Raw genomic sequence first — 144,179 nt, forward strand, 5'->3', positions numbered from 1 at the left:
CGTGGGACTTGCTTTCAATTCCCCAAGTTCACAGGAAGAGAAAAGAAAATAAAACGTAACATAAAAGATAAGGGTTGGGGATCGATCCCCTCAACGCCAGCACGTGCACTTCTGTGACTATCCAGCATCTTCCAGCGATGCATGCTGTTTGTTTTGAGCTTTCGCATCAGGTCCAGACTCAAGGTTTTCGGGGAGAGACCCGGGCTGTCCTGCGCAGCCTGTGGGTTGAGCTGCATCTCGGCAGGAGACAGAAGGAACCCGAGGAGGCAGCTAGACTGGAAGCAGGTTAGGGATCCTCTTGCGGCGTCTCTGAGAAAAACCTCAGGATTTCTCTCATGGCCTCGCTTCACCTCCTACAGGCTCGAAGGAGCAGAGCGAGTCACCGTGCTCAACGTAACTGGACCACTGCATCCGTTCGGCATCTTATTCTTTATTGCTTCCGAATTTTCTGTTTGAATAAAATGTCTCCTGCTCTCACAATTACACTTCCGAATTGTATTATGATGTTTCATAGTTGTTTAAAAAAAAAAACTTTCCTTCGTCACTTAAAAATATCAAGAGAACACATACAACAAGATGTTGTCATCCTAAAATTACGGCTCAGTGAAGTTTTACACATGTCTACGCCATATATATAAGAATAGCATGTGTATATCATCCAGATAAAGATTTAGACCATTTTCCAGGTGCTCCCTCCCAGTCGCTGGGTCATCTTCCCAGTCAATACTGACTCCAGGTAAACACAATTCTGGCTTCTGTCACAATAGACCCTTTTTGCCTGCTCTTGAAGCTCACATAGAATCATGTACTATGTTCTATTTAACATGTGATTTATTTCACCCAATATAGTGTCTGCAAGATGTATTCATTCCTTATGCTTTACTGCTGCACATGGTATTTCATTGTGGTATTCAATATACCACATATTTAGCTGATATGAACATACTGGTACATTTTTTATGTGGAAATATGTGCTCATTTCTCTTAGTTATCTGACTAAAAATGGAATTTTAAATCATAGAGAAGGTATATGTTTACTTATAATAAATATTACTAAGGAGATTTTCAAAGTAGTTGTATCAATTTACCACCCATTAGCTATGAATGAGTTCCATACATGGCTTCAGTGAAATGTGGCTTTATCGTTCTTTTTTAATTACAGTCATTCTGATATTTTATTCTAATTTTAATTTCACTGAGCTTCTTTCAAATTCTTACTAGCCATTGGAGTGTCTTTTATAAAGTGTCATTCAAGTCTATTGCCCATTTAAAAATTAGCCTGGTCCTCTTCTTTTTGTTTATAGAAGCTCATTATGTATTTTTGATATGAGCCCTTTAATGTATGTGTGATGAATATCTTCTCTCAGTCAATAGTTTGCCTTTACATTCTCTGAATAGCGTTTTATGAACATCATTGCTTTGTGTTCTAAGTAATAAATCATTGCATACTCAGCCATTGTAAATATAGTCTACCATGTTTTCTTTTGAAAGCTTTAGAAGAAAACTCCTCTTTTAGGTCTAGATTTCATTTCTAATTAGTCTTAGTATATGATTTTATTTATGAGTCATTGTTTATTTATTTTTATGCCGACAACTGACTTAGCATGATTTATTTAAAAAACCATCTTTTTACCACTTAATTTGCATAAATCAGGCGACCATATATGAATACATCTTTTTTGCTAAGCTCTAGTCTCTTGATTCCTTTGTCTATATTTACACCAATACCACACTTTTTAAAATTACAAAGCTTCAAAATTATTCTTAATAGTATTATTTTTAGTATTCTGAATTCATTTCTTTGGCTGTTCTAAGCCGTTTGCATTTCCATAGAAGTAAGCTTCCCCAATCAGAGGGGAAGAGGAACCATGAGAGACTATGGACTCTGGGAAACAAACTGAGAGTTTTAGAGGGGAGGGGGGTGGTGGGATGAGTCAGTCCAGTGATGGGTATAATGGAGGGCACATATTGCATGGAGCACTGGGTGTTGTACCCAAACAATGAATCAGGGAACACTACATCAAAAACTAATGAAGTACTGTATGGTGACTAATATAACAATAAAAAAATAAAAATTAAAAAAAAATAAAATTAAAATTAAAAAAAATTAAAAAATTTTTAAACTATTTACTCCAAATTTTTCACAAGCTTAAAAAGAGACTGATAAAAATATTACAAAAATTTCATATAATATAATCTACAGTCCATAGTCAAATTTTAGTAATTGTTCCAATCACATCTTCAAAAGCATTTCCTCTCATCTACTCCAAGATCCCATTCAGGGCCACACAGTTTATAAGTTATTGTGTCCCTGTAGTCTATTTTTAATCTAGAACATTTCTTGTCCTTTCTTGATCTTTCATAACATCGATGGTTTCAGTAGGGAAAGTGATTTTGTGAATGCATCTCAGTTTGGGTCTACCTGCTGTTTCCTCTTGCTAAGATTCAAGTTATGCGTTTTTGGCAGAAATCCAGCACAAATAATGTTGCTCTTCTCAGTGCATCACATAAAGGGCACATAACGTTGGTTAGTCCTATTGTGGATCTTGCTGATCACTTGGTTAAACTGGTATCTATTTCTCCACTGAAGTAAAATTTTTTTTCTTCTTCTTGAATTGTTAACTATTCTTTAGGACAAATTCTCTGAAAACATTTAACTATTTTAGTTTTAGCTTGCATTGGTGGTCCTACTAGTTGTAAAGATTTATTTATTTATTTATTTATTTATTTAAGAAAGAGAGAGAAGTGCGAGTGGGGGCAGGGACAGAGGGAGAGAATTTTTCAAGCAGACTCCCCACTCAGTGGGGAACCAGAGGCAGGGTTGGATCCCAGGACCCATGAGATCATGACCTGAGCCTAAACCAGCAGTCTAGAGTTCAACTGACTGGGCTACCCAGGCACCCCACCTGCTAGCTGTAAAAGGTGATGTTATTGTTCCTTCTACATTTATGAGTTATTATGACTACACTATAAGGAAACATTTTCCCTCTTATTATTTTCAGCATGGATTCATGGTTGCTTGTTTTATTCAATGCATTTTAATCCATTACTGTAATTATTTATTGTTATTCTCATGTTATCCAAGATTCAGACAGTAGGAGCCTCTTCAAGCTGACTCCTAACTCCTTTTAGTATATCCCTAGTATACTTTTGAGCACATTCTTACTTTGTGGTGCAAGAAGATTCTCAAGGCCCACTCGTAATTTCCTTTTCCAGCCCTCGAAGCCACAATTTCTTCCTGGTTCCTTTTAATCGGTAATGATATTTAGAAAACAAGATCTAATTCTTCTGAAGTGTCATTGATTTGAGGCTTTCTAGAAGGGTGAGCTAGAATATATATATTCTATATAATATATTATATTGAACTACACTATACTACTATAGAATATTATTCATATATCATACATCTTATAAAATATTATAGAATTAATTATATATAATTATATATAATATATTGCTTATATTATATTATAGAATTAACGAGTACTAATGGTACTCCCCAAGCATTCTTCCTTACCTTTGCAGTTCTATTTGTAACTCTCTTCTTTCACATTGAGACTCCCAATTCTCAACCAAAGTAATATATTTATTAATTTGCTCAATCCTACAAGGCAGGCAAGGTAGTTTCAGAATTACTGTAATCATACTACAATGAAAAGCAGATTTCTAGATTGAGTTCAAGATTTCAGATCTTTTTGTCCTCTTTAAGAATTCAAGAGAATAGGGGCACCTGGGTGGCGCAGTCATTAAGCGTCTGCCTTCAGCTCAGGGCGTGATCCCAGCGTTCCTCCTCCGCTGGAAGCCTGCTTCTTCCTCTCCCACTGCCCCCGCTTGTGTTCCCTCTCTCGCTGGCTGTTTCTCTCTGTCAAATTAATAAATAAACTCTTAAAAAAAAAGAATTCAAGAGAATAATCAAAAGACTGTGTTCAAAAGTTATTTGGTTTATTTTTTGTTGTTGTTGTTCTTTTTCCCCAATGAGGGTATGCTATTAATTTAAACTGGAGCAGACTTCATTTGTTTCCATTTGTATTCAACATTAGGGTTTTTTCCCCTTCATGGTAAATTAAAATTTATTTTTTTAATATGTAAAATATTAATATGATTCCAAAAGTCAAAACTATACAAAAAGGAGTAAGGAATACCCAGAGTGTCATTCCACCCCATCCCTTCCATTTGTCCCTAACCACACATACCCTTCTTGTATATAACCTATTCCATGAATTTTGCTTTATGATTTTCTTTTTTACAAAAATAAATAGGTGAACAACTATTTTCTCATTCCCTTTGTTTTTTTATATTGTATACTAGGTAAATTTTTTGCTTTTTTTTTAACTTCTTCAATAATGTGTCTTGGAAACCACTCTATACCAGTTAATGCAGCTCTTATTCATTTTATGTAGCTACTCTGTGAGTAAATACTACCATTTTTAAATCATTCTACTTTGCCGGGGAATTTTAGTAGTTTTCAATCTTTTGCGATTGCAAATAATGCTGGATTATATATCCTTGTTCATGTTTATTTTCATTCTGTTGAAGGTGTGTCTATTTCCTTCATTTTTCATATATTTATATATGTTTATATTTATTTTTATATATAAAATATAAATATTTTATATTTTAACAAATTGTCTTCCCATGCCCTTTGAACATTTTTCTGTAAGATTTCTTCACAGCTTGTCGTTACACTTTAAGAATTCATATTATTATATATTATAGCTATTTTTCTATAGTATGTGTTACAAATCCTTCCCACTTGTCATTTTTCATTTGACTTGCTTAAATGTTTCTCATCATGTAAATTTTAAGAATATTTCTGTAGTCAAATATATCAATATTTTATTGTATCTTGATTTGGATAGAGTTGGAACATTTCCCTACACCCAAGTTATAAAATAATTCACCCATTATTTACTCTGGTACCTACGTGCTTGCATTTTTTGCATTGATATCTCTGGTCTATTTGGAGTATATTCTTGTGTACTGGTGAGGTGTGAAGGTAATTTTGATATTTTCCAAATGGCTATCCAGATCTCCCCACACTACTTATTCAAAAGTTCAAGTTTGCCCCACTGATTTGAAATATCACTACTATTACATGTTAAATTTCTGTATGTACCTGGATCTCTCTTTGAATATTCATTCAGTTCCAATGGCTGTTTTACAACTAAGGTTCTAATACCACCATTTTAATTATAGAGACTTTGTACTATGTTTTAACATCTGTTTGGGTTAGCAATAGCTCTTAGTCTTCTTGTACAGTATTTTCATGTATTTTCACATATTTTTTTAAATTAACTTTACTTGTAGAGCTGCAGGAAAAAACTTTCTTCATCTTCTATTGGAGTTCTATTAAATGGATAAATTAACTTAGGGGGAACACATCTTTATGATATTGAGTTGTCCTAGACAATAACAAGGCATATTTATTTATTTTTAATTTAAATTCAATTAATTAACATATAGTATTGTCTTAGTTTCAGACATAGAGTTCAGTGATTCATGAGTCTTATAGGATACCCAGTGCTCATTACATCGCATGACCTACTTAATGTCCAGCACCCAGTTGCCCTATCCCCCACCCCTCCCCTCCAGCAACCCTGTTTGTTTCCTATGATTAAGAGTCTCTTATGGTTTGTCTCCCTCTCTGATTTCACCTTATTTAATTTTTCCATCCCTTCCCCTGTGATCTTCTGTTTTGTTTCTTAAATTCCACATATGAGTGAAATCATATAATTATCTTTCTCTGATTGACTTATTTCACTTAGCATAATACCCACATTGTTTCAAATGGCAAGATTTCATTTTTTGATGGCTGAGTAGTATTCCATTGTATATATATTCATCACATCTTTTTGCTTATCAGTGGACATCTGGTCTCTTTCCATAGTTTGGTTATTGTGGACATTGCTGCTATAAACATTGAGGTGCAGGTGCCCCTTCAGATCGCTATGTTTGTATCCTTAGGGTAAATCCCTAGTAGTACAATTGCAAGGTTGTAGGGTAGCTCTATTTTCAACTTTCTGAGGTACCGCCACACTGTTTTCTAGAGCGGCTGTACCAGCTTGCATTCCCACCAACAGTGTAAGAGGGTTCCCCTTTCTCCACATCTTTGCCAACATCTGTCATTTCCTGACTTGTTAATTTTAATCCTTATGACCAGTGTGAGGTGGTATCTCACTGTGGCTTTCATTTGTATTTCCTTGATGCCAAGGGATATGGAGAATTTTTTCATTTGTCTGTTGACCATTTGGATGTCTTCTTTGGAGAAATACCTGTTCATGTCTTCTGCCCATTTCTTGATTGGATTATTTGTTCTTTGGGTGTTGATTTTGGTAAGTTCTTTATACATTTTGGATACTAGGCCTTTATCTGAAAAGACATTTGCAAATATCTTCTCCCATTCTGTTTATTGTCTTTTGGTTTTGTCTACTGATTCATTTGATGTGCAAAAGCTTTCATCTTGATGAAGTCTCAATGGTTCATTTTTGCCTGTTTCCCTTGCCTTTGGAGACGTGTCTAGCAAGAAGTTGCTGTGGCTGAGGTCACAGAGGTTGCTGCTTGTGTTCTCCTCTAGGATTTTGATGGATTCCTGCCTCATATTTAGGTATTCCATCTATTTTGACTCTATTTTTGTGTTTGGTGTAAGAAAATGGTCCAGTTTCGTTGATCTGCTCTACTGTATTTCTGGTTTCTAATTCGTTGATCTCTGCTCTAATCTTTATTATTTCTCTTCTCCTGCTTTGTTTAGGCTTTATTTGCTATTCTTTCTCCAGTTCCTTTAGGTGTAAGGTTAACTCGTGTATTCAGAATTTTTCTACTTTTTTGAGTGAGACTTGGATGGCTATGTATTTCCCCCTTAGGACTGCCTTTGCAGTATCCCATAGGTTTTGTACTGATGTGTTCTCATTCTCATTGGTTTCCGTGAATTGTTTCAGTTCTTCTTTAATTTCTTGGTTGACCCAAACATTCTGTAGCAGGATGGTCTTTAGCTTCCAAGTGTTTGAATTCCTTCCAAATTTTTTCTTGTGATTGAGTTCCAGTTTCAAACCATTGTGGTCTGAAAATACGCAGGGAATACTCTCAATCTTTTGGTATCAGTTAAGACCTGATTTGTGACCTAGTATGTGGTCTAGTCTGGAGAAATTTCATATGCGTTCAAGAAGAATGAGTATTCTGTTTTTTAGGGTGGAATGTTTTATATATATCTATGAAGTCCATCTGGTGCAGTGTATCAATCCTAGATGAGAACATAGGCAGTAACCTCTCTGACATTGGCCACAGCAACTTCTTTCAAGACACATCTCCAGGGGCGCCTGGGTAGGGCAGTCGTTAAAGTGTCTGCCTTCGGCTCAGGGCGTGATCCCGGCATTCCGGGATTGAGTCCCACATCGGGCTCCTCTGCTGGGAGCCTGCTTCTTCCTCTCTCACTCGCCTGCTGTGTTCCCTCTCTCGCTGGCTGTCTGTCACATAAATAAATAAAATCTTTAAAAAAAAAAAAAGACATCTCCAAAGGCAAGGGAAACAAAAGCAAAAATGAACTTTTGGAACCTCATCAAGATAAAAAGCTTCTGCACAGCCAAGGAAACAGTCAACAAAACTAAGAGGCAACCCATGGAATGGGAGAAGATATTTGCAAATGACATTACAGATAAAGAGCTGGTATCCAAGATCTATAAAGAACTTCTCAAGCTCAACACCCAAAAAACAAATCATGAAGTCAAAAACTGGGCAGAAGACATGAACAGACACTTCTCCAAAGAAGACATATGAATGGCTAACAAACACATGAAAAAACATTCAACATCATTAGCCACCAGGGAAATTCAAATCAAGCCACATTGAGATACCACCTTACACTAGCTAGAATGGTAAAAATTAACAAGGCAGGAAACAACAAATGTTGGAGAGGATGTGGAGAAAGGGGAACCCTCTTACACTGTTGGTGGGAATGCAAGTTGGTACAGCCACTCTGGAAAACAGTATTGAGGTTCCTCAAGAAGTTAAAAATAGAAGTACCTTATGACCCAGCAATTGCGTTACTGGGTATTTACCCCAAAGATACAGATATAGTGAAAAGAAGGGCCATTTGCACCCCAGTGTTCATAGCAGCAATGTCCACAACAGCCAAACTGTGGAGGGAGCTGAGATGCCCTTCAATAGACGAATGGATAAAGAAGATGTAGTTCATATATACAATGAAATATACTCAGCCATCAGAAAGGATGAATACCACCATTTGCATCTACATGGATGGAACTGATGGGAATAATGCTAAGTGAAATAAATCAAGCAGAGAAAGACAATTATCATATGGTTTCACTTACATGTGGAACATAAGGAATAGCATGGAGGACATTAGGAGAAGGAAGAAAAAAATCAAGTGGGGGAAATCAGAGGGGGAGATGAACCATGAGAGACTATGGACTCCGGGAAACAAACTGAGGGTTTCAGAGGGGAGGGGGATGGGGGGATGGGTTAGCCCAGTGATGGGAATTAAGGAGGGCACGTATTACAGTGAGCACTGGGTGTTATACCCAAATAACGAATCATGGAACACTGCATCAAAAACTAATAATGTACTGTATGGTGACTAACATAGCTGAATAAAAAAAATTAAAATTAAAAATAAATAAAAAAGAAAGAAAATGGTCCAGTTTCAGTCTTCTGCTTGTGGCTGTCCAATTTTCCCAACAGTATTTGTTGAGGAAACTGTCTTTTTTCCATTGGATATTCCTTCTTCCTTTATCAAAGATTAGTTGACCATAGAGTTGAGGGTCCATTTCTAGGTTCTCTAGTCTATTCCATTGTCCTATGTGTCTGTTTTTGTGTCAGTACCATACTGTCTTGATAATTACAGCTTTGTAACATAGCTCAAAGTCCAGAATTGTGATGCCATCAGCTTTGGCTTTCTTTTTCAACATTATCTTGGCTATGCAGGGTCTTTCCTGGTTCCATACAAATTTTAGGATTATTTTTTCCAGCTCTGTGAAAAATGTCAATGGTATTTTAGTAGTGATTGCATTGAATGTACGGATTGCTCTAGGTAACATAAGCTTTTTAACAATATTTGTTCTTCCAATCCATGAGCATGAAACATTTTTCCATTTCTTTGTGTCTTCCTCAATTTCTTTCATGAGTGTTCTATAGTTTTCAGAGTACAGATCCTTTGCCCCTTTGGTTAGGTTTATTCCCAGGTATTTTAGGATTTTAGTGCAATTATAAATGGGATCGATTCCTTAATTTCTCTTTCTTCAGTCACATTGTTAGTGTATAGAAATGAAACTTATTTCTGTGCATTGATTTTATATCCTGCCACTTTGCTGAATTCCTGAATGAGGGTAGCAATTTTGGGGTGGAGTTTTTGGGGTTTTGCACAGAGAGTATCATGTCATCTGCAATGAGTGAGAGTTTGTCTTCTTTGCTTATTCGGATGCCTTTTGTTTCTTTTTGTTGTCTGAATCTTGAGGCTAGGACTTCTAGTACTATGTTGAACAACAGTGGTAAGAGTGGATATCCCTGTCCTGTTCCTGGCTTTAAAAACTGAGAGCTTTTCCCCATTGAGAATGATATTTGCTGTGGACTTTTCATAGATGGCTTTTATGATATTGAGATATGTTCCCTCTATCCCTAGACTATAGAAAGTTTTAATCAGGAAAGGATGCTGTATTTTTTTCAAATGCTTTTCTGCATCAGTTGAGAGGATCATATGGTTCTTGTCTCTTTTGTTAATGTGATCTATCAAATTGATTGATTTGTGGATAGTGTACCACCCTTGCACCCCAGGAATAAATCCCACTTAGTCATGGTGAATAATCCTTTTAATGTACTGTTGGATCCTATTAGCTAGTATCTTGATGAGAATTCTGGCATCTATGTTTATCTAGGATATTGGTCTGTAATTCTCCTTTTCGGTGGGGGTCTTTATCTGGTTTTGGGATCAAGGTAATGCTGGCCTCATAGAATGAGTTTGGAAGTTTTCTTTTCATTTCTATTTTTTGAAACATCTTCAAGAGAATAGGTATTATTTCTTCTTTAAATGTTTGGTAGAAGTCCCCTGGGAAGCCATCGGCCTTGGACTCTTGTTTGTTGGCGGATTTTTTATTACTGCTTCAATTTCCTTGCTGGTTATGGGTCTGTTCAGGTTTTCTATTTCTTCCTGTTTCAGTTTATAGTTTATAAGTTTCTAGGTATGCATCCATTTCTTCCAGATTGCCTAACTTTCTGGCATATAGTTTCTCATAATATGTTTTATAATTGTTTGTATTTCTTCAGTGTTGGTTGTGATCTCTCCTCTTTCATTCCGATTTTACTTATTTGGGTCCTTTCTCTTTTCTTTTTTAGAAGTCTGGGAAGAGGGTTATCAATCTTATTAATTCTTTCAAAGAACCATCTTCTGGTTTCATTGATCTCTTCTACTATTGTTTTGCTTTCTATTTCACTGATTTCTGCTCTAATCTTTATTATTTCTCTTTTCCTGCTGGGTTTAGGTTTTATTTACTGTTCTTTCTCCAGCTCCAACCTTAGGTGTAAGGTTACATTTGTATTTGAGACCTTTCTTGTTTCTTGAGAAAGGCTTGTATTGCTATATACTTCCTACTTAGGACTGCCTTTCTGCATCCCAAAGATTTTGAAAATTGTGTTTTCATTTTCATTTGTTTCCATGAATTTTTTAAATTCTTCTTTAATTTCCTGGTTGACCCATTCATTCTTTGGTAGGATGCTCTTTAACCTCCATGTATTTGAGTTCCTTCCAAATTTCCTCCTGTGATTGAGTTCAAGTTTCAAACCATTGTGGTCTGAAAATATACAGGAAATAATCCCAATCTTTTGGTACAGTTGAGACCTGATTTGTGACCCAGTATGTGATTTAGTCTGGAGAATGTTCCGTGTGCATTTGAGAAAAGTATGTAGTCTGTCGATTTCGGATGGAATACTCTGAATATTTCTGTGAAGTCCATCTGGTCCAGTGTGTCATTCAAAGCCCTTGTTTCCTTGTTGACATTCTGCTTAGAGGATCTGTCCCTGGCTGTGAGTGGGGTGTTAAGGTCCCCTAGTATTATCGTATTATTATCAATGAGTTCCTTTAATTTGGTTATTAATTGGTTTATATAATTGGTTGCTCCCAGGTTAGGGGCATAAATATTTACAATGTTAGATCTTTTTCTTGGATAGACACTTTAATTTTAATATAGTATCCTTCCTCATTTCTATTACAGTGTTTGGTTTAAAATCTAATTTGTCTGATATGAGGATTGCTACCCCAGCTTTCGTTTGATGTCCATTAGCATGATAAATGGTTTTTTACCCCCTCACTTTCAATCTGGAAGTATCTTTGGGTCTAAAATGAGTCTCTTGTAGACAGCATATGGATGGGTCTTGCTTTTTATCCAATTTGATACCTTGCGTCTTTTGATTTGGGCATTTAGTCCATTTAATATAATAGTAACTATTGAAAGATATTAATTTAGTGCCATTGTATTGCCTATAAAGTCACGGTTTCTGTACATGGTCTCTGGTCCTTTCTGACCTATGTTACTTTTGTGCTCTCTTTGCTTAAAGGATCCCCTTTAATATTTCTTGCAGAACTGGTTTAGTAATCACAAATTCTTTTAATTTCTGTTTGTCCTAGAAGTCTTTATCTCTTCTTCTTTTCTGAAAGACTGCCTTGCTGGGTAAAGTATTCTTGGCTGTGTATTTTTCTCATTTAGCACGCTGAATATATCATGCCATTCTTTTTTGGCCTCCCAGGTCTCTGTGGATAGGTCTGCTGCCAGTCTTATGTTTCTACCCTTGAAGGTTATGAACCTCTTGTTCCACGCTGCTTTCAGGATTTTCTCTTTGTCTCTGGGATTTGCAAGCTTCACTATTATATATTGAGCTGTTGACCTATTTTTATTGATTTTGATGGGTGATTTCTGTGCCTCCTGAACTTGAATTCCTGTTTCCCTCCCCAGATCAGGGAAGGTCTCAGCTGTAATTTGTGCAAATATACCTTCTGCCCGCACTCTTTCCTCTTCTTCTGGGACCCCAAGTATTCTAATATTGTTTCACTTTATGGTATAACTTATCTCTCAAATTCTTCCCTCATGATCCACTAGTTGTTTATCTCTCTTTTTCTCAGTTTCTTTATTCTCCATCATTTTGTCTTCTATATCACTAATTCCCTCTTCTGCCTCATTTGTCTTAGCAGTTACAGCCTCCATTTTTTTATTGCATCTCATTAATAGCCTTTTTGATTTTGAACTGATTATATTTTAGTTCTTTTATTTCTCCAGAAAGGAATTCTCTACTGTCTTCTATGCCTTTTTCAAGCCCAGCTAGTATCTTTATAATCATTATTCTCAACTCTAGTTCTGACATGTTACTTATATCCATACTGCCAGGTCCCTGGCAGTCAGTACTGCCTCTTGTTCTCTTTTTTGAGGTGAGTTTTTCCAACTTGTCATCCTGTCCAAAGAAGAATAGATGAATGAGAGGACAAAATACTAAAATGGCAACAATGGCACCAGAGAATAATACTCTAAACAAATCAGAAGAGAGCAGAAATTGAAAAGAAAAAAAATAGTGAATATAATCAGACAGGTGAACAGAACAGAGCAATACACTAGATCCTGGGTGTATTTTGGTCTGTTTGTTACAAGAAACTAGATCCCAAATTGTAAAGAAAGAAAAATGTATACATACAAATCTAAGATTAAATACAATGAAAGGAATAGGATGTCTAAAAGTGAAAAATTTAAAAACCTAAAAAAAAGAGTTGATAAAATAAATTCGTTGAAAGGAAAAAGAGAAAAATTAAAATGGAAAGACTAAAGAATCATGAGGGAAAAAATATGAATTCTATGCCCTATTTTCCCCTAGCACTGGAGTTTTGCAGTTCTGTGTGATTGGTAAACTTGGTAGTAACTGGATGTTCTTTCTGATCTTCTGGGGGGAGGGGCCTGTTGTGCTAATTCTTGGGTGCCCTTGCCCAGGTGGAATTGCACTTCCCTTGCCAGGGGGCCATGCTCAGTGTCGGACCTCTGGATTGCACTATGTGGCTTTTGTTCCCTGAAGGCTTTTCACACTGCTTTAGAGGACGAGAATGAAAATGGTGGCCTCCTATTCCTCCCGATCCTCCACTTTGGCTGTTTTGAATGCTCTTCTCTTTAGCCAGTTTCCTCTACAGCAGTCAAGAAAGTAGTTCTATCCTCCCCTTTCTCTCTCCTCCCTCCTCTCATTTCTCAGTTTTAGTCTTTCCGCTTTGTCACAGTATTTAACATTTGTACACCATTCTGTACCCTCATTCCTACCCTTTTCATTTTAGATCCAAAATTAAACATATTAAATACTCACTATCAGTTCCTTTAACAAAAGTTCCTGAGGCTTGCCAGGGTTAAAAGTAATAAAATTTTTACTTCATCAAAAATAATATGAGTACATTGAATATCCTAACTCCAATCAGGTGCACTCTTTCTGCTACATCACATGCTATAATTGTCCAGGATTTTATTTTTATCTTTAATTTTCTTCCCACACATTAGGTAATGTTTACATTGTTTTGTGTGTTCAGTGTGGGTTTAGATTTATCAACACATTCACAACATTTTTGCTAACATTTCTTTCTTCCTATCAGAGCTCCCTTCTAGGATCTTTTTCCATCTTCCAATTTCTTTTAGTAAGGATCATTTGGCATTAAATCTCAGATTTTATTAACCTAAATATGTCTCCACTGTATTTTCTTTCTTAAAAATATAGTTGTCATGGGTATAGAATTCAATTTGAAAGTTATTTTATCTTAACTCTAATTATCTTCTGGTTTCTCATATGCAGTGGAGAAAAGAGGTATCAATTTAACATTCATTTGGTCTTTTTTTCTCTGCGTTTTTATTAATTTGGAAAAGCATGGCAATTTTAACTAATTAAGCATTTTTATTTTTACATAATTGTAGATTCATATGAGCTTGTAAAAAATAATACAGAGAAATCTCATGTATCCTTTAATAAATTTCTTTCATAGGTAACAACTTAATAAATGGCACTTTATTATAGCTAAGGTATTGACATTAATACAATCAAGATATAGAATACTTCCCTTATCACTGGGATCTCTCATGTTGCCTTTTTATAGCTATACCCACTCATTCTCACTTCCACCTCTGGTATACCAACTCTTTAGTCTTATGTCATATTTACTCCACAGAAATTTTGATCACCTTTCCCATCCAAAAAAGGGAAAAGACTCAAATGCTCATGACCATTTTACATGGAAGGAAAGATGTCCAGACATTTGAGTCTGTTCTATTTCATGAGCTGTGGCTGTAGTGTGACTGGATAACCAGAGACTTGGAGGGAATATAGTTGGAATATTGGCAACAAGGTGGTCTGGGAAGATGTATGTGGAAAGAACCTTTCATATGTGAACAGAAGGAAGACATAAATGTCCCATGAGAATGCTCACCAACAGATTACCTCAGCAGAGATAACTTTTAATACATAAGTAGACAGTATGACCCATGCTTGGGATACTAGACAGCCTCTGTTTTTTCCAGCCACTTATGCCATTGACTAATAGGCTAATGAAAAAGGAGGCCATGATGGCAAGGATAGAGGTTGTGCATAGACCCAGCAACATGGACTTTCACTCAAGTAGGCCAACATGGCTACAGCCACTGCTGAGAGCCCAATCTTCTAGCAGCAGAGAGCTACACTGAGTCCTCAATATGACACCAGTCCCCATGGTGATCAGCCAGCTACCAGGTGGTGGATTGATTACTTTGGACTGCTTGCATTATAAGAGGGGCAGCATTTTGTTGTTACTGGAAAAGATACTTACTCTGGATATAAAGTTGCCCTCCTGCCCATGATGCTTCTGCCAAAACCACTTCCCATGGACTTAACAGAATTCCTTATCCACAACCATGGTATTCCAGACAGCATTGCTTCTGATCAAGAAATTCATTCACAACAAATAAAGTATGACAATGGGCCCACACTTATGGAATTCATTGGTCTTACTATATTCCTCATTATCCTACAATAACTTTCTTAATAGAATGGTGGAATAGTATTATAGACTAAATATTTGTATTCACCTAAAATTCCTATGTTGAAATATTAACCCCACTGTGATGACATTAGGAGGGCCTTTGGGAAGTTATTAAGTCATGAAAGTGGAGACTTCATTATGGAATTAGTGTCCTTAGAAGGCTTTCTTTCTCTCTGCTCCCTCTACAATGAGGATACAATGAGAAGACAGCCATTTGAAAACCAGTGAAGTGGGCCCTCAGCAGACGCTGCCGATACTTTGATCTTGGACTTCCTGTCATCCAGAACTATGGGAAATAAGTGTTTGTTGTTTCAGCTGCCCAGTCTCCCATCATTTGTTATAGCAGCCAGAGCCAACTAAGACAAATATCCTTTGAAGACTCAGCTATAACACCGTTTAATTGGCAATACCTAGCGAAATTTTGATTCCCATCCCCTTGACCTCAGACTCAACTGGTCTAGAGGTCTCAGTTCCAAAGGGGGGAATGCTTCCACCAAGGGCCATAACTATGATTCCATTGAAAACTAAAAGATGAGACTGGCAACCAGCCATTTTGGGTTCCTCATGCTTCTGAATCAATAGGCCAAAAAAGAGTCACTGCTGGCTGGATTGACTAATCCTGATTACCAAGGAGAAATTGGACTACTGTCCCACAATGGAGATAAGAAAGAGTGTATCTGGAATACAGGAGATCTCTTAGGGCATCATTTAGTACTCTCATGTCTTGTGATTAAAGCCAACGGAAAACTTCAACAACCCAGTTCAGGCAGGACTGCTAACAGCAGACACCTTTCAGGAATGGACCTGGTTCACCCCATCAGGTGAAATGCTTGCTGAGAGTAAAACAAATATGAGATGATTTGCAGAAGGAGATATTTGTGGGGTTTTTTGTTTGTTTTTGTTTTTTTCATAATAATATTTTTATTATATTATGTTATTCACCATACAGTACCTCCCTGGTTTTTGATGTAAAGTTCCATGATTCATTAGTTGTGTATAACACCCAGTGCACCATGCAATACGTGCCCTCCTTACTACCCATCACCGGCCTATCCCATTCCCCCACCCCTCTCCCCTCTGAAGCCCTCAGTTTGTTTTTCAGAGTCCATAGTCTCTCATGCTTCATTCCCCATTCTTATTACCCCCCTTTCTTTATCCCTTTCTTCTCCTACCAATCTTCCTAGTTCTTATGTTCCATAGATGACAGAAACCATATGATAATTGTCTTTCTCTGCTTGACTTATTTCACTTAGCATTATCTCCTCCAGTGCTGTCCATGTTGCAGCAAATGTTGAGAAATCGTTCTTTTTGATAGCCGAATAATATTTCATTGTATATATGGACCACATCTTCTTAATCCAGTCATCTGTTGAAGGGCATCTTGGCTCGGAAGGAGATATTTGTAAATACCAGCTCCAACCATGGGCCAATTTCAGAAATGAGGACTAATAGTTATGAGTATTTCTTCTTTATTTTGGTGTGAATATATTTGTATGTGTATACAAATATTTTGGTTTTCTTTTTTCTCTTTATTACCCCCTCATCTGATATAAAATGTGTTGATAGTGGTTAATTTTATATCTCATTATTTAAGATAAAAGTTATCAGGATGAATGAATAGCACCCAAAGACTTTGTGTACTCATGTGGGGAAAACGTTGGTGTGTTTATGGCTATGAGTAGATTAGTTGTATCATATCATGTACAGATATAACTTTGTTATTATCTTTATTGGGAGATTGAATGAATACAGTTTAAGGAGATATTAAATACAGGTTGAGGGTGCTAAGTTGACAAGGGGTAGACTGTGGTGGCATTTTGATGTGTGAACTTGGTTAGGCTACTGTCTCCAATTATTAAATCAAGCACTAATCTAGGTGTTGTTATAAAGGGAATTTGCAGATGTAATTAAAGTCCCCAATCACCCATCCTGGCGGTCTGCCCTATAGACTTTAAATTTGCTTAGTCAGCCCCTATGTGGTGTAAGCATTTATATATCTATATTATTTATATCTATATATATCCTGCTGATTTGCTTTTCTGGTTTACTGCTGACAAATTCAAAATCATTAAAAATCATTTGGGGGAATACTATTAGTTCTAGTAGCATATTAAAAGAATCACAAATATATTCAAACTGTTTTCTCTCACAGACAATGACCAGGAATTCAGAAGAAGAGTGGTTTTCACCAAACATTTACATTTTGTCTGCCCGTTTTATGTGCAAACATTTAGTTTAGAATGCTTCTGCTAAGAAAATCCCCTCCATACAATCAGGCTCCATTAGCTCACACCTGTAAGCAAAATAATAGGTGAGAAAAGTGGAAAATATCTCTTTTCCCCTCTCTTATTTACCGTATCAAGGTTTTAGGATGTTTGAGGTTAGGAAAGGTATACATTTCTAGTAAAGCATGGAATTTTCAGGTAGATACAATAAGTAGAAATTAACCATATCAAAATGCTAAGCATTCCCAAGGCCAAGACCTAGTCTGAAGCCAAATACAACAGAGGGACAAAGCCACTTTTCTTTAAAATTTCCCATAGCCCACTTTTGTCATGTGGATTTAATTTAAAAATAAAAAATTCTAACTCAATTTGTGTTTAAAAATTAGGCTGGTGGTGGGTATTAAGGAGGGCACATATTGCATGGTGCACTGGGTATTATATGCAAATAATGAATCATGGAACATTGCATCAAAAACTGGGTATGTACTGTATGGTGACTAATATAACAAAATAAAAATTATAAAAAAAATAAATAAAAATAAAAATAAATTGTTTTAAATAGGGAGAGGGCATACTGAACTTAAGATTAATTCATTTGAAAATAAAGTGCATGTCCCTTGAAATACCCCCAATTCAAATTGGTCTAGAAGATGTGTTACAAACTCAAAAGTCTACAGGGTGAGGTGGGGTTTCACACTGGAGATGACTGAAGCAGAGGGAGAGGGAACAATGGGGAACTGTATAGTGGATTCACTGCTAAAGGTAGGATGAACACGCCTTGATTTGCTCAAGTTAGTTTTCACTTATGCCTGTTGTCCTGGTTTAATTATCAGTATTGAGCCCCTCTTAAAAATGTACTGTTTTGAACAAAAATATTTCATTTAATTCTACTGTGTTTTGAAAACATACTTTTATTATTTCAATCTCTTTAAAATTGTTAAAACTTGTTCCATGGTACAGAAAATGTGCTATCCTGGAGAGTGGTGCATGTGCATTTAAAAAAATTATGTGTATCTTCTGCTGTTGTTGGGTGAAGCGTTCTATAGGTGTTGTCAAGTCAAGTTGGTTGATAGTGCTATTTTTGTCTTCTGCATCCTTGTTGATGTTCTGACTAGTTGTTCTATCAATTATCAAGAGTGGATTATTGACATTTTCAACTATTATTGTAGAACTGTATATTTCTCCTTTCAAGTCTGTCATTTTTTGCTTCATATATTTTGGGGCTCTGTTGTTAAGTACATATCTGTTTTCAATTTTTACATATGCCTGATGAATTGACTCTTTTTTCATTATAAATGTCCCAACTTGACTGCAGTAATATTTTTTGTATTAAAGTTATTTTTTCTGATATTGGTATAGTCTTTCCAGTGGACTTTTGGTTACTATATGCATGCATGGCAAATATTTTTCATCTTTTAATTTCAACCTAATTGTGTTTTTTAATCTAAAACCAATGTCTTGAAGTGCAAGAATTAAGATGGTGGAGGAATAGGGGTCCCCTTTTTCAGCTGGTCCCCTGAGTCGAGCTGGATAGGTACCAGACCATCCTGAATTCCCACGGAATCAGCCTGAGATGCAGGAAGATACATCAGGATTTCTACAAATGAACATCTCCAGCACTGAGTATTGAGGTGCAAAGCGGGGAGCCATGAATCCACACAGATATCAGAAGATAAATGGAAGGGAGAGGGAGCCACCGCGTTCGGGAACCAGGAAGCGGTAGCCACCTGCACTGGGGAGCGGGCTGACTTGTGGACCGCCACCCGCGAGAGAGCTGACTGATACCATAAGCCAGGGAATGTGCGCAACCAGTCCGAAAACCAAAGCTCCAGAGTGCGCGCGAACCACACTGAAACGGAGCTCCGGAACACGCGGGGGCTGCTGGTGGCTGGCAGCATTAGAAACACAAAGGACAGAGACGTGCCCACCCTGGAATGGAGGGCTGGGACACCGGCTGTGGGGCGCACATCCCAGGACACTGTAGGGTTTAACGCACCAACAGAAACAGAGTTAAAGTGGCCAGAAGAGCCCAGTGGAGAGCGGACTGTGATCTCTCTGTTGTGAGACAGAGGCTGAGATTCGGCCACTGCTGCTCTGACTCTCAGAACAGGCACAGCAAACTGCCAGGGAAAGCTGCAGGAGAACAAAAGCCTGGATATACTGGCTCACAGGGTGCCCATCCCCATGCCCCCACCCAGGGGACACGGAGACTCTACCCAAACAGGATTGCGTGAGTATCGGCGAGGCAGGCCCCTCCTCGAGAAGGCAGGCTGAAAAATCAAGAAGCCCACATCCCTAAGGTCCCTATAAAACAAGTGCACACTGCATGGGTCCTGGTCAATAATTTGAGCTCTGGACAACCCCGCAACCTCTCCTCGCCAGAATGATGAGAAGGAGAAATCCCACACAGCAAAGAAAAGACAATGAGCCTGTGGCCTCTGCCACAGAACTAATGGATATGGATACAACCAAATTATCAGAAATGGAATTCGGAGCAAAAATGGTCAAGATGATGTGTACACTTGAAAAAAGTATTAACAAAAATATTAATGAGAATATAGAATCTCTAAGGGCGGAAATGAGAGCGAATCTGGCAGAAATTAAAAATTCTATGAGCCAAATGCAGTCAAAAGGAGAGGCACTGACAGCCAGGGTGAATGAGGCAGAAAATATCAGTGAACTGGAGAATGGGTTAGTAGAAGAAAAAGCTAAAATAGAATCTGGACTCAAAAAAATCCACGCTCAGGAATGTAGGTTACGGGAGATTACTGACTCAATGAAACGTTCCAATGTCAGAATCATCAGCATCCCCGAGGGGGTGGAGAAAAACAGAGGTCTAGAAGAGATATTTGAACAAATTGTAGATGAAAACTTCCCTAATCTAGCAAAGGAAACAAGCATCCGTGTCCAAGACGCAGAGAGGACCCCTCCCAAGCTCAACCAAGACAAACCTACACCACGTCACGTCATAGTGCATTTCGCAAATATTAGATCCAAGGATACAGTATTGAAAGCGTCCAGGGCAAAGAAATTTCTCACGTACCAAGGCAAAGGTATCAGAATTACATCAGACCTGTCTACACAGACCTGGAAAGAGAGAAAGCATTGGGGGGGGGGCATTTTTAAAGCTCTTTCAGAGAAAAACATGCAGCCAAGAATCCTTTATCCAACAAGGCTGTCATTCAGAAGTGATGGAGAGATAAAGACCTTCCAGAATCGCCAGTCATTGAGTATTTTCATAACCACCAAACCAGCCCTACATGAGATATTAAGGGGGGTTCAAAAAAGTAAAAAGGCCCCAAGAGTGATACAAAACAGAAAGTTACAATCTATAGAAACAAAGACTTTACAGGCAACATGGCATCATTAAAATCATATCTCTCAATAATCAGTCTCAATGTAAATGGCCTAAATGCGCCCATAAAACACCACAGGGTTGCAGATTGGATAAAAAGACATGACCCATCCATTTGCTGTCTACAAGAGACTCATTTTGAACCTAAAGATACATCCAGACTGAAAGTAAAGGGATGGAATACCATCTTTCACGCCAATGAACCTCAAAAGAAAGCTGGGGTAGCAATTCTCATAGCAGACAGCTTGGATTTTAAACTAAAGACTATAGTTACAGATACATAAGGGCACCATATTATTCTTAAAGGATGTTTCCAACAAGTGGATATGACAATTATAAATATCTATGCCCCCAACAGGGGAGCAGCAAGATACACAAGCCAACTCTTAACCAGAATAAATAGACATATAGATAAAAATACATTAATAGTAGGGGACCTCAACCCTCCACTCTCAGCAAGAGACAGATCACCTAAGCAGAAAAATCAACAAAGAAACAAGAGCTTTGAATGCCATACTAGACGAGTTGGACCTCATAGATATATATAGAACATTACACCCCAGAACCAAAGAATACTCATTCTATTCTAATGCCCATGGAACATTCTCAAGAATAGACCATGTTCTGGGTCACAAAACAGGTCTCAACCAATACCAAAAGACTGAAATTATTCCCTGTTATTCTCAGACCACACTGCTTTGAAATTGGAACTCAACCACAAGGAAAAATTTGGAAGAAACTCAGACACTTGGAGACAAAGAACCATCCTGCTCAAGAATGATTCAATAAACCAGGAAATCAAAAATCAATTTAAACAATTTAAGGAGACCAACGAGAATGAAAACACAATGGTCCAAAACCTACGGGACACTGCAAAGGCTGTCCTAAGGGGAAAATACATAGCCATCCAAACCTCACTCAAAAGAATAGAAAATTCTAAAATGCAGTTTTTATATTCTCACCTCAAGAATCTGGAACACAAACAGAAGAACAGGCCTAATCCACTCACAAGAAAGCAGTTGATCAAGATTAGAGCAGAGATCAATGAATTAGAAACCAAGAGCACAGTAGAGCAGATCAACAGAACTAGAAGCTGATTCTTTGAAAGAATAAATAAAATAGAAAAACCACTGGCAAGACTTATCGAAAAGAATAGAGAAAGGACCCAAATTAATAAAATTGTCAATGAAAAGGGAGAGGTCACAACCAACACCAATGAAATAGGAAGGATCATTAGAAACTATTATCAACAGCTTTATGTCAATAAATTAAGCAATCTGGAAGAGATGGAGGCCTTCCTGGAAACCTAGAAACTACCAAGACTGAAACAGGAAGAAATTGATTTTTTAAACAGATCAATTAATTATGAAGAGTTTGAAACAGTGATTAAAACCTCCCAAAAAACAAAACGCCAGGGCCTGATGGATTCCCCAGGGAATTCTACCAAACATTCAAAGAAGAAATAATACCTATTCTCCTAAAGCTATTTCAAAAAATAGAAACAGAAGAAAAACTACCAAACTCATTCTATGAGGCTAGTATTACCTTGATCCCCAAATCAGGCAAAGACCCCATCAAAAAGGAGAATTACAGACCGATATCCCTGATGAATATGGATGCCAAAATCCTCAACAAGATCCTGGCTAATAGAATCCAACAGTACATTAAAAGGATTATCCATCATAACCAAGTGGGATTCATCCCTGGGATGCAAGGGTGGTTCAACATTCACAAATCTATCAGTGTGATAGATTATATCAACAAGAAAAAAAGCCAAAAATCATATGATCCTCTCAATAGATGCAGAAAAAGCATTTGACAAAATACAGCATCCTTTCCTGATTAAAGAGTATAGGGATAGAGGGTACATTCCTCAATCTCATAAAAACCATCTATTAAAAGCCTACAGCAAATATCATTCTCAATCTCAATGGGTAAAAGCTGGAAGCCTTTCTCTTAAGATTAGGAACATGACGAGGATGCCCACTCTCGCCATTATTATTCAACATGGTACTAGAAGTCCTTGCAACAGCAATCAGACAACAAAAAGGGATAAAATGTATCCAAATCAGCAAAGAAGAAGTCAAACTGTCTCTCTTCGCAGATGACATAATTCTCTATATGGAAAACCAAAAAGAATCCGCCCCCAAACTATTAGAAGTTATAGAGCAATTCAGTAATGTGGCGGGATACAAAATCAATTCTCAGAAATCAGTTGCATTTCTATACATGAATAATGAGACTGAAGAAAGAGAAATTAGGAAATGCATTCCATTTACAACAACACCAAAAATCATATGTTATCTTGGAATTAACTTAACCAGAGACGTAAAGGGTCTATATTGTAGAAACTACAAATCACTCTTGAAAGAAATTGAAGAAGACACAAAAAGATGGAAAGATATTCCATGCTCATAGATCAGAAGAATTAACATAGTTAAAATGTCCATGCTACCCAGAGTAATCTACACTTTTAATGCTATCCCAATCAAAATACCAATGACATTTTTCAAAGAACTGGAACAAACAGCCCTTAAGTTTGTGTGGAACCAGAAAAGGCCCCGAATCGCCAAGGAAGTGTTGAAAAGGAAAAACAAAGCTGGGGGCATCACAATGCCAGATTTCAAGTTGTACTACAAAGCTGTGATCACAAAGACAGCATGGTACTGGCACAAGAACAGACACATAGACCAGTGGAACAGTATAGAGAACCTAGAAATGGACCCTCGGCTCTTTGGGCAGCTAACCTTTGATAAAGCAGGAAAAAAACATCCGGTGGAAAAAAGACAGTCTCTTCAATAAATGGTGCTGGGAAAATTGGACAGCTACATGCAAAAGAATGAAACTTGACCACTCTCTCACACCATACACAAAGATAAACTCCAAGTGGATGAAAGACCTCGATGTGAGACAGGAATCCATCAAAATCCTAGAGAAGAACATAGGCAGCAACCTCTACAACATTGGCCATGTCAAACTTTTTCATGACACATCTCTAAAGGCAAGTGAAACCAAAGAAAACATGAACTTGTGGGCCTTCATCAAGATAAAAAGCTTCTGCACAGCCAAGGAAACAGTCAAAAAAACTAAGAGGCAGCCCACAGAATGGGAGAAGATATTTGCAAATGACACTACAGATAAAAGACTGGTATCCAAGATCTACAAAGAACTTCTCAAACTCAATACACAAGAAACAAATAAACAAATCATAAAATAGGCAGAAGAAATGAACAGACACTTTTCCAATGAAGACATACAACTGGCTAACAGACACATGAAAAAACGTTCAAAATCATTAGCCATCAGGGAAATTCAAATCAAAACCACACTAAGATACCACCTTACTCCAGTTAGAATGGCAAAAATTGACAAGGCAAGAAACAACAATTGTTGGAGAGGATGTGGAGAAAGGGGATCCCTCCTACATTGTTGGTGGGAATGCAAGTTGGTACAGCCACTCTGGAAAACAGTGTGGAGGTCCCTTAAAAAGTTAAAAATTAAGCTACCCTATGATCCAGCCATTGCACTACTGGGTATTTACCCCAAAGATACAGACGTAGTGAAGAGAAGGGCTATATGCAGTCCAATGTTCATAGCAGCATTGTCCACAATAGCTAAATTGTGGAAGGAGCTGAGATGCCCTTCAACAAATGACTGGATTAAGAAGATATGGTCCATATATACAATGGAATATTACGCAGCTATCAGAAAGAACGATTTCTCAACATTTGCTGCAACATGGACGGCACTGGAGGATCTAATGCTAAGTGAAATAAGTCAAGCAGAGAAAGACAATTATGACATGGTTTCTCTCATCTATGGAACGCAATAACTAGGAAGATCGGTAGGAGAAGAAAGGGATAAAGAAAGGCGGGGTAATCTGAAGGGGGAATGAAGCATGAGAGACTATGGACTCTGAGAAACAAACTGAAGGCTTCAGAGGGGAGGGTTTGGGGGAATGGGATAGGCCGGTGATGGGTAGTAAGGAGGGCACATATTTCATGGTGCACTGGGTGTTATATGCAACTAATGAATCATCGAACTTTACATCAAAAACCAGGGATGTACTGTATGGTGACTAACAATATAATAAAAAATATGATTATAATAAAAAAAGAAAGAAAAATAAAACCTATGTCTTATTGACTGCATATAGTTGATCTTTAAAAAATCCAACTGACAATCTCTGCCTTTGTTTTTTATAATAAAATTTTTTATTGTATTTATTAGTCACCATACAGTACATCCTGGTTTTTGATGTAAAGTTCCATGATTCATCAGTTACGTATAACACCCAGTGCACCACACAATATGTGCCCTCCTTACTACCCATCACCATCCTATCCCATTCCCCTACCCCCCTCCCCTCTGAAGCCCTCAGTTTGTTTCTCAGAGTCTATAGTCTCTCATGCTTCATTCCCCCTTCTGATTACCCCCCCTTTCTCTACAATCTCTGCCTTTTGATTGGAATACTAAATACATTTCATTTAATGTTATTATTGATATGGTTAGATTTACATCTCCTGTTTTGCTATTTGTTTTCCTATATCCTTTGTCCCTGGGTTACTGATTTTTGCCTTCTTTTGTATTAGATTTTTTCTAGTGCACCATTTAAACTCCTTTTAACACTGCCTTATGGCCTCCATTGTTTCTGATGAGTAGTTACCTGTTAATTTCATGGAGGATCCCTTGTACATGAGAAGTCTCTTCTCTTGTTGCTTTTGAGATTCTTTCTATGTCTTTGGCTTTCAACAGCTTGATTATAATGTGTCCAGGTTTTGATAAGTTTACTATATTTAGAGTTGGTTGAGCCTCTTTGATGTGTAGATTAATGTTTTTAATCAATTTTAGGAAATTTTGACCATTATTTCTTCAAATATCCTTTTCTTTATCTTTTTCCTCTTCTGGAATTCCCATTATGCACATGTTGGTCCATTTGATGGTGTTCCATAGGTATCTTAGGCTCTGTTTATTTTCTTCATTCTTTTTCTTTCTGTTCCTCAGATAATCTCTATTAAGCTGTCTTCACATTTCCTAGTTCTTTCTTCTGCCTGCTCAAATCTGATATTGAGACCCTCTAGTGAATTTTTTATTTCAATTATTGTTTTCTTTTTAACTACAGAATTTCTATTTGATTCTTTTTCAAAATGATTTCTCTCTGTATTGCTATTACCTATTTGGTGAAATATTATTGTCCCACTTTTCTTTATAGTTTCCTTTTCTTTGAACATATTTATAAACGCTCATTTAAAGTCCACCTATTAAGTGAAACATCTAGGCACCCCCAGGGTCGGTTTCTTTGGATTTATTTGTTTCCTGTATACAGGATGTACTTCTCTGTTTCTTTGCATATCTCCCAATAGTTATGGAAAACTGAACATACTAGATGTACATTTTAGTAACTTTGAAATCTGATCATCTTTCCACCTCCCCACAGTTTGTTGTTATTGAACTTTTTTGTTATTGGGAGTTAGATTTTGTGTGTGTGTGTGTTTAGTGACTTCCCAGGACCAGTTCAGTAGTGTTTGTATCCCATGTAGTGTGAAGTCTCTGTTCGTTTGTGTTAATTCTTGGTTAATTTTTAGTCCTGGCTTTTTAGGTGTCATTCTAGCATCAGCATAGCTCTCTCTGCCATTTCTTTACTGTTCATAAAACCCTGAACATGTAAACAGCATTCCAGATCCCCCAGGAGTATGTCACAGGTGTTCCTAGCCCACTGTGGACATGTAACTACCTAGATAGATCTTCCTTTTAAATTTTTGTTTGGGCTCCTTCTTGCCCAGTTGATATCACAGCCTCATGAAGCCGTGCTATGTACCTTCCCTGACTACTACTGGTTTCTACTGTTATTGACTACACCCTGGGAATAAAGTTTTTCCATGAAGCTCCAAGTCAGGACAAATAGTGGCAAAGCCCTAGGGACAGGGTTTTTATGTGGAGTTCCAAATCACATTAGCTCCCTCTGGTGGCAGCAAGGCTTCTGGTCTTCATGTTATCATTCTAAAGAGTTGGTGGAGAGATGGGAGTACCCCTAAGTTAAAATGTCATAGACTTCTCTGTTCCAATTTAGGTTCAGCAGTTTTTACTCAATAAGTACTTTTAATTTGTTGTATGTCTTTGGTTAAATTTCCAGATTTCTGGAATGATTGCTTTTGATAATCTTGCCAGTGTTGTCATTTTTGATGCAGATAATTTACGGAGGTACTCACTCTACCGTCTGGAAGTTTCACCCTTGGATAATAAGTTTTATAGTCACTCTACCTAAAAGGTAAGCCTATTATTCAGATCAAGCCAGTTGTTTCCATGTGGGGATGTGTTCCCAGCAGTGTTGTTATGTGAAATATGGATAAGTTCGTAAAAATCCTGAAATTTTTATTTTATACGTTCTTAAGAAAATATTTTCCTTGAGTGGGATACAACTACATCTACCCATAGAGGTTTCATGACATCCAGTCCATCCACTTTCTAGTATTCATTCCCTCTATCAGGTCACATTCACTGACTACCTGTCACTGCCCAGGAATAGTGTTGGCTGCTAGAGAGGCCGTGGTAGCAAAATGAAAAATGTAGAATAAACTGGACTTAAATTAGTATTGTGTCAATTGCAGCTCATTTCAAAATTTGCTTTCTAAGATTATACATTATAAAATATAGTATCTAATCTTTGGTTTTGTTTGTCTTTCAATTTGAATTCAGAAAAGCTAAGGAAATTCATTTCTTCAGACTTTTATATTAGGGAAATTCTAAGCATAAATATTTTTGAATCATAGGTTTCCATAAAGAACCCATGCTCATTTCAAGATGAGATACAGGGCATCTGATTTTGGGATTGAGACAGTCTATTGAAAATGACAGTGACAAACAGATAATCATGCAAATCTTTGATGAAATGAACATTTTGCACACTTCAAATGCATTACCTTATATCACTGCAAACCTGGCAAGTAATTGCAATGATCAGGGTTATTCATATTCAAATTCTCACCATGTTTTCTCATGGCATTGATTGTCCCTGATGTGTCAGTATTGTAAAAAAGACATTAAGACTAATTTTTAAATATTTAAAACACTGTTTTCACTGAGAGAACTATGGCATTTCCAATTTTCAAAAGTAGTTCTTTTTGATTTGAAGCTAGTTCTTACAATGGAAGCTAATGTTGATTGAAGACTTGGTGTCATTGTAGTTATGCTTTCTCCTTGAGGTAGACTCTGGCCAATGCAGTAACTGTAATCATTTACATCAGTACTCTGGAAGGAGCAATCATGTCAAGATACTTGGCTCCGGTCAATCAGGGCTTCTCTTTCCTCTCCCTTCTTCCTTCCACCCATTCTTGCTCCTTGCCTCTTCCTTTCTTACCACTTCTGCTTACCAACTCCCCCACTTGCTGTTTCTCTGTCTTTTAGATGGAGGAAATGGGATAAAGAGTGCTACACTGACAGGTCCATTCTATCAAAAGGAGTTTCTAAGATCACAGAAGCACCGAATTTTTATATAAAAAGGAACAGACTTAAAGGTCATGATTTCAACTACTGGGTATTTACTTATTTACTTCAAAGATACAAATGTAGTGATCTGAAGGGGCACCTGCACCCCAATGTTTATAGCAGTAATGTCCACAATAGCCAAACTATGGAAAGAGCCCAGATGTACATCGACAGATGAGTGGATAAAGAAGATGTGGTATATATATGCAATGGACTACTACTCAGCCATCAAAAATGAAATCTTGCCATTTGCAATGACGTGGATGGAACTAGAGGGTATTATGCTAAGCGAAATAAGTCAATCAGAGAAAGATGCTTATCATATGATCTCACTGTATGTGGAATTTAAGAAACAAAATAGAGGATCATAGGGTAAGAGAGGAAAAAATAAAACAAGATGAAATCAGAGAGGGAGACAAAGCATAAGAGCCTCTTAATCATAGGAAACAAACTGAGGGTTGTTGGAGGGAGGGGTGGGGGGGGGATGGCATGGCTGGGTGCTGGACATTGAGCAGGGCACATGCTGTAATGAGCACTAGCTGTTATATGCAACTAATGAATCACTGACCTCTACTTCTAAAAATTATAAACTAATTGAATTAAAAAAAATGAAAGAGAGAGAGAGAGCAAGTGAGCATGAGCAGGGGGAAGGGGCAGAGGGAGAGAGAGAGAGAGAATCCCAAGAAGACACCTCACTGAGCATGGAGCCTGACAGGGGCTCTATCCTATGACCCTGAAATCAGACCCTAGCTGAAATCAAGAGTCTGATGCTTAACTGACTGAACCACCAAGGTGGCCCTCAACATTTTAAAAATAAAATGTTACAGATGCAGTTAAAACCTTCTGTAAATTCTATCCCATTCCATTCCTCACCTTCTGCCTCCCACATATGCACTATTACACATCAACTGTTTTTCCTCTTGTATCTTTTTATAATTTTATTATGTATGAATGTGTAATAAATAAAATACAGTACTGATATGCAAAAAAAAAGGTCATGCTTTCAGTGACAAAAACAAAAACAAAAACAAACCAAATGTACCTTCTATGGTGTTCTTAATAGATAATCATTCAACCAGAGCTCAAAGCAAGGTTTTTCATATTAGGTTACATTTTCATTCTAAATCAACTTCCATCTGAAAGCAATCACATGGTGTTGTGAACTCAGAGTTAGGAACTATGAGAACTAAAATCTAGGCCTGCATTTTCTTCTAACATGTGATATGATTTGAGCCAATGGATTAGCCTCTTTGGGTTTCAATATCTTTATTTGTAAAACAGATTTATCACTTACTATACCTATTTCCCATAACATGTTCCATAGGGGACATAGAACACTATTTCTAAGGCATTCCCATACAAATAGGTTAGAAGATTTACAACCTCTTTGACAACCTGCAATGAGGTGGGATAGTGTTTGCTATACCATTTTAACTTTGATGGTTGCTCTAGAAGCATTTGAACCCAATTATTTATACAAGCATATAGGCCAACTTTAGCCAAAGCCTGCCCTAGATAGATCCATAGATTCCTGAGAAATACAGAAGTAATACTGATTGCTGGTTTATTAGAATATTCTACTTATGATAATGTCAAAAGAGATACATTTAAATACATACCCTAATTCTAGAAGTAGGGCACTGTAATTTATAATTATTTCCAAAAATCTTTATTTCTTGCCTTGTTATCAGTCTTCCCAAGGTGATTCTTTATTATGTCCTCATTAAAAATAACAAACACTGAAATATCTACAACACAAAATCAGAGAGCAGAAAACGAATGTGATCTTTTTCACTAAATATTAATCATTTTTAAGACTGAGCAGTATGTAAATGCAATAGGCATATCTTCAAACAATTCACCCAGCAGAGCTCCTAGGATTCTCTGTAACAAAGGCTAGAACTTGTCAAGAAAATTATTGCAACTTGATATAGAAGACATCGTTTTTCCATTAGATGTTTAAGGTGTCTGTATGTATAGCCATCTAGACCTAGATTATAGCATATTTTTCTCCAAACTATAATGCAGTGTTTTACTGTGAAGACTATATAGGCAGACTATAACTAAACAATCAATAAAATGGAAGCTTCATACTGAGCTAGGTTTGTCTTTTGTTATGGCAGATTTTATGCTGTGGTGTAAGGAAAAGCACACATATTAATTCTACAAATATAGCACCATTTGTAATCAAGAAATGCTTCTTGTTTAAAGATTTAAGAGCACCTTTTTGTTGACCTTTACCTTTCTATGTGTGATATACTGAAACCAGGCAGAGATAGTGAAAAATGGGCACCCATCTTTTTAAAGAACAAAATGATCTCTCATACTACTCTGATTAAATATGAGAAGTGAATCACATGAAAAGCCTTTTCAGGATAAATACTTGGAGTTCTCAGTGAATGGATGTTAGGGGCATTTACATGGTTTTTCAAGATGAAAGGTATTGCTGAATATCTGCCTATGTGTGTGTCCATGGCCATGGCCATGGCCACGGCTGTATCTACCAAACACAGTGAAGTGAATTGCTATTAAAGAACAATGTACTATTATGTAGTCAATTTAGGCAGGCCTAATTTCGATACTGTTTGCTAACCATCACAACTCCCCTTTTATAATTCCAACTGAGTCACAGAGGAGGCAGGGAGTGTTTATTTTATCCATTCCTGGATACTTCCTTCAATAGTAGGTAGATGGTCCAAAAGCAGCACTTTGCATCACTGTTCATAAACAACAAAAGGAAGGAGCAAGGATTGAGTAGTTACCTTGTCCAAAGCAAGCACCCATTGTGGGAACACCCTTATGTAGGATTCTATCAGGTAGAGACCCATGTGATATGTGATGGCAATGAATTTCTGGTTTTACTTCTTTACCCTGTGGTTGGAATTGCTTTCTCTTTACTTCCCTACTCTAGAGAATTAGATTGAAACAGACATGAATCACCAAGAGTTTTTTTGCAAGCAATTTCATGATTGGTTTTCTTTATGTCATTTTTAGGAAATGAGCCCACCAAAATATGGATTTTTTTTTCAAAAAATGACATTTATCCACAAGATCGGTTCATTTTTTATTTTTTAATGAACATTTAAGTTTCATATACAAAAGCTAACAGAGCAATAAGTCAATCATGAAATAAGTACAAGGAAATAAAATGGAAAATAACTCAATTACAATTTCTCACCACTGAAGCACTACACGCTGGCTGCAGCGAGAGGTGGTCAATGTTTCAGCCAGTGAATTCATGGGCCAAATGTCAAGACTGTCATCACATCACTTTTTGTTTTAACACTTCCTTTTCTTTCTCTGATCAGTATTCAGTTGGGTGGGGAGGTGGGTGGGAGGGAAAGAAATGTTTCTTTTAAAAAAAAAAAAGATTTTTAAAGCAGTTAAATTTTTCCTTGGGGAAATAATTTATCTGTTAATCTAACATACCTTATATTTGTCATTAAATTTATCTGCATAAATATTTGCCTAATCTATTTCTTAATGTAAGATCATGCAGTACTTTCTAATTTCGGAACAGTAAGAATTATCAAAGGCAATTAGTTTTGTACATAAATGCCCACAGTTTCCTTTTTAATGAAAAATGTGCTCTTTGTGATCTTTGTTTCTTGCAAGAGAGTTGGTCAAGTAATAATCATGGAGCATTTCCTAAAATATTTATTTGCTGGGAAAATTTGTATGAAATGACATTTGAAGTATAAAAAACATTGTTAGGTAACACTTGGAACAGTTAAAAATATACTTGTCTTGTTTGTAAACTATCAGTGTAAGATACTGAGTATCTGAGTGTCAGAGCCATTGTCTCCTGTTTTTCTAGAAAGTTGTTTGCTTTATTTATCAATGTGACATCTTTGAAACATCTGACGTTATATATAGAAACATCAAGGCAATATTATTTGTACATATTATTAAACATGCAAAAATTTCCTGAAAGATAGTGCCCGAATATGGAAAATCCCTCTGAGCTCAACCTCTCCTTGGTACCATTCTGCTGGAAGTATGGCTCTCATGGAGTTTGGGAGTGCGGTGGGTTATTTTGGAGAGGCAGCCCCTTTAATCACTGGTTCCCTATTCAAATACGTTGCCCAGTAAACTAAGTTGAAAGTGCCAAACAAGACTGGGAATACAATTCGGGACATTTTGTCAATCTTGCTGATGCTGTTGTAAGTCTTTTTGTTTTCCGAAGTCTTCTCTTCAGAAGGCTTTACTGAGGCTGAAGATGCATTTGAGGTCCCTGCCGGGGTCTGTTCCTTTGGAATGTTGGGGGGGTGGGTCATCTTCCCAGTAGTATAAGCATTTGTTGACTTATTTAGTATGAGTTCCCGCTCCTTTTTCTGCAAAATATAATAAGATTGTAAGGGCATGACATTTGCAGGCAGTTGTCAACTCATTTTTGAAGATTGTAAAGGTTTATCTCTCAAAAGAGAGATAGAGAAACATCAGCTTAGCTCTGGGGAGGGCAGTTCTCCGCAGACTTCTAAGCCTACAACTCCACATGGCCAGTCTTGAATAAGAAATTATAGAACAGGGGGCGCCTGGGTGGCACAGCGGTTAAGCGTCTGTCTTCGGCTCAGGGCGTGATCCCGGCGTTGTGGGATCGAGCCCCACGTCAGGCTCCTCTGCTATGAGCCTGCTTCTTCCTCTCCCACTCCCCCTGCCTGTGTTCCTTCTCTCTGGCTGGCTGTCTCTATCTCTGTCAAATAAATAAATAAAATCTTTAAAAATAGAAAAAAAGAAATTATAGAACAGGCAAAATAATTCATGGCCAAAAAAAAAAAAAAATCAGAATAGTAGTTTTCTTTGTTGAGGTGCAGACTGGAAAGGGCTCTGTCGATTGGGAAGTGGCATGGTGAACTTTGGGGAGTGCTCATGATGTTCTCTATCTTGATAGGGATTTGCATTACACAGGTGAACATGTTCATCAAAACGCAGCAAATGTATCCTTAATATCTGTGCATGTTACACTATGCAAATTTTTCTTTGAAAGAATCAAACTGTAAACAAATATTGAACTCTAGTTAATGACACACATAAATTTACATGTATATAAATATATTTACTGGGAAATGTACTGTCCTTTAAAATTTACTTTGTTTTTTTTAATTTTTTTATTATGTTATGTCAGTCACCATACAGTACATCATTAGTTTTTGATGTATGTTCCATGATTCATTGTTTGCATATAACACCCAGTGCTCCGTGCAATACATGCCCTCCTTAATACCCAGTGATGGGTGTTAAAATTTACTTTGAAATGGATAAGAATATAAGATGGATTGAGGATGAGTGAATGCATGGATAGATAGATGATGGACAAACAGATAGTAGTGACACATGCATAGAAAAATGTTCATAATAGAGAGATTTTTCATTGTGAGATTCTTTAAACATTGCTCTCAGTTTGCAAATGTACATAATAAAACCTTGCAAAATTCTGTTCCATTAATATAGTGCCATTAAGTAAAATTTAATTGAGAAAACACAGGAAAGTAAATTAAAAGAAATACATCAACCATTAAAACTATGGAAAAGATGAGTAGAAAGGAAACACATGGAGCAAGAAGCAAGAGGAAGCAAGTGAAAAGAGAGGTAGAGTAAACGTGGAACCAGATACAAAGAGCATGGTGACCACCTGGAGACATGGTGAGATAGGCTACAACAGTCCTGGGCCAGAGTAGGAACCCTCTCAGCCACTCTTCAGAAATACTGCAGCTCTTCCATATACCAGTGATCATGTGTGCACCCACACTGGTCTGACAGAAGAAACTGACTATGAATTTACTACCATGAATGGCTCCCATTTCTTGGTGTGGCCAAGAAAAGAACAGACACTTGAGAAGATAGTAATCTGTCCTGGCCATGCATGTTTTATTTGGGGTGATGAGCAGCTGCACAGGGTTCAGCACAGTCACAATGGTTGTAGTGTTCCTGGAGATGTGCCCTGGTCCCCTTTCCAGGATGACTTGCTGCCCAGCTGCAAGGAGAGTGGCTGGGAGACATCCTCCAACTCCTACTCCTTCAGGGCTGACTTCAACTTCTTCCTCTACTGAATGTTGCTCTTTACAGCATCTGTTCTTTCACTGTTGTTCATCCTTAAAAATACCTTGCACCCCAAACTCTTACCTGAAGTTTGCCTCTAGAGATCCCAACATGTGACAATGGTGAACATAGTCTATTTTTCAAGCTCTCTACTTCTAAGTAAAAGTCGGTTTATGTGAGTAGGCTAATACTATATTTACTAATCCATGTGTACTATCCATGTCTAACAGTGTGACTTGCATGCCTGAATGACTTTAGATACCCTGATGCTTCAACTGCACAGCTCCTTTCAGGCCTACGGGGTGGGATCCCCAGCACCACAGCTGGGGAACAACACGTAGTCTTGAAGTTGCACAAGACACTGACGTGTGCTGCTTATTCTAAAAGATCAGTGCTAATCTAGGACTAGGCAATCCATGTTAGCTCCATCTCTCCTTCTTCCTTCAGATCTGGATCTATGGTAAGTAGCAACGACAGTGAAGCCAAGTGCGAAAGTGGTGGCTGGCAAGGATGCTGAGCCTACCCAACATTTTGGCGTTCTTCATTCTTCCCTTCCTCCTAGACATAGATATGAACCTGAGGCCTGAATTCCTATAATAGGCTCCCATCTGCTTTCCTACTCGGACTTGGCTATCTCCAGTCCACCATCACATGGCCACCAAGACCCAGGCCCTTAGCAATCATTTAACTTCTGGCAACACAGTGCTTTCTCCCAATTCCATTCATGTTCTTCCCCCCACAAACCTCCTCCATGGCTCCTTTGGTCTTCATCATCAAGTCCAGATGCTTTGGTCAAGAATCCCCAGTATGCCTCTACAAATGTTTTCCCAGGTCGCCATCAATCATCCACTGTGGTCAGCTCACTCTTATTCCCTCACTCTGTCTCAAACCCCCAAAACACCCACTCCTGAGGTTGCTACTTATCAAGGCCCTCCTGCCCTCCTGTCCCTTCTGCCTTGAGAGGGCCCCACATGGATCCCACTAGGCGTTCCTCCCACCAGAGAAGCTGGACTCGGAAATGGGTTTTCCATGACTGAAACTCTGTCATGGGAGGGAACTCCTGGTACTTGGAAGTAGGAAGAATCAGATGGGTCCCGTTAAGTCAGAGCCTCTGACTTTACACAGGAAAGGAAATAGCTGTGTTACATGCAAAAAGCAAGCATGAGGCCATCAATGAGACACGGCTGAGTGTCCTCAACAAAAAGAGTGTCCTGGGTTGCCATTCCTGGCTTGTGGCCCTGGTTGGGAGGTCAGGCCATACAAATCCAGTCTTCTGTAACACCTTCCAGGACTCCCTTCATGCTGAGTTCTCATGGACAGATTTTTTGATTTTCAAGGACAGATTTTGACTTCAAGTCTACCCTGATAACTTTGGCCTGCTCTTCTCTCAGAGCAAAGGCTTTGCCTATTTGTTTAACACCTGCTATAATTAGCAGTTTATCATGTGCTGTTTTATTTTCTGTTCCATATATGTTATTCTCATCTCCCCCAGGACATGGTTCAGCTTGGAATTCTGTGTAACCTCTCTTCTTCAACTATTCCTTAGATTTAGACACAAATCACCCTCTAAACACCCGGCACCTAATTGCTCTGAACAGAGTAATACTTTCCACGATCACTGTGCATCATTTAAGTGAACCAAATCATCTCCTCAGTAGAACTGGGTATGTTTTGCTCCTTCCAGTAGGTCACACGCTCTCCTCACATCTTTAAAGCCACCCTGCAGAAGATCTACTGTTTGGTGAAGTGACAAAAGAGTGAATAAAAGAATGTATAATTCAAAACTGGACAAGTAATCACTGAACAGACAGGAGGTACTTAAGCAAAAGTAACAGGCCTAAGTCTACACAAGCCCAAGCCATTCACATGACATCAGACCTTTTCCTTGATCAAAGAGGATGATTCAAAACAAAATTGAAACAGGACCTGTTGCAATAAGACTTGACAGGAACCTCTAACATAAAGACAGGGGTCATTTTTTCATTGGGGGGTAGGAGATAGGGAGGAGAAACACCTGTCTTATGTTCGATATTTTATATCAGGCACATTTTCTCTGGAGGATGGGGGGAAATGAAGGGGGTAAATTTACCTTGACCTTGGCTGCTTCTGAGGCTTTTTTGCCATCCCAGGCCCAGCCTCTCTTTGTGAAATAGTTGACGGTAGCAAACTCGATCAGCGCGGAGAACACAAAAGCGTAGCACACAGCTATGAACCAGTCCATGGCTGTCGCATAAGCCACTTTGGGCAGAGAGTTCCGAGCACTGATGCTGAGGGTCGTCATGGTCAGCACTGTGGTCACCCCTGTGGTTGTCAGTGATGGGGGGTCAGTCAGGGAAAATGGAAACAGGAATCAGTACTGGCACCCAGATCCCAGTATAACACCCTTGACCATGACAGATGAAGACAGGAAAGGAACTGGTTACTTTTATCCCCAGACAGAACCTTCCCTCTCCTATTTTCCTACCACTTGACACACTTCTAACATTTATAATATTGCTTATTTAATTTATCTTAATTGGCTCCTTCCTCTAGAATATAAACTGAGGAAGGCAGGGACTGGGTCTGATATATACACATGATTTGTATCCCCATTGTCCTGAACCAAGCCCAGCAGAAAGCTCGTGTCCAACAAGGATGTGTTGAATAGGTGGTATTCCTCTGTGGCAATGGGGCAATACCCAAGTGAGAACAGGTAATGACATTAACATGGTATCTAGTGAGGTGTTTCAATAAAATTTGCTATGCATCCAGTGAGTACTGGGCTCAAGGCAAACTGAAGAGACAGACTTGCTTTTACAAGGATTAACCCAACTTGCAGACTTCCAGGAACTGCAGAGCCAAGTGCAATAGTACCGTGTCTCAATCTGGATCTCAGCACTTCACTCTATCCAAGAGGGATCAATGTCCCCTCAAAGCCCTTGTGTGAGGTGCCTGTAGCTGTCTGCCTTGGCTTCTGTGGCAACCCTGCAATGACCATGCAGCAAGGCCAGAGTGCTGGAGGAAGACGTTCAGAACTGGCAGATTATGAGCCATCTATCTAGTATCCACTAAGTGCCAGACTGATCTAAGCCACATTCTGGATGGGTGTCATTATCCCAATTCACAGGCAACAAGCTTAAAGATTTAAAAATACTTAGCAATGCAGCCCATTTCACTAGCTGGCAAATGAGAACCCATATTCGGACCCAGGTCTGCAGGACCCTTCACAGCCTACACAGCTTCCACATGTTCTGTGCCTTCCTCTTTATCACACTTTTGTCTGCACGAGGGTGCACCTATGTGCTTGGGGTGTGGGTGCTATGCACTTGTTACGGGTTGAATTGTATCCCCCCAAATTCATATGTTGAAGTCCTAAAGCCCAGAATTTCAGAATGTAACCTTGCAAATACAGCCTTTATGGAAGTAATGACGTTAAAATGAGATTGTTGGGGCAGGCCCTGATCCAATATGACTGGTGCCACAGACACGCACACAGCGTGTGAAGACTGGAATTACTGGCCACAAGCCAAGGAACTACCAGCTAGGCGAGAGGCCTGAAACAGACCCTTCCCTCACGGCCCTCAGAAGGAACCAGCTTTGCTGACTTCTTGGTTATGGGCTTGTAGCCTCCAGAAGTGAGACAATTTCCATTGTTTAAGCCACTCAGGGCATGGTACTTTGTTATGGAGCCCTAGGAAATCAGTAGAGCACCAAGTACGTCATGTCATTGGTGGTCACAGCAGCTGAGTTTTCATCCAACGTCATCATCCTTCAAAGGTATTTATGTGTGCTCACTGAGCATGGTACCATGCATGGAATTAATGCTTAGTGAAAAATCAGTAGGCATCTATGATTTTTCTTAGAAATCCACTTAATCATTGTGCTGGGGGAAAGTGTTCTGTGCATGACCTTGAACAGGCTTCTTGCAACTTCTTGGGTCCTTTAACATCCCAATGTGCATTGGGAATCTCCCAGAAGAAACAGAAACTAATATGCAGCTTTCTCCAAACTAATTTTTTTTTCCACTGGCCACCTACTAATATTCCCCTAAAGAACTAGGGAAGCACTGCCTGACCATGAACCAACCTCCCTACTCCTCTGAAACATTCCTCCAGCTAGATGAAGCAACGCAAGTGAAACTGGCCATGCAGGTAGAGAGACGGTCTGACAGAAATACTCCTGGGCCATCACTTAGAGACTCCCTGGGCTCTCAGGCTCCCTAGACACGGGAGTGGTAACATAAAATGCAGGTCATGGTTTCCTTCTTTGCAATAGTAACAGCTGAGGCATGAAGTGTACCTTATAGTTTAGAAATGTGTCAGCATCCATTACCATAACTGATGTGCAAAACTACCTTTAGTATCGCTACTCAAATATGAGGAAGCAGAGCTTCAAGGTGAGAGTTAGATGCTCAACTATGCTCTGCTGAGGTACCTCTGGAACTAGATATTGCTAAACCTAATGTATGTCTTAGGGGTATCAAATGATGGTGTTCTAGATTCTTATCATATATGTGTGTGTGTGTGTGTGCACATCTACGTATAATATATATGCATTATGTATATATGCAAATATCCATTTATTCATATCATATACCTGATAAATATGATGGTATGTATGATATATAGATATGTAATTTATTATTACCATATAATATATGATGGATTGAATGTCCCTTGGGAGTTCATTTTAAAGTGGCACTCACATTTCAAAGAAGTGTCTGGTAACATACAAAGTAGTACTTTAGGAGAAGTGTGAAAATACTGTAGCAAAATCTCACATAAGACAGATTGCTGGCAGTTTCAAACCTCAAAAAAAGGCTACCAGCAAAGGCTTTTCAAAATGGAAACAGTGATCAAATAGACCATGCATCATTCCCTAAACCCTTGTTAGAGAGCCATCCTGAATCCTAATCCTTAACACTGAATTCTTAACTAATTGGTCTGTTTTCCAGGTCACAGAAGAGACAGTAGTCACTAGGAGTTTAGAGGCTGCTGTTGTTTGGGGGTAGGTAGAAGCAGTCCCAAAACAGCAGTGCAGGTCTGGCTTGGGGACACTCACCAAATACTGTCCTGGCAGGGACTGATTCTCTGTTCAGCCAAAAGGACACCTGTGACAAGATCACGGTCATTATGCAGGGAAGGTAGGTCTGGATGACAAAGTAACCGATCTTCCTCTTCAGATGGAAATGAGCCGTCATGATTGTGTATTCGCCTGCAAATAAGCAAATTAATGCAGGACAACCACCTGTCCTAGAGTCCTGCCTGTCATTCCTGCTCCTGGACCAGAGGTGGTCCTTCTCCCCACCTTCCCCTTGGAAAACTATTAGTTTGCATGGTTGGAGTGAAGGAGAGAATGAAGGATGCAGGGATTTCTTAACTGTCATTTTATAAGTCTTCTGAGCCACAGCCTCTGAAGAGCCTTTGGTGGTGGATGTTTTCCTGGGGAAAATCAGATTTGTGTGTTTTCCTAATCCCTGATCACAATCTGTGCCACTCTCTGACCACCCCCTCGCTGCTGCTGCCATCAGGATTTCAGGATTTAGCCTCTCCAGATATAACTCAGGACATCACAGAGCCCTGTTGCAGGTGGAGAATTTCCCCCCCCTATTTCCCAGCCAGAGAAGGCTGGAAGAAGCTAGAGGTGACCACCCCCCTGCTCCGTGCTCCCTGCCAGACCCAGCTGGAGGGTGAGAAACAGCAGCTGGAGGAGGCCACAGGTCCTGGCAGCCCCTTCCGCCCGCCGCCTACCAGGGAGATAGACTGGGGCATTTCCTTGGCGATGCCCCAGTGCCTCCTCTGGATCTGCCTGGCAGTGTGGGAGGCCAGCGGGGACCTTCCGTTCATTGCTGAGAATGACGCTGCCTTGACGGTGAACTGGTAAGGAGCTGAGAAGGGCTGTGGTCGGAGGGTGTGTGAATGGCTGTCAGCTGGAGAGTCTCCAGTGCTAGAATTTTTTTTTTAATTCAAGTATAGTTAACATACGGTGTTATATAAGTTTCAGGTGTACAACATATTGATTTGACAATTCTGTACATTACTCAGTGCTCACCATGATAAGTGTAGCCACCATCGATCACCACATAACATTATTACAATATGATTGACTATTCCCTGTGCTGTACCGGTCATCTCCATGACTGTTATCTGGGGAGATAGGAAGGCTGCTTTGAGAAGCAGAGGCAGAGTTAAGCTGATCAGAGGACAAGAGGTCTTTCACTGAATTGCGAGAAGTAGACAATGCGGCCGGTGGAACTGCAAAGTGGGGAGAAAGGGCTTGAGGCCTCCCCTAAAGCAGACCCGGTGGGAGCCATCTATTTAGCGGGTGGTCTGCTGGAGACCAATGTGGAGCGCTGGGATGTCTGGGCCAGATAACACAGCTCTGACGCTTGCTTTTGGAATCAGAGCCCACAGCTCAGCATGGCCAGCTGTGGATGTGTCCCTACGTGCCTTTTCTCACAGCATGCCAGATGTCAGAGGCAGAGGGAACCTTTAAGATCACATGCAGCAAAATCTGCCCCCTTACAGAAAAGGAGCCCAAAATTCTTAGCAGTGCCTGCGACACGCCAGCAGGGGCAGGCCACTTTCCCCATAGTTCCAAGGCAGGTCAGAGCAGAGGAGAGCGGCTGAGCAGGCTATATCAGAGCAGAAAGAAACAGCGACAAAGAGAAGGAGGATGAGATATGTTTAATAGCCAGGACCAGATCTTTGTAATGATCCAATTTTGCCTCTCCTTAACATCTGAGAAGAGGGGAAATGCCATTCTATTTCTCTGCAGTAGGATTTAATATTACTCTCCTACTTAAAATGCTTTCATTGTTCTTTTCATTCTGTTGGGCTCTTTTCTTTCTTTCTTTCTTTCTTTCTTTCTTTCTTTCTTTCTTTCTTTCTTTCTTCTTTCTTTCTTTCTTTTTTTTTTTGAGTGTAGTTGACACACAATGTGACGCTAGTTTTGGGTGTACAACACAGTGATTCAACAAGTTTATGCATTACGCTGTATTTGCCACTAAGTGTAGGTTCCATCTATTCCAATACATCTCTATTACAATATCATTGACTATACTCCTTATGCTGTGTCTTTTATTCCTGTGACTTATTCATTCCATAATAGGAAGCCCATATCTTCCACTCTTCTTCACCCATTTTGCCCATCCCTTCACCCCACTCTCATTTGTTTTATTTTTGAGTTGAAGGTAGCAATATCAGATAGTGTTTTTTTAAAAAGACCACCTTTTCAGAATACAAATAGAGGTAGAAACCCCATTTATACGTTTTTAAAGAACTATATGAAACAATTCCGAACTGTAGCATCCTCCATTAGCATGGCAGTGCTCTACCCCGCACATCTGCCATGCCACCTTTTCACTTGTTCCCATAAAACTAGGCTACCACCCTCCCAGTCCTGTCAGGCTCTCCCCCCTCTCCCCACAATGCCCAGCACAAGCCCAGTGGGTAGGCTCTGGGAGCCTGTATGTAGAGGAGGCATGAGCTCAACGTCCATGAGCTTCCTGCCAGCCCTGAGGTTTGGCAGTGTTGACAAAGAGTGATGCTGACCAGGGTACCTTTTGGGGCTCCCAACTCATCCCCCATGACACGGCCCACTCCATCCCTGTTACACTTTTCTTCTCTGCTGTGGAGACTCTCTGTGACCCTGGAGTCTTCTCTTCTGCTAAGAGCCAAGCCTCCTGACTGCTAAGGCTGGGCCTCCTGTGTCCAAGAGGTGACTGAGGACACACCTTGCAGGTGCAGAGAATAGAAGACACTCTGTTCTTTTGGACACCTCACCCATTCTGCATCAGGTGAAGCCAGGTTGTATTGGGCCTGTGGTACTCAGCCCAGCCCTATGCATGTGAGAGTGAGACTCCCTTCCTTCTTGGTGAGGCCTCAGCTATTTCTATGCTGTTTGGTTGTGCTTTCCAAAATTCAACCCCTGGGAAATCTTAGAAATGTTCAAAACAGGAGGTAGGGGAGCAGGTAAATAGAAGTACCTGCAGGAAGCCATCTACCTTTCCTGCAGAGACTACTGCCTCTGTGTCTCAGTGCCTGAGCAGGGGCTGTGTTACATAAGCAGGTTCACACGGCCTCCAGGCACAGCATGCAATCACAGGGGTGTGCTCGCACGAAGGCAAACACACCTGAGATTAATACCTCCCATGGCCTTTAATACTGCCAGCCACTGCAGCTGGGGCCTCCGTGTGCCGCTGCAGGGACTAGGACCTGAATTGGAGGGCTCCTTGTGGCCAGCACTGCACAACGACAGTAGAACTGAGGTGAGCCTGGGGGGCATCCTCCCCACCGACATGCCACAGGAGCACCGAGCTCTCCCAGGGTGTGGCATTCTGCATGCACTTGGTCTCACCTGTGCTGGTGCTGATGTTCTCGGTGCCGACCGTCTGACCCATCAAGTGGTACTGGTTCAGCCTGGAGCCATCTTCTGCCACCACCACTGACTTAGTGGTGCCATTAGTCCAGACATAGACAACTTCGGAATTAGGATATGCATCTGTATGGGGGGGGGCAGAAGATGGTATAAACATGGAATTATTTTCAGCCTGGCACAACCAAAGATGTTTATAAAAGTAGCAAGAGAGATGATTGGAAGGTCAAAGTTAAAGGACCTGAAGAATGCACAGGGTGGTCAGACTAGGGCAGACGTCACCACTGTTCAGGTCCTTTTCATTTCTAAAGATCTGAGCGGTCAGGAATCAGTGCCCGGTGCTTCCTACCATGCATTTTCTCTGTAGGGTATACTATTGCATGGACTGTGACCACAGTGCTCGGGGCTCTCCCGGCTCTGTGGTCTTGGGCAAGTCACTTATGCTCTGTGCCTCAGCTCTTCCCTCTGTAAAATGGGCCGGGAACAGCAGCTACTTCTTAGGGCTCCTGCTATCACAGTACAAGCTCCATAATGACCTAATGCATAGAGCACATGAGCGGCACCTGAGTGTACCAGCTATGGTAAAGGTTCCGCTCCGCAACTGGTACTTACTGTCCTGTCGTCCGATGCTGTCCTGGTGGGAGGGTAGCATGGTAGGTAAGACTTCCCCCCCTGGTATCATGCCTATGACTGTTACCTTATATGGCAAATGGTACTGTACGGATGGAGTTAAGGCTATGGGCCTTTAAATCAGAAGATTATCTTGGATTATCCCAGTACACCCAATATAATCACTTGAGCCCTTAAAAACAGAGAACTTTCTCCAGCTGGAGCCAGTCAGAGAGATTTGAACCATGAAGTACTTGACCATCATTGTTGGCTTTGACGATGGAGGAAGGGGCCACGGAATGTGAGCAGCTTCTAGAGGGTGAGAATGATCTCCCCAGGTGACAGCTAGCAGGAAACAGGGACGTCAAACCTACAGCCACGCAGAACTGAATCCTGCCAACAACCCGAATGAAGCTAGAGGTAGATTCACCCCCAGAAAGAAATGCAGCCCCATCAACACTATAACTCTGGCCAGTGGGACCCAGCACAGAGACATCAGGCAAACACACTGCATTCTGACCTATAGAATGCCAAGGCAATAAAGGTATTGTTTTCTTTTTTCTTTTTTCCAGCTTTATTGAGATATAATTGACATGTAACATGTAAGCTTAAGGTGTACAATGTAATGATTTGATATATGTATAAATTGTGAAATGATTACCATAATAAGGCTAGTTACATGTGATGTATTGCTTTAAACTGCTCAGTTCGTGATAACTTGTGATGGTGCAATAGAGAACTAGAACAGGTAGATGGAGAGCAAAGACAGACTGTCTCCCAGAGGAGGGAGACGAATACACATAAAACATGTAACGGGGTTTGTTAATGCTAGAGAGAACTACAAGCTATGAAGAGGGAAGAGGCACAATTTTAAATGGCACTGTCTGGGAAGGCCTAACTTAGGAGACCATAAGAAATGTGCAGGAGCTAGCTGGCCATGTGGCTGTCAGGAGGAAGAGCATCTGAGGAATGGGTACTACAAAGGTCCTGAGGCAGGAGCGTGCCTGCAATGCCGGAGGAGAAGCAAGCAGGCACTGTGGCTGGACAGGGAAGAGGGCAGAGGGGAGAGGAAAAGACCAGATAAAACAGTGCCTTGGGACGCCTGTGTGGCTCAGTGGGTTAAGCGTTTGTTTTCAGCTCAGGTCATGATCCCAGGGTCCTGGGGTCGAGTCCCACATTGGGCTCCTTGCTCAGCAGGGCCCCTGCTTTTCCCTCTGCCTGCTGCTCCCCCTGCTTGTGCTTTCTCTCTCTCTTTAAAAAAGAAAGAAACAGGGCCTCAAGCCCATTTTAAGGCCTTTGACTTTTGCTCTGAGTTAGTCAGAAGACACAGAAGTGGGGGTGAAGGGTTAAGCAAGAAAGTGACATATTCTAACTTATGCTTTAAAAGGATCCATCTGGCTGAGATGGGGGAATAGAATGGGGGTGGGAACCAGACAGAAACGGGAGACTGCCTAGGGCAATATTAAAATAATCCAGGTGGAAGACGATAGTGGTGGGTAGGGGCAAAAAGAGAAGAAATTAGGGATACATGTTAAATGAAGGGGTCATCCAGTCACTAATCAATCATGTGAGCTATGAGAGGAAGAAGGTGGCCAGGCTGGGCATCTGGACAAGTCATTTGCACGTAGGAGGATGGCAAAGATTCTGGAAGGACCTGGCTTCCGGTGAAAGAGCAGCAGTGCAGGTGCCAACGTGTGAGAATTGAGACCTTCAAGGGCTTCAGTTGGGGATGCTGAGCAGATAGTGGACTATACAAGTTAGTCATGGGAATGGTCCTGGGTGAGGATGTGACTTCTCCCGCGTCACCAGATTATGGATGTCCACTGAAGCGCAGGCTGGTGAGATCACCTGAGGAGTGCTGGTGGAAAAAGGAGAGAGTGGAACATGGCTTCCTAGGTGCTGCAGGGTCTTGAGCTTGAGAAGGTGAGGGGAGAACAGCGAAGCCACTGGAACAGCAGGCACTGCTGTGAGAGGGCACAGGGGAAGCGCTGTTCGGGAGGCCCGTGTCAGAGGCTTCAGGTGATGGCTCAAGAGTGGCCCCAGGACCTAACGGGATGCAGCCACCTCAGCAAGAGCAGCTGGCTTTGAAGAACTGACAGGCTAATTTGTTCCAGCTGTCTCTTGAGGCCCCTGGAGGTAAACCGGCACATCTGCCCCATAATCAAGCTCCCGAGTCTGAACAGATGCCACATCCAACCGCTCTGACACCTTTTGAACAAAGCTGGATGCTTTGCTCCCAGCTACTTGAACAGAGCAAGACCGCCAGGTTGAAAGGAACGATGCACCCTCCCAGGTGAGGAACCTACAGGTGTCTCAGGAGATGAGGGATGAGAGGCAGAGGTCTGCTGCCCCTGCTGGCAGGGGAGGCCTCCCTAAGGGACCGCATGCTCTGTGACTCTCCACCAAGAGGGGCTAGCCCTCTGCACCGTGAAAGACCCCTGCAGCAGTTAGGCTGAACCAGCAGAACTATCTTCTCAGATAACAGACCTTAACAGATAGAAGCCAGGGGAATGGTCTCAGGAATGATCAAGAGTTCTACTAAAAAGTGTGGAAGTTTCTTTGCTAATGTACATCACTGCCTTTATTCTTTATTTATGAGCAAAAGAGTACCCATAACAGCTGAAAAATAATGCAATCAGCATGTATGTCGAAACACCGAGCTTAATACAGAGGAAAACAGCAGAAGCTTCAAGACCCACTGTGCATGACTGAAAGCTCACCTCCTCCCTACAAGGTGGTATTCTGAATTTTATAACTACTGCATTGTTTGCTTTGTAGTTTTACTTTCTGGGCAGAAGTCACTAAACAAAGCTTTTTTTTTTTTTTTTTTTTTTTTTTTTGGCTTTGCTTATGTTCTTTGTGAAATTGGTTCATGTTTTTACCCATTTGATTCATGTTTCCTTTATATATTCTGATACATTTTGTCCTACGTGTTACACATCTCTTCAAATTTGTGGCTATTTCACTGTGTTGATGGCTTTTTTTCTTTTTTGATAAACATTAATTTTAGTCAAATGTATCCATCTTTTCATCTCTCTGCATCTTATTTCAGAGGCCCTCCCTGTTCTGAGGTCACACTTTACTACACGTGCATAATCAAAGTTTTAATGCATCGTCCTTCACCCTTAGGGCCTTAATCACCAGGAGTTGATTGTATTTACCTATATTTTCCAAACAAAAGGTATCAATGGCATTTTCTCCATGTGGTTTTCTGTTTTGCCACCGACCTCATCAAGCCGTCTCTCCCACCCACTCACTTGCAGGGTCTGCTCTGCCAAGTAAGGTTTCCGTCATGCACAGGTCTTCTGTTTGCTGGATCTTCTGCTGTGCTCCCTTTTTCTGTCCTGTTTAGAAGACACCAATAGCTAGAAGGGTCAGGTCCCCTTCTTTTCTCCTTGGTCCTCTGTTCACCCAGATCCATGTTGGAATCGGCTTCCTTAAACATACTCTGATGAGATTTATACTGGAACTGAACTGGATCTCTATATTATAGATTATCTGTAGGAAGACATGACATCTTCTGGTATCGCATCTTTTTCATCATCAACATGATGTATCTCTCCACATATTTAGGTCTTCGTAGTGAAAGTGCCTGACAGTAAGCTTTTTGATTAGAATATAAGCACCTGATGCTGAGCTTTTGATTTCGGAGGCACTCCCTTCAAAGACATCCCTCTTGATCACACTGGCAGCTACACAACTAAATAAAGAGCCAGGCCTCCCCACCCCCGAGGTTCCCCTTTTAGAAAGCCTGGGGTGACCTAGATAGCTGACCACTGGAGTCACCCACTTTTCCCTTCCTGTGCCCTAATTCTTGCTCTTATGTTTTGAATTTGACAATAATAAACAGTGAAACTGCCAAACCCTAGTCACCCCAACCTAGACCCCAAGAAAGGAAGAACCCTATGTCTGCACTCTCCCTCTCCCTCTCTAACTTGTGACCTCATCAAGTGGCCCCAGCCATGCAGTGTACCTTCCGGGGCTTGTGAACAATACACGTTTTGTCAAAGTTCCCTGATGGTTGTTGCTGAGATGCATCTTACAGTCATAATGAGAACCACAGGGCTGATCCCACCCCAGCACTGCCTCTGCTCAGAGAAATGTCACTACGAGTAATATGGCCAGGCAAGTGCCCAGGCATTCCTAGCTGACAGCGTCACTGTTGATAGGTCACCCAAGAGTTTTCCATATTGAAATATTTTCCAATACGGTTGTACCATTCTCTATCTTTTGCTACATGTGTGATACTTAATACTCTTCTCTAATAACCAGTGCACCCTGTCCCTGAGCAAAGGCCAAATGGTAGGCCAACTTATCAGAAAGTTGCTAAGCAAGGGTGGGGTCAGATCCATGAGAATTACTGATATAATTCTGAGATTTACATATTAATGATATGAAATGGAAGTAAATAGACTGTTAGAGCACTTGATGAAATATCATGGATGCTAGACTTAATCCACATTGCAGGTAATATTGAGTGGTATTCTTGCTTTGTTTTTTTTTTTAAATTAACATGACCTTCCATTTTCAAGTTTTAAGTAATATAGAAGTGTATTTTTCACATGGGCAGCATTGGAGCTCCCCTGACAAAAGTGCTTTCTGTTGTAATTTCCCTTCTCGATGGAGAAAATGGGTGGCTCTGGGTGCTGAGGATATACATGGGGGCTGATGATGCCCTCTGCCTTGGCAAGCTGCTTTCCAAATGTCTGGTCATAGGCACCACTGGGCATATGCTAACACTCTGAAGGGGCCCCGAGTTCCACATAAGTAACAGTGAGGTTTCTATCTCCTTCCTACTGTGTAAATGCTATAGGACCCTGAATATTAGAGAGCCATGGCACTCAGACATGGACTTGAGCAAAGGACCCCGCTGGATTCTGGCCAAGGCTGTGAGTGTGGAGCAGACAGTAGATGGTGATGAGATAGGATCCCCTGGCTTCTTACTGTCCCCAGACTGACTCAGGCAGCTTCCGTTTCTATTGTTCTGTTACCTGCCCTGTATCTTATTCCCAGCTCACCTGCCTCATACTGGAGAGAATTGCTGCCCTGTGAAGCTGTCCCCCCATCCTCCTTATGGCTACATTTCCAGTGAGGAGGGCCGCAGATGTCCCATTAATACCTCCTCATTCCATTTCCCAATCCACAGGGGAGTTTTGAGTCTGAACTCTGGTCAAGAGAAGGGCCTCCCACCCAACCCTTGAGAAATATGACTAGGTTGGAAAATGTGAATGCTGAAGCTCATAAGGGAACTCAAATCTCAAGGCAACAGGTCAGAGTGACCAGAGTCCATTCTGAGAATTAGAACTAGGAACACAGATGTGTGTACAAAGAGTACAGAACACAGGAAACAATGCTTCCCTCGTGGAGCTGTCTCCTTGGTGCCGGATCTGCTCAAGAAAGAAGGGAAAGAAAGCAAAGAGCATATAAGAATCAGGAGAGAAAGGACATCAGGAAACATGGAGCATTCTGGAGAGTGGTAGAGGTCTAGCGGGGCAAGTGTCCCCTGTGGTGGCCTGGAGGGAGGCTGAACAGATGAGAGTCCTGGGGTGGTGTAGGCACTGAGGTAGGTGTGGAGACTGGGACAGGCCTATGGAAGGCACATACCCCACCCCATCGGCTCTCCTAACTGCAGTGCTGGACATCACTTTCTATGGGGAGACTGGAGATGGCTCACAGTCACAGATGGCTCTCCTAGGGCTCTGAGGCTACATGGCATGTTGACCAGGGAAGCATGTCTGTGCTGCAGGGATCACTGGCTGGGGACAAGGCTGGCTCTGCAGACTTGCTGGACATGCAAGCCTCACACACATTGGTGTGTGTGTGTGTGTGTGTGTGTGTGTGTGTAATAACAGTCATCCTATAATAAGGACCCAATAATAATTGTAACCAGATAATAGTGATGTATGAGTGTCACAAAGTGATATATGAGTGTCACAATGCATACTAATAATTCATATCACCTTACTTTTCAAATAATAGCCTATTGATATTGATAATGTTAATTGCACTAATAACAACAATAAGAGGCAGTGTGGTCTCTGGCATGTCAGTTCAGCATTGCTGAGTTCTGCTCTCTTCATCAAATTAAGGGCGCAATAAATGATCACTCATGTGCATTTCATCTTGGGTATTTAATAGCACTAAATTCTTCTCTTTGTGTCAGCTGTGTGGCATTCAATTTCTTAGCCAGACACAATAGTAAATGAGGCAATCGGGTTTGTTCTGCTATCATTCGTCATGATGTAGAGCTCCAGAAACGTAATGCTCGCCTCCTGTCAACCATCTATCAGCAGAGCAAGGCAGGAAGGTTTGAAATGTTTTCACTCCTAACTGACTTGGGAATTCATCACAGTTTTCTGAGTGGCTCCTTCTCCTGGGTTGACACTTTCTGTTTTTCGAGGTTGAGCTTTGCAAATCCTGATTAGGACGTGGCGATGTCACTATTAATCCTTATGTACAAGGCCCTTCAAAAGCAATGACTGTTTGCCAAATTATGAGAGAAATATGGTGACATAACTCTGAACTTCAACAACCAATATACAATTGAAGCCTCTACTTCCCCATCTGTAGATTAGGGGCAATAACCCCCAACTCTTGAGGACAAAGTATATTCATCAATGTCAAGTATTTAGCATATGCCTGACACACAGTAGGTCCTTAATAAATATTAGGAATGTACCCATTTAGTGGGAAGGATTCTTGGTGTGTGTCAGATCCAGTCCTATGAAAAGATCTTTCTACCTGAATTCACTTTCTGTCAATCAAAAGCAAACGCAATGTGTGAAGACCACTGGTTAGCCTTATCTGCCAGACTACATGGGCACCTGAGAACCCAGGAACTGCCAATAACCAGGTAGGAAATCTGTTTTACTCAGTGCATTCATTGCCTATGATGTTAGAAGAAACACAGATTAGGATGTACCCCAAAAGCAGAATTTCGGTAATCTGAAAACATACAGAATTCAAGTTCTCTGACAGCCATGTCCTCAGCCTTCCTCTCTTCTCTGAAACGGAAGGTGGGGATGAGCAGAATAACTGCCTCAGAAAACCTCACTACCCATCACCTGTGTGACCTTCTGCAGGCTCCTCAATCTCCCTAAACCTCAGTATTATGAGCTGAACTCCAAGTCAACCCCTGACCTATGAATTGCATAATCTAGATTACAGACTTCATAAGGTACAAATGTATATAGATACATTATCTCTAACAGCCTACCAAATACCCAATATCCCTGCTTTCAATTCATCAGGTAGAAGTTAGATCAGAGGGGTTTTGCCATGCTTTCTTCTTTGCCTCGAATCAAGTGAGACATAAGGGCAGCTATCTACCGATGGAGTTGAGGAATTACAGTGGAAGGTTGAGATTTGCTAGTCAAATGGCCCATAACCACCCCACAGTCCAGTCTGTAAAATTACACTGAGTCACTGCCCTGACTGGTCTGACAGAGAGAGAATCAAAAAGACTGCATTCTCCATGTCCCTAGATTTAAACGGGAACAGATTAGGAAAGAAGGACTCAGGACCATCACCCACCCAGCATAAAAGACCCTCCCCTTGTGGAAAGGAGTGAGAAGCAGAGCAAAAGGCTAGAGGTAACATTAGGAGAAAATCCCTTCATGTAATTTCCCTCCATCTCATAAACCAATCAGCTTTTTTAAACCTTGAAACCAGTAGTTCCTTCTAATTACTTTCAATTTCCTCATGGAAAATAGATTTCCTAAGTTACATAGTCCTAAAATCATAATGCCATTGTTGCTTCAGTTCCCCCTTTGATCCTGTATATCCACTTGTCACATCTGGCCACCACCCTACTCCCAACTCTCAGCATTTCTGCTTCAGGGCAATTCCTAGCTCTTGGTGTCACCTCTCTAATAGTGAATCCAGCACATTCTCCCCTTGCTCCACAACCATCTCCCAGTCTGCCTACTACTTTCACGCTTTCACATTTGAGTCATAATGCCATCCAGTCATTTCCCCAAAGGAGGTGTTCATCCTCTCCACTAGCTGAGCCCTGGTCCTTTGTGCTCTGCCCTTATTTCGGTTATGCCTTCTACTCAAATCCTTCCTGCAGGTTCAGTTTAAAATATCATCCCCATGATGAGTTCCCCTGTCTGAATTCCAAATGGCTTTCAGCTGTACAATGGTATTTAACCTTATTATGTAACGTGTCCATCAATTTGTTGGGAGTAGAGCACCACTCATGCTTCTATGATTCTCACTGCACCTAGCAGAAAGGAGAACGCACCTAGTGTGTCTGTTAAACAGTAACCAAGGTGAGCTAGTGCATCTAAACTCAGACACAACACAGACAGAACTTCCATATGTTTCTAAGGCCTCGCAGACTAACATAAGCACATGAGATACTCTGAAATCTGTGTTCTCAATCACCCACACTCATGCTGAGTTCCTGCATGCTGGGCATGATGAATGCAGTTAATACTGTCATAATTCCACATGTTTGAATGAACTAATAGCTCACTACGGTAAGATTTACCCTGATTTTGTGAAATTCTCTCCACTAGATGTTTACTAAACAGGCATCTGTATCTGATTTAGCATATATTTTCATGAATCCAGATGTTGTCTCATGACTTAATCTACTATTTAATGCATCATTCCACAAATAAAATGAACAAAAAAATTAAGTTTTTTTTTTTTTTCTTTTATAAAAGTCTTGATTTAAGCACTTGCTTCCAAATATAAGCCATGCCATTATCTTCTCGGAATTTCCTTTTGGACGAGGTAACATCCCTCTGTAAACTACGGCTAATTTCAACATTTGTTTGAATTCTTGAGTAGAGATAGCAATAACAGAAATGTCTGTTAATTCAGTTCTGCAGAGAAGCCAGAGCATGTGGCTCATTAGAATAATGACACCTATTTGCATTCCTTTGTCTCCTAATAGCAGAGAACTGTTGGATTGGGTAATTTGAAACTCATTACACTATCACATTTAGCCTCTGCACCATGCTTAGATGCCCATGGTATAAGTGAACTACTTGGCCAAGCAGCTATTTTTAGTAAATCAAAAAGATGAAAGACAAGTAAGAAAAACACTTAATTATGGGGCGCCTGGGTGGCACAGTCCTTAAGCGTCTGCCTTCGGTTCAGGGCGTGATCCCAGCATTCTGGGATTGAGCCCCACATCAGGCTCCTCCGCTAAGAGCCTGCTTCTTCCCACTCCCCCTGCTTGTGTTCCCTCTCTTGCTGGCTGTCTCTCTCTGTCAAATAAATAAAATCTTTAAAAAAAAGAAAAAAAGAAAAACAATTAAATAACATTTCTTCTCTTAAAATTATTGCGCCCTGTGCTGAGACCATATAAACTGAGGGAAGGTGAAGTTTCTGCAGTTTTCTAGCCCTTGGACAACTGTATATAAACATGGTATATTAAGAAAATCCTTCCAGGGCTGCCTTGGTAGCTCAGTCAGTTACGTGTCTGCCTTTGGCTCAGGTCACGGTCCTGGGGTCCTGGGATCAAGACCTGCATTGTGTTCCCTGCTCAGCGGGGATCCTGTTCTCCTTCTCCCCACCCCCACCTTGTACTCTCTCTCTCAAATAAATAAAATCTTTAAAAAGAAAAAAAGAAAATCCTCCAAATTGCTTTGTATATTATAGTAATGATGTTAGCAGCAGATATAAAGAAACAATCAACATCTAAAACCAATCTTCAAAATATCAGGCAGATAAAAAAGAAATTTAGCATGAGAGTTCAAAATCTCTACTGAGTTTAAGAAATGTTTATATTGGTTTTGGGCTCTCTGCTGAGTTCAAATATATGTATACACACACACACACATACACATATAACATGCACTAATTGATCTCATTTGATGTGACTGATTGCAGTAGTGATGAGATCCTATCAGGTGTGTACTTTATCTTTGAATGTAATAAATGACTTAACTGCAGTTGGTTGGCTGTTGAATATGAGAATATTTAGTGAAGAAGGATTTAGAGGGTCACATATTTTCTTTCACCAAAACTTGCTTTTGTGCTGTCTGTACTGCACACCATTGTCATTATATCTGGACATCACATTAACTTGAACATATCTAACTAGTGATGAAAAAAATGACAATTTCACTTTCAGTGTTTTGCCTTTGATCAAATCAAGAGCATAATTTTCATATGCAAAGAGGGGTATAATTTTAAGTCATACAACTCATTTTCCTCTTGGGGACACGAACAATTCATTTCCCTTTAGGGACATGATCCCCAAATAAGATGCCATAGAGATCTTTTGAAGGTTTTGTCAAGTACTGATGTGCACAGCCACCCCGTGGCAACAAATGGCTTAAATAAATCCTGGTGAAAGTCCCCTTCCATTATACTGCTTCCACCAAGTAAACATGTGTTCAATTTTCCCGTGGCATTTAAAGTTCATAGTTTGAAAAATATATATATTATTTCCATCCAACCTAAACTTTTGGCTCATCACACACAGTCACCTCTCCTAATCCCAAAAATCTCTCTGAAATGATAGAAGTAATACAAAAGGAAACCCCCTCAGTCAAACGAAATTTCCCTGCCAGTGGTTGTAATCAGGTAACACCTATTAACTCTGGGTACCATAGAAAAGAGAACTCCCTGAAGGCCCTGGAGAGTGAGCGAACAGAGGAAGAAACTGGAGGGAGTTGCCACTTGGAAGAAGGGAATGCCGTTTTACTTAAAAAGCTTTGAGTCAGAGCTGTGAGGTGACTAAAGCTTAGATACATCCCTTAGTCTTACTGGCTTGAAGAATCAAAAGAAAAAGTCTAGAGCTATCAAAATAGCACATCTGAAAAATGAGGTGTGAAATCCTAGAAAGGAAAGAGCCACAGAGAAGCCCCAACTGTGATGTAATGGATGTATGTAAACTCTACACTCTCTATACCTACCCCTGAATGACACATACACAAAGCATAATCCTACCAGCCATCTAAGGCAGAGGACCACCTGACCATTTCAGCTGTTGCCCACTGCAGGACAGACAGACTTTGGAGATTTCCTTTGGTCAAGTTAATTAGCTAAAAACAAAAAACAAACAAACAAACAAAAACACCTGACACTCTAAATTGAACAGAATCCGGTCTGCAATATAACACTGAAATATCCAGTAAAGAATTCAAAATATTAAATGTAAAAGAAACAGGAAAAAATGACCCATACTTAAGAGAAAATATGATCAGTGTGGAATGATCCCAAGAGGACTCCAATCCTGCATTTAACACACAAGGATTTTAAGGCAGCTTAAACAGTTATGCTTGAGTGTAAAGGAAAGAACGTAATGTTCTGTAATGAAAAACCAAGAGTAAGTCTAGCAGAGACATTGAAACTATTTAAAAGAACCATATACAAATTCTAAAATTGACAAAGATACTAAATAAAAAATTTACTGTATGAATTTAGCAGCAGAATGAAAATGACATAAAAGTCAGTGAACTTGGGGGCACCTGGGTGGCTCAGTCGGTTAAACATCTGCCTTCAGCTCAGGTCATGATCTCTGGGTCCTGGAATTGAGCTGGGAGTCAGGCTTCCTGCTGAGCCTGCCCCTCCCCCCTCGTTCTCTCTCTTGCTCTCTCGTGTCCTCTCTCCCTTTCATAAACAAATAAAAAATCTTTTAAAAAAAGTCAGTGAACTTGAAGATAGAGTGATAGAAATTATCCAATATAAAGAATAAAGAAAACAATTCTTTAAAAAATGAATATAATTAGAAATCCAGATGGAAAAAGGAGGATGGAACAGAAAAACATTAGAAGAAACAATGGCCAGTATTCCTCAAATTTGATGAAGGACAAATTTAGAAATTCAAGAGGTTCAGCAAACCCTAGGAAGTACCAATAAAAATAAAAACACCTATAAGGGGACTTCTGCTTCCAGGAAAATGGAGATGTGTTTTCCCCTATTCCCCCCACTAAATATAAATAGAAAACCTGGACATGATATAAAATATATGAAGAATCTGAAAGCTAGAAAGAATAAGGCAGACAGATCTTGGGGTCTTGGGACCCAGGAGATGACCCAGTAGTGAGTTCTGTGGTTTTATTCTTGCCATATACATCCCAGACTGGGAGCCCAAGAAGTTTAGCACCCAGAAGCACAATGAGCATAGACAAAACAAAGTAACGCCATCACCAGAAGCCTGTGCTCTCTCTAGCCCTAGGACAGGAAAGGGTCAGCCTATCAAGACAGAAAACTTTTAGACAATAACTGGAGAAGTCCAGTCAAACAGACCACAGAAAAACTGCAGTCCTGCCGGACCACAGACCAAAAAGAAAGTGGAGAGCCCAGACTTCCACTCTCACCAGATGCCCAACCCACCAATGAAGTGGCATAAGAGAAAACCAGCACCTTCATTCCTGCTAGGCAGGAATGACACCCATTCCTTATTGTGCTGGCAGCCATGTGAGGAGCCTGGAGGTCCACATTAATCCAGCTGTAGCAGATCCTTCCTGCTCCTTGCTGGAACTGTGTCAGCAGAGAATTAGTAAAAACTGAGACTTCCGCCACTGCTCAGTGCTTGTGAGGTCACCCTACCCCATTTGGTGTCAGTGGAGGCCCAGTATGCAGCTGGAAATCTGCACCACCCAGCAGGAACAAAGAGCCCCACGCACCCTTTGCCATGGGTGTTGAGTGGGGAGCCTGAACTTCTACCCCCTCCTGGCACTAATGAGGCTATGCTGTACTTTTCCCTGCCAGATCAGTGTTAAAAAAAAAAAAAAAAAAAAGCCAACTAAAACAGAAGACTTGAATAAGAGTCTCATAACACAATACACAAAATGTCCAGGTTCCAACAGAAAATTATTTATCATACCAACAACTAGGAAGATCAAACTGAATAAAAAAAATCAATACATACCAAGACAAATATGACCGAGGTATTAGGATTACTGACAAAGCATTTCTGAAGCAGCCATCATAAAATGCTGCAATGACCAATTACAAATATACTTGAAACAAACGAGAAATTATAAGGTCTCTGCAAAGAAATAGAGATAAGGAAAGACCAAGCAGTTTTACGGTTGTGTTGGTCTGCTTGGGCTACCGTGACAAAACACCATAGTTTGGGTGGTTAAATTACCAAGATTTATTTTCTCACAGATCTAGAGGCTGGGAAGTCCAGGACCAAGGTGCCAGCAAATTTGTTTCTGGTGAGAGCTCTCTCCCTAGCTTGCAAATGGCTGCTTTACTGCTGTGTGTTCACATGGCTTTTCCTCATTGCATGTGTTTGCAGAAAAAGAGAGATTTCTCCCTCTTCCTCTTCTTCTAAGGGCACCAATCCTATCGAATTATGATTTCACTTAAACTTAATCTCTGTCTGTGTTAAGTGTTTGTCACTTAATTGTGCTCTGTCTCCAAACCCAGAAACGTCAGGAATTAGGGTTTCAACACAGGAATGGGGGGGGGGGGGACACAATTCAGAACATAGCATTCTGCCACTGCCCCTGCCAAATTCATGTCCTTCCTGCATGCAAAATACTTCCATTCCACTTCAAGAGCATCAAAATTTTAACTAATTCCAGCATCAACTCCAACTTCTAAAGTCCAAAGTCTCATTAGATATCATCTAAATCAGATATGGGTGGGACTCAATTCACCCTGAGGTAAAATTCCTCAGCTGTAAGTTTGTGAACCCAAACAAATTATGTGCTTCCAAAATACAATGGTGGGACAGGCAGAGGATAGATATTTCCATTCCAAAAAAGAAATCAAAAGGAAAGGGGTGATGGAGTCCCAAGCAAGTCCCAAATCTAGCAAGGCACATTCTTAAAGCCTGGGAATCTTCCTCTTTGCTTCAATGCTCGGCTCTCCAGGCCCGGTGGAGTGGCAGCATCACCCCAGTTACTCTGTGGGGTGCTGCTGTCGAGGCTCTCTGCAAGGACTCTGCCCTTTGAAACTGAGGCCTGTGATGGTACTGGCAGCACCTAGGATCTCTGAATTGCCTTTGGAGTCATTTTTCCTGGTTTCTGTTGAGAGGGCGGATCAACGTCAAGGGTGTCAATTTTATGAAGCAATTGTCCAGCCACACCCTTGGTGTTCTCTCTGTAACAAGCTTCCTCATTTTTCACGATATGGGCAGGCTAAAGATTTTCTGAATCTTTAAGTTCTAGTTCCTTTTTGCTTAATAATTCCTTCTCAAATTCATCACTTGCTGTGAGCAGTGATGAGGAACTCAACACTTTGCTTAGAAATCTCAACTAAATATCCAATTTCATTGTTCACAAGTTCTACCTTTCAGGAAACACCCGAACACAATTCAGCCAACTTCTTTGAACACAATTTAGTCAATTTGTAGCAAGGATTGCCTTTTCTCCAGTTTCCTATAACCTGTCCCTCGTTTCTGCCTGAGACCTCATCAGAAGACCTTTCATACCATACGTCTATCAGCATGCTGTTCATGATTATTTGTGGATTCTCTAAGAAGACGAAGGCTTTCTCTCCAGTTCTCCTTTATTCCTTCTGAGCTCTCACCAGAATCCCAAGTCCCTTCAAGCAGTGTTGGCTTTTTCTATCATGCACCACAGTACTGTCCAGCCTCTCTACCCATTATCCAGTTCTAATGACCCTTACACATTTTCTTTTATCTTTTTGGGCGGGACATCCACATTTTTAAGTGTTTGTTACAGCAGCACCCACTTCTCAGAACCAATATATGTATTAGTCTCCAGAGAAAATCTCTCTCCAGAGAACCAATAGGACATAGCTAGATATTCCTTTTTAAAAAATTTATTAAGAGGAATTGGCTCATGTGAAAATGGATGCTGAGAAGTCCCGCAGTCAGCAAGCCAGAAACCCAGGAAAGCTGATGGTGAAGTTCCAGTCTGAGAACTGGATGGCCAGAGACCCAAGAGCTGTTTTACTTTGAATCCAAAGGCAGGAAAAGACCAATGGTCCTGATCAAGGCAGTCAGGCAGGAGGATTTTCCCCTTATCATAGGAAGGTCAATGTTTTTGTTCTGTTCAGGACTTCAACTAATTGAATGAGACCCACCCACATTAGGAAAGGCAATCTGCTTCACACAGTATATTAATTTAAATGTTAACCTTATCCAAAAGCATCCTAACAGACATCACCCAGAATAATGTTTGACCAAATATCTGGGCATTTCATGACCCAGTCAAGTTGACAGACAAATTAAACTTCACAGAACTGAAAAATATAATAGCCATAATACAAAGCTCAATACATGAATTCATAAGCAGGATGGAGGAAAAAAGGAAAGAATTAGTAAACTCAAAGATAAAACAACAGAAATTAAATAATATGAAAAATGGAAAAAACAGGAGAAAATGTAAAGAGCTTCAGAACTTATGGGGTTATAAAAAAAAAGATCTAATATTCATGACATTGGATTCAGGAAAAGAGAAAGAGGATGGGGCAGAAAAAGTATTCAAAGAAATAATTGCTCAAACCTCTAAATTTGGCAAAAATCTATACTTAGCAAGTCTTATGTAGCAAGACTCTTAGCAAGGCCCAAGCAGGATAAACGCAAAGAAATCTACACCAATACACATCATAGTTAAACTTCTGAAAACTAAAGACAAAGAAAAAAATTTTGAAAGCAACCAGAGAAAAATGACATCTTACCTATAAGGGAAAACCGATTTGAATGGCATCAGATTTCCCATCAATAAGCAAGGAAGCAAGAATAAAATAACACATTTTTCAAGTGTCAAAGAACTAACAGAACAGAATATATCTATCTGGTGAAAATATCCATCAGGTATGAAGGGAAAAATCAGAACATTTTCAGATGAAGAAAAACAAAGAGATTTATTGCCAGTAGTCTATCCTAAAGAAATGGCTAAAGGGAGCTTGCTAAGCAGTTATAAAATAAGTTTTATTATAAAATATTTTATTATGTTATTATTATTTTATTATAAAATAACTTAGTTTTATTTTTTTAATGTTTTTTTATTATATTATGTTAGTCACCATACAGTACATTCCTGGTTTCCGATGTAAAGCTCGATGCTTCATTAGTTGTGTATAATACCCAGTGCACCATGCAACACGTACCCTCCTCACTACCCATCACCAGTCCATCCCATTCCCCCACCCCCCTCCCATCTGAAGCCTTCAGTTTGTTTCTCAGAGTCCATAGTCTCTCATGCTTCATTCCCCCTTCCGATTACCCCCCTTTCTTTATTCCTTTCTTCCCCTACCAATCTTCCTAGTTCTTATGTTTCATAGGTGAGAGATATCATATAATTGTCTTTCTCTGCTTGACTTATTTCACTTAGCATTATCTCCTCCAGTGCCGTCCATGTTGCAGCAAATGTTGAGAACTCGTTCTTTCTGATAGCTGAGTAATATTCCATTGTGTATATGGACCACAACTTCTTAATCCATTCATCTGTTGAAGGGCATCTCGGTTCTTTCCACGATTTGGCTATTGTGGACAATGCTGCTATGAACATTGGGATGCATATGGCCCTTCTCTTCACTACGTCTGTATCTTTGGGGTAAATACCCAGTAGTGCAATGGCTGGGTCATAGGGTAGCTCAATTTTTAACTTTTTAAGGGAGCTCCACACTGTTTTCCAGAGTGGCTGTACCAACTAGCATTCCCACCAACAATGTAGGAGGGATCCCCTTTCTCCACATCCTCTCCAACAATTGTTGTTTCTTGCCTTGTCAATTTTTGCATTCTAACTGGCGTAACGTGGTATCTTAGTGTGGTTTTGATTTGAAATTCCCTAATGGCTAATGATTTTGAACATTATTTCATGTGTCTGTCAGCCATTTGTATATCTTCATTGGAAAAGTGTCTGTTCATATCTTCTGCCCATTTTATGATTTGTTTATTTGTTTCTCACGTATTGAGTTTGAGAAGTTCTTTGTAGATCTTGGATACCAGTCTTTTATATGTAGCAACATTTGCAAATATATTCTCCCATTCCGTGGGCTGCCTCTTAGTTTTTTTGACTGTTTCCTTGGCTGTGCAGAAGCTTTTTATCTTGATGAAGGCCCACAAGTTCATTTATTCTTTTGTTTCTCATGCCTTTGGGGATGTGTCATGAAAAAGGTTGCCATGGCCAATGTCGTAGAGGTCACTGCCTATGTTCTCCTCTAGGATTCTTATGGATTCCTGTCTCACATTGAGGTCTTTCATCCATTTGGAGTTTACCTTTGTGTATGGTGTGAGAGAGGGGTCAAGTTTCATTCTTTTGCATGTAGCTGTCCAATTTCCCCAGCACCATTTATTGAAGAGACTGTCTTTTTTCCACTGGATGTTTTTTCCTGCTTTATCAAAGATTAGTTGCCCGAAGAGCCTAGGGTCCATTTCTGGGTTCTCTCTTCTGTTCCATTGGTCTATGTGTCTGTTTTTGTGCCAGTACCATGCTGTCTTTGTGATCACAGCTTTGTAGTAAGTACAACTTGAAATCCGGCATTGTGATGCCCCCAGCATTGTTTTTCCTTTTCAACAGTTCCTTGGCGATTTGGGGCCTTTTCCAGTTCCATACAAATTTAAAGACTATTTGTTCCAGTTCTTTGAAAAATGTCATTGTTATTTTGAACGGGATAGCATTGAAAGTGTAGATTGCTCTGGGTAGCATGGACATTTTAACTATGTTAATTTTCTGATCCATGAGCATGGAATATTTTTCCATCTTTTTGTGTCTTCTTCCGTGTCTTTCAAGAGTGATTTATAGTTTCTAGAATATAGGTCCTTTACGTCTCTGGTTAAGTTACCTCCAAGTAACGTATGGTTTTTGGTGCTATTGTAAATGGGATGGATTCCCTAATTTCTCTTTCCTTGGTCTCATTATTCGTGTATAGAAGTGCAACTGATTTCTGAGCATTGATTTTGTATCCCGCCACATTACTGAATTGCTCTATAACTTCTAGTAGTTTGGGAGTGGATTCTTCTGGGTTTTCCATATAGAGTATCATGTCATCTGCGAAGAGAGACAGTTTGACTTCTTCTTTGCTGATCTGGATACCTTTTATCCCTTTTTGTTGTCTGATTGCTGTTGCAAGGACTTCTAGTACTATAATGAATAATAGTGGTGAGAGTGGGCATCCTTGTCGTGTTCCTGATCTTAAGAGAAAGGCTTCCAGCTTTTCCCCATTGAGAATATTTGCTGTAAGCTTTTCATAGATGGTTTTTATGAGATTGAGGAATGTACCCTCTATCCCTACACTCTGAAGGGTTTTAATCAGGAAAGGATGCTGTATTTTGTCAAATGCTTTTTCTGCATCAATTGAGAGGATCATATGGTTCCTGAGGCTTTTCTTGTTGATATGATATATCATGCTGATCGATTTGCGAATGTTGAACCACGCTTGCATCCCAGGGATGACTCCCACTTTGTCATGATGGATAATCCTTTTAATGTACTGTTGGATTCTATTAGCCAGGATCTTGCTGAGGATTTTGGCGTTCATATTCATTAGGGAAATCGGTCTGTAATTCTCCTTTTTGATGGGGTCTTTGCCTGGTTTGGGGATCAAGGTAATATTGGCCTCACAGAATGAGTTTCGTAGCTTTCCTTATGTTTCTATTTTTTGAAATAGCTTTAGGAGAATTGGTATTATTTCTTCTTTGAATGTTTGGTAGAATTTCCCAGGAAAACCATCCGGGCCTGGAGTTTTGCTTTTTGGAAGGTTATCACTGACTCAATCTCTTCATAATTAATTGGCCTGTTTAAGAAATCAATTTCTTCCTGTTTCAGTCTTGGTAGTTTATAGGTTTCCAGGAAGGCCTCCATCTCTTCCAGATTGCTTAATTTATTGGCATATAGCTGTTGATAAATGTTTCTAATAATCCTTCCAATTTCATTGGTGTTGGTTGTGACCTCTCCCTTTTCATTCATAATTTTATTAATTTGGGTCCTTTCTCTATTCTTTTGGATAAGTCTCGCCAGTGGTCTGTCAATTTTATTGCTTCTGTCAAAGAACCAGCTTCTAGTTCTGTTGATCTGCTCTACTGTACTCCTGGTTTCTAATTCATTGATTTCTGCTCTAATCTTGGTCAGCTGCATCCTCATGCGTGGATTAAGCCTGTCCCTCTGTTGCTGCTCCAGCTTCTTGAGGTGAGAATATAAAAACTGCATTTTAGATTTTTCTATTCTTTTGAGTGAGTCTTGGATGGCTATGTATTTCCCCCTTAGGACTGCCTTTGCAGTATCCCATAGGTTTTGGACCATTGTGTTTTCATTCTCGTTGGTCTCCATAAATTGTTTAAATTGATTCTTGATTTCCTGGTTTACTGAGTCATTCCTGAGCAGGATGGTTCTTAGTCTCCAAGTGTTTGAGTTTCTTCCAAATTTTTCCTTGTGGTTGAATTCCAATTTCAAAGTGTTGTGGTTTGAGAATATGCAGGGAATAATTTCAGTCTTTTGGTATCGGTTGAGACCTGTTTTGTGTCCCAGAACATGGTCTATTCTTGAGAATGTTCCATGGGCATTAGAATAGAATGAGTATTCTTTGGTTCTGGGGTGTAGTGTTCTATATATATCTATGAGGTCCAACTCATCGAGTATGGCATTCAAAGCTCTTTTTCTTTGCTGATTTCTTGCTTAGGTGATCTGTCTATTGCTGATAGTGGAGTGTTGAGGTCTCCTACTATTAGTGTATTTTTATCTATATGTCTCTTTATTGTGGTTAAGAGTTGGCTTGTGTATGTTGCTGCTCCCCTGTTGGGGGCATAGATATTTATAATTGTCATATCCACTTGTTGGATACATCCTTTAAGAATAATGTAGTGCCCTTCTGTGTCACTAAGTATAGTCTTTAGGTTAAAATCCAATCTGTCTGATATGAGAATTGCTACCCCAGCTTTCTTTTGAGGTCCATTGGTGTGAAAGATGGTATTCCATCCCTTTACTTTCAGTCTGAATGTATCTCTAGGTTCAAAATGAGTCTCTTGTACACAGCAAATAGATGGGTCATGTCTTTTTATCCAATCTGCAACCCTGTGGCGCTTTATGGGAGCATTTAGGCCATTTACATTGAGACTGAATATTGAGAGATATGATTTTAATGATGCCATGTTGCCTGTAAAGTCTTTGTTTCTATAGATTGTGACTTTCTGTTCTGTATCACTCTTGGGGCCTTTTTACTTTTATAGAACCCCCCCCCCCTTAATATCTCCTGTAGGGCTGGTTTCGTGGTTATGAAATTGGTCAATGATTGGTGATTCTGGAAGGTCTTTATTTCTCCATCAATTCTGAATGACAGCCTTGCTGGATAAAGGATTCTTGGCTGCATGTTTTTCTCCTAAAGAGCTTTAAAAATGCCGTCCCCCCCCCCACCAGCCCTTTCTCTCATTCCAGGTCTGTGTAGACAGGTCTGACATAATTCTGATACCTTTGCCTTGGTACATGAGAAATTTCTTTGCCCTGGCCGCTTTCAATACTGTATCCTTGGATCTAATTTTGTGAATTACACTATGACATGACGTGGCGTAGGTTCGTCGTGGTTGAGCTTGGGAGGGGTCCTCTCTGCCTCTTGGACATGAATGCTTGTTTCCTTTGCTAGATTAGGGAAGTTTTCATCTACAATTTGTTCAAATATCTCTTCTAGACCTCTGTTTTTCTCCACCCCCTCGGGGATGCCGATGATTCTGACATTGGAACGTTTCATTGAGTCAGTAATCTCCCGTAACCTACATTCCTGAGTGTGGATTTTTTTGAGTCCAGATTCTATTTTAGCTTTTTCTTCTACTAACCCATCCTCCAATTTGCTGATACGTTCTTCTGCCTCATTCACCCTGGCCGTCAGAGCCTCTCCTTTTGACTGCATTTGGCTCATAGAATTTTTAATTTCTGCCAGATTCGCTCTCATTTCCGCTCTTAGAGATTCTATATTCTCAATATTTTTGTTAATACTTTTTTCAAGTCTACACGTCATCTTTACCGTTGTTACTCTGAATTCCATTTCTGATAATTTGGTTATATACATATCCATTAGTTCTGTGGCAGAGGCAACAGACTCATTGTCTTTTTTTTGTTGGGGGGGTTTCTCTTTCCCATCATTCTGATCAGGAGAGGTTGTGGGGTTGTCCAGAGCCCGAATTATTGACCGGGACCCAGGCCGTGCACCCTTGTTTTATAGGGATCTTAGGGATGTGGGCTACTTTTTTTTTTTTTTAAAGATTTTATTTATTTATGTGACAGAAAGACAGCCAGCGAGAAAGGGAACACAAGCGGGGGAGTGGGAGAGGAAGAACCAGGCTCCCAGTGGAGGAGCCCGATGCGGCACTTGATTCTGGAATGCCGGGATCACGCCCTGAGCCCAAGGCAGATGCTTAAGGACTGCGCCACCCAGGTGCCCCAGGATGTGGGCTGCTTGATTTTTCAGCCTGCCTTCTGGGGGAGGGACCTGCCACGACGATACTCAGGGAACCCTGTTTGGGTAGAGTCTCCATGTCCCCTGCGAGGGGGGATGGGGATAGGCACACTGTGAGCTGGTATTTCCAGGCTTTTGTTCTCTGGTGGCTTTCCCTGGCGGTCTGCTGTGCCTCTTCTGAGAGTCAGAGCAGCAGTGGCCGAATCTCAGCCTCTTTCTCAGAACAGAGGGATTGCGGCCCGTTCTCCACTGATATTCTGGCCACTTTAACTCTGTTACTGTTGGTGCTGCTCAACCCTGCAGCGTCCCGGGATGTGCGCCCCACACCCGGCGTCCCAGCCCTCACTTCCGGGGCCGGCGCGTCTCTGTCCTTTGTGTTTCTAACGCCGCCAGCCGCCAGCCGCCCCCACGCGCTCCCAGAGCTCCCGGTCTCAGTCTGGATCCAGTGAGTGTACGGGAGCTCCGTTTCAGTCTGGTGGTGCGTCTTCCCCAGCTCACGGTCTCAGTCTGTTCACTCGCGGGTGCCGTCCGTGAGTCAGCCCACTCCCCCGTGCAGGTGGCTACCGCTTCCCGGCGCCTGAATGCGGTGGCTCCCTCCCCTTCCGTTTATCTTCCGATATCTGTGCGCGGTTTCATGGCTCCCTGCTTCGTACCTCAATACTCAGCGCTGGAGATGTTCATTTGTAGAGATCCAGATGCATCTTCCTGCGTCTCAGGCTGGTTCCGTGGTTGTTCAGGCTGGTCTGGTACCTATCCAGCTCATCTCGGGGGACCGGCTGAAAAAGGGGTCCCCTACTCCTCCGCCATCTTAACTCCTCCCAAAATAACTTAGTTTTAAAGAAGAAACCTTGGAACACTTAATATAAAAGAACACAGTAGGTAAAAATATAGGTAAATATAGTAGAATATCCTTCTTGAGTTTCTAAAACTAAGTTTGATGGTTCAAATAAAAACTACAACACTTTCTAATATGGTTCTAGGTGTACAAAAAGAACACCTTTAGGCAACGGTATTGTAATTATGGGAAAATAAGCAAATATAAAGGGAGGTAAGGATTTTATTTTTCAGTTGATCTGGTAAAATGAAGACACCAGTAAACTGTGATAAGTTATGTATACAGTTGACCCTTAAACAACATCGGTATGAACATGTAGGTCCACTAATACATGGATTTTTTTAAATAAGTATAGTACAATACTTAAATGTATTTTCTCTTCCTTATGATTTTCTTAATAAAACATTCCCCCCCCCCCCGCTTACTTAATTTTAAGAATACAGTATATAATACCTCTAACATACAAAATATGTGTAAATTGACTGTTTGGGTTATTGGTAAGGCTTCCAGTGAACAGCAGGTTATTAGTAATTAAGTCTTGGGGAGTCAAAAGTTATACATGGATTTTCAACTGTGTGGGAAGTTGGTGCCTCTGTGATACTGTTCAAGGGTCAACTGTATGTAAACAATGGTAGCAACAACCAAAAAAACTATCCACAAATATACACAGTTCCCAACTTAAGATGGTTTGACTTATGACTTTTCATCCTGGTGGTACAAAAACAATATGCACTTTGTAGCAACTGCACTTCAAATTTTGAATTGTGATCTTTTCCCAGCCTAGCAATATGTGGTTCTGGGCTGTGGCACTGAGCCATGACCCCCAATCAACCACATGATCACAAGGATTAACAACTGACACATTTATAACCATTCTGTGCCTATGCGACCATTCTGTTTTTCATTTTTGCATTATATTCAATAAATTACATAAGATATACAACATTTTATAATAAAATAGGCTTTGTGTTAGATGATTTAGTCCAACTGTCAGCTAATATAAGTGTTCTGAGGACATTTAAGGTAAGCTAGATTAAGGTATGGTGTTCTATAGATTAGGTATAATAAATGCATTTTCAAATTACAATATTTTTAACTTACAATGAGTTTATCAAGATGTAATCCCATCATAAGTTGAGAAAAAACTGTATAGAAAAAATACTATAAGTAAATAAAAATTTAATAATAATACAATAATTAATCATAATAATTGTCCAGCTAACAGGGAGGCAGAAAAAAGAGAATAGAGAAATGAGAAAAATAGAGAACAAAACTAAAAATAAATAAACAAAATGGCAGACTTAAGCACTAATGTATCAATAGATACATTGTACGTAAATGATGAAAATATACCAAGTAAAAGACACAGACTGACAAAGTTAATTAAAAAATCTGACCTAGCTATACGCCATCGATAAGAAACTTATTTTCCCATAATGACATGTAAGTGTTCAGAGAAAAATAAGAAAAAAATAAGTAACATTCAAACATTATTCAAAAAAAAAGCAAGAGTGGCTATGTGGATATCAGGCTGACTTCAAAACAAAGAAAATTACCACAGACAGAGAGGGATATTATACAAATACACGAAGAAGACCTAACAATCCCAAATGTGTATTCACCAAATAAAAGCTGAAAAATATGTGAAGCAAAAACTGATTGAACTGAAAGTGGAAATATACAAATGCACAATTATACTTGGAGATTTCAATACCTCTTTCTCAAGAACTGATGTGAAACAACTAGACAGGAAGTGGGAAGTCCTAACTAATGCAATAAGACAAGAAAGGGAAATAAAAGTGTACAGATCAGAAAAAAAAGAAAGTTTTTTTTTTCTTGTTAATCTTTGTATCTTTTATTTCCTTGTCCTGTTTTATTGCACAGGTTAGAATTTCCAGCATTATGTTGAGTAAAAGTGGTGAAAGCAGACATCAATTCCTTATTCTCAGTCTTAGGAAACTATTCAGTCCTTTTTTTACATTAAGTGTAATATTAATATAGTTTTTCATTGTGGTTGTTTGTAGAAGTACTTTCTCAAATTCGGGAATTTCCCATCTATTACTAGTTTTCTGAGAATGCTTTTCCTGCATCAATTGATATTACTACGTTAGTTTTCTTTTTTTCCTTTTTTAAAATATTTTATTTTTTTAGAGAGACAGTGTATGTGAGCACAGTAGGGGCAGAGAGAGAGGAGAGAGAGAGAACCCCAAGCAGGCTCCACACCCAGTCAGAGCCTGACACGAGGCTTAATCTCACAACCCTGAGATCATGACCTGAGCTGAAACAAAAAGTAAGATGCTTAATCGACTGAGCCACCGAGGTGCCCCTATTATGTTAATTTTCTTGTTTAGAATGTTAAAATAGTGGATTATAACTCAGTCTTGCATCTCTGGAATAAACTGCTTGGTCTTGGTCATTGTGTATTATTCATTTTATTGTTGAATCCAATGTACTCATACCTTGTCAAGGATTTTTTTGTCTCTATACATGAGGGATGCTGATCCAAAGTTTTGTCATTTTTGCAATATCTTTAGTTTTGGTGCCAAGGTAATCTGGCTTATATAGAGAAAAGTACAAAATACTAATGAAAGAAATCAAAGAAGATCTAAACAAATGGAGTTATTTCACGTTCATGAACAGGAGGCCTAAATTATGTCAAGATATCAGTTTTTCCCTACTTGATCTATAGATCCAATGCAGTAACAATTAAAATCCCAGCAAGTTATTTTGTGGATATTGACATATTGACTCTAAAGTTTATGTGGATGGGCAAAAGAATAGTCAGCACAATACTGAAGAAGAGCGAAGTCAGAGAACTGACACTACCCAACTTCAAGACTTAGTATAAAGTTATAATACTCAAGACATTGTAGTATTGGAAAAAGAATAGGCAAATAGATCAATGGAACAGATTAGAAAGATCAAAAATAGACCCACACAAACCAAGTCAACTGCTCTTTGACAAAGGCAATACAATGGACTAAAGATAGTCTTTTCAACAAATGGTGCTGAAACAACTAGACATCCACATGCAAATTAAAAAAAAAGAGGATCTAGACATAGACCTTAGATCGTCACAAAAATTAACTCAAAATAGATCACAGACTTATGCATAAAATGCAAAACTATAAAGCTCCTAGGTGATAACACAGAAGGAAATCAAGATAACCTTAGTTTTTAGATACATCAGAGACATGATCCATTAAAGAAAGAATTAATAAGCTAGACTTCATTATAATTATAAATGTCTGCTATTGAATGACACTGTCAAGAAAATGAGATGATAAGCTGGAGACTTGGAGAAAATATTTGCAGAACACATATCTGATAGAGAGCTGATACACAAAATATACCAAGAACTCTTGAAACTAAACAATAAGAAAATGAACAACCAGATTAAAATGGGCAAAAGCCCTGAACAGACACCTCACCAAAACACCATAAACAGATGGCAAATAAACATATGAAAAGCTATTCAGTATCATATGTCATAAGGATATTATAAATTAAAATAAGTTACCATTACACACCTATTGGAATAGATAAAATCCCATATACTGATAACACCAAATGCTGGTGAAGATGTGGAGCAACTCTTATTCTTTGCTAGTGGGAATGACAATTTGTCAACTTCTTACACAGCTAAACATATTCACACTATATGATCCAGCATTGGTGCTTCCTGATATTTAACCAAAGGAGTTGAAAATGTATGTCCACACAAAAACCTACACACAGATGGTTTTAGCAGCTTTCTTTATAATTGCCCACACTTGGAAGCAACCAAGTTGTCATTCAACAGGTGAATGGATAAATTATGGTACAACCAGACAATGGAATATTACTCAGCACTAAAAGGAAATAAGGCATGGAGAAACCATAAATACATATTACCAAGTAAAAGCAGCAATCTGACAAGGCTGCATACTATATGATTTCAACTGTATGACATTCTGGAAAAGGAACAACTATGGATACAGTCAAAAGATCAGTTTTTAGGGACTGAGGGAAGGGAGGGTGAATCAGTGGAGTAAAAGGATTCTAAGGAAACCGCTTTGTATGATAATATAATGGTGTATGTATGTCATTATACACTTATCAAAACCTACAGAATATACAACACAAGAGTGAACCCTAACATAATGTAACAATATTGGTTCATCAATTATAAAAAATATAGTACCTTAATACAAATCTGATGCTCAATCTCAAAGAGCACATTTTTCTGCTTTTAAAAATGAAAACTTCACATAGCATGAGCACAAATGGATAGCATAAAGAAAGAATGGAATAGTTTGGTTCTAACCCTGCCTTCCAGCATCTCAGAAGTGAGGATGAGGTTGCAGGCATATGTCGGGACCAGTATCATCACTCCACTGTCTGGAATGGCTGGAATTCAAGACTTTCTACTAGATTCAGAGAGATATTCACCTAATGAATAATTATTTGTTCAAGCAACAAGTTTCCCAATATGTGTACAAGGTGAGTAGTAAGGGTGAATACGACAAGGTCATTGCTCTCATGAACACTCTAGAAGTGAGTTAAGAGAGCAACGACTACAATGCAACAGAAAAGATACTAGCTGGGTACTGGAAAGTGGGTCTTGAAGTTTTGTCCCTTGGAGGAGGCAACCTGCAATCTGAGAAGTGAAAATAAGAAAGAACTGCCAGGTGAAGGTCTGGAAACACTTCTCCGGGATCATATTCTAGATGGCTTGTGCCTCCACTCACATTCTCTCATAGATAAGGAAACTAGTCTGTGAGGACAAAGGTATAAGCAATCCACAGCATTCCAGTCTCCACAAGCAGACTGCTATCCATATCATGCTTATTCACATATGGAACCTAAATTCTGAATGAATGTGGAAATAACTCTGAAAGTATATCCATGGTTCTTACTTGTGAAAATAACTTACAGCTGCCAAATTTCAGAGGGCAAGCATGGGCATCCATCGGGAAATCCTCAAGTTGCATTGGGCATTCTGCGGAGATGGTCAAGCTGAAAAGTAAGAGATGAAGACCTTTAAATGACTCTCCAATTCTGGCTATTTACTCAGCAGCCACCATGTTCCATAAAGCCATGTTAAGCACTTCACTCATTATTTTAATTACCATATTTCATGAAATTGTCTAAACTGTTTCACCAAATTATATAGATTTCCACTGATTTGGAAATAAGGCTTAAGTCACATCTACTCAGTTCTGTGGCTTGGTGTGTGTGTCTGTACATACATTACCACTTGTAAAGCAATTTTCAGATGCCTTTAAAAATGATTTATTCTTTGTTTCCCATCCCTTACTCAGAGTAATCTAAAAACTTCCTTTGACAAGGCTGAAAATGTATGTATTTTCTGAAATAGTTTATAAGCTCAAAAAATATAAATGTGTAATAAATGCTCAGTCCAAATTTTGACCGGAAGCTGGCTATAATTATTGTGTACTGGACTGATGACATGACACTGCAGAGTAGGTGAAATTGTGTTATGACTGCAATCTTCTGGTACAACCTAATTGTTTTTAATCCAAGTCTGGTCTTCCAGATAATAACACCACCATCTACTACCACTGTCACCAATGACTCAAACAGTAATGGACATAATATCCACCAGGTCTATGCCAGGCACTATGTCAAATGCTTAGCTGCATTAACACATCTAATCAGAACAGCACGATGAGATTTGCCACTATTAATACCCCAGCCAAGGCAGGAAAGTGATGCACAGATATTAAAGGATCAGGACAAGGATGCAGAGCTAGTAAGTCGTGGAGTCATGATTTGAACCCAGGCCCCTGACTGCTGTGGCTCCCTAATGGCACATCCTCCACATACCAAGTAGTAATGGGTTCTGCACGCCTCCAAAGTTGCCACACTGTCATGCTTTTATTTCTCTACAGCCTTTACTAATTAGGTAGCAAATCTAAATTTCATTAATGAGTTAATCTTCTGTTTCTTAAGTTTCTTATTCTACTATTTAAAATGAAATGAAATTATACAGAATGAAATCATAATATAAAACATTCACCTTTAAACAGATGTTATAATTACATTTTTAGACAAATAATAATTCGACATGATATTAGCACTATTGGTCCTTCCCTCTTATATTGAGTCTGGATCTTGGCTATGTGCCCAGGGTGAGAATAAAAATGTAAAAACATTCATTTTTGCCTTCACTACTTCCTTCTGTTAAAACAGAGTAAACTTTTGCTATTAAATTGGGCGCAGAGTAGTCAATGTATGTATTCTCTGAATGAATGACACAAAAATATGATTCAGTGCAAGAAAGGTCTGTGTCCGTCAAAGAGAAGAAATCCTCTGCTGCCTCTGGTTTGAGGGGCCATTCCCCCAAGGATGGAGTAATGCTTCAAAGGTGTGAGCGCACATAGACTAGAATATAGCACCTAAGTATCATACTCATTTAAAATGATATACTGTATATGTTCATCGAAGGATATGGGAACATACAGGAGACTTGTAAAGGAGAAAACTACAAATAGATATCATTTCACTTATCATTTCACCCGTAAATTTTGTCCAGAGTTTTTTGATATGTACATGTGTTTTCTTTTTGTTCTTGGTATACAAAATTCAGTCTTTCATATACCTGACCTTAAGAACAGGGTACTTTCCATGTGAAAATCTCTACATAATCATGACTTTGAAAGACAAACTATTTAATTCTAGGATACAGATGTGTGGGCTCTATGTATGTGCATATACATATAATATATATATATAATATATACATATGTAATATAATGTGTACAATATTAAATCAATTATGTATAAAGATAAATAATAACGGATATATTATTATAAATATTTATATAAGATTAATTGTTCCATTTTCTATTATTAATAATGGATATATTATTTAAGATATTAAAGCAATTATTGTTAGAATTTTAGATTGTTTTACATGATAAATAATCTGCAGTGGACCTCTTGAAACATAAATTCTGTAAAAGGACTATTATTAGAGATTATGAAGTGGATAAGGTACTTACTTATTAGAATTAAGAAACTTATGACAAAAAATCACAGTCTGTGAAGAGAACATTTAGCCAACACAAAAGAAAATAATGTTAACTTTAGTTGTTTGTTAGCAAATTTAAGAAAATTTTAAAGTAAAGCAAATAGTGGGACAAAAAACTTAAAAGAATAAAAAATGTTTTAGAGAATAAATTCACAATGAGCTCAGAAAACCTGAAATTTTCTTCAGAAGCAAATTTTTAGTAGGAAGATAGGAAGTATATATAAAGCTGCAATGCCAGGTACAAAGCAACAAACGTGAGAATAAGCACACAAAATAACAGTGGTGTAGGAGCTTAAAGGAGAATAGTTTTGATTAGGAGATTCTGTGCTGGTCTACAGCCTCTGTTCAAACAGTTTATGGATGCAGGTGTAAGGAAGACCCTGGGCTCAGTCAGTGGGAGCAGTGTGAGGTAGGGCGTAAGCGGGGATGCTTCAGGTGATCCTGACTGTCTTAGTCCAGCGACAGGTACTACACACTTGAACCAGCAGACCCAGCACTGCAGTTTTCAAGCTGCCCTCCCAAAGTGCTGACAACTTTATGGGCCCCACTCCCATCATGAGGGTGACGTGGAGATGGTCTCTCCATGGAGGAATCTTCTCTCTAGACACAGCCATGTCTGCCAGCTCATATAACTGAGCTTCTGACCCCAGAAAACACTCTACTGCTCACTGGGTCCGGAGGCTGACTTGAAGCCAGATGTGCTGGTTAAGTCCTTGGCAGTGTTGTGAATCATGGTTAATTCCTCTTCTCTCTGTGCTCCATGTGGTACTTTGCTTCCATCTCCGTGGCCACTGGAGGAGGCACCACCACCTGACATTTCTATTGTTTGCCCCTACTTGTCAGAGAACATCCCCTCAAGGAGACTGGACCTCCCATCTTGGGCACACTGCTCACTCCTGGCTTTTCCCCCTTTTTCTCATGCCCTCCTTCTTTCTTGGCCAACACCATGTATTTATAAGAGGGATGAGAAGTCTTCCTTTCTGTCATGGTGGTCTTTCTTACCTGCTCAGTTCATCTCATGTCCTGCTTTATTATGGCTGTTTGGCCCTGAAAACTGGTTACCTTTTGAAAGCTACTGCACTGACATTTAAAGATGGTAAGGATTATACACTAAGGAGTCTGCTTTCAGCATATAGCTGCAGGAACAGAGGGTTTAGTGATGGTGGGAAGAGACTGGTGGACAGAATTTAGCTGGATCTAAAAAGAAGAATATGTTTAAAGAAGAAATAATCCCAGTAAAAACATAAAAAAATAGTAATTCTGCAATTACCATCTCAATAAGTGCTATCATTAAAGCCTCATGGATTGTTCCCCCATTTTAACAGACCTCCTTAGAAGTAGAATTCCAAACCCAAACACTGGAAAAATATACATCTATGATGGCAACTTTCTTCTAAAGGATGGATGTATTATTCAGCTAACTCCCCTAAAAGCAAATGGTTTCAGTCTCAGTAGGGGAACAACATTTAAATTTTTGATCTCTTTGAACATTTCAAAAATGGCAATGCTTTTATAATACTCAAAAAATATCTCTAGATAAGAGGAAACCTTCCACTGATGGGTTCCCTGAAATGTAGAATGCCTTGATATATAACCAACCTCCTTCATACAGAAATGAGATCAAAGCACTCTAAGGAATAATAGATCGTCATAGCTCAAAGGAGCCAGCCAGGCCACCTACTAGAAACTTCCACTTTTCAGATGAAGGAAATGAAATCTAAAAGGTTAAGAAATGTCCCTTATGGAAAAACTTCTCTGAATTACTGGTAGATCCAAGAATCCAGCATTTTCCTCCCCCAGAGGTCAATTTTCTATTTTTCTTCCCATTTCTGTTAAGACATTCAAGCATTACTTACTGAAACACATGTCCCAATTTTCAACAACATTTTATTTTTGGGGTCAGGAAAGGGCATTTTGTGAGATAAACTACTTCCTTCAACTTGGATTTATATCATACTAATCAAGGGTTTAGGGTACTAAACTCATTACAGAGGTCTCCGCTTGACCAGGGGGTAGCTCACAGTGGAGATCACTTTAAGATGGTTAAAACAGCCAAATTCTAGGGTCGCTTTGCTATTAACTAACTATAAACTAACTAACTAACTAACTAACTAACTAACTAACTGTTTGTAAAACTGCCTAACTTCTCTGCTCCAGTTTCCCCTCTGAAGAAGAAAGATAATAACAGTTGCTTTTATTTTCTGGGGGGAAAAAAGTTGATAAGTGTGCAAAGGGGGTTAGTCTCCAGATGTCTACCTAATAATCTCTTCCGATTTGAGCCTTCTTCACTTACATGAAAATACTGCATCGGTGCAGCAGAAGGTATGGTGGTGGCACATAGAAAAATGGTCCTACAGAGATGCCCATGTCCTAACTCCCCACACTCCCAACCTATAGATATGTTACTTTAAGTGGCAAAGGAAGTTTACAGATGTGATTAAATTAGGGCCTTTGGGATAGGGGCGATTATCCTGGTTTATACAGATGGGCCCAGTGTAGTCGTAATCACAAGGGTTCTTATGAGAGAGAGGCAGGAGTATCAGGGTCAGAAAAGGAGATGTGATGACAGAAGCAGAGATCAGGGCAGTGTGGCCATGAACTCAAGAATGTGGGTAGCTTCTAGAAGGTGGAAGAGGCAGGGAACAGATTCTTTCCTAGAGAATCCAGAAAGAATTCTGGGTGTTATATGCAACTAATACGATGATGAAATCGGATACTTAGATGAGGTTTCCAAGCAGAGTGTTGAGGTTGTGGCCTGTTTTCTTCCTACTGCTTATAGTAAAATGTGAGAAGAAAAAGATAGGATGAGGGACCAGGACTTCATCTGGGAAATTCTGTCTTTTCAGGTTGCAGAAGATGCTGTAATTAGGAGATTAACTGTCAGGAAAGAATGCTCTTAAAATAAAGACAAGGGTGTGGTTGGACAAACTTTTGCTAACTCCTCAAAAGTATCAAAGGGTCAAAGTATTCAGTTACACATTAGACTCTCTGAGATTAGGTATGTGACTCATGGCACCCCTCAACCGTGTAAGCAAAAGCCAGGAATAAAGATTAGATTATCCATGAAAGATTTAAGTAGGAGCTTCTTGTCTAGTGGTGTGAATTGTTGAGACACACACAGGAGACCTACAAAATTTTTGAGAATTTTATACCAGCAGAAACAATGCCAATTTGGACTGAAAAGGACAGAGAGAGGGAATAGTGCTTCATTTTCTCCTGAAATTTTCTCACCTTTCAAATGGAAATATCTGTAACTGTTATCATATGCCTGTCCAACCATTTGATTTGGGGAGAAGACACTTGTTTCTTGAGTTCCACAAATTCACAGATGGGAAGGAATTGTGCCTCAGGGTAGATCATACCCCGATCATCTTGCATAGCTGATTTAGATAATGATATTTGGAACTTTTGAGCTGCTGAGATTTAGCTGAGATTATGGACTTTAATTCAATGCTGTAATGAGTTGCGACATTTGGAGATATTGGGATGGGGTTAATACATTTTGCATGTGGGAAAGACATGAGTTTTGGGGAGGACCAGAAGACAGATTGTGGTAGGCAAAATAATAACTTCCAAAGATGGTCATGTCCTAATCCTTTCTACCTACCACAGTAAAAGGAACTTTTCAGATTAGGACAGGATTAAGGCTCTTGAGATGGGAAGATTATTCCAGGTTATCTGGCTGAGCCCAATGTAATCATAAGGCTACTTAAAAGAAGAAAAACAGAAGTGTCAGAGTCAGAGAAAAAGAGATGTGATGATGGAAGGAGTGATGGCAGGGCCATGAGCCAAGGAATGCACGCATCCTCCAGAAGCTGGAAAAGGCAAGAAAATATTCTTCCCTAGAGAATCTGAAAGAGACACAATCTTGCCAAAAGCTTCACACTCCTAGTCTCCAGAGCAGTGAATAATAAATGTATGTTGTCTGAAGTCACTAAATTCGTGGTAAGTTGTTACAGCAGCAATAGAAAAGTAATACAGTAGTTTCCCTTAAAAAAATAGTATTAGAAGTCAAATGGTCAGTTGTTAGTGTGCTGAATAGCAGCCCCATGTATATGTTGAAATCATTTCCCAAAGTTAAGAAAGAAATTTGGTAATATTAGCCAATTTATAAACAGCTCACACAGTGTTAGCCACAATGAAAATTCAGACCTTGCTAATGAAATAGCATCTCGAGCCAAGTGTCCTGCCTTGGTCAGTTTGTGAGCCATACACCATGCCTCAGCTAGATTCACTTGTGGAAACAATCTCTCTGTAAAGATGCTACAGTGGCTCTCAGGCAATATATGAAATTTGTTTGGGAACTCTAAGAATTAAACATTAACATAGCATCTAATGATTGGTGTTATGGGAAAGAAAGGCGGCTTAATTTGGTCATGATAGGCTTCTAACCCTATGAGTCCTTGTACGGAACAGATGAATGCTTAATGCAGACAACTTTCTACTTACCACACCTGCTCCCATCTGAAAGGCTGCAGGGTTTCGAGACAGAGCAAAGCTGGCGCGGCTGACCTGCCATTCCCATAGGCAGCATCGTTATTGTACTGTAGCCTCCCTGGGCTGCCTCTGGCTTATTCCCACCTGCATGGGCTCGTGAAGGGCTCCTCCAACCCTTCAGTAGGGATGCTGCTGGAGAGTTCTCCTTTCTCTGTAGCTAAATCGCATCCTCTTTGTTGATGGAACTGTAGATTCACACTGCATGTGAGGAGTAGCTTTTCTACTGTGAGGGGGTGTCTGGAAGCCCAGCTCTGAGGAGTATATGCCTCCTCTTCCTATATTTGACTCACCTCTAGATCGGCAAATGAAGAGAAGTTTATTCATGTATTCAATTACAGAGAACTGGCATTATTATTAATACAAATATGTAAATATATTATTATAAGTATAAATTATATACATTTAATAATTTACTAGTGCTAGGAATACGCTTAGCCATGCTTCTCCTTCAGAACTTTCCTTTTGATACCTTCCTGATGCTAAAACCCTGCCCCACTGGAGCTTTCTCCCTTGTATGCCTGCATTCAGGAAAAAAACTGCAAACTTTTTCATTAAATAAAAGAATGCAACAAAGCATTTGTCTTGTTATGAACAATCACTAACATGATACCATGCATACTACTGGTTAGTTAGGAATTACCAGTTCTTGGGAACCTGACTATAATTTATAACAATGTTTTGAGAAAAAATGTATTCTAAAACTCAGTCAACTATATAAAAACTGAACTTTTTGAATCTAAACATTGTCAAGTTGGGAACAGTGTATGTTGGAACCCAAAGGTTCCTGATGCCAGGCTCATCCATTCCCCTGCCTTTTTATTAGCTGTAATGTGTGTACTGGTCCCTGCAATTGTGTGTGGTCCAGACCAGAACTGCAAGCCTTGCTACTTTCAGCACCTGGCCATTGTGCTTGTTCTGGTTAGCCAACCTCCTAAGGGATCTTCCCCATAGCACTAACCCTGGCCCTACCCAAATCACAGGCATGGGTTTTGCCTGTGATCATGAAGAGATGAGATACCAAGTTCATCAGGAGTTAGTGAGGTATGGGAATGGGGAGTAGTCAACGGAGATCTAAAAGAATAAAGTGTGCAGTGACTTGCTTAAAATGTAATTGAATTTAAATTCAGTGAAGGGCAACCTTGTAAAAAGCAGAAATTAGGAAACTATCTGAAAGTTCAAATAAGAGTATACTAAAATGATGAATGTTCTGATTTATACAATTCTAGAGTTCCACGCTTTAAAAAAAAATGTGTTTTAACATAATGAATGTCTTCTTTTTAGCAATGGAGCCAAATTCTACAACTTACTTCAAGCTTGAATTACAGATTTCAACAGTTAGTTGAAAGCTAATTAATTCATTTTGTACTCTTATTGTAATAAGAATGTACATGAGATCAACCACTGGAATTATGCCAGGCTAAAAATTCTCTCTGAACTTTGCATTCCTCTCAGCTATTGGAAAGATGTCAGCAATTCTCATTTATTTTGAGAAAATTAGCGTATGTGTGATAATTCTTCCCAAAGTTAGCATACTTCTTATCAAAAGGGAACATAAACTTTATTGATCTATTGTGATTAACATGGCTGTATCTATTCTTCCTGTTTCTCAGGAAGGTATTATAATGATTTACCTGAAAGTGGAAATATTTTGTTTAAATTTTTATATGTATTCACATGCCCAGCAATAATTCTTATTAGATCAAATGTACGAAAATAAAGACACGCCTGAACAATTAAAAAAAATGCTGCAAAAAAAGGAACAGCACAAATATGCGAAGATGTTCCTTTCTCAAAATGAAATTCAAGTATGTCTTGGGGCGCCTGGGTGGCATAGTGGTTAAGCGTCTGCCTTCAGCTCAGGGTGTGATCCTGGTGTTATGGGATCGAGCCCCACATCAGGCTCCTCCGCTATGAGTCTGCTTCTTCCTCTCCCACTCCCCCTGCTTGTGTTCCCTCTCTCGCTGGCTGTCTCTATCTCTGTCAAATAAATAAATAAAGTCTTAAAAAAAAATGAAATTCAAGTATGTCTTCAATCATGAAACATAAGGCAATCAAAACTGTAATGCAGGAGAAAGCAGAGAGAAGAGGTAGTAGAATCAAATAGACCCTGCTTCAACTCTCATCTCAGGCTCTGTGTACTTGCTGTGTTACTCAGCATTCCTGGGCCCAAACTATCCTCTAACGGGGATTCTAAAGCTTATTTTACAGTGCTGTTTTAAGTCCTGAATATAAATATGTAATGCAATGCCTGAAACATAATAAATGCTTTAAAAATGCTAGGGAAGAAATAAAGGTGACATCAGTGAAAGTGGCGAATTAAGAAACATCCACAAAAGCAATGAATAAGCTGACAAAAACTGTCAGCATCATTTTTTTTTTTTTTTTAGAACTGGAATCTAATAAAGAAGTTACAACAGCCAGGAGAACGCTTAGTGAAGAAAAAGAATATGTGAATTTCAGTGAGCAAGCTCTGTGGCATTTGAACTTACACTGTTATCAGTCCCCATTCTCTAACTCTGCAGTGACCTCGAAAATGACAGCCCATATTCCTGCTGCAGGAGCTGAAGGTGGGCCCCTGAAGGATTGACTCAGGTTTGCTTTAGTTTCAACTGACTCAGAGTTTCCCAAGGCTGAGGTGTCCTCTAAGGGACCATTTGTTCAAAACATTTAAACACAAATATATTCACCACAGCCATGGGGCAATGCACACAGCTGGGGCAAGCAACAGACAGACAGAAAAGTCTAGGAAGGACAGGCTAGGGAAAGAGATACATGGGGAAGTAAGGGCTGAAAGCTCCACATAGTCCAGAAAATCTAGAAAAATATGTGCATGCCTAGGGCTGGATGCGTGCTCAGAAAAGTCCCAAGAAGACTAAGTTCTCATCTCCAGCTGAGCTAAAAGCACTGCAAAAGCAGGACACAAAAGCTATGGAAGTTGTAAACTGCCTGGCTAAGCACTGAAGGAGCACCCCAACACACACAGAACTTATCTGCAAAGACTGAGTTTTCATTTTTAGGGAACTGTTCCAGATTTTAACAACATAGATAAATATAAATGCCAGCATTATTATATTTTTGGTTTATGACCCCTTTCTTATCCTATATGATTTAAAGGACAAATGCATAAGATGAGAATTATTAATCTATGCTAGTGGCAACACTATGTAAAAAGATGAGATTTGTCACAATAACAATATAAGGGAACAGAGCTATCCAAGCAGAGTTTTTTTATACCACTGAGACTAAGTTGGTATTAATTCAAACTTGATTGTCATGAACTTAGATGTTAACTTAAATACCCAGAGTAAGCACTAAAGAAATAACTAAAGATATATACAGTAAAAGAAATGAGATGGAATTGAAATGTTACACTAGGAAAAAAATCAATTGAACATAAAACAAGGTACTAATGGAAGAATTAAGGAATGAAAAAGAAATAAGACATATAGAAGGTGAATAGAAAAAAAGGCAGTATTTCTTGTCAGTAATTGCATTAAAAATAAATGGAATAAAAACTTCTATTAACAGGCAGAGACTGGTAGAATCAATACAGAAATATGAACCATACTGTCTACAGTAGATTCACTTTAGTTCCAAAGACACAAGAAGCTGAAACTGAAAAGATAGAAAAAGACATTCTATTCAAACCGTAACCAAATGAGAACTTAAGACAAAATTTGTTATAAGAGACAAAGAAGGACACTATATAATGATAAAAGGCTCAAAGTATCAAGAATATATAGAAATTATATACATACATTAATCACACTTCAATACCTCACTTTCAATAATGGCTAGAAAAACTGGACAGAATATTAATCAGAAAATAGAAGACTTAAACAGAAGACACTGTAAACCAACCAGACCACACAACCATATACAGAACACTCCATCCAACAACAGCAGAATATACATTTTTTTAAGGGCACACGGAACACTATCCAGGGTAGACCATGTGTCAGCCACAAAGCAAGTTTCAATAAATTTAAAAATATTGAAATCACACAGAGTATCTCCTCTGACCACAGCAGAATAAAACGAAGAATCAGTAACAGAAGGAAAAGTGAAAACTTCATAAGCATGTGGAAATTAAACCACATTCCTAAGTAACAAATGAATCTAAATCACAAGAAAAATCAGAAAATAACTTTGAGATGAATGAAAATGAAAAACGCAGCATACCAAAACTTATGGGATGCAACAAAAACAGTCCCTAGATTGAAATTTAGAGCTATAAATGCCTACATTAAAAAAGAAGAAACAACCTAATTTCATATATTAAGAAACTAGAAAAAGAAAAGCAAACTAAACCTGAAACTAATTGAAGGAAAGAAATATTAGACGGGATAAATTAAATAAAGAACAGAGAAAACAATAGCCCACTGGGCTTACAAAGAAGTCTTAAGGCATAGGGCATGCTAAGTAGTGATGTGAAAACCCTCAGGGTCCCCAACCCCACTGCCAGTCTTCCACAGTACAGATGGTGCTGTTTTCAATTCCTGAATTTCTTCTTCTCCCAGATTTCCGAATGCTATAAATAATGGGAAATTTTAGCTGGTTGTAGATTTTTATTTAACATGTTTTAACAACCCAGAATCTTTCAAATGATGACACAACATCTTTCTTTTGGGGAGCTATTAGAAAGGATGGTGTTGCAGCAGGTGGGTACACAGATATTTGATTCCTAAGTGATGCTGAGAAAACTGACCCAAGGGCAGACACATCAGAGTGGCAGCCTGCATCCTCCATAATGCAAGGACTTGCACTGAGTTTTCTGTTGTCCTTTATTCGCGGAGCAGAGAGGATTTCCTTTTCAATACTCAGAGACTTGACAGTGATTTTCTATCTAGAACTGCCAATCAGCATCATTGCTCTCAATTTCCATGACTATGGTTTGACTCTCAATCTCTTCCTTACACTTGACATTTCAAAATGCTGTTTTCTGCTATGGCAACCTCCTTATTTTATTGAAGTAGAGTTGACATATAATATTTTATTAGTTTCAAGTGTATAACGTAATGATTCAACAATTCTATACATTATGAAATACTCACCACAATGAATGTAGTTACCATTTGTTAGCATAAAAAGCTATCATAATGTTATTCATTTTATTCCCTATGCTGTACTTTTCATCTCCATGATTCTATGACTGGAAGTTTGTACTTCTTACACCTCTTTATCTATTTCACCCATTCCCCCACCCACCTCCCCTCTGGCAACCACCAGTTTGTGGTCTGTATTTAGAGTTTGTTTCTGTTTTGTTTATTTGTTTTGTTTTTTTAGTGGATAAAGAATCGGGGAATATTAATTACTCAGTCATAAACGAAAAATGAAATCTTTCCATTGGTGCCAACATGGATGGACCCAGAGGGTATTGTGCTAAGTGAAATGAGTCAGACAGAAAAAAACAAATACCATATGATTTCACTTACATGTGGAATCCATAGCAACTCATTTTGTGGCAGCCCATCATTCCCACAAAGCCAGACAAATAGGCTAGACTATCTGGAGTTTCTGTGAATCAGGAAAGGTTTCAGGTTTCTCTCACTATTCTTCAAATTACTGAGCTCAAGGCTACTCAGAAAAGGGTCATCAACTTAGAAATGGTGCATTATTTTTAGCAGTATGATAAAAAAAAAAAAAAAAGCAGTAAAATCTCCTCCATGGGTCAGTCATGTCCCCAGTACATAGTGGATGCCCTGCAAGTGGTGATGACTGGTCTGCACCGTGCTAGCTGGGTTGATGGTGGCCCCCGAAGGGCCAGTGCCGTATGGTACAGAAATAATAAAAAGCAGGCAGTGATGTTCAAAACCAGATGGTTAACGAAGAACTAGGGAAGCAGTCACTATTTGAGAACACTGGGATGAGTTTCAAACCTTGGTGGAACGTGCACGAGGAGATGTCCTGTATGGCATTAATCAGGGCTTGACTGTGTTTTAAAGCATATGGTAGACAGACAGTAGTTGGACCCAAAGAAGCAGACGAATTTTCAGAGAAGAAACCCAAGAGTGATGCCAGAAGACAAAACATGGGAGGAACCTTATTCTCTCTTAGATCCATGTGGCCAAGTCCAGTTCAATCATGTACAACATAGGGCAAAATATATGCCCAACCACCTTTCGAGAGCACACACAACATACCTTGAGTGGCCACAAATAACACGTTTTAGCACCCTTGCTCGTGAGTGAGGAAAGGAACGCTGCAGGTGAGTGGAGGTTACAGGAAAAGAAAGGCTCATGCAGTGAAGGACAACAAATGCTTTAGTGTCCCAGTGTTTGGGAGGCCAGGAGATGAAGATGAAGGAAAACCTGGGAAACTGGATGTGAGCAGGAGAAGATGTGTGCCAGCCTTGGACCAGCTATTATAAGTAGGTGACAAAGAAAGTGCAACAGTCCGAAGCCGTGAGAAAACATATATTGTCGCGTGTAGGACAGGGGTGTAGACAGAAGCACCGCCTGTGTGAGGCTGCAGCCCATGGGGGTGCTGTGCCAGGAGCCTTGCCTGCACCATCTCACTGACGATACCCCAGCTCGAGGAGATGCTACAGTGACGGTTCTCGTCTCCCTGATGGGAGCTGAGAATGAGAGATGACAGCACCTGGTGAAGTGGCAGAGCCAGACCACTGCCAGCCGGTCTGGTGAACAAGATTTATGCCCCAGACACATGGCTAGTCTCTCCTTAAGTAGTCCAAGTGTTTGGACAGAATTGTAGGCATTACGTGGAGAATGGATCCCCTCCAGAAGGTTTTTTATTTTGACTTTTTTTCCCAAGTGAATGCCGTAGCTGTGTTCATGGCGGTCCCCAGGCCAGGGGCCCAGGCCTTTTGCACCCTGCTGTGTGGGGCAGGACTTTCTCACTTGGTGGCTTTGACGTGGCCTCTGACCTCATGATGTCCTCTCCTGTTAAACGGAAACAGTGATTCCTACTACTCCACAAACATCTGAGGAGGAAAGTAGACATGCGGCCTACGTCGGTGGTCAGGAAAGGTTCTTCCGATCTTTTTCCTAAAACTTCCCGCAGCCCAAAGCAAAAGTAATGAGCTCTGAATACAGGGATCTTTTGAATCAGTCCCTGTCCACCATTTAGGTATTATTCCTGCTGCAGGACACACTTTTCAACTGCTACTTTCACACTTGTACATGTTCATCCCTATGTCTGGAACAGCCTTGCAAATCCACCCCGTACCCCAACTGTTGCATCTCCGTACCCCAACTGTTGCATCTCCTCAAGACTCAGCTCGGGTACGACTTCAGTGAACCTATCCCCCCACCCCCCCTTACAAAGCCAGGCCTCCCCTCACTACTGTATTCCCAAATTTGCCAGCCTCCATCTCGGTGACATCCAGGTTCTATGGATGGTGTTCAATGCACAGTTTTTGCAAGGAATTTTATATCAATGAAGGGAATCAGCAAGTAGAGAGAAAATGATGGTTAAGTGAAGGATTGAGTGAAGGCAGGGAAGCAGTCAGACCATGGCTCAGCTCCTGGGGTCACTGCTTAGTTATTTAAATTAACACTCAGGGAGATCTGTCCAAACAGATCTGTCTTGACTCTCCTCTCCCTGTTTAATAACATACTTTCAGCTGGGAGATTAAGGCCTATCCCCTTACTCCCGCCCCTCAACACACATGTGCCCACACATTGCTCCAACTTCAGCACTGAAATCTTCAGTAAGGATGGTCCCACGAGTTCAGTTGTGCATCAAGAAAGCAGAGCAGGGAGGGAGAAGGAGGAGGCCTTCAGAAGCATCTGAGGTTCTCAGTTATTCAGGTAAGCAAAGTATAGCTTGTATGCTTGGGGCCTGACAGAGCATCAGACGCTGGTGAACACAATGCAGTGGACACCACCCAGAGCCCTCCAGGAAAGGCTCATGTCTGCCTGCCATCCCCCCAGGCATGAGCACCGGCACATTGACTGCCTGCTGCCCGGAGCTTGGTGTCTGCTGCCCCACACACAGGGGAAGGGTTTAGTAATACGCTGAGAGCCAAACATAAAACATCTCGTTTGACTGTATTTTGTCTGCACTACATATCTTCACTTAGCGGTCTCAGAGACTACATAAGCTCAAGCTATTTAAAACAGAATTCAACCTTCCCTGACCTTCTCAAGAAACCTGGTGCCCTTCAAGTGTTCCCATTCATTCATTCCTTCAAATCGTTATCTTGAGGAATAGCACAACTTCTGCAAGACGGATCTGGGAATCACTTCGGACACTTCTCATATATCACTCTATCTCAGTTCCATCAGCTAATCCTGTCAGTTCTCCCTCCAAAAGGACTCTGTCCATTTTTTTCCCCATGGCTTCTGCCTCTGGCAGAGTTGTCCTTATCTCCTACCTGGGTATGGCAAGCACCCCAAAACAGCTCCTTGATGCCACTTGGAAGCCTGATTTCTTTAAGCCATATTTTTTCACAAGGCAGTAGATTCCTAAGCTTAAACCACAATAGAGGTCCCCAATGCATTAGAATGGACCTCACTCCCCACATTAGCCTTCCCTTGCTTCCTTAAAAATACTGAGCTCTGCACATCCACTCACAGCCCTTTTCTTACCCACCCAATGCTGCCTCATCCTTCTACCCACAATTGCAAAGTGACTTAAAGAAGCCATTCTGGCCCTACCCCCAGCCTAAAGATCCCCTCCTATTATTCTCCCATGTTCTTTTTCTTCTTTGCGTCTCAATGCTAACAGAAAATAACATTTCCTAGGCTTACATTTAATAGTGTGTATTTATTGACCTTATTAATATTGCCTAAAGCATTATGGAAAAAAATTTAGGTTCAATTTTAAACAAAAATAATTTCAATAATAAAAACTAGATTAGCAATGTTTACTATTTTCTTATTAGAAGTCTATTAAAATATTTATAGTCTGGTTATTCATATTTTTAAAATGCTTTTCAAAAAAATCACCCCAATTAAAAGATTGTAAGGAAGTACTATCCCCAAAAAGGCAACTTAGGAGAGCCCAACATCTGTAACCCCGCAGAGATCAACAATTAGCTATCTACGAACAGAAACAGCTCTACAGAGAACTGGAGTCCACTTAAACCTTAGTGACACCGTGGAACAAAAGCCTGCAGATAACCACGCGGAAAGGAAAGGAAGACAGCTTCCCTTTGCTCCGTCATCCCTCCCCCCCAATCTATCAGCACTTAGAGCCAAGAGGACACTCCCCAGGTAGAAAGAGGACCCCCCAGGAGAGGAAAAGCTGACTGAGTGACTGGCATCCCTGGCCTTTCGAGGCACCACATTAAGTTCCCGCTCCGGTTATACCCAACCAAGACTGGCAGAGCTGACACGGAAAGAGGTGGTGAAGAACAAGGAACAAACACGGGGGCTGCCAGAAGCAGCCACACAGCAGGAGCTAGAGCCTTTCATAGTAATCCGCTCTCCAGACAAACCCAGCAGATTTTACTACCAAAGAAACCAACGGCTAGCCCAGACACCACGGAACCCCTGCGGATTCTGCCAGCTTTTGCCCCACAGGTAGTCACAGTCACTGATGCCTGCTGCCGGAGTCCCTCCCTACGGCGCCCCCACGGAACACAGGAACTGCAGCTAGCCCTTCCGGCTGTGCACAAGCATGCCCCAGCCTGGTTCCTCTCACCAGTTTCCACTACCCTGTGGCTGTGGTGTAACCCAGCAACCACGGTGGTGCACACAGTCAGGGCCCCTGTGCTGCCAGTGAGCCCACAGCTGGCCCTGGCTCCTGACTGCCTGCAGCCAGCCTGTGCCACTACACAGGCACCTGCAGCTGGCTCCTACAACCAAGGGTGCACAGCACTGGTTCTAGCCACCATAGCCACCTGCCTTGGTCCCTAGCTGCAGACCACGGAGATGCCGCTAAGGACCCAATAGCCATTACAGCCGCTTGCGGTAGTGCTTGCCACAGAATTCATAAGGAATCAGTGAAATATGACTCCACCAAAGGAACACAGTAAACCTCTTGTAACTGGCCCCAAAGATCCAGGATTTGTCCAACAAAGAATTCACAATAATTGTTCTAAGCATACTCTGAGAGTTACAGGAGAACACAGATAAATAACTGAACGACTTCAGGGAAATTATACAAGATCATAATGAGGAGATCAGCAAAGACATAGGAGGGGAAGAATCAAAAACAGAACCACCGGAGCGGAAGAAGACAATGACTACACTGAAGAATTCAATGGAGAGCTACAACAGCAGACCCACCAAGCAAAAGAGACTATCATAAGCTAGAAGATAAATCAGTTGAAATTCTCCAATCAGAGAAGTTAAAATAAAAAAGAATGACAAGGAATGAAGAAAACCTATGGAATTTATAGGACACTATTAAGAGAAAAATGTACTATAATCAAAGAGGAGAAGAGAGGGAGAAGGGAGTGGAACGCTTATTTAAAGAAATAATACCTGAGAATGTCCTAAAGTTGGGGAGAAATCTGGATATCCAGGGATGCCTGGGTGACACAGTCGGTTAAGCAACTACCTGTGGCTCAGGTCATGGTCCCAGGGTCCTGGGACAGAGCCCCGCATCAGGCTCCCTGCTCAGTGGGAGCCTGCTTCTCCCTCTGTCCCTTCCCCGCTTGTGCTCTCTTTCTGTTGCTCTCTCTCTCAAATAAATAAAAATCTTAAAAAAAAAAAAAAAGAAATTTGGGTATCCAAATTCATGAAGCTAATAAGTCACCCCAAAATTTCAATTCCAAACAATCTTCTCCAAGACAAATTATAATGAAACTGCCTAATATCAAAGACAAACAGAATTTTAAAAGCAGCAAGAAAAAACTTCTCTCATTCAAGGGGACGCCCATAAGGCTATCAGTGGATTTTTCAGCAAAGACCTTGCAGGCCAGAAGAGAACGAGACGATATACCTAAAGCACTAAAGCAAAAAACAAAACACAAAAAACATGCCAATGTAGGCTACCTTACCAGGTAAAGCTGTCCTTCAGAAATGAAGGTGTCCTAAAGACTTCCCCTACCAAACAAAAGCTGAAGGAGTTCATCACCAGTAGTCCTGTCTTACAAGAAAGGTTGAAAAGAGTTCTTCAAGCTGAAATTAAGGGACACTGATTAGTAATATAAAAAAATATGAAAATATATAACACACCACTAAAAGTAAGTATATAGCCAAATTCAGAATACATTATAATACTGTAATATGGTGGTGTGTTAATAAAAGTGAAAGGGAAAAAAGTATTAAAAATAACTGTCGCTACAATAATTCATTAATAGACATACAATATAAAAAGATCAGTCTTCACATTAAAAACATAAAAGGGGGGAATAAAAGGGTAGGGATTTTGTATATGATTGAGGATACACTGTTACCAGCATAAAATAGATTGTGATATCTATAAGGTGTTTTATGGAAGCCACATGTAAATATCAATGCACAAAGGAAAAGAACAAGAGAGGTAGAAAGGAACAAGGGAACTGCAAAACAACAAGAAAATAACTAATAAAATGGCATTAGTAAGTTCTTACCTGTCAATAATTACTCAATACAAATGGATTAAATTCTCCAATCAAAAGACATAGACTGGCTGCCTGGATAACAAAAGTAGACCCAATTACATGCAGCCTACAAGAGATTCAGTTTGACTTAAGGACATACATGGACTCCAAGTGAAGAGATGAAAAAAAAAAAAAGTCCATGAAAGTGGAAACAAAAAGAGGAGTAGCTATACTTATATATGACAAAATAGATTTTAAGGCAAAAAAAAAAAAAGTAACAAGAGATAAAGAAGGTCATCATATGATGAAGAGGTCAATTCATCAAGAAGATAACAATCATAAATATATATGCACTCAACACTAGAAAACCTAACCATAATACTAAATGTAAAACCTAAATTGAATACTAACAGATCTGAAAGAAGAAATAGAAAATACAATAAAAGTAGAGGACTGAATACCTCACTTTCAACAATGGATACATCATCCGACGGAAAATCAATAAGGAAACATTGAACTTGAACCATACTTTAGACCAAATGGACCCAACAGACATAAATAACTATTTGCCAACAAACTGGATAACCTAGAAGAGATAAATAAATACCTAAAAACATACAAACTACCAAGACTGAATCAGAAAGAAAGAAAATCGAAACAGATGAATAAGGAGTAAGGAGATTGAATCAGCAATCAAAACCTCCAAAAAGAAAAGCCCAGGACCTGATGATTTCAGTGGTGAAATCTGCCAACATTTAAAGAATAATTAGCACCAATCCTTCTCAAACTCTTCCAAAAAACTTAGAGGAGAGAACACTGCAAAATTCATTTTACAAGGCCAGTATTACCCTGATATCAAGGCTAGACAAAGGCACCATAAGAAAGGAAAAGAGCAGATAAGTGTCCCTGATGAATACAGATGCAAAAATTCACACACACAAAAAAACATTAGTTCAATTCAAAACTATAGTAAAAGGGCCACAGTACAGAACCACAAAACCCCTGAATAGCCAATCTTAAAAAAGAAAAGCAAAGCTGGAGGCATCAAAATTCCAGACTTCAAGTTATATTTACAAACCTGTAGCAATCAAAACAGTATGATACTGGCATAAAAATAGACACATAGATCAGTAGAACAAAATAGAAAACCCAGAAATAAACCCACAATTATATGGTCAATTAATCTTCAACGAAGTAGGGAAAAATATCCAGTGGGAAAAAGACTGTCTCTTCAACAAATGGTGTTGAGAAAACTGGACAGCAACATGCAAAAGAATGAAAGTGGACCACTTTCTTACACCATATACATAAATAAGTTAAAAATGGATGAAAGACCTAAATGTGAGACCTGAAACCATAAAAATCCTAGACTAGAACACAGACAGTAACTTCTTTGACATCAGCCATAGCAACCTCCTTCTAGACATGTCTCCTTTTTTTTTAAAGATTTAATTTATTTATTTATTTATTTATTTATTTATTTATTTATTTATTTGACAGAAAGAGAGACAGCCAGCAAGAGAGGGAACACAAGCAGGGGGAGTGGGAGAGGAAGAAGCAGGCTTCCCACCAGAGCAGGGAGCCTGATGCGGGGCTCGATCCCAGGACCCTGGGATCACGCCCTGAGCCAAAGGCAGGTGCTTAATGACTGAGCCACCCAGGTGCCCCTAGATATGTCTCTTAAGGCAAGGGAAACAAAAAGCAAAAATAAGCTATTGGGACTATATGAAAATAAAAAGTTTCTCCACAGTGAAAGAAACAATCAACAAGGCTAAAAAGCAACCTATGGAATAAGAGAAGATACTTGCAAATGACATATGGGTTAGCACCCAAAATATAAAAAGAACTTACAAAACTCAACACTCCAAAAATGAATAATCCAATTAAAAAATGGACTGAAGACTTGAACAGACATTCTCCAAAGAAGACATACGGATGGCCAACAGACACATGAAAGATGCCCAACATCACTGATCATTAAGGAAATACAAATCAAAACCACCTCACACTTGTCACAATAGCTAAACTCAGCAACATAAGAAACAACAGGTGTTGGTGAGGGATGTGGACAAAGGGGAACCTCTTGCCTTGTTGGTGGGAATGTAAACTGGTGCATCCACTCTGGAAAACAGTATGCAGTTTCCTCAAAAAGTTAAAAATATAACTACCCTATGACCCAGCAATTGCACTACCAGGTATTTACCCAAAAAATACAAAACCACTAATTCAAAGGCATACATGCACCCCAAGGGTTATAGCAACATTGTCCACAATAGCCAAATTATGGAAGCAACCCAAGTGTCCACTGATTGATGAATGGACAAAAAGATGTGTGTTATACACACACACACACAAACACACACACACCACACACACATACACACACACACACTAGAATATTTATTACGCAGCCATACAGAATCAAATCCTGTCATTTGCACTGACATGGATGGAGCTAGACAGTATTATGCTAAGCAAAATAAGTCAGTCAGGGAAAAACAATACTATGATTTCACTTATATGTGGAATTTAACAAACAAAGCAAAGGCACATAGGGGAAAAAAAAGAGAGAGAGGCAAACCAAGAAACAGACTCTTAACTACAGAGAACAAACTGACGGCTACCAGAGGGGAGTGTGGCGGGAGGGGTTACATAGGTGATAGGGATTAAGGAGGGCACTTGCTGTGATGAGCCCTGGGTGATGTATGGAAGTGTTGAATCACTATATTGTACACTTGAAATTAAAATTACACTGTATGTTAACTAACTAGAATTTAAATAAAAACTTAAAAAATAAGGCCCATACACCATGATCAAGCAGGATTTATTCCTGGGATTCAAGGATGTTTCAATATACAGAAATCAATAAATATGAAACACCACATTAATAGAATAAAAGATAAAAATCATATGATCATCTTGGTAGAGGCAAAACACTAACAAAATACAACATCCTTTCATGACAAAAACACTGAACAAATTTGGAATAAAAGGAACATAACATAAAGAGGCCAAATGACAAACCCACAGCTAACATTATACTCCATGGTGAACGTTTAAAAGCTTTTCCTCTAAATCAGGGACAAGGCAATAGTGGCCACCCTCACCTCTCCTATTCAACACAGTACTGGAGTGCTGCCCAGAGCAATCAGTGAAGAAAAAGAAATAAAAAGTATCCAAATTAGAAATAAAAAAGTAAAACTCCTCTTTGTTTGCAGATGATATGATCTTATATAGACAGAATCCTAAAGACCCAACCAAGAAACTGTTAGAATCAACAGATTCAGTAAAGCTGCAGGATACAACATCAGCACACAGAAATTAGTTGTTTCTCTACACTAACAATTGGACATTTGAAAATGAAATAAAGAAAGCAATTCCATTTACAATAGTATCCAGAAACAATAAAAGACTTAAAAATAAATTTAACTAAGGATGTTAAAGATGTGTACGCTGAAAACTACATGACTTTGATGAAAGAAACAATGAATAAAAAATCAGAACAAACACAATCCTGTGTTCATGGATCGAAGAATGAACCTTGTTAAAATGTCTGTATTACCCAAAGCCATCTATACATTCAGTGTAATCCCTACCAAAATTCTAATGGCATTGTTCACAGAAGTAGAAAAAACAATCCTAAAATTCATATGGAATCACCAAAGACCCTAAATAACCAAAGTTGTCCTTGGAAAGAAGAGCAGAGCTGGAAGATCACACGTCCAGATTTCAATAATATTGTGAAGATGCAGCAATCAAAGCACTACGGTATACTGACTTAAATATAATCAGAGACCCATGGAACAGAATCAAGAGCCCAGAAAGAAATCCTCATATTATAATCAATTAATGTTTGACAAAGGAGCCAAACAAACTCATTGGGAAAAAAAAATAGTCTCTTTAATAGTATTGGGAAAATAGCAGACAAATGAAATTGGAACCCCATCTTTTACCACTCACAAAAAATAACTTGAAATGGATTAAAGACTTAAATATAAGACCTGAAACCATAAAACTCCTAGAAGAAAACACATGGGAAAAGCTCCTTGACACTGGTCTTGGCAATGATTTTTTGGCAACAAACAGCACAAGCAATAAAAGCAAAAATTAATAAGTGGGACTATATTAAACCATAAAGCTTTTGCACATCAAAATAAATACTCATCAATATGAAAAGGCAACCTTGAAACTGGAGAAAAAATTTGCAAATCACATATGTGGTAAGATATTAATTTCCAAAATATATAAAGAACTCATATAATTCAATACCAAAAAAATCAAATTTTTTAAAAATATGCAAAGGCACTGAAAAGGTGTTTTTCCAAAGAAGACATACAAATGGTTAACAGATATATGAAAATGTACTCAGCATTGCTAAAAATCAGGAAAAGGCAAATCAAAACCACAATGAGATATCACCTCACACCTGTCAGGATGGCTATCATCAGAAAGACAAGAGATAAAAAGTGTTGACAAGGTTGTGGAGAAAAGGGAACCCTTGTACACTGTCAGTAGGAATGCAAATTGGTACAGCCACTATAGAAACAGTATGGAGGTTCCTCAAAAAAATTAAAAACAGAACTACCATATGATCCCACATCGCACTTCTCAGTATATATTCAAATAAAATATAAAATAAAACTAAGATATCAAGGAGATATCAGCACTCCCATAGTCAGTGCAGCATTGTTCCCAATAGCCAAGACACGGAAGCTGTCTAAGTGCCCTTCTATGGATGAATGGACAAAGACAATGTGGCATATTTATAAAATAGAATATTTTCCATGAGAAAAAATGGAAATCGTGCCATTTGCGGTTATCATAAAAGAACTTTGAGGGCATTATGCTACATGAAATAAGTGAGAGAAGACACATACTATATTATATCACTCAGATGCAGAATCTAAAAGATCTGAACTCATAGAAATAGAGAGTAGATTGGTGGTTGCCAGGGGCTGGCTGGTGTGCGAAATGGGAAGATTTGGTCAAGGGTATAGACTTATAAGATGAATAAGTTCTGGGAGTCTGACATGCAGCATAGCGATTACAGTTAATAATGCTGTATTATATACTCAGAGGTTGCTAAGAGAGTAGGTCTTAAACATTCTCCAAAAAAAAAAAAGGTAGGCATATGGTACAATGGAGGTGACAATCATTTTGCAATATGTAAGTGTATCATATCAACATGCTGTAGGCTTAAACTTACACTGGGTTATATGTCAATTATATCCCAGAAAGCCTGAAAAATAAATATGTAGGTAAAAAATTGTAGCATAAATGCTTTAACTACCCTTAAACTGTTTTAAAATGTTATTGGAGTCTGAGGAGTCCCGGCATCCTCCGACCATTGTCTTTTCTTCATCCCTATTGGCTTACGGTGCTGTGTGTGCAACTATGATCAGGGCCAGCGGATAAAGATGACCACTGGAAAATATTCTTGCTTCTCTTAAACCAGGCTGATTGCAATGGAAATTTCCATGATAACCTAAATGTCCTATATTTGTTCTGTCCAATATAGAAGCTACTCCACTTCTAGCCACTGGCCTCTTGACATAGACTAATACAACTGAGGAACAGAATTTCAAATTTTATTTAAGTTTAACATGCCATATGTGTTTATAGGCTATGGTATTGGACAACACAGATTATAGGAAAAACGAAAACAAAAACCTCATGACTCCAGGCTACTTGGGAAATATTTTAAGTGTCAAGAGTTTAAGTGTTTTTCCTTCTTTTCCATAAGCATCACTTTTCCTTCCTTTCCATATGCATCAGGCAAATTCCTAATTATTTTCAGGGTAAATACAGAAATCCTCACTGCATTAGCCATATTACCAAGACAGTGACTCCTCTGAATTTAATACTACCCAAGATACTTGGCTAGTATTTATGGATCATCTCAAACTGAAAGCATGGAGAGAGTGTGCATGAGATGAGATGACCAATTTCAGCATCGGTTGACCATAATCTTAGTTGATAATAGGAGGGCTGGTTATTCACTTTTTCCAGGTGAAGGGAGGGAAGGACTTTTTCAGCATCCCCTTGAAGTTAAGTCAGCACTCTGGTGACCCAATGACTTGGTGGTAGATTCAAGCTGATTACCCCCTGGGGAAAGTGTGGGGTTAAGGGTGGATTTCTTGGCTCTGAGCATCCTCAGATCTGTTGCAGATATGCCAACTGCATTTCCACGGCAACACACCCCAGAAATGCAAGTTTATTTTCCCCTGACAGTGTTTTAGTGAAACCAGTGTTTTACCTGAATCTGTAAAGTAGCAGGGCACTCCGCAACTCTCTATTCTAAATTGACATAGCACCACCTGGTGGACATTATTTTCACATGCGTTGGCAGAAATGCGTGCCTAGCTTCCGATTGTATACTTCTTAGATATTATATTAAAATGGATACAGGCAGATGGATTTGGCATTTGGGCTTTAGTGATAGTCTAATACCTCATCTATCAATGGGCATAATAATGGTCCTAAATTCTTAGAGTGTTAGGAGTTTACGTTTCTGAAGCACAGCACATAATAAAGGCCACATATGTTTTTGAAAAGTAATCAGACCAGCCTAAGTGATTCTTTCTTTTCAGATATTACCTTTGTGAGGCTGGGGGCCTGGGGCTGGGGGCCTGGAGCCAAGACCCCAGCCAGCAGCTGTCTGGGGCTTTCCACCCAGAGCCTGCAACCATCACCTCCAAAGAGTAGTCATTAGAGATTCCTGGAGACCTTTTGAAGACGTGGCCCTGAGATTGCAGGTTGCTCATTTCCAAGAAGGTCCCTGCCTGGACAGGAAAGTGAAGAGCTGCACCAGGAGCTTGGCTTCTCTCTCACTAGTAGAGAGTGTCTGACAGCCTCTGTGGGGTGTCTTCTGGACCTCAGAAGACAAAAATGTGCTGGAGATGGCCCACTTGCAAAGGATGAGGTGGTCCTTCATGAAATATGTGCCTAACAGTCTAAAGGTCCAGACTGACCGGATTGAATTGACCCAGGATAATTTCAGTCATGTTTTCAAACCATATATGCAAGAAATATGTATTAAAATATCCCCACTTGTATCCCACAAGTACAAATTGTTGGCCAAACATCAACCTGAATCTTTATAAACTGGTGGAAACCTATGCACTGAGCACGTTTGTGAAAGAGGAATTCTGCAGGTCTCCTGTCTCAATCCCTCAGACTAAGGTCTGAGAAGTAGGAGGCCCTCAGTTAAGAGAAGGCAGTGTCATGCATTCCTCTATCGCTGTCCCTGCATAAACATGCAGGATATTCCTCTTGAGGGCCAGCCCAGGTGCCAGGCACAGGCAATGAGATTACTCAGGATGCCACAACACAGAGAACCCACAGGTGAGTCAGGGTGCAACAGGCTGATGGAGAGGAGGAGACTTCGGGAAGAAGTCCTGGGGAAGTCTCGGTTTTTCGTGGCTGAGGAAACTGAGGGAGGGTATGGATATGTGTGTGATGGGACAATGAAGATCAGAGCGTGGTGCATAGGTCAGGTTGCACGTCCCCAAATTTAGATCATTCTCAGTCAAGACAGTGCACATGCTGTTCTGTGGGAGTCATTTCCCAAAGGGAAAGAAGAAAGCCAATGTTACTAGAAATCTCAGGCTGAGTCAACTTTTAGACATTGGTTGCTAATCACATCTTGTGTAGCAAAAAGGGGCAACAGTCCATCTTCATCTTTGCATATAAAGTGTGAAGGAGGAAGTGATAGAGAGGATTTCCACTCCCACTGCTGGTAAAAGGGAAATTGCTAGTTTTTCTAAAGAACAACTTGGAAGTGGGTATCAAAAGTCTCATCTTTTGGCCAGTTCTTGGAATTTATCCCAAAGATATAATTATGAGTTTGCATGGCAATGTTGCTTATGATGGGAAAAATGGAAATGACATATATTTTTGTTAGACACCATATAATGACAGGATATCCACAAGATGGAATGTGATGGACCATGAAGTTTCAGAATAATGTTTAATGATATGGGGGGTTTCAATATATTTTAAATCATAAAAGCTACTTACAAAACACTTTTCAGAGAGTGAGACCACTCAAAAGCTACAGGAGAGTATGTGTGCAAACATACACCGATATACACAGGTGTGCACGTGTCTACACACACAAACACATATAATTGATCACTTCAAACTTCTAACACTGATTCTCTTTGGTCTGAGTGTTATCATAGCTATATTCCATACTTGGTGATTTTCCATGTTTTACAAATTTTTAAATCATATTTTTATCCTTTGTCATTAAAATAAATGTTATCTTAAATATTGCAAGATTTAGCCAGCATATCTGTTGGTATGAAAGACATTTTTATCTAGACCCTGGTGTAGTGTATGTGCGTATAAATACAGATATATAGAGATGACTGTATGTGTATATAGGGGTACGTATACATATCAGTACCCTGTTAAAAACTTCTACTTATAAATGCATAATTTCCTTTAAATATGTTATCCACAAGTCAAACATGTATAATATACATACAACTTCCTTCAAGTTATTGTCTTCTAATTTTAACGGAGGTGGCCAATGACTATGCAAAAATGTGACTATGCTGCCTCCCAGTGGCCATTCCAGGAATAAGTGTCTACACTACCAGTTTTCAAACTTACATTCTCAGACCCTACAGCTATGCTGCTTAGGAAGAAAAGAAATGAAAAACAACAACAAAAAAATGGCCTTAAGAGATAAAAATGACCAAGGACTCATGACTACTAAGTGACAGAGTCAGGACTTGAACCCTAAAAGCACATGCTCTTTTCACTACATCATAGTCCCTCAATTCAAAGGAGTGCTTTCCACCAATGAAAATCTAAATGGGGTGTAAGCAATGATAAAGATACACCTTTCTATTAAGACAAGTGCTAAAAGCACATGTAATAAAGATGATTATGAGATCTGTATGTGCAGGAAACTTTGAGAACAGTGTTATTTCACAGAACAGATGACAGATCTTCCATAATGCATGTGAAGAAGTGTTTAAAAACAATTGTAATAACTACATTTAAAAGTTCTGTACTTGCTTGGTAGGAAAAGAACAGTATTTTTTTTTTAAGTGAAGAGATGTGTTTTCCATTTTTAAATGCATTTAGAGTAGTATTAAAAAACACATGTAATAAAGATGTTTATAAAAGTTGTAAAAAAATACGCCTTTCTCAAATAAAAATAGCACAGGCAAATACTTGTTGTGTGAAAGTGACAGTGTAGAGTGGCATGCAGTGCATGACTCTGTCCAGTACTTTTACTACGTACAGTGCATTCTATGACCCCTCCAATGGCCCAATAGCACTGTAAAATATTTGCCTGGACATCTCTATTACAAGCCTATTGCAATGATCTTGGATAGAATGGCAGCCAGGTTTTCTGAGACAGACAGAACTGTGTGATTCTAGCAGAACCTGCCTTGTAGTAAGTTCTTTCTTGCCTATAGTGGTTTCCTACACAAGACACTAAGAGAGACTTGCTTTTCTGCTAGAGGCCCAAAGACCAGGGAAATATGCCCTAAAGTGGTCCTCGCTGTGGGTCTCACAAGAGTTTGCACTATTAGAAGATGTGGGGAACAGGGAGGTGAGAGGAGGGCATTGTATCCCAGCTCACGTGCTCATAAAGGAAAACGGATCATCTGATTTGGCATGCTCCCCTAGAGACGTGGTCATCGTATACCACGTGGCCTTGCCTGGGCATGGAACTGGTACCCGTTGCTATGTGATGACAACCACAAGTTGGACCCAGTAAAAACAAACAAACAAACAAACAAACAAACAAACAATTAGCAAGGCTGTCCAGAAGGACAGGTCCTTCGGTCCCTAGATGGACAGATGTCAATGTCTGGGCTCTGCACCTCCTCTCTCCAGCCCTGCAAGGGAAGGCCCAGGAAATTGCTGTGTTGAGTTTCCCTGTGAAGTTTCCTGGCTACCTGTCTAATGTCTGAAGCACAACTCTGGAGACGATTCTGTCAAATGTATCACTCTGTTTGCTGGAAGACTGTCCTCAACAAATTGTTCCGTACTCCGTAAGTCTCGTCTCCTTAAGGGTCCAACCGGAAATGTCTGTTGCTCTCTATGGAATTATCTCGGGCAGCTGATGATTTTGACCTTTACATCCTATAAGCCGATGACCCACTGGTGGCAGAAAGTTCTTCAGAGCCAAATTGGCAATGACTTCCAGGCAAGCACCTAAGACTTTTTGGCAGACGTTTTGGGAGCAAATGATGGCAATAACTTATGTTCTCTTGGCGTTTTTGGAGTCACTTAAAGAATTCCATCTTAAGAATGGTGTGTATCTTTGAATGCTACTTTAAATGATCTCTGGAGCATGGTGGGGATTTTACACAAATAAACCCCATCCATGTACCATAATCTTTACGGAATTACTTTTTCGAAGTTGGTAACAGTATTTTATTAGACATTTGTGTCAGTGCATCACATGAACCCTAGATTGTTCTACACTTTCATATTCCATCTTTTTCATTAAGTCCAAAGTCTGGATAAAAATGTAAAAATAGGGGTGCGTGGTTGGCTCATTCAGTTAAGCATCCAACTCTCGGTTTTGGCTCAGGTCGTGATCTCAGGGTCGTAAGATCAGGCGCTGTGCTGGGCATGGAGCCTACGTAACATTCTCTCTCTCCCTTTCCCTCTGTCCCTCCTTGCCCCTGTACAATCACACTCTCTCTCTTTTAAAAATGTAAAAATACAGTTTTGGTGGGAAAATGTGAATTTTTTAGATTCCTTCTAATGATTGGTACCGTAAGTAACATAATAATAGAAATGTTTGTACATAAAGCTTAGTCTATATTCCTAATTATTTCCTTAAGACAGACATCGCATGGGAATTACCAGATCTATGTCTATCATCGTTTTTCCAAGGCTTGACAGGAATGACCAGATGCTAAACAGAAAGGCTCTAACAATGACAGGGAGGGGGCGCTGAGACACCAATGGCTGTGCGATTAGCCCTATCATACACCGTCTTTGCTAAATCAATAGGTAAAATGCTATCACATTATAGCTATAGTTCTACCACATAAAATTCGTAACACTCTCAGGTGGAACTATGTACACTTCCCAGATGCGTATGACTGCAAGAGAAAACTCATTATCAATTTTGCAAATCATTAGCAGACTTCCTCTGCATAAACAAGGAAAAATTACTGCTGACAATGCTCTGGTTCTCACCATCTTCCTTCAGGGCATAACATCTGAGAAGAGTAAGAAAAAGGCTAGTGTATGTCTAGTAAGGCTGCATCCTCCAATTTCCAAGTGTGGTGGATTAAACAAGGGAACTGCTTAGACCTGAATTCAAATTCCTGTTGCCTTTCGCACTAGCTGTGTGACCTTGGGCTGATCACCAAACCTCTCTGAGCCTCATTCTCTTCGTTGGTTAATGGAAATGGTATCACGTAGTGGCCAGGCTGTTTGTGAAGTTTCCAGGCACATAGATACTCAGTAAGAGGCCCCTCTGCCGCCCCTTCCCCTTCTAAACAAGGCCTACCTAACCCTGTTCGAGCAATCATGCACCAAGATTAAAGCATCCCACTGTCTTGGGCCTAAATACACTCTTTTAGTGTTAGAAACCAGATGTGAATCAAGGTCAACAATCTGTGGGGACTAGGGATATTTTTACTTTATGAACAGAACGAAGGCACACAGCAGACTCACATGGTGCCCCCGCGTTAATGGCGTCCAATCATTCACCCCAACCAGCATCTTCTAAGACCTGAGACCCTCCACATTCTCTGCTCACAAGCCTGAACAAAGTACCCTTGGATTCAATGCACAGACTGACTCCCTTTTACAAGAATGATGACCAAGGACTAGTTTCCAACACTTGAGATCTTTTGTAGCTTTTCAACATACTTCTCTGCATAGAGAATGGAGAATGTGCTGACCCAGAGCACTGATGTTCACAACGCACATTTCCATCCACCAGCAAAACATACTCAAGATCGACGTAGGGAAAAGGAAGGAGTGAGAAACAGCACAAAATGCTTAGTGTGTATTACAGGCTCATTTATCAGAATCCTTATTGGGCTGTTCTGAGAAAAATTGAGATCTATTGTCAAATAGGTTTGGGGCACATGTATCAAAACGTTCCTCAGACCATATGTTAGGGCATGTAGCCTCAGAAGATGACAGCATCAATGTTATTTCCACTATGATTACTCCTTTCAAACATAGTTTATTGTAAAGAATCATAAGTTAGGTGGAGAGAAAAATTCCAATAATGCCCATACAAATACAAGTTGCTTTTTAAATTTAACTTAGCTTTAGTGCTTTTTTTTTAATTAAAAAAAAAAAATCTTTCTTGAAAAATACTTAGGCCCACCATGGAAACCGAAAAGCTATAAAGGCCTTTCTCGCCAGTCAATGTATTGATTTACTCAAATGCAATGAATAATTCAGAATTTAAAAAGAAATGACTACCGATCATTTAAAAATAGAAATACTAAAATTTAACCTCAGCATTGGACTGTTATCAAAACATATGAGAAATGGGGGCGCCTGGGCGGCTCAGTCATTAAGCGTCTGCCTTGGGCTCAGGGCGTGATTCCAGCGTTCTGGGATTGAGCCCCGCATCAGGCCCCCTGCTCCGCTGGGAGCCTGCCTCTTTCTCTCCCACTTCCCCTGCTTGTGTTCCCTCTCTCGCTGCCTCTCTCTCTGTCAAATAAATAAATAAATAAATAAAATCTTAAAAAAAAAATACACACACACACACAAACATATGAGAAATGGGCTTAAAATTTACAAAGGTGCACAACTGCAATAAAAAAAAGGATTCCCCTTAGAGCTTTTTAAATAAAATTTTGTATAAAATAAACTTTCCGTAACTTAACATTATCTAGGTCACTATTCCAAAGATGCTTTCTGTCTTGAACCAACAAGTATAGATAGCAAACACATGGGCCTATAGCAGCTCAGGTAAATAATCTGCATGGATATGGGTATGGACAGGTCAAAAGGTAAAAACTACCCCCCAACACGCATGTGCTCTCTCTCTCACACACATACACACACACACACACACACACACACACACACACACACACGAAGCAATCTTTGAACCCATTAGGCCGTAGGACCCTCGGGGCGGGACATACAGTGGCGGCATGCGGCGTGCGCTGCGCCCCCTGACCAGTTGCGGAGCTGGCCGCCCCACCTCTGCCGCAGTGCACACGCCGTGCAACCGCCCTGGGCGCTGCGCCCTCGCCCCGCGGCTGTGCGTGCTCACCGCATGGTGTAGAGCAGCGTGCCGTCGTCCTCCAGCCTCAGCAGCTTGTTGGGTGTGGTCATGTTGTGGGCGATGGACTTTTTCCCGTTGTGGAAGAATGTGTCTGGGGTCCAGATTTTGCTGGCAAGAAGATTGTTGAGAGGGAGGCGCTGCATGGGCCCTTTAAACCGAAGCCTTTCATCTTTCCAGCTTTGTCGGAAAAACACATCTATGGTATATTCCTAATGCAAAGGAAGGCAACCAGATGATGTGTCAGTAGAGAAGGCCCTTATGGAGTTGGTTCAGTGCCTATTTAGAAGGGTCTGGGTGGGGCCATGCCCCGAGACCTACCATTTCCGTGTCGGACACCGGGCCGAAGCTGGTGACGTAGATGTCTGTCCTCACCTGAGTGATTCGTTCTGAAACACAGACACAGGTTCCTGCCTAGGCACGGAGCTCACGGGAAACCACCCATCACAGCGTCTTTATGTCCTTCGTCTAGGAACCACTTTCACTCTTGGCAATCACAGGGCTTTAATAATGTCTGTTGAATTTAGAAAACTTGACAAATACCAAATGAAGCCAAACTGCTCCAAACTATAGCAGGAAATAAAATGCCCATCGTGTAAGGAGAGGGTGTTGGCTCTCATTGTACTTCTTGCCCCGTGAGGATCAGTCATGAACACAGCAGAAAGGGGTCCTGGCTGTGGGACCTTGGGTGGGCTTTAGTTTCCTCCTCCCTAAACCTGGAACAATACTCCAGCCTCACAATGCATAACCCGCTCTCCCACAATCACCGGCTTTAAAACGGTTAGGCAGTTTTGATGAGGGGATAAGAGCTGAAGGAATGTCTAATCAAAACTGCAGCACTGGGTGGTCTCTGGCGAGAGGCTGTATGAGAAAGTGTCCACAGTGTGGCTTGGGACAGGACCGTTTGAGAAGACACATCTCACCTTATGTTGTATTTTGTTAGAAATTTTTATCATGCAGACTATTATATCAGTTACGATTATTAAATTTATAAAGCAATAAAAGTAGCTACCCCCTGTGGTCATGAACGGGGACCATTCACAGTATACTACAGTTCACTATAAATAAGGCCACACCACTGGTAGCATTGCTGAGTCACAGCCGGGGGGCGGGGGGGACACTTTTCTCTCTGGACATCTCATTGCTTGGTAATCATATACATGTGTGGTGTGTGTTTATGTGTATGCAGGTGTTAGTATGATGCTGTGTGCTTTCGGTGCCTGCTGAGGTGCCAGCCCCAGCAGGCAGTCCCTTAGGCTGTCTGTGGTGTTCGCAGGATCCTGCCCCACAGAAGTGTGCCACATGCCAGGTGGATGAGAGAATATTGTATAGCAACAACTCATTGGATCTCTACATGCTTTGATCCTTGTGGATGTGTTCAAAGGGACAAGGGCTATTGGACATTAGAGACCCAGGCTCAGAGGGTGGAGTAAGACAGTCAAGGAGGCTCTGTGGACTTTCCTTGCCAAAAAGGTAGAGAATGGCAATTCATGCTTTAAGTGAATCTCCCTGTTAAAAACGCAATAATGGAAAAGAACTTTTTCCCCTAAGAATGTAGTTGCTAGAGGGTCTCTAACTTACCTAATGGAGCAAGTTCAAATGCACCACATCTAAATCAGCTAGAGCCAAGGGCACTACACATGCCTGGAAAAAGCACATGAGTCTCAGCACAAAACTAAGCTGTTCTAATTGCGCCCTGAAAGCGCATTTTGCTATCCACTTATGTTTTATCAACTTCCATGAGGTTAAAGTAAATACAATGATTATGGTCCTAGTGAAAAAATGAAACATAATATATAAAGATATAAAGAGCAATCGCATTAAACAGTGGATTGTGAAAAGGATTTGCATCAATACGAGAGCAGGAAGTTGATGATGCATTATTTAACAGAAGGTAATCTTGGCTTTAGTAACACCTAAGAATTGGTTCCTCCCTAAGCGAAGCAGAATGGATGGATGATCTGAGGAAAAGGGAGTTTGCAGAGAGACCACATCCCCCAGCTACTTGTACCTGGGAAATGACAATAAAGGATGCAGGACACCTTGCAACAATATCAGTTCACACTCCTGGCAAGGAAGCTCTTGAATGAATTGTCTGAATCACAGCAGACATGAGCCTGAGACTGAGTTTAAGCCTGTACCTGGTGGGCTGCAGCCGAGGAGAACATACTTACCGCCAAGGCCAGGCCGCAGTCTATTGTCATACCCATCCAAAAGGCCATCCAAGATCCTGGTAAATATTGTGATGTTGTCATTAGTCTCATCTTTTACTGAACTGGTTGGCATCTGTGAAAAGCTTTTTAACAGAGAAACAAGAATTTGAACTTGCATTACATATTTTTTTTTTTTTACAAATTCTTCTCAAAATATAGAAACCAGAAAATAATATGGTGACTTGTCTTGGAGGGAGGGCACCTGAAAACAATCTCCTCTACTAATCTAGGCTACTGTTGCTCATAGACAAGCCTTAATTCTTGAATTTCCATAGAGTGTGCTGGCTCTGGGCTGGCCATCCATCAACCTAACATGATGCTCAAATTCTGTCTTTCCCTGATTCTGAGGCACAGTTTATATTAAGATTATAGCCATTTTAAAAACGTTAGCCACTACACATAGACTAGCAGAGCCTAATCCACTCTTAGGGGAGTTCAGAAGTTTGGTTTAAACACAGAAAAACTGAGTCTTCATATTATTAATGAATCACCTGTAATGAGCAGTGGGGTGTGGAGAGGATGTTCAAAGATGCTGCAATGTGAAAGACTGGTGGGCCCAAATTTCACCACATCCCTAATTGGAAGCATTTGTGCCATGAGCAGTATGCCAGAATGAGAGCATATGGTGATAGAAACAATCAAGTTTGAGAAATGTCTCTGGGCTTCCTCACTCATCAGCACTGCTTCTTGCTGGCACATTCAGCTCCAACCAAGAGACATGACCCAGGGGCCATGAATTGTAAAGACCAGTCTGAAAACCCTTATGAGGGTTTACTCAGCATCACCTCAGATCAGGGACTCAGGAAACACAGTATTCTGAATGACCCAGCATGTCAGACTTACAGTAAAACCCCAAGAAGGGTAGGCTGAACCTTCAAAGAAAAACCAAGACCAGTCCTGGTTTGTCCAATTCAGGGCAGTTATCCAGGCCCCAAATTTTCTGTAGATGATCTGGAGCAGATGGAAATAAGAAACTGCCCTGAGGATATGGGGGCAAACTGAGGAAGTTATTTGGGAGGGAAAGAAAGTCCTAAGTCTAGAAGACGGCAATACACCTCAAGAACATATATCCCACCACAAGTTTCTACAGCTGCTTTCAACTGTTGCAAAAAGCAAGACGTTTGGCATTACCAAGAACTTGACCTATACATATGGCTTGGCTTCAGGTAGAACTTATGTAGCTGAAAGCCAACAGTGGGTCCCAAGAAGTTAGCACCCCAGGCACTTGGGAGAAGAACAGGAGATCCCTGGAATTCCCCTGAAGTCCCTCCTACGGTGTGCCAGCTGTACTAATGGGGTATAAATTGTCTGAAATGAGAGTGAGACCGGCCATCAGCAGTTGGATGCTGAGGGCAGAATCGATGTATGCCTGCCCCACCCAGTTCTTGAAACTTGGGCATCTGTATTGATTGCATCTAAACAGATCAATTCTTTTACTGCTCTAAAGCTATTCCCTTTTGAATGAGAGATTATAAAGTTCTTTTGATCTAATTTTCACATCATCATTAAGCATATAGTTGAAACTCTAATAAGCTAAAATTCAGTCCTGTTCGTAGGCAGCCCACAGACACAATTTTTTTACTCTGCGACTTAGTGTTTAAAAATATTAAATTCCCTTTTCTCTGACATTCACTGTAGTTTCACACTTTAGAATGATGAAGCACTCAGACTCACAGACCTAATACCAGGACAAAAGGCCTTAACACTGTCCCCTGGGTTTGTGAGAGAAAGAAACACTGACATTTTGTACTTGCCCAGTTGAGTAAACTGCTCAAACTAAATCTGGCCTCACTGTCCACTTCTTATGGTGTTCACAACTCTTACCAATAAGTTTGGTTACTTAATTCTAGGCTTAAGTGTTTAAGTGTCTGGTTTGGGGGCGCTTCACTGTTTCTTTAACTTAGAATAGAGGGGAGAGCATACACACTAGCAGAAAAAGCATATCACTTCCTTGTGCAATCTAAAAAAGACAAACTTGCAGAAATAGAAAGTAGAATGGCAGTCAGCAGGGGTTAGGGGTGGAGAATTCTAGGGATGTTGGTCAAGGAGTATAAACTGGTAACTAGAAGATGAATAGATTCTGGAAATCTAATGCACAGCACAGTGATTATAGTCAATAGTACCATATTATGAACTTCAAATCTGCTAAAAGATTCGATCTTAAATGTTCTCACCACAAAAAAGAAATGATTATTTTTTTTAAATTATTTCATTAGACACAGACAGAGAGAATACAAGCAGGGGGAGCAGCAGGCAGAGGGAGAGGGAGAAGCAGACTCCCTGCCAGGAGCCTGACACGGGGCTCCATCCCAGGACCCTGGGATCATGACCTGAGCTGAAGGCAGACACGTAACCGACTGAACTACTCGGGAGCCCCAAAAGAAATGGTAATTACGTGAAATGATGGAGGTGTTAGCTAAGGCTACAGTGGTAATCATATTGCAATACATAAATGTATCAAATCAACACATTATACAACTATATCTCAATTTTTTAATTAAAAATTAAAAATATCACTATGAATCAGAAAAAGAGAAAAGAAAAAGCATATCAATGTTTCAAGTATATTTCTAAGCTATTTATTATGTGTTGTGAAGTGTTCTTAAGTCACACTTGATCTGAACAGGTCTGGCTGTTAGGAGACAAACCTTGACTACAACACTGACCCTCTAAGATGTTCCGGACACTGTGCACTTGCAGGGGTCACCTCATGACCACTGCTTCCCTTGGCCCCTGGTGCTCTGCTTCACCACGGTTTCAAAGAAACACCATACCATCTGGCTCTGAATCCTATTTCACAAGTACCCAAATCATTGCCAATAGCAATGCAATGAATGCAAGGCTTAAGAATTCCAAATCTCACCTTCCATTTATCGATCAATTTCAATATCTACCCTGTTCTGCCACAACTGCTTCTTGCAATTATTTGTGGGCCTATTTACAATAGAGGCCATGGCTGGGGATTTGCTGTGACTTCTCTGTATTTACAGAAGTTAGGTCCTAGGAGGCGGGAAAGAAATTTTGAAGAGAATCTCTAAAAATGCTTGTCAGGGCAGGAGTTGAGGTTTTTCTCTCAGGAACAAGTGGGAAGCCCTACGAGGTCACAGATCATCCTCAAAAATGGTTAATTTGCAGCATGTGGTTATGAAATGCACCATCTCCACAGCCACGGAGAACGCACGGATGTGCCTGCACACAGAGACTCACAGATGTTTGGCAGACTTACATGTGCCTCTCTCAAGGTGCATAGTCGTTAAGGGCTGCAGGATGCTGAGGGCAGAAGTAGCTCTAAGGTACAGAGTAACTTCAGCTTGCTTTGTTCCACTTTGGTTAGTTGAAAGCACTTGAAAAACAAAACAATACAGAAACACCGGGCTGTGCCTTCAGTGAGCAATAATGCACAGCGACATCCACGAGGCCTGCAGATGGAAGCGCGGATGCCCTCATCTCTTTGAACGCTCACTCCACTTAGGTTCAGAAGGCAGGCTCCAGCTTGCGGACATTCCAGTCCGGGTTTTCTTGACTGTATGGACTATAATCAAGGAGCTCTGCTGATCCTTAGGTCAACTGTGAGTCCACAATTGCTTCAAGGATAAGCCCCAGGCTCAGCTCTCTGGGGCAGTGGATTTTTGTGAGCTGAGGCCAGATCCCCATTATTACTGACAATAGCCTTGAACACATTAGAAATATGTGAAAAGTTTGGTGGCTGACCCTTCAGTATTAATCCAAATTAATGAGGTTCTCTTAAAATATGAACTGTTTCCTTATATTTAGTGCATTTTGTCTACAAAAACATGTCACATCTAGTCCATGTGAATAGTTCCAACACTGCCAGATTACTGATGTTCCAGAAAGGGGATCATAAAGGAAATGTAGAGGGCGCCTGGGTGGCTCCATCGGGTAAGCGTCTGCCTTCAGTTCAAGTCATGATCCTGGAGTCCTGGGACCGAGTTCCGCATTGGGCTCCCTGTTCAGTGGGGAGTCTGCTTCTCCCTCTGCCCCTCACCCTGCTCCTGATCTCTCTCTCTCTCTCTTTCAAATGAATAAATAAAATCTTTTAAAAATTTTGAAAAATAAAATAAAGGAAATGGAAATGTAGAACCAAACACTCTTCTTAAAACATCCTGAGATTTCTTTGCTCAAATATTGGTCCATACAAAAGACACAAGGACTTAATCACTAAACTTGAACTCTTTCACAATGATTTTAGTTTGAAAAATAAGGAAATAAGGTCACTGAGCCCCATATTCTAAGCTGGGAAAGGAAGGTGGTGGCTGTGAAATGTGCAGGGACATGGGTGGGCAGTAGGGCAGGGGAGCGAAGCTTGGAGGTATGGAAGGGCCTCTCAAAAAAACTAAGCAATGGCACTCCATCAGACTTGATGTTCTGGGCCATTCAGGGACTTCTGATGAGGTGGAGTGGGGAATGAGAAGCTCAAGAAAGTTGGTCCACTAATGGATTTAACAGAGTTTCTAAGAAAAATCAATATGAATGTCTTCAGAAAGAGTAAACTCTTGCAACTGTGTGAACTTCCCACCCCTCCCTGTTGTCTTGCATCTGGCTTCTTCAAGGCATTTGATTCTGGACTCCTACATTAACTTCTTTCTGATTTCTCGGCCCCAGAGACTTGGCTTTAATTGATCCAGGAGAAATAGGGACTGGTATTTTTTTATGTGATCCTCATACCCAGCCATGGTGATTCTAAGCCTATCTAGGTTAGAAATGGAAAGGCTGCTCTGTAGCCAACTGCCAGAGTGACTAAATGACATCAGAGAGCTTCTCTCCTCCATTATGTCTTCAAGAAGCTATATGATTGGGCATAGTGCTTTTTCCATCAGCTCAGCTCAACAATTGTATTTTGAATGTCAACCATGTATGTATCTGGCATTGTGGTGAGTACTGGGTAAGTGAAGATGACAAAGATAGTATCCCCAACCTGTAGGGCACAGTTGTGTTCTAAAAGAATCAGTCATATTCAGAGTATTTCAATAGAACATGGTAAGTGTAGAGATCTATGGGATACACAAGACATTCTAGGAACCCAAAGGAAAGAGATGGAGCTCTCTCTGGGGCTAGTGGAAAGGAGAACTGACCTGAGCTTTCAAGCCTGAGGACTGAGTCACAAGCCAATGAAGGGGAAGTTGAAGGGGCTGTGAGCAGTGGCCTTGGGAAAGGAAACAATGATGTTTGCAGAGGTTAAGAAAGAACCTCGGTAAGTACAGTTAATTCTTTGCCAGTGGAGAGACAGCACACATCAAAACACAAAGGACTTCATATGCCATGCTGCACTCCTAGGGTCAGTCCTAAAGGTAGTGGGAGCTTCAAAGCATTTAAACAGGGGCACTTTCTTTCCTTGTGGCCCTTGGGCACTTTGTGGATGATGGAGTTGGCAGGGGCAAGGCTGGAGGCATAGAAGCCAGTTACTCCAGCCATGGCAATGGTAACAGAGGTGGAGATGGATGGGGCCATTAGCAAGGTTTCTGAGGGGGGATGGAGGGAGGAGTCTGAGTACAGCAGGATAGGGAATCCCAAGCAAGCTCTCCCCCAAATTAGCCAGTTACCACACAGAGTTAACCCTACAGTAGAATCTATGCATTACTCTGAAAAGGGAGTTTATTATTAGTTCAATCTCAGAGTAAGTTTCTTTTGAGGAACTGTGAAGGATTTTACTCCAACATAACTTTATCTATTTATCTATCAATATTATAATTTCTAATGATAATAATTATAGTAATCACAATATGCTGCTGATTCCAGCTTTAAAGGTACTTCATTTTATCAGATGATGCCTAATGGCATCTAATTTTGGCATTTAAAAGAGTACAAGTTCAACAGTTATGTCATCATTTCCGGGGTTTAGAAAAATCTGTTGAGAGCTGTACCACAAATGCTTTGCTACTTAAGGTGAGGCGTGACGCATTTCTTTGTAATATTATCTCCGCTTGTGTTGACAGCCATTTTTGATTTACTTAAAATGGGATCAATAATGGCAATGAACTAACTTTGGGAACTGAACCAGATTGCTTTTAAGTGGCAGCTTCTCTGTCTTCTTAAACTGCATTTCTGCATTCTTTCCCCCGTATTTAATTACTTCTGAGAAATAGATCTTCAGGTTATTTGCTTGTCACTTTCAGTTCATTAAATAAGTACCTCTAAGTGGCACTATTTTGTGATGTTTTCCTGAAATTTCCATTGTACACCACTTAAACCGTTTCAAAAACTATGTAAAAGAAAATAAATGAAAGGCAATTCCAAGTTTCCAAATAAGAGTTATCCCCTCTTGCGGTGGAAACATGGACTTGAAATGTGTCTCCTGTGGACAAAGTCATGGCCATGGAACGGTATGCCAGAACTCTTAGCGTGCTCCCACTGCCATGGGTCTCACTTTCCAGTCCTGCCTGTCAACTCCCTACATAGTGCTCCAGCCTCCCCCTGCTTGCACCTTTCATATAGTCTCTACTCCTGTCCCTATCACTGCAGCCCAGCTCAGAATCCTACAGCCTACAAGGTAAAACACAGGTGTCCCATCTCGCGGGCCACACCCCCTTTATCTAACCCTACCCCCTCCCCTAGATTCTCCCAACCACACTGAATGCCCCATATGTGTGATTATGCTGCACACAAACCATCCTGGTGTTTATCTCACATAGCTTTCTCTCCCTCCCTAATCAATCCCATCAGTAATTACATCTGCTGTAACATAGCAGATCTTTAAAACATCTCTCATTCACCTTATATTCCCTTCCAGTTATTGTTCCATTCTTTGCCCCTCTTCTCAAAACTCGCTGAAGAGTTGTCTACACTAGAAACCTCTGCTGCCTCTCCTCCCTTCTCTTGGACCCACTCCAGTCTGGCTTTCACTGCCTACATCCCAATGAAGCCTCTCTTTTGGAGGCTACTGAACCTGCCAAATCCAAGAGTCTCAGTTCTCATCTAACAACGTCTCCCTTCTTTACACCACTTCCTCCACCTGGCCTCAAGATGCTACCCTCTTCGTTCTTCCTATCTTCACTGGCCTCCTCCTCTTGCTTGCCCTCACCCTCTTGCCTTCCTAAACTTAGGGCACAGTTCAGGGAACTTTATTCAGTTTACAGTCAATCCTAATTCATCTCATCCGATCGAATGCCTTTAAATATTCCCCATAGATGGAAGACTTGAAATTCATGTTTCCAGGCCCAGGTTTTTTCTTACCTCTGGACTTCTATGTCCAAAAGTTTGTCTGGACACTTGGATATCTAACAGGGCTTAACATGTCCGTAACTGCACTCAGGATATTTGCTAAAACTTTTACTCCTGCTGTCTTCTCCAGCTCAATGATAGGCAATTGAACCCATCATGTTTTTAAGTCAAATACCTGGGGGCAGGGGGTGTCACCCTTGACTTCTTTCTTTCATGCCCATATCAACCCATCAACGAATCCTGCTGTCTGAAATCATCCCTCCCCTGGGTCACTGCATTCTCCTCTCAACTGCCTTCACTGCTCCTTCCTTTACTAACCACCCCCACTCCAGATTCTAGTCTATCCTCCACTCAGCAGCTATAGCAACCTTTAAACTTTAAGTCACATTATTGTCACATCTCAGTTGGATCATACTTCACTCCTACTTAAAACCACTCAAAGACCCTCTTTGACCTACAAAATAACAGCCAACTGTTCTTCCTCGTATTACCTAGCATGACCTACAAGGTCTTTCACTATCTGACCCTCTCCCCTCCCCACTGCCTCTCTGATTATGCCTCCTACCTATCCTTCCCTTCCTTACACGGCTCTTGTTGTCCCTTCCATGCCAAGCATGTCGGTGCATTCGCTGCTCCTCTCACCTGTTCAACCTTCTCCACATAGCACTGCTCATGTCCTCACTCCCTCAGATGTTTGCTAAGGCATCTGTCTCCAGCATATTCACTGTCTCTTACTCTGAATGATTCTTCATAGTAATTGTGTCCTAATGGACATGTATTTGTTGCCTGCACAGGAGAATGCACCCTCCTTGAGGGCAGGCTCCACTCTGCCGACTGCAGGATCTCAGCACCTAGAACAGTGCCTGGCACACTGATGCAGCAGCCAGGCGATGTCCTCTGTGATGCTCACACTCTAATCCCAGTCTGTGACTGTGGATGTGTTACGCTACATGGCAAGGGAGGCTCTGCAGACACAATTAATGTTATTGACTTTGCCATGCTCTGGCCCAGGCCCAGCACCATGCTTGCCCTGTAGGTCTAGTAAAACTTGGGTGCTTCCTGGTCACAACATCCGAAAAGATAGCTAGCCTATACTTAGACCCGCTCCCTACCTGGCCTTGTTTCAGCATTTCGCATACATTCAGCAATATACCCTTCACATCAGCCCTGTGACGTGGGATCCATTATTAACTCCACTTTGAGACTAGGAAACTGAGTTACAGGCAGGTTTAGAAATTCTGCAGCCACACAGCAAGTGTGCAGCAACAGAGATCAGAGCAGCCTGACTGCTCTCTGTCAAAGTGATACCTAGCGCTATCCCTACACTCTTGACAGGGGTCCTAAAACAGGAACCAATTCTATTGTAGAGTGATGGCCCAATTTTTTTGTTTGTTAAAATTGAAAATAATCTGGTCCTGGATTTAATTTATTTTTAGATTTGCTTTTGGATCTCAAAATGAATTGTTAAATAAATACAAATAAAATAGAGTTTTCAATGAACCACTAAAGCCTGTTCCCTAGCATATCTTTCTTTTCCTCATATGATCACTTCTCTATAATATTTTATTTCATAGGACATATTTTGTGTTTGATTTTATTCGAGCAGTGGTAGACACACTATTTTTAGAACAGTGTTATTTGAGTTCTAGATTAGGACATTCTTTTGTTTCTGATGTGTAGGTTTCCACCCCCATTCCTTCCCTTTAGACTGCACCTTACAAATCAGAACATTCTGGAGATGGTCCTACGACGGACAGCACTGGCCCAGGCCCCAACCCCTGATATGGATCCTGATTCTGCCACTTTCCCATGAAATTTAGACACATTTTCCTATGCTCATCAGCCTGAACTCTTTTCACCTACAAAGGAGTTTTTCGTAGTAGAAAATTAAATAGTACATTTTTTTGCAATGGCCTTCTAGAAATGAAGGAGATATACCCATAAAAACATTGTTAATTACTGTACCAACAGAGTTCTATAAGATTTCTTTTTACTTTTGATTCTAATATTTTCCTCTGAAATTTCACACCAATTAAAATATGCATGTTATGCAATTACACCTTTGTAAAAATCCAAAAGCCTACATTCTCCTTCTCCCCTTGAACCAAGCCAGTGACTCATCTTGGCGCTGATCGCCAGACCGGGTCGGCTGGGTCGACGCTGGCCGACTGTCCTTCTAAGCTTTGCTTAGCTCACTGCCTGTTGGCATGACAAACATGCAAAAAGTTTCCTCTCTAAAGCATGCAATTTGAAAGTATTTTCTTTTGGTACCTTAAAATAATGTTGGGTATTACTCCGTAGCAAGGTCCTAGTCGCCTAAAATTTTTGCTCTAAGCGAGAACTACCTTTCTGATCTCTGGCCATCCCCGTGGCCTCCACCTAGATGTCCCACCACCTGCAGGCATTCTGACTACTTAGGCGGTGCTTCCGTGTGTTCTTACAATTGTTACAATGACCGTTTGTCCTGGGCCTCATGAACCTTCAGCTACGGTGCAGGAAGAACTTGCCATCTGGGGATTCACAAGAGAGAACTTGCCATTTAAAAAGACATTGTGAGTACTTGAATGATTCAGAGAGAACGTACTTTCTGCTCCAGTTAAAAGAAAAGAACCGTCCTTGAGACTGTGTATGAGAAAGCTCCTTGTGAAACCAAAGGCCCAGGTTAGCACACTCATATGGACAGATAAAGAATAACTTTATCTGTTCGCGTTCATAAGTTACTTCTATAAGAATCTGCTTTTAATTGCTAATTATAAAACATGGTTTCTAAAGTATATTTGAATTGTAGCTCCCATGTCATAAAATTCTAATGCAGTTTTTCTTTTCCAATAGATAAACCCCTAAAATATTCATACAAATAAATGAATGGAAACAGATTTTACCTTATTATTAAGTTGATAATCCTCAAATTTATTTTATAATTATCACTGGTCAGTCAAGTCCGATAAAGTGTGATTTTTCAAATGATAATAAGTTAATTCCAGTTTAAATTTAATATTATGTATTTGGACATTACATTGATTCAAAGACTGTTTCTGTGCTGGTTTTTCGATACCGTGTACTTCTGATTACCGGTCTCGTTAAAATAATTATAATGCTTCAAATAATACCACGTCTTTGAACATGGCATAGAATAAGGCTGACAGTCAAATAAGGCCTCTGTCCTATTATATGTTTGACTCATGCTCTGTTATGTAACTTAAAACTAATAAAAGAATTATAAAGGCTATTGAAAATGAGCTGCTGGTGACTCTGATCAAATCGGGAGAAGCAAAAGAAACAATACTAGTATATTTTCAAAGCAATTTCACATTAATTATCTTATGTAATCACAAAATATATTTTACTTATCAAATGTATACATTTTCTGACTGCCAAATCCACAGACTTGTCACGAACACTGAGTATATGCACAAAAGCTCACATTTGCCTCTTTCCTTTTGTTCCCTGACTAGTCTTCTGTAACCCTCTTTACCCTCCACCAGTTGTCTGGTTTCTTTTATACATAATGCAGGAGTCAGTAGTTCTCTTGTCCCAAAACGTTCAAATTTAGGGCTTTGCATGCCTCCCCTTTCATCTTTTTCTGAAACCCAATCAAACAAATTCTTTCTGTAGGGTGAAAAGACAGAGCTTACCACCACTCTTTTTTTTCCCCAAATCTCAGAACAGAAAACTCTCTACCCAACGCAAAGAATGCTTCCAGAATTATGTTCCTCTCCTCTGTAGATTGGTCTGACTCAGACCTGCCCAGCAAGCTCTGTGTAGCCAAGGACCACCAGGGCTGAATCACTGAGGAGTGCTAAGTAAGAAACCCCAGCAGTTCCTGGCTGGGTTCGCTGTCCCTCCCTCTTACCTTCCCAGACTGTAAAACTGGGCTAATGGTGCTTAGCTCATAAGGTTCCTCCTAGGATTTACCTAAAACAGATAACATAGCAATAAGTGCTCCATATTGCAAGAGCTATTATTTTGTCAAGATTTTAAGCCAAATGAGTGTTGTGAAACTTTCTTTGCAATTTAACAAAGTCATTCTTAAGTACATTTAAAGTAATAAGCAAGTGAGAGGAGCCTTGTATAAGAAGGAAAATCAATAGAAACTTGTGCTCCCAGATGTTAAAATGGCTTTTGTGGCTGGCCAGGCTTTTTGAAACCCACTTTGCTAGAGACCCTACTTCACTGAATGCAACTGGACACAGAGGGTCACGAGTTAAAAAGCACTCAGGGAACCTGATGTAAAATCCACTTATAGGAATATCTTCTAATAGAAATGGTCTCAAATACTTAAACCAGTTAAAGCCAAATATGTTCGCTATAGGAAAATTTATAACAGCATAATCAGAAAGAATGTAAACACCCCAAATTAGAGAAGTAGCAGATGATGAAGCATTCATGCACTGTAATAATATTCATCCATTTTTAAATCATATATTTTAAAGAAACTGTAATAACAAAAAAAGCATGAAAAAAGCACAGTACAAAACTGAAGGTGCAATATGATCCCAACTGTATAAAAATATGCATAGAAGCAAATGGAAGAAGACACCAAAATATAAAAGATGATTGTTTCTGTGTGGTGGAATTAAGGACATTTTCTTTTTTTATGTGATATTCTGTGTCTCACAGATTTTCTTCAGTTAGTAGGCATTGTTTTAGGACGGACTGTTGAGCATATATCTAAAATTCAAAACTTCTCCCACGGCTAATTCTCTAGGGAGGTTGAAGGGTCTTATACCACTTGTTCCTTGTTAAGCTTCTGGAAACTAACAATTATCTCTCTGTTTTGAAGTTGACCTCAGCAATCCACCAAATTAAATAAGAAATAAAGCATAGCTGCGTCTAATGGCTAACCTCCATATATGCACATTACTTTGTATTTCAGACTTGCAGCCACCAGGGAGTGTAGAAACTTCATGCCTACAGAATGCAAATTCACAATAATATATTCGACCAAAATCTCAAAAAGAAAATGTTTCCAATCCCAGCATATTCCTCACCTCTGAAATATTGCTAAATAGATGCAGTATGTCAGTAAACATACTAACTACCTAATGTATTAACTTGGAAATGTGAATACTGTGTATGAGTTCAATTACAAAGTTTTCATTCAGGGGAACACCAAGAACATCATAGTTCACAGGATCTGACGGCTGGGAGACAGACTTTGGAATGGAAAATTTTCATTGAACAGATAAAAACTGAAGGCAGGATAGGGTGTCAAGTCAAGATCATCAGCAAGGCGAGAGTAACAATGAATGCTCTGTCCCAAGGGACTACTCTGGCTGTGCATGTCGGCATGCACGTGCCCTCCCCCTCACAGTGCGGAGGTATGGGCATGCCCCTGCTGACCTGGGTTACAGTCCCAGTGCGGGCATTTACCAGCCATGGCACCTGGGGATGGTCACAGTCTCTCTCCTCTGTAGAGACCTGGAAAGGTCAGAAGAGCAGAAAATGTCCACAGGACAGAGAATGTCATGTACCTGGGAGGGTCCTCCTTACTGGCCAGAGAGACGGGGTCTCTGGGTGGTAGGAGAGCCACTGTGTGCACAAGATCCCTCCATGATTTACATGAGCATGGAGTACACTGTGGAACTTCTGGAACCGATTTTTACAGAACAAGGGCTTGGCAACTTCTGTCATGAAATTTAATTTCTTAATTATACTCCATCAACTTCAAGTTATAATCCTTTTGATTAGCCAGAACAATTGTGGGGAGGAAGGAGGAGAGGAGGAACATCAGCACCTATAAGAACATTTGCCTGGAATGTTGGTTATCCCTAGTTTGATGAAAACAAAACAACACAAAAGATTCGAATCAGTACACTGATACTAAATATCAGTGTGAAAGAACTCAAAGGAGTCGATAACGCCTGATACCCAGATGTGTCTTGCAGATTTTCAGACACGTGTAGTTCCTAGTATCTGCTCCTGCATTCAGGTGGCCACTGTTCAAGTCCTTTGGCTCAGGCCAGGACCACTGCAAGTCCTCGTCAGTGACACATAGTGTGGATTTGGCTTTCAAGGCAATTCCTTTGCATAATGGAACCAAGGAGGGCAACCAAAACATTGAACAGTCTTGTCTAACAATCAGTCACTGTCCTTCATGCATGCAAACTCAGGAATCTTGTTTTAACCTGAGTAGGAAAAAACACAGCTGACTCTGAAACCACCTCTGCTTCCATTTCTGAAAATGTAATCTGCCTCTTTCCTCTGACTCACTTCAGAGACCCCACACGTGGCACAGCCCTGCTCAAAATGAGAGTGTGGGGTAGGGCAAGGACTCTATTTATTTACAACAAATGGAAGGGCAAGGGACTGCAAAGACGCAAGTGAGGGTTTGCTGATGTACAAGTCAGCAAAGTTTCTTAGAGGCACTTGTGCACCAAACCCATAAAATAAAAGCGTAGATGGTAACTTACCCAAAGTGACTGGCTAAGTTCATGGAAATACAAAAGAGAAGGAGGTTTTTTATCATGATAAAGCTAGAAAACATTCCATTGTCCATTCCCAATGAGAATAATAGTTGAAGCAGATGAATTTGGAAGAATAACTGTTCCTTTCTCCAACTTGATCTTGAAGCTGAAAGGTACACAAAGGGGGAAAGCATGTAACATGAATGTTTTTGTGTCACAGTTTCTGAAATCAAATTATACTGCCAGCACTCACAATTTACAAAGAAAGGAACCTGGCAGTCCTTCCCCAGCACAGGTCCACATCACGTTATCTATGTCCACTGGGCAGTAAGTTGGGGCATGAAAAGGAGTTACAATACGGCTTAATTTCCGCTTTTACTCAGAATGCAGACTCATTCTAATTTATTTTTTAGACGTTTCAAATACTTTATTTTACTTTTCAGCATATTATCAAATGATCCATTAGTCCTATTATTAGAATAAATGTTTGAAGTTATCTGATTAACTTTTTTTTTCCATCTGTCAAATCCACAAGTGGAATCATTTTACCTTTCTGAATATTTGCCACGCGTTCAAAGCCAGCAAGCTACTCCTTGTTCTGCAAGGTGCTGAGAGAAAGTATGAGGAAAGAGGGGAAAAAAGGCACATTTAAGAAACAAATCTACAGGATCACGATAATACAAGAACTGCTTGTAAGAGAGGATTGCCACTTTCTCAGCATTCTGTCCCCATAACTAAATAACTTAATAATCACTGCATTTGGGGAAGTGTCTCATCTTTGTGCTGGGCCCTAATTAATGCATCTGAAGTCCGGGCAGGCACAGTCCCTGGGCTCTGCAACTAACCTTAGCGAAGGCACATATTTCTCAATATGCGCATAACGCAAATAGGTGCACACGATACAGGAACACCGCGTGTTCACAAGGAACATTTTCCCAAGGAGACCCCAGGCAAACTCCGGGATTGGGAAACATACAACAGGTACTTCCACCTCAGACGCTAAAGCCCTCAAGTCAGGAAGGGCAGGGTGCCATGCGGTGGTCGCCTCGGCGCGTCCTGGGGCTTGTCGCCTGACCCGGGCCGTACTCCGGGCGGCGAGCCCTCGGCGCTGCATGCGGGAAGCCGGGGCGGCGCCTCCTGCTGCCCTCAGCCCTGAGCCAGGACCCCCAAAAAGAGGCTCCGCTCCCACCGCCCCCTGACCACTGCGGGGGCTTGCGGGCGCAGGTGGGCGCGGGGGCGGCATTGCGGAACCGCAGCCTGACCAACCTGGCGCCGGCGGCCGGGCAGCGTCGGCCTCCCGCCCTGTCCGCAGCAGCGCGCCCAGCGCCTCCCGCTCGCCGACCCTTCCCCGCTCGCTTCTGGCCCTCACACACCTCCACTGCTCCAGTCTCAGGTCTGAACCTCCTCCGCGAGGAGCGCGCCGTGCAGCGGCGGCTCCGAGACCCCCGGCCTCGAGCAGCCCGCCCAACCTACCCGCGACACCCCCGCGGAGTCCGCGCCCACCTCGCAAGCAGCGCCGGGACGCCGCGCGCCTCAAAGCCCCGGGGCTGGCGGGGCCCTCCAGGTGGGCGATTTCTCCCCTCCGGCTCCAGGGACGGCGGCGGCGGGTGTCCCCACACCCCAAGTCCTACCAGGCGGCCCGCGGTGAGCCCTGGTGCCCCGTCCGGCCGGGCTGTACCGCTCAGGCCGTCCCTGCCCTCCCGCGCTGGCTTTGCCCCCGCAGTCGCCGGGGGAAAGTTTGCGCTCCCGGCCGCCCGTAGCGCCCCGCCCGCTCTCCACCTCCCCTCCGGGGCCATGCAGTTCGCGGCTCCAGAGCCCCGAGGGGAGGGGTTCGCGCCGGGCCGGGGCCGCCCTTCCTCTCACCCTCGCCCGCATCTTCTTACCCCACTGCCAGGGAGGCGAGCCGTCGGCGAGGGTGCATCGTCCTCCTCCTCCGCCGCCTGCTCTCGCCCGGCTGGCAGGCGCGGAAGGCCGGTGCGGCGTCACCGCCCCATGCTGCCAGCGCGAACTTGCCCAGTTCTCCCCGGCCGAGCAGATCCGCCGCCCCGCGCTCCCGCCGCCGCCCTGCGGCTCCGCTCTGCGCCGCGCCCGAGGCCGCGCTGCCCCGCTGCAGATCCCCCCGCGCCCCCAGTGCACTCGCGCGCTCGCTCTCACCTCTCCTGAGCGCCACATGTCGTCTCTGGGTTTGAGGAACGTTCCTCTGCAGAGGCGCTCCGGTAGAGGCCGCCAGACTCTCACCAAATGCGCCCTCGGGCCGGCTCAGCAGAGGGGGAGGGCTCAGGGCCCGCGGCGGCTTGGCCTGGTTTGGGATAGGCCATAGATCTGAAGTTTCTTGATGGCCTTCAGCAGCATATTTGGTGGCTCTCGTGATAACCACTGGTTTCCCTTTTTGACAGCAAAGGTGGAGGGGGACTGTCAGCAAAGCGGTATCCAGAGGCCGTTGCTCCGAGTTTTTCTTTTTAGGTCCAACCTTGAGTACCTCCCTAACCCGGTATTCCTGCTCAGTCCTCAACACACTCCTGCATGCCCTCATCTCCTATTCTCTTAAGGAAGAAACTCCTTTATGAGGCTTCTTTTTTTACCTGTAATTCATTGCTAAGGGAGGGAAAGAGCAAAACTGGATTAGATTAGAATCAAACCCTTACCTAATCGCAATATACATTTGGGTTTTTTTTTTCCCCCTGAAGTGTTATTTCTTGACAAGAAACCGTATGTCCATAGCAAGGGGCTGTGGGTCTGATGACCTGAGAGCAGCTCTGGGGTTAAGCGGCAGAAGCTCCCCCAGGGAGAGCTCCTGGGACCAAGACATTGGTGCGCTGCACTGCCGCTGGTACCCATGCACACGTGGGTTTCAGTACTGGGGTTGTGGGGTTGTCTGTCTCTGTCTCAGCGGTGCAGATCCTGAGAGGTGACACTAACGGCAACTGGAAGGAAATAGGGTCCCTTTCAAGGAGCACAAACAAGATGGATGCAAAAGCAAGCGCAGTCCTTAATTTTAAGCTTGCAGCATCTTGTTTCCTCAGGAGGTGAATGCGTCTTGAGTATGAAAACATCCAGGAAAAAAAAAATGATCAAGATTTAAAGTTAAACCACCAAGAAAATGATGAACCTTATACTTTTGTTCCACAGCTTTTGTGACACTGTATTGTTCATAGTCACTTTTAACAGAATAATTGTGGGGAAAGGCAAATCTCTACCTCTGTTACAGAAAGGATCTTTAATCTTTCAGTGTGTGAAGTTACTCTATTCTTCAGTTGTGCCTAATACCATGTAGTCCAAATCTAAGTTACCTGCTGGTACTTTTGCATATCTCAAAAATTCTGAGATTCTCCAAAAATGAATAACTGTAAATATATTTCTGAACAGGACATAAAAAATGTATGAATGTTGCAAATATACAGGAGGTGTTGCTCTGGATACACATTTAGCCACAGTATTAAATAATTCTGATTTTAGTGGTTCTGCATGAAATGTAAATTAGATAAGATGCTCATTTGAAAGGCTTTTCTGATTCCAAACTGGTTAACTTGAACACATACCTTTCTTCATTTTCTAATATTTCAAAAGACCTATCACTGAGATAGGCTTGTTGACAGTCGAAATCATTAAATTAAAAACAATCAGAATCAACTTAATATAATTTTCACCTTTTAGGTGTTAGAATTCTAGATTTAGACATACCCGTGACAACTACTTTTCTCTCAGGATTAAACAGCATGAGGCAAATGAAGGAGTTCAAATAACTAGTGAATTTAAAGCCTTTCAGATTATGAGACAAAGTCATTCAGAAATTTTTGCAAAAAAAGAAAATGTGGACCAGTCAGAGATTACTTTTGGATTAGTGAGAGTTATGGACATTAAATCTTCACAGTAATACCTTATCAAGGTATCATTGACAGATAATGAAATATCCACTGTAAGTGAATTTATGTTTTTTTGGTGAATTAATTTTAAAATTTCCGTGTTTTGAGTAAGTTTTCTATCAGTTTAATTTTAACGCATATTATTGAACATATGGAAATTATCTTAAATAAAATCTGATCTTTAAAATTGTATTTAAGCATGTGGCTTAGATGCTTACCTCCTCCATGTGATGAAATGATAACCCAGTCTCTCTTCTTAATTTTTATGAACATATAACAGAGCCTTAGGTTAGATGGACCTGTAGGGATAGTGAAATAATGACATATCAAAATTATATAGAAACTCATATTTAGAAGAATATTTATTACCATTTTAATACTGTTTGTTGTTTTGATATAGAATTCAGTGTTTACCCTGAGAAATAGTGGTCTATCAGTTGAATTCCCATTTGTTCCATTAGCATTTTCCCTTTTATCGAATGGCATAAAGCAAAATAGTTCCAGTTCTGCAAAGCAGTAGAGGGCACCCCAGTTCCACATAACCTCAGGGTTAACCAATCTCCATAAAAATTTAGTTTGCAGTATTAGAGCCTAAAATAGCTGAACTTGGGGAAACTGGGCAATGGGTGCAGCACTTGCCCTAATAACACCCACTCTGTGCCATCCAAAACAGAGACCGAGAAGGGAGGCTCTGTTCATGTGGGTAGGTGTAGTAGAGATGGCTAGAAGGGAAACCATGAGGAAGCAGAACTTGAGAAGTTGAGTGGAGGATGTCCTAAGCCAAGAGCCCACTTGTATAGAATAAGGCAATTTTGTGGAACTGTATGTGATTTTGTATTTATGAAGAATCAGGCTAAAGAAAGCAAGAGGTAAGATGAGGCAGATATACAGGGGCCAGGTACAAGAAGACAGGAAATATGGAGAAAGAGTTAACTTCCTCCTACAAACAAGAAGCAGCTACTGAATAGTTTTGTTGGTCAGGGGAAGGACATGATTCTAGAAGAGATTCACCCTGCTAACTGTATAGAGAAAGAGTGTTGGGAGGAAGCAAATCCAGGCTAAAAGCTGATAAGAACATTGCAGTGCTAGCCCATGGCAGGAATGTAATAAATGTTTGAGTTATTTCATTAATGGAACGATAAACTGATTGATTCTCAGGTATTCAAAGCAGATTTTAAAGTGCTTTGCCCAAAGAGAAATACGAGAGTCTTAATTGTTAAGAAAACAGAAAGGTCAAGTCTGACTAGAAAAAGAAGGACAATTCCTAGGGAAAGACGACTCTTGATTTGGACTCTGAAAAAGTATTCAGACAGAAAATATTGAAAAAGCAAAAGAAAGAGTAGGAATAAGGGTAGAAGGAACAGGGTGTGCTATGTAATAAATGCTCCATTCACAGAAAGCATACTCTGAATTTTAATTCATCATTTATTTCTTTTATTTTTACTTACTAACTTACTTACTTACTTACTTTATTTATTTATTTATTTATTTATTTATTTATTTATTTATTCTTAAATATGGAACACTTCATGAATTTGTGTATCATCATTGTGTAGGGGCCATGCTAATCTTCTCTGTATCATTCCAATTTTAGTATATGTGCTGCTGAATAGAGCCCTCACCATATTTAAATTAGAACTCTCATAGTAGTCATCTGAAGACTGCATATAGACTATGACCATGTTTTAATTCGCCAGGACCGTTTTAAAATAAATTAGAGACAACAATTAAAAACCAGGTTTCACATAAATAAATGAGTAAGTAAGCAAAGGAATGAGTAAGTAAATACTCTAGATTTCTGGCTTTTCTTAAAAGAGAAAACAATTGAAAGCAGATTTAGCAATAATAGGCATACATTCCCATCCTCTTACCCTACCCCACTCCACTTACATTGGGAATGAGCTTCTTCGAACAATATAGTCTATTTTTACACTTACCTGACCCCTTCACTTACATTACTTGGCAAATGAAGCAATGAGGTTTTTTAAAAGATTTACAATTTTTTATTCTGATTTCATTTTTTTCTGTATTACTGGCTTGTTAGTTATATCTATTTTATTTTGTTTTTACTAGTTCTAGAGTTTAAAATAGATACCTTTAAAGTATTACATAGTCTACCTTTAAGTAACATTATACCATTTCATGTATGGTATATGAACCTTACAATATACTTCTATTTTTTCCCTGTCCTATTTACTGTTGTTGTGACACGTTAATTCTACGTAGGTTGATTGTTACTCAATTGTCCCTTAAATTAACAATGAATTATCCTTTTTTAATTATGGTAAAATACGCATAATATAAAATTTACATTTAACCCTGTTTAAGTATATAATTCTGTAGCGTTAAGTTCACTCATGTTGTCGTGCAACAATCATCACTATTCATCTCCAGAATTTTTTCATCATCCCCAAATGAAACTCTGTAGCTATTAAATAACTCTCCCTACCCCTAGCTCCTGGTAACTACGGCTCTACTTTGTGTCACTAAAGGATTTGACTGTTCTAGGTACTTCATATCAATGGAGTCATATAATATTTCTCCCTTTGTGTCTGCCTTGTTTTACTTATCATAATGTTTCCAAGGTTCATACATGTTGTAGCCTATAATTAGTATTTCATTGCTTTTTAAGGCAGAATAACATTCCATTTTATGTATATGGCAAAATTTGTTTATGCATTCATATGTCTATGAACATTTTGGTTGTTTCCACTTTTTAACTTCTGTGAATAATGTTGCTATGAACATTGGTGTACAAATACCTGTTCAGGCCCCTGCTTTCAATTCTTTTCTGTGTTTACCCAAAAGTAGAATTTTTGGATCATAGGGTAATTATATGCTTAATTTTCCGAGGAACCAGCATACTGCTTTCCACAGTGACTGCAGCATTCTGCATTCCTAAGAGCAAGAGTTCCAATTTCTCCACACCCTCAACAACACCTATTTCCTACTTTTTTTTTTTTTTATAATAGCCACTGTTGTTTTAATTTGCATATCTCTAATGATTAGTGAGTTGAGCATCACATAATGTGCTTATTGGCCATTTGTATACCTTCTTTCAAGAAATGTCTACACAGGGGTGCCTGGGTGGCACAGCGGTTAAGCGTCTGCCTTCGGCTCAGGGCGTGATCCTGGTGTTATGGGATCGAGCCCCACATCAGGCTCCTCTGCTATGAGCCTGCTTCTTCCTCTCCCACTCCCCCTGCTTGTGTTCCCTCTCTCACTGTCTGTCTCTCTCTCTGTCAAATAAATAAATAAAATCTTTAAAAAAAAAAAAAAGAAATGTCTACACAGATTTGACCAGTTTTGAAATGGGTTCTTTTTTCATTTTTGAATAGGAGTTTTTAAAATATATTATGGATATTAATCCCTTACCAGATATATGATTTGAAAATATTTTCTCCCATTATTTCTGTTGCTTCCCTACTCTGTTGATAGTGCCTTTTGATGCACAAAATTTTAAATTTTGATGAAATTCTATTTGTCTGTTTTTTTGTTGCTGTTGCCTATGCTTTTGGTGTCATCTCCAAGTAATCGATGTCAAATTCAAACTCATGAAGCTTTCCTTTATGTTGTTTTCTTTAAGTTTGATAGTTTTAGCTCTTACATTTACATCTTTAACAGTATGTTGTGTTCATATTTGCTTATGGTGTTAAAGTTTTAAATTCGTTCTTTTGCATGTGAATGTCCAGTTTTCCAAGCACGATTTGTGGAAAAGTATTTTTTTCTCTCACTCAATGGTCTCGGCACCCTTTGGTAAGTCATTTGACCGTATATGCAGGGATTTATTTCTGGGCTTTTTAAGGATTTTTTTTTTTAATGCCGATACCACACTATTTTGTTTACTGTGGCTCTGTAGTAAGTTCACAAATCAGTGTGAGTCCTCCCACTTCATTCTTCTTTTTCAAGATTGTTTTAGCTATTCAGTGTTCCTTGAGATTCATGTGAATTTGAGAAAATGTTTTTCTGTTTCTGCAAAATAATGTCATTGGGATTTTGATAAGGATTGCATTAAATCTGCATATCCCTTTGAGTAGAATTGACAGCATAACAATATTAAGTCTTCCAATCACTGAACAGGGAATGTTTCTCCCTTGATTTAAGTCCATTGTAATTTCTTTCAGCTATATTTTGTAGTTTTCTTTGTACAGTCTTTCACATCTTTGATTAGGTTAATTTCTAAGTGTTTTATTATTTTTGTTAGGATTGTAAATGGAATTTTTAAAAATTTCCTCTTCAGACTTTTCATTGTTATTGTATAGAAATGCAACTGATTTTGGAGTGTTGATTTTTATGTCCTGCAACTCTTATGAATATTTTTGTCAATTTATCTCTGTGTGTGTGTAACCTTTAGTATTTCTAATATAAGATGATATCATCTGTGAGCAGAGATAATTTTACTTCTTCCTTTCCAATTAGATGCCTTTTGTTTATTTTCTTTCCTAATTTCTCTGGCTATAATTATCAGTACTATATTGAAAAGAAGGGGCAAAAGTAAATATCATTGTTTTGTTTCTAATCTTAGAAAAACAGTTTTAGTCTTTCATCTCTGAGTATGATGGCAACTGGGTTTTTCATCTATGGCCATTATTTTGTTGCGGTAGTTTCTTTCTATTCCTAGTTTGTTGAGTATTTTTATCATGAGAAGGTGTTGAATTTTGTCAAATGCTTTTTCTACATCAATTGAGATGACCAACAGCGTTTTGTTTTGTTTTTGTTTTATGCATCCTGATAATTTAGTGTACTGCATTGGTTGATGTCAACCATCCTTGCATTCCAGGAATAAATCCCACTTGGTCATTGTATATAATCCTTTTTAATATGCACCTGAATTTGGTTTGTTAGTATATTGTTCAGAATTTTTGCATCAATATTCATAAGGGATATTGGTCTATAGTTTATTTTCTTTTAGGGATTTTATCTGGCATTGGTATTAAGGTAAAGCTGGCCTCACAGATTGTGTTCCTTCCTCTTCAACTTATTGGAACATTTTGGAAAGGATTGTTAATTCTTTAAGTGTGTGCTATATTTTACCAGAGTAGCCATCTGGTCCTGAGTTGCTCTTTTTTTTTTTTTTAGAAGTTTTTGATTTCTGATTTGATCCCCATACTAGTTGTAGATCTATTCAGATTTTCTATTTCTTGTGATTCAGTCTCAGTAGATTTTGTGTTTCTAGGAATTTGACAATTTCATTTAATTATCCAATTGTTGATGTACAATAGCTTATAATGCCCTTTTATAATCATTTTAATTTCTTTAAAATTGGTAGCAATGTCTCCATTTCATTTCTGATTTTAGTAATTTAAGTTCTCCCTCTCTCTAATTTTTTAAAAGTCTAACTAATAGTTCATCGAATTTGTTAATCTTTCCAAAGAGTCAACTTTTGGTTGTGTTGATTTTTTTCTGTTTTTCTGTTTTCTATTTCATTTATCGCTGCTCTAATCTTTATTTCTTCTCTTCTACTAGTTTTGTGGGTAGTCTGTTCTTCAAGTTTCTTAAGCTGTGAAATTAGCATGTTGATTTGAGATCTTTCTTCTCTTTTAAAGTAAGTGTTTGGGACTATCAATTTTCATGTCAGTATTGTTTCCATTGCATCCCATAAATTTAGAGATATTGTGTTTCCATTTTATTTTTTCTCTAAATATTTTCAAATTTCCATGTGATTTTTTTTAAAGATTTTATTTATTTATGTGACAGAGAGACAGCCAGCGAGACAGGGAACACAAGCAGGGGGAGTGGGAGAGGAAGAAGCAGGCTCCCAGCAGAGGAGCCCGATGTGGACTCAATCCCGGAATGCTGGGATCACGCCCTGAGCCGAAGGCAGAAGCTTAACGACTGCGCTACCCAGGCACCCCCTGTGATTTACTTTTTAACCATCGGTTGTTTTAAGGTGTGTTGTTTAATATCCACACGTATTTTACTTTTCCAATTTTCCTTCTATTATTGATTTCTATTTTCATCCAGTTATGGTCAGAGAAGATACTTTTTATGACATCTATCTTTTTAAAATCTATTGAGACTTGATTTGTGGCTTAACCTGATTTGTGGTCTATCCTGAAGAATGCCCACATACAGGAGACAATCTGTTGTTGGGTAGAGTGTTCTGTATATGGCTGTTAGATGTAGTTGATTTATTGTGTTAAGTGGTCTATTTTCTTACTTATCTGCTGTGTATGTAGAGGCCAAGGGCAGGCTGCCCCAAATGTCCCACTTTGGCATATTGATTATTTTGAATTAAAAGTTACAAAAGAAAAAGCCAGTGCAAGAAGAATACTCTGACTCTCCTGCCTCTGTCTCCAGAGAGCAGGAAACAAATCTCCCATGTGAAAGATACCCTCCCTGTACCAGGAGGTAAAGGGACATCCTTATCACCAGAGATAGGAAATTAGAGTTAAGAAGGTTGTATAAACAACCCTTGTAACTTTTTAGTAATTTACTACCCCAACCCAAATTCTGTTTAGAATTCCTTACCAATTGAAGCTCCTAGACATATATATATATTTTTTTTCCTGTCAACTTCTCACAAGTGTATTATCTCTTTGTCTAGAAAGAATAAAAACTACCTGCCTTGGTTATTTCTTTGGGTCTCAATTTCACTGTTAGTTCCCTGTGTGTATGTAATTAAACTTTGTTTTTTTCTCCTGTTAATTTGTCCCATTTAATTTAATTTAATCAATTTAATTTAGTCAATTTCATTATTAGACTAGCTAGAGGAATCTTAAAGTTTTGGAAAAACTGTTTCCTTTCCAACATCTAGTTGTTGCATTGTTTATTAAAAGTGGGTATTGAAATCTCCAATTATTATTGAAGAACTGTCTTTTTTCCCCTTACAATACCATCATTTTTTCTTTTTATACTCTGAGGATCTGTTATTAGGTTCATAAATGTTCTTAATTATTTTATCTTCATGTTGTATTTAACTTCGTATTAATATATAGTGACCTTGTTTGTCTTGTAACTTTTTTTAATTTAGAGTATATTTTTTCTAATGTTAATATAGCCACCTCAGCTCTCTTTTGTTTACTATTTGCATAGAATGTCTTTTTCCATCCTTTCATTTTCAACCTATTTGTGTCTTTGAGTCTAAAATAAGTCCCTTGTAGCTACTATATAGTTGAATCATGTTTTTATCTATTCTACCTATTCTGTCTCTGTCTTTTGATTAGAAGGTTTAATTAATGTATGTAGAAAAAGTAATACAGTTGACCCTTGAGCAACACAGGGGTTGGGGTGCTAACTTTCCATGAAGTCAAAAGTTTACTTGAAACTTAACTACTAATAGCCTGTTGACTGGAAGCTTTAGTGATAGCATGGATGGTCGATTAACACATATTTTGTGTGATAATGTATTATATACTGTATTCTTATAATAATGTAAGCTAGAGAAAATAAAATGTTTTAAAGGAAATCATAAGAAAGAGAAGATACATTACTGTTTTCATCCATCCTGTTGCGAATGGCAAGATTTCATTCTTTTTTAGGACTAAATAATATTCTGCTGTGTGTGTGTGTGTGTGTGTGTGTGTGTGTGTATATATATATACATATATACATATATATATATATACATATATACATTTTCTTTGTCCATTCATTTGTTGATGGACACTTAGTTTATTTCCATATCTTGGCTATTGTAAATAATGCTGGAATGAACATGGGGGTCCAGCTCTCTTTTGGAGTTAGTCTTTTTGTTTTCTTCAGATAAATACCTAGAAGTGGAATTGCTGGATCCTATGGTAATTCTGTTTTTAATTTTTCGAGGAACTCCATACTGTTTTCCACAGTGGCTGCACCAATTTACATTCTCACCAACAGTGCACAGGGTTCCTTTTTCTCCATATCCTCAACAATACTTGTTATCTTGCCTTTTTGATAATAGCCATTCTAAGTGTGAGGTGATATCTTATTATGGTTTTGATTTGCATTTCTCTGATGATTAGTGCTGTTGAGCATCTTTTCATGTACTTGTTGTCCTTCTGTATGTCTTCTTTGGGAAAAAGTGTCTGTTCAGATCATCCACTTAATGGATTTATCCACTTATTGGTTATATGATTTGCAAATATCTTCTCCTATTTGGGAGGTCGCTTTTTCATTTTGTTGATGGTTTCCTCTGCTGTGAAGAAGCCTTCTAATTTGACATGGATCCACTTGTTTATTTTTGCTTTTATTGACTTTGTTTTTGTATAAATCCCAAAACGCATAACCAAGACTAATATCAACAAGTTTACTGCCTATGTTTCTTTTAGAAATTTCATGGTTTCAAGTCTTTTTTTTGCCCAGACAGAATTTATTTATTTTTCAAAATAATATGTACGCTATTCTTTTATTTGACTAAAAAATGACATGTTTGCTACTGTATATTGACTAACATAACATAATAAATTTTTTTAAATGACATGTTTGCATAAAAACATGTGCAGAAAAAAAAGGTCCAAAATGAGATTTACCAAATGGTTGATGGTGGTAATTTCTGCATGATGGGAATAGATGTTTTCTTGGGATAGGTTGGTGATGGGTATTAAGGAGGGCACATATTGCATGGTGCACTGGGTGTTATATGCAAATAATGCATTATGGAACATTACATCAAAAACTAAGGATATACTGTATGGTGACTAACATAACATAATAAATTATTATTAAAAAAATTAGAAAATCAGACAAGGAAAAAAACAAGAAAACATCTATTCCCATTATGGTTTCAAGTCTTACATTCAATTGTTTAATCCATTTTGAGTTAATTTTTGTGTATGGACATAGTTTTCCAGTTTCATTCTTCTGCATATTACTGTCCAGTTTCCCCAAGACCATTTATTGAAGAAACTCTCCTTTCCCCATTGTTTATTCTTGGATACTTTGTCATAAATTTGTTGACCACAGATGCCTGGGTTTCTTTGTGTGTTGTCTATTCTGTTTCACCAATCTATGAGTCTGTTTTTATGCCAATACCATACCGTTTTGAATACATAGGTCTATAATATAGTTTGAAATCAGGGTGTGTGATACCTCCAGCTTTGTTCTTCTCTTTCAAGATTGCTTAGGGTACTTTTGTGGTTCCATACAAATTTTATAATAATTTCCTTTAGTTCTGTGAAAAATGCCATTGGACTTTTGATAGGGATTGCATTGAATCTACACTCAAGATTAGTTTGGATAGTATGGACATTTTAACAATATTAATTCTTCCAATCCGTAAGCATAGAACATCTTTCCATTTATTTGTGTCTTCAATTACTTTCATCAATGTCTTATATTTTTCAGTGTATAGGTTTTTAATCTCCTTGATTAAATTTATTTCTGGGTATTTTATTCTTTTTGATGTGATTGTAGATGGATTTAAAAAAAACAACTTTTCTTTCTGATAGCTCATCATTAGTGTGTAGAAATGCAACTGATTTTTGTATATTCATTTTTGTCCTGTAACTTTGCTGAATTTATTCATTAATTCTAACTGGATTTTTTTTTTTTTTTTGGTAAAGTTTTTAGGTTTTTTTTTTTATATATATAAGATTTTATTTATTTATTTATTTGACAGAGAGAGAGACAGCCAGTGAGAGAGGGAACACAAGCAGGGGGAGTGAGACAGGAAGAAGCAGTCTCCCAGCAGAGGAGCGCCATGCGGGGCTCCATCCCAGGACTCTGGGATCACGCCCTGAGCTGAAGGCAGGCACTTAATGACGGAGCCACCCAGGCGCCCCTAGGGTTTTCTATACGTAGTATTATGTTATCTGCAAATAGTGAGTTTTACTTCTTCTTTTCTAATTTGGATGCCTTTATGTATTTTTCTGTCCTATTTGCTATTGCTAGGACTTCTAATACTATGTTGAATAAAATTGGTGAGAGTAGGCATCTTTGCCTTGCTCCTGATCATAGAGGAAAAGGTTTCAGCTTTTTATTGTTGAGTATTATGTTAGTTGTGAACTTGACATATATGTCCTTTATTATGTTGAGGAATGTTCTCTTTATATTCACTCTGGTGAGAGTTTTTATCACAAATGAATGTTGAATTTTGTCAGATGCTATTTCTGAATCCTCAGATACCATAAGTTTTTTATTCTTTGTTTTGTTAATGTGGTGCGTCACATAAATTGATTTGTAGATTTTGATCCATCCTTGCAAGTCTAGAATAAATCTCATTTGATCATGGTGGATGATCCTTTTAATGTGTTGTTAAATTTGATTTGTTAATATTTTGTCAGGGATTTTTTTTTCACCTATATTCATCAGGGATATTGACCTGTGGTTTTCCTTTTTTGTGTCCTTTCTGGTTCTGGCATCGGGGTAATGCTGGCCTCAAAAATAAGTTTGGATGTGTTCCCTGCTCTTCTATTTTTTGGAGTAGTTTCAGAAGGATTGGTATTAACTCTTCCTTGAGTATTTGGTAGAAATCAACTGAAGCTGTTCGGTCCTGGACTATTATTATTAAGATCCAATATCCTTACTAGTAATGGGTCTGTGAGTATTTTATTTCTTCATGATTCAGTCTTGGAAGGTTGTATGTTTTTTTTTGACATTTATCAATTTCTTCTAGGTTTTCCAATTTGGTGTATAATTGTTCATAGTCATCTCTTATGATCCTTTGCATTTCTGTGGTATGAGTTGTAAAGATTTCTTCCTCATTACTTTTTGTGTGTCTACTCTAAGTTTTTGCTTGATGGTGACCATGAAGCTTACATATAACAACTTATATTTATAATAGTCTGTTTTAAATTGATAACTTAAATGTGAATGCATTCTAAAGTCTTACATTTTTCCTTGTCCTGCTCCATATTTTACATTTTCAATGTCACATTTTATTTATTATTAACTTGTGAGTATCCCTTGATTGATTATAATAGTTAAGGTTATTTTTACTACTTTTGTCATTTAATGTTCCTACTAGCTTTATAAGTGGCTAATCCACTACCTTTAGTATATTTACCTTTACAAGTGCAATTTATACTTTCATATGTTTTCTTGTTGATAATTAGTGCCCTTTCTTTTCAACTTAAAGATGGTCCTTTAACTTTTCTTGTAAAACTGGTTTAGTGGTAATGAACTTCTTTAGCTTTTGCTTTTCTGGAAAACTATTTCTTTTTTTTTTTTTTTTTTTAAAGATTTTATTTATTTATTTGACAGACATAGAGACAGCCAGCGAGAGAGGGAACACAAGCAGGGGGAGTGGGAGAGGAAGAAGCAGGCTCATAGCCTCATAGCGGAGGAGCCTGATGTGGGGCTCGATCCCACAACACCGGGATCACGCCCTGAGCCGAAGGCAGACGCTTAACCGCTGTGCCACCCAGGCGCCCCTGGAAAACTATTTCTTCTCCAATTCTGAGTGATTATTCTTCTAGATAGAATATTCTTAGTTGGGGGGCGCCTGGGTGGCACAGCGGTTAAGCGTCTGCCTTCAGCTCAGGGTGTGATCCCGGCGTTCTGGGATCAAGCCCCACATCAGGCTCCTCCGCTGTGAGCCTGCTTCTTCCTCTCCCACTCCCCCTGCTTGTGTTCCCTCTCTCGCTGGCTGTCTCTATCTCTGTCGAATAAATAAATAAAATCTTAAAAAAAAAAAAAGAATATTCTTAGTTGGAGTTATGTTTTTCTTCAGAACTTCAAGCATATCATGCCACTCCCTTCTGGCTTGTAAAGTTTCTGCTTAAAAATTTGCTGATCAAAAATTAATGAAGTACTGTATGGTGACTAACACAACATAATAAAAATTTTTAAAAAATTTGCTGATAGTCTTATTTGGGTTCTCTAGTACATAAAAAGTTGTTTTCCCCTCTTGCTTCTTTTAAGACTCTCTCTTTGTCTTTAACTTTTGACAAAAATAATTATCATATATCTTGGTGTGGGTATCCTTGGAGTCACCTTATTTGGGACTTCTGGGATTTCTAGATCAGGATGTCTGTTTCTTTCCCCATATCAGGCAAAATCTTAGCCATTATTTCTTCAAATACATTTTTGCCCCTTTCTCTCTCTGTTCTCCTTCTAAGATCCCTATAATGTGACTATTAGTACGCATAATGTCCCATAAGCCTCTTAAGCTGTCTTTCTTCTTTTTCCATTTTATTTTTTCTTGCTGCTCTGGTTGGGTGAGTCCCTGCCTTGGTTCACTGATTCTTTTCTCTGCTTTATTTAGTCTGCTGCTGAATCTCCCTAGTGTTTGTTGTTGCTTTTTTTAAAAATTTCAGTTACTGTACCTCTCAGTAATGTGGCTTCTGTTTGGAACTTTCTTATATTTTCTATCTCTTTGTTGAAATTCTTACTGTGTTCATCTGTTCCTCTCCTGAGTTCAGTAAACATCTCTGTGACCATTACATTGAACTCTTTATCTCCATTTCTAGTTTTTTCCCTGAGATTTTATCTTGTTCTTTCATTTGTAACATACTCCTCTGTTTCTTCATTTGCATGGCTCTCTTGGTTTTTATGCATTAGATGAAACAACCACGGCTCCTAGTCTTGAAGTGTTAGCCTTGTGTAGGAGATGAAACTTCTCATTCAACCCTGCCTTAGCTCTTGGTTGTCTCTTAAACCCTGTGCTTGTCCAAGCAGCCTATTTCATTTTTAATATTTCTGAGTAGTTCAGGTGTACCAAGACCAGTTGGTGTCTGAAAAGGGAAGATCTCAGTGAGCACCTAGATTCAGGCTGACTGGAAGCCCAACCCTCAGGCAGCAGCTTTTAAAGAATGCAAGTATATGCAGTCCAGTAGGACCACAAGCGTAAGTCCCATTAGACCCCAGAGCCAGGCAATCTGGAGGTGTCCTCTGAGTGACAGCCACAAAAAATGGGCCTCCAGATGAGTACGAGCTCCTTTCTTGGAGATACCAGTGAGCTGTAGTGAGGCAGAGAGAGAATGCAAAGGTGGCATCCTCAGCCTGTGGATTTCCTGAGAGCACTTTTGTAACACCTAGATGTGTGCCAAACCTGAAGCCTGCCCCTAAGGCCCAAACTCCAGGACCTGCAAGTAGGCCTCTTTCACAGAAATGCTGGAGGTGTATTTTAGTCTGCTATCTCCGCAATGCCCTGGGGGTAGTAGCCTGCCAAGAACTGCCTCTCCAATTGTTACAGTCTTGTGGGACCCAGAATTGCAAGCCCACCTCCTGGCCATCAGAGCCACAAGATCAAGGAATATTCCCTGGGGCAGCAGCCATAAAACCCAGGGTACCAGGTATAAAAACTTGAGTACCAGGCACATATAAGAGATCCCCTTTAGGAGACAGTGGCTCTCTGGAACATGGCAGAAGGAGCTAGTGAAGATAATGCCCACCCTCCATGTTCTCAGGGAAGCCGTGTGCTTAACGAGAAGGCTGCCCCTCAGGTTGCAGCCATGATGATAAGTTAATAGGCCTCTTTCACAGAAAGATTGAGCTGTTGGGTTTGTTGCTGCTTGCTCTTCTCTGGGTTGGTAACCACTTACAGAACTTTTATTCTGTAGGCTACAGACTTATGGACCCACAAACATAAGCCCACTGACCACCAGAACCAGACAATGTGGAGGTTTACTTCGGCGATAGCCCCAAAAATCATGGCACCAGTCAAAGGCATACGCTCCTTTCTGGAAGATGCCAATGAGCTAACGTGAGGCAGAAGGACAGTGCAAAGATTGTCCACTGGTCTTCGTTCTGTTAGAGCCCCTCCAGGAGCTCCTGGAAGTTTGCCAAACTGGAAGCCTGCCCTTGAGGTCAAAGCTCCTATACAGACAAATAGGCCTCTTTCTCAGAAATACTGGTGTGTATTTCAGTCTGCTGTCTGTGTAGTGCCCTGGGAGTGGGAGTCTGCCAAGAACTGTCTCTCTGATTGTTGCAGTCCTAGGACAGGGAATGCAAGACTGCTTGGCCTCCAGAGTCAGACAATCAAGATGTGTCCTCTGAGTAACAGCCATAAAAACTGGGTCACCAGACATAAAAACCAGGGTTCCAGACATGTGTAGAAGCTCCCCTTTGGGAGATAACTTCAGCTCTGGAGTGCAACAGAGGGAATGTATAAAGGTGGCACTTAGTGGCTGGAGTGAGGCAGAGGAAGAGTACAAAGATGGCAACTGACAAAGAAAAGAAAAGAAAAAGAAAAGAAAAAAAGGAAAAGGGGAAATTAAAAAGAAGAGACAGGAAAAAAAAACTGGTGCCCACTAGTTTTAGCAAGTCAGAGGGACATAAGGAAGATGTTGCACATTGACCCCAGATCCCAGAGAGTATCCCAGCAGGCCTCTGCCCCTCATACCAATGCTTTAAAATTAACAAATGAGTCTCTTTCACAGGGAGTCTGGGTGCTTTTCAAAGTGCTGTTTCTGCATTGTGCCTTGGGGCAGGTTAGACTACCCCTTTGGCCCTTTAAGAGCTTTTGCTCAGTTCAGCACAACCCTGTGATTTTCAAAGACAGATGTTTCAGGGTTCGTATTTCAGGTACTGGTCTTAAAAGTTGGGGTGTCTGATGTGGTGTACAAACCTTTCATTCCTCAGAGAGAAGCTCTGGTTTTATGAGTTTCCTTCAGATTGTGGGTTATCGTGTGTGTGTGTGGGGGGGGGGTGAAGGTTACCAAGATTGTGACTCAGCCTTTCCTACCCACTTCAGGGTGGCTTTCCTCTCTTTTGCCTGATGTAAAGAGGTTGTTCTGCCAGTTTGTGCGTGTGTGTATGTTTCCCTAGAGGAACTTGCCCTTTATGTAGCTGTAGATTCGGTGTTCATGGGAGGAGGTAAATTCAGGATCTTCCTACCTCACCACCTTGAACCAGAACCCCTAATGGTGTAGTAACTTATAAAGTAGGGTATTGACACAAGGGCGGAGAAACAGACAAATGGGAACCGAGATACACAATCACCACGTATATAACAAAGGGTCACTGTAGTGCAGTGGAGAAGAGTCTTTTTCAGTAAGTGTTGCTGGTTTGATTTGACATTCATATTGAAAGAAACTTGCTCCCAACTTCATAGCACTCACAAAAATCAATTCCAGATAAGTTGTATATCAAAGGCACAAAAGACCAATAAATTGAACTATATTAAAATATAAAACTTTTGTTTATGAAAAGTCAAAGAGTAGGAAAAATATTCACAATAATTTTAGCTGTCAAAAGCCTTATCTGGAAAATACATTAAAGATTCCTAAAATCAATAGAAAAAAAATCAGTAACAGTTATAACAGGTTTAGGTTTTTTGTTTTTTGGAGGTCTTTGTTTGTTTGTTTACCACAGATGGAATCTGAATGGTCAGTAAAGATCTGGTAAGATGTTCTGTGTCTCTCGCTAGTAGCCAGGGAAATACACATGAAACCTCAGTGAGAGACCACTCTATAGCCTGAGAATGACTTACACTAGAAATACTGGCAATCTTAAACATCAACAAGGATGTGTTTCAGTTGAAACTCTTATATACTAATTGAAATATAAATTCGTATAATTACTTGGGGAAACTGCTTGACATTATTTACTAAAATTTACCAAAATTGAACATCTGTACACTCTATGACCCAATACTTTCAATACTCAATATAAATGGGTGCATCTGTGCCCCAAAGGACAGGCACAAAAATATTCCTAACATTGTTTATAATAGACAAATCTGGAAACAAATGTCCATCTATAAAAGGTTGAATAAATAAATTATGGTATATTCATGCAGTCAAATACCATACAGCCGTGACTAACTGCTCCATGTAACAGCATGCAAAAATCTTCGGCACAATCACCAGGCACAAAACAATATTTATTGTGTGATGCCATTTTCATAAAGTTCAAAAACAGACAGATGTGATACACAATTTTAGAAGTCACCATAGTGGTTTCCTTTGGGGAGGAAGGATTAGTGATTGGGAAAGGCCCCAGAGGACTTCTGCAGGTTGCTAACACTTTACTTATTTGTCTGGATGGTGGTTGCATGGTATTTTTCTTTTTTTATTTTGTGATGTGATCATCCTATATGCTTTTGATTTGTGCACTTTTCTCTCTTATGATTATACATCTACATGAATGTTTAAAAATATTAGACTGCCACATTTGAGCTTCAGAAAGATAGTTTTGCACATTTATAAAGGCCTACTCTAGTGGAATTCTCTTCAGTACATGCCCATGACATTGTGGAGGTTGTTATTGGACGTTAGCTTTGCTGCTGAATTCCCCAGTGAATTTTGCAATTACATTTTAAAATTCAGGTAAATATGAAGGGAAGAATACATTTGCTAAAATTTTGGCTCAGAAAGTCTGTTTGAGAGAATCAGCACCCAGCCAGGCAGTGATTGCTCTTGGATATGTGTACTAGTCTGATTCTCAGTCAGTATCTACCCTCACCTGATGGGTTGCTGTTTCCTTCTCAGACTCTGTCCCTTCCCCAGTGTCAGCAATTTGTGATCCAAACCCATTACACTTAAGTTTCAGACCCTGGACCTGCCATAGTCACTGTGAGTCTGTTCCCACAGGAGCGTGGACTAGATGTAGCACAAGAGGGAAGGACTCCAAAGCCAGTGACAGCTATGTGCCCTGGGGCAGGTGGTCTTACCCCCTTCAGATTCTTGTACTCACTTTGTTAAAATTGGATTAAGTATATTTTACTGTAAGGTGATTGGAAGGATTAAACGCATTCATGTCTGATATAAACACTAGATAAATTCTTATTTCTTTTAATGCTTGAAGTTTAAATTTTGACTGTAAGATAGTTTTTGGTGGAATGGCAAATTCAGCAGTTCACCATATAAGTACGTGAGGTGTTGGAAACTAAAATAACCCATTATCAGAATTACCTTGAAAAGATCAGGGAACTCTGGGTCTTGAAACCCCTGGAATGCCATTTCAAGTGCAGGGACTACATTTATGATTCTATGCTATAGAAAAATAAAAAAGGGAAAACTTTCTTTTCTATTGTATTTAGTGAAAATAAATCTGGTGACATCTAAGTTTATTGTTTTATCCCCAAGTCAAACTGGCTCAATAGAATAAATTATAAAATTAAAACAAAGTTATGCATACATGCCTACGGGTTGGGGGTGAGCTTGAGTTTGAATTGATCTAATAGATAAAAATTTGTACATATTTGCTCTCTGTGTATTGGATTCATCTCTGATATCACCCAGATATGCTGGGGGAAATACAGAATTTTTGACAATCCTCATTTAATTATATAAAATGTTCAAGATTCTTTTTTTTTTTTGTCTTATTTGAGGGGCCCGGGGGGGAGCATATTTCGTGAATTCAGAATGTTGGATAATTAATTAATTAAGGTAGTATTTCTATTATACCTAGTCTGAAGAAGTCATTTAAAATGAGACAGTATGAGAGATCGCTTGATTTGCAAAGAAAAACCCGGGTTTTAGGGCAGGCTTTCCCCCCAATAATTAGCCTCAAAAACTTGAACATATTACTTAATTTCTCTATTTTTCCACCACCTCTTATGTAAATGTGAAAGGCACACCTGTTCCATACAGGTTCCTAGAAGATCAAATGTAATATTGTATACGAAAGCCCTTTCACAGGTATATAGCAAAACATAAGTGTAAAGACATTGCTGTCAAACTCAGGGCACCCATTCATGTTCATATACCATTTTATCTTGGATTATTTGGGGGTTTTCATAACTAATAACTTGTTATAGTATTCAAAATCATGAAATATATTTGTGAATTTAAACCACTGGTCATCAATATGTACTCTGTTCATTTATTATCTTTTTGTACTCTGAGTGTTGTCTAATCACCAAAAATCACAATCACTTAACAAGCAAAGGGTAGACCAAACATGGACCCTCTGTGAGGAGCGCTGACCATCTGTAATCTTAAACTGTGACATCACAGAATTGTTTTCATGTGTCCAATCCATCCTGCGCCCAAACAGGTGACGGTTCTCTCACTTGTTCATGGCCTGACAGTTAGCAGGTAGCACACAGATTAAGTTTGCTTCTTATTAGCCCACAATGCTAATTTAAAACAAGAAAAAAAAAAAAAAAGCAAGACAGAAACCTCAACAACTGTGTTTCTTTTTTTTTTTTTTTTAAGATTTTATTTATTTATTTGACACAGAGAGAGAGAGACAGCGAGAGAGGGAACACAAGCAGGGGGAGTGGGAGAGGAAGAAGCGGGCTGCTATAAACATAGGGGTCCATGTATCTCTTTGAATTAGTGTTTTTGTATTCTTCCAGGAGATACCCAGTAGTGCGAATTGCTGAATCTTAAGGAAGTTATATTTTTAACTTTTTGAGAAACCTCCATATCATTTTCCACAGTGGTTGCGCCAGTGTGCATTCCCACCACCAGTGCACAAGTGTTCTTTTTTTGGTCACATCCTTGCCAACACCTGTCATTTCTTATGATGCTGATTTAGCCATTCAGACAGGTGTAAGGTGGTATCTCATTGTAGTTTTGATTTGTATTTCCCTGATAGTGATGTTGAGCATCTTTTCATGTGTCTGTTGGCCATTTGTATGTCTATTCATGTCTTCTGCCATTTTTTAATTGGATTATTTGTTTTTTGGATGTCAAGATGTAAAAATTCTTTATATACTTTGGATACTAACCTTTTATCAGATATGCTATTTGCAAATATCTTCTCCCATTCTGTAGGTTGCCTTTTATTTTGTCGATTGTTTCCTTCACTGTGCAGAAGCTTTTCAGTTTGATGTAGTTTATTTTTGCTTTTCTTTCCCTTGCCTCAGGAGACTTATCCAGAAAGAAGTTGCTACTGCTGATGTCAAGGAAGTTACTGCCTGTGTTCTTTTCTAATTTTTATGGTTTCCAGTCTCACATTTAGGTCATTAATCCATTTTAGGTTTGTTTGGTTTTTTTAAGATTGATTTATTTCTTTTAGAGAGAGAGAGAGTGCACACAGGCAGGAGGGGCTGGGAGAGGGAGAGAGACTCTCAAGCAGACTGCATGCTGAACACAGAGGCCCACATGGGGCCTGATCCTAAAACCCTGGGATCACGACCTGAGCCGAAACCAAGAATCGAACACTTAACCACTGCACCACCCAAACACCCCTGAGTTTATTTTTGTGTATGGTGTAAGAAAGTGTTCCAGTTTCATTCTTTTGCATGTTGTTGTCCCGTTTTCCCAACACCTTCTGTTGAAGAGACTATCCATTTCCCGTTGGATATTCTTTCCTGCTTTGTCAAAGTTTAATTGACCATATAGTTCTGGGTTCATTTCTTGGTTTTCTGTTCAGATCTATTGATCTATGTGTCTATTTTTGTGGCAGTACCATACTGTTTTGATTAATATAACTTAAGTCTGGAATTGCGATGTCTCCAGCCTTGCTTGCTTTTCTTTTTCAAGATTGCTTCAGCTATTCGGGGTCTTTCGTGGTTCCGTACATATTTTAAGATTGTTTTTTCTAGTTCTGTGAAGAATGCTGTTGGTATTTTGATAAGGATTGCATTAAGTCTATAGATTGCTTTGAGTAGTACACACATTTCAACAATACTTGTTCTTCCAATGCATGAAGACGGAATGCCTTTCCATTTCTTTGGGTCCTCTCCAATGCCTTTCATCAGTGTCTTATAGTTTTCAGAGGATAGGTCCTTCACCTCTTTGGTTAGGTTTATCCTTAGGTATGATTTTATTTTGGGTGCCTTTGTAAATGGGATTGTTTTCTGTATTTCTCTTTCTGCCATTTCATTATTACTGTACAGAAAGACAACAGATTTATCTACATTGGTTTTGTATCCTGTGAATTTACTGATTTTTTAAAATCAGTTCTAGGAGTTATTTGATGGAGTCTTGAGTTTTCTATATATAATATCATGTCATCTGCAAATAGTGAAAGTTTGACTTCTTCTTTACCAATTTAGATGCATTTTATTTCTTTTCGTTGTCTGATTGCTATAGCTAGGACTTCCAGTACTGTGTTGAATAAAAATAGTGTTAGTGGACATTCTTGTCTTGTTCCTGACCTTAGGGGAAAAGCTCTCAGTTTTTCACCATTGAGTATGATGTTAGCTGTCGGTTTTTCTTATATGGCGTTTATTATGTTGAGGTATTTTCCCTCTAAACCTACTTTGTTGAAGATTTTGATCATGAATGCATGTTGTACTTAGTCAAATGGTTTTTCTTCATGTATTGAAATGATCATATGGTTCTTATCTTTTCTCTTGTTGGTGGATGTATCACAGGAATTGATTTGGGAATATTGAACCACCAACCTGGAAATAAATCCCACTTAATTATAGTGAATTTTTTTTTTTTTAAACTGTGTTGTTGGATTCAGTTCCCTAGTATTTTGTTGAGGATTTTTACATCTATGTTCATCAGGAATATCACCCTGTAGTTCTCTTTTTTCGTGTGATGTTTTTATCTGATTTTGGTATAAGAATGATGCTGGCCTCATAGAATGAATTTGGAGCTTTTCCTTCCTTTTCTATTTTTTGGAGTAGTTTGAAAGTAGGTAGTAACGAACTTTAAATGCTTGGTAGACTTGACCTGAGAAGCCATCTGGTCCTGGACTTTTGTTTGTTGGGAGTTTTTTGATTTCTTATTCAATTTCAGTGCTGATTATTGGTCTGTTCAAATTTTCTATTTTTTCCTGGTTCGGTTTTGGCAGTTTATACGTTTCTAGGAATTTACCCATTTCATCTACGTTGTCTAATTTGTTGGCATATAGTTTTTCATAATATTATCTTAGAATTGTTTGTACTTCTGTGGTGTTGGTTGTTGTTTCTCCTCTCTCATTTGTGATTTCATTTGAGTCCTTTCCCTTTTTTCTTGATAAGTCTGGTAAGAGGTTTATCAATTTTAGGGATTTTTTCAAAGATCTGGCTCCTGAGTTTATTGACCTATTGCGTTTTTTTGTTTGTCTGTTTTAGTTTCTATATTATTTATGTCTGCTTTAATCTTTATGATTTCCTTGCTTCTTCTGCTTTTAGGTTTTGTTTGTTGTTCTTTTTCTAGCTCTTTTAGGTGTAAGGTTAGGTTTTTATTTGAGATTTTTATTGCTTCTCAAGGGAAGCCTGTATTACTATACACTTCCCTCTTAGAACCACTTTTGCTGCATTCCAGAGGTTTAAGATCATTGTTTTCCTTTTCATTTGTTTCTATGTATTTTTTATTTCTTCTTTGATTTGTTGATTGGCCATTTATTGTTTAGTAGTATTGTTTAATACTCCATGTATTTGTGCTGTTTCCAGATTTTTTTCTTGTGGTTGACTTCTAGTTTCATAGCATTGTGGTCAGAAAAGATGCATGGTATGACTTTGATCTTCCTTTATTTGTTGAGGCTTGTTTTGTGGTGTAACATGTGATCTAGTCTGGAGAATGTTCCATGTGCCCTTGAAAAGAATGTGTATTCTCTGCTTTAGGATGGAATGTTCTGAATATATCTGTTAAGTCCATCTGGTCAAGTGTGTCATTCAAAGCCATTGTTTCTTTTTTGATTTTCTGTTTGGATGATCTGTCCATTGATGTAAGTGAGGCATTAAAGTCCCCTACAATTATTGTGTGACTGTTGATTAGTTCCTTTATGTTTGTTATTAACTGTTTTATGTATTTAGGTGCTCCTGTGTTGGATGCATAAATATTTACAATTATTATATCTTCTTGTTGGATTGTTCCCTTTATTATTATATAGTGTCCTTCATTGTCTCTTGTCACAATATTTTGTTTTAATATGTATTTTGTCCAATATAAGTTTTGCTACTCTGGCTTTCTTTTGACATCCATTTGAATGATAGATGTTGCTCCAATCCACCTCTTTCAATTTGCTGGCATCTGTTAGTCTAAAATGAATCTCTTGTAGGCAAGATATAGGTGGGTCTTGTTTTTATTAATCCATTCTTTCATCCTTTGTCTTTTCATTGAAGCATTTAGTTCATTTACATTCAAAGTAATAATTCATAGATATGTAGTTATTTATTTTACTACTTGTTTTGTGGCTGTTTCTGAAGATTTTCTCTGATCCTTTTTGTCGTTCTCTCTTTCATGGTTTGCTGATTTTCCTTAGTGATATGTTTGGATTTCTTTCTCTTTATTATCTGAATGTTTATTGGTGGTTTTTGGTATATGGGTACTGTTAGATTTGTATGTAACCTCTTCTGCATAGCAGTGCATATTAAGTTGATGATAATTAAAGTTTGAACCCATTCTTTACTTTTTTCTCTTCACCACATTACAGGTATATGGTGTCCTGTCATATTTTACATTCATTTTTCTGTGAGTTCTTTGGGTTTTTAGAGAAATATTCATTTTTACTGCTTTTGTGTTTCCCAAATTTATACTATGAGTTTTGGTCTCTCCTTTCCATTCAAATAGTCCCCTTAAATATTTCTTGCAAGGTTGGTTTAGCAGTCATTAACTCCTTTAGTTTTTGTTTATCTGGAAAACTGTTTATCTCTGTGTCTATTCTGAATGACAACCTTGCTGAATAGAGTATTCCTGGCTGCAAATTTTTCCCATTTTGCACTTTGAATGTATTACGCAACTTCCTTTTGGCTTATCATGTTTCTATTGAAAAATCTCCTAGCTGTCTTATGGGTTTTCCCTTAGAAGTTGCTCTCTTCTTTGTCTTGTTACCTGTAAGGTTTTTTTCTTTACTGCAATACTTTGCCAATTTAATTACAATATGTCTTGGTGTGTGTCTGTTTTTGTTGATTCTTATGGGAGTTCTCTGTGCCTCCTGGATCTGGATATCTGTTTTCTTCCCCAGGTTAGGAAAATTTTCAGCTATTATTTCTTCAAGTAAATTTTTTACTCCCTTTTCTTTCTCTTTTTCTTTTGGAACTACTATGATATGAATGTTATTATGTTTGATGGAATGACTGAGTTCCCTAAGTCTGTTCTCCTTTTGTGTAATTCTTTGTTCTCTTTTTTTTTAACAAACTGCTTTCCATTTCTCCAAGTCACTAATTCCTCTGCTTCTTCTACTCTGCTATTCATTCCATCAAGCATGTTTCTCATCTCACTTATTAAGCCCTTTGTGTCCCTTTATCTCTGCTATGTTATTCCTTATCCACGTTAAGGGTCTCACTCATGTCTTCCACTCTTTTCTCAAGCCCAGAGAGTATCCTTATGATCATCGCTTTAAGTTTTCAATCAGACATGTTACTTAATATCTCTTTCACTAAGATCTCTAGCCATGGCCTTGGCATGTTCTTTCATTTGAGATAAATTTCTCTGTCTCCTCATTTTGTTTACCTCTCTGCAT

The 144,179-nt window shown here is 39.8% G+C and overlaps 1 protein-coding gene and 1 non-coding gene across 2 annotated transcripts; both read right to left on the reverse strand.

Moving 5' to 3' along the window:
- Positions 1–32,124: 32,124 nt before the first annotated feature.
- On the reverse strand, positions 32,125–117,311 carry GABRA5 (gamma-aminobutyric acid type A receptor subunit alpha5). The gene is made up of 9 exons (XM_026510295.3): positions 117,226–117,311; positions 103,595–103,716; positions 101,742–101,809; positions 101,412–101,632; positions 70,123–70,205; positions 42,470–42,613; positions 39,173–39,325; positions 36,222–36,433; positions 32,125–32,427 (listed from the first exon to the last, which is right to left on the reverse strand). Exons 1-9 carry the CDS (start codon positions 117,309–117,311, stop codon positions 32,125–32,127), a joined length of 1,392 nt encoding a protein of 463 aa, XP_026366080.1.
- A 5,282-nt stretch (positions 117,312–122,593) lies between these two features.
- On the reverse strand, positions 122,594–122,700 carry LOC113263832 (U6 spliceosomal RNA). Its single transcript, XR_003319420.1, has one exon. It is a non-coding gene; the product is annotated as a U6 spliceosomal RNA (small nuclear RNA).
- Between the last annotated feature and the right edge of the window lie 21,479 nt (positions 122,701–144,179).

The sequence above is a fragment of the Ursus arctos genome, unplaced genomic scaffold (assembly GCF_023065955.2).
Source record: "Ursus arctos isolate Adak ecotype North America unplaced genomic scaffold, UrsArc2.0 scaffold_28, whole genome shotgun sequence".
Taxonomy (NCBI): domain Eukaryota; kingdom Metazoa; phylum Chordata; class Mammalia; order Carnivora; family Ursidae; genus Ursus; species Ursus arctos.

What these genes read in the sequence shown, in the direction of transcription:
- GABRA5 (XM_026510295.3), bottom strand. Translation starts at nt 117,311, where the DNA reads ATGGACAATGGAATGTTTTCTAGCTTTATCATGATAAAAAACCTCCTT. An exon ending in AACTTAGCCAGTCACTTTGG is followed by an intron (nt 103,717 to 117,225) that starts GTAAGTTACCAT and finishes TCTGTTAAAAAG; the next exon opens with CTTTTCACAGATGCCAACCA. An exon ending in CCCTCTGAAATTTGGCAGCT is followed by an intron (nt 42,614 to 70,122) that starts GTAAGTTATTTT and finishes CCCCCCATACAG; the next exon opens with ATGCATATCCTAATTCCGAA.